This window comes from Acanthochromis polyacanthus, chromosome 17 (assembly GCF_021347895.1).
Source record: "Acanthochromis polyacanthus isolate Apoly-LR-REF ecotype Palm Island chromosome 17, KAUST_Apoly_ChrSc, whole genome shotgun sequence".
In the NCBI taxonomy this organism is placed as follows: Eukaryota; Metazoa; Chordata; class Actinopteri; family Pomacentridae; genus Acanthochromis; species Acanthochromis polyacanthus.
In genome coordinates, this window is record NC_067129.1 from 13669549 (window position 1) to 13782936 (window position 113388).

General features: G+C 39.7%; 3 protein-coding genes across 3 annotated transcripts; 1 reads left to right on the forward strand and 2 right to left on the reverse strand.

The window, feature by feature from the left end:
• Nucleotides 1–42476: 42476 nt before the first annotated feature.
• LOC110948835 (GDNF family receptor alpha-4-like) lies at nt 42477–66317 on the reverse strand. Its single transcript, XM_022190565.2, has 8 exons — nt 65714–66317; nt 55428–55694; nt 55239–55331; nt 54780–55149; nt 52237–52346; nt 51582–51716; nt 48168–48304; nt 42477–45116 (listed from the first exon to the last, which is right to left on the reverse strand). Exons 1-8 carry the CDS (start codon nt 65766–65768, stop codon nt 44916–44918), a joined length of 1368 nt encoding a protein of 455 aa, XP_022046257.1. The 5' UTR covers nt 65769–66317; the 3' UTR covers nt 42477–44915.
• Nucleotides 66318–73502: 7185 nt separating this feature from the next.
• si:dkey-251i10.1 (uncharacterized protein LOC100038774 homolog) lies at nt 73503–75881 on the forward strand. Its single transcript, XM_022190566.2, has 4 exons — nt 73503–73733; nt 74581–75067; nt 75158–75298; nt 75451–75881. Exons 1-4 carry the CDS (start codon nt 73623–73625, stop codon nt 75606–75608), a joined length of 897 nt encoding a protein of 298 aa, XP_022046258.1. The 5' UTR covers nt 73503–73622; the 3' UTR covers nt 75609–75881.
• Nucleotides 75882–78444: 2563 nt separating this feature from the next.
• Nucleotides 78445–113116, reverse strand: zbtb20 (zinc finger and BTB domain containing 20). Its single transcript, XM_022190567.2, is given in 5 exon segments — nt 78445–90583; nt 93938–94095; nt 94097–95462; nt 96791–96935; nt 112862–113116. Coding segments are annotated over 3 exon segments (2040 nt in total). The 5' UTR covers nt 95443–95462; nt 96791–96935; nt 112862–113116; the 3' UTR covers nt 78445–90047.
• Nucleotides 113117–113388: the final 272 nt, after the last annotated feature.

Genomic DNA, 113388 nt, shown 5'->3' on the forward strand with positions numbered 1-113388 from the left:
GAAGTGGCTTTTAATGTCATTATGAGCGACGCAAATAGTACAGTAAAGCTGAGCAATGAGCTGAAAATCGATACAAGCTTTGTAAAGCTGCGTGAAGCTGCAGATTGAAGCGATAATCTCTGCTGATTCATCATCACAAGCAACTCATTTCTCATCATCATACTGTTTTCACATTGTAATTTAATACAGTTATCACAATGTAGCTGCATTAAGGCTTATGAGGGGGAAAATGATCAAATGCAACTATTTATTTTAAAAATGAATTCTTGCAAACAACTTAGACTGAAAACACCTGTTTCAGAGCTGGAAATGACCCCTTCAGTCCTCACCATTTTTCATGCTGGCAGGTTGACTAAAGTACTCTTTGATTTTAAAGCTGAGGTTATTTCCTCTTTGGTTATGCACTGCTGCTGCCACATCTCCACATAGCAGGTTTATTCACCTCACTGGAAGCAATCACATCCATTCTTCCTTTGAGGAGAACTCATTCTTATTGTTGTGACCCATGTTTACACTCACTGCCTTCTTTTGTGAAGGGACTCACCTCATGTCCTCAATGGAAGGTTCCCACGCTCCGCACTGCTACCGTGTTTGGTAACATTAACTGCACCGATCTGCCTTTGCAGCTCCCTAATGAGAAGGAACAGATGACACGTCTCTGTGGACAAAACGCTCGAGCAGAGTTTCATGTCAAACACTGATGCTTCGCGCCTGCTCCTGCCGACTCTGCTGGGACTGTCTGACCATGCCATGCTCCTCCTCTCGGGGAGTGTTCCAAGGCTACAATCTGGGTTGTGTTGACTGCAGCTTTCTTGGGACACTTTTGATAAACTCCCTGACAAGAAGGTGTCGCACAAAACATTGTGGTGTGTGAAGATGTGCAGCCAGTAAACACTGACAGTGAACCAGTCTTTTTTTTGAGATCAAGGTCTAGAAGAAGCGACATGTTGAAGACCTCATCAAGGCTTGCAGAGAGCAGGAACATCACTGAGTCCCCATTATGCCACTGTTTTATCAGTCCCAATCAGACTGCTTGTGGCATTTCTCTTGCGGGTACATGGTGAAACACTTTGAGCTTTTAAAAGCTGGAAAAACCATTCATTTACAAAATAAAAGAACATCTATCCCTCTCTCTCGCTTTGTCTCTGCTTCTGTCTGTCTCTTTCTGTGTCTCGCGCTTTGTTTCGTGCTCTAAAATACATACAGTGAAACTAATTAATTAAAAACTTTGTTCAATAATTAAAAACTGATGTGAATGAGGACAAAAGAATCATTAAGATGACAGGACAGCTGTTTTTAAAAAAAGACACATTAGTTAGTGTTTTTTGGTTTCCAGAAAGCGTTTGATCAGCCAGTCTATATCAAGCTGCATTTTAATTTTGAGTGACATCTTTTATATATTAGGTAAGCTTAAACTATTCTTCCTAATTATGGAGTTTAAAGGATTATTAACAAAGATACGCATACTCTTTTCCATCTGACAGGAGAAATTTCTATGCTCCTGTTTGCATTTTCTACAGCTGGAATGTGTTATTGTTACTGAAACTGAATTGACAGCATGTGACACAGCTTTTGTGTAAAATTGTTCTTCAATTATTGGACATTAATAACTTCCAGAAAGGTGTTGGATTTAATTAAACATTATTTATGCCCCACTTGTCATTCAATTCAGTTGATGTTCTTGTGCATCACTACAATATTACGAAAAAAAAGAAAGAAAAAAAAATAGCAAACTTTCCTTGACCACTCGCAAATAAGGCAATTCACATTGATTACGTCATACCTTCAGATTGGTTTGCACACAAAACAAGGTCATGTGTTTTTCTGGTGCTACAGTGTAATGTGTCTGATCATCAGAGAAACAATTGACCCCATGCAATAAATACAGATAGGTGACAAATTAAAGGAAAAATCTTAATAAATGAGAGGAAAGACACAGTGAAGACAGATGCTTCCACACAGGTGCACTTTGGGGTACAGTTAGCAATTAACATCTAATCTTGTAAATGACTAGAGGAAAAGATCTAAGCGACTTTGAAGGAGGGTTCATTGTTGGGGCACAGATGGCAGGAGTTTCAGTCACAAAGACTGCTCAGCTGGTTACTGTTTAAATAGGAACAGTGGCTAAAATGACATCCACATTTAGATGTATGGAATAGACATCAGTAAATAAAGAGCAATTGTGGCAGGCAATGCACATTTGTATTAATATGACTTGTAAGGAAAAACAGAAGAGCAACTCTTTCTCAAGTGACTGAAAACATCAGTGCCAGACATGATCAGGCTGTCGTTATGTACAGTTGCTAGACAACCACGATGGTTGCAGTGAATTCTTTTACGGTATATACCAAATACACCTTCATTTACATAAATGAACGAGCATTTGTATAGTAAAAGTATGAGCACTGTCTAGTCTACAGAGATGTGGAACAATGTGGTATGATCAACTGGGTCTTGTGAATAAGTGGGTAAGTGAGTGCATGTTTGACAAAAACCAAGACGACAGTACAGATCTGAATGTTTGACCCCTCCAGTGAAGAATCCAGTGGTTCTGTTAGGCTGCTGGGAGTATTTTGTTGGTATGGTTTGGTTCCACTTGCTCCTGTAGGGTGAAGGGTAGCAGCTGATAAACACCAAGTTGTTCTGAGGGATCATCTTTACACTGTGAAAAAACACTTCAGTCTTGATGGGAGTGGGCTGAATGCCATCCGAAAAGTTTAAGGGCTCAATGACGGATTATATAAGTATGAAAATTATGTAAATCATAAGCTATGACTTTTATAGTGACCAGATCTCAATACAACTGAACTCTTTTTGGAGATTTAGGACTGCCCTATCAGACAGCACTCCCCAGATAGCAAACTATGGGTGAATCAATGTTGAATCTATGTTGAGACCTAACGTCGAAATTATACAGAAAGCGCAAGGTTGATAAAATGTTGAGTCAACATTTGCTTACATAGATTACATGTTTGCAAACATAGATTCAACATTAATTAAACATTGACCTGTCAAACATTTTAATTGAACCAAAATATAATGTAGATTCAATGGTACACAAACTTCAATGTTGACAAAATGTTGTTGAATCAACGTTGATCCAACCATCAATCTTCAACCGTAACCAAAATTCAACCTTCTTAACCCTAATTCAACATTGATTTAAGATCTTTTGCTATCTGGGTAAAGTGTGATTTATGGTTGAAAAGCAACGTTGACTCAACATTTTATCAACCTTGCGCTTTCTGTATAATTTCGACGTTAGGTCTCAACATAGATTCAACATTGATTCACCCATATTTTGCTATCTGGGTCTCTATCACCATCATCAAAACAACAAATGAATGAATATCATCTGGAAGAACAGAGCCCTTCCAGTAGAGTTCAGAGAATTGTTACCAAGGTGACCTGCAGCTGTTATAGTGGCACATGATGGCCCAACACCTTACTAAGACATTTAATGTCATTTTTTCCTTTAATTTGGAACCTGTCTGTACATACATCTGCTTAAAAGCCTTGAACCACACACAGGTTCATGAAATTTTTACCATGTATCTATGATTTATTTATGTTTTCAAGATTTAGGATGACTTTCAAGCGGGATATTGCAAATAATTCAAGCAGACTTTTAATATAATTTTGAATACCTGCAGAAATAGAGCAAAAAAGGAATACTTGTGCAGGTCTCTGATGGTTTGTCGATGTTGCGTTTGGTCTGCTCATGACACAATGATTCTAAATCCAAACCCACTGAGATAGGCAGACTCCTCTGATATGGTCCCTTAATGTGACACTACTGTGAATGTCATAAGTGTAAAATCTAAAACTTAGTGTCACATTTTTTATTTCAGTCTCGTCCGCAAAGCAGAGGTACTCTAAAGGACAACTCTTGAGTCAGCTCATGATTAAATAGATGTATGGATCAATTTTTCATCCTCAAAACCCTTTTTTAAATGACTTGAGGCAATTACTGCAGAGTTTGCCAAAGGTCTCCTCTGTCTTCCCTCCCTCTGTCTCCCACTCCCTTGCTTTCCCTTTGCTTGCATCACTCATATCTCCCTTTGTGAAGTGAATTAGTAAAAGAGTGCACTAATAAAAGAGCAGCCAGCCAGAGCTGACTGATTGAATTAATAAGCAACATAATCATAGCTGATCTGTAAAGTTATCTACATGCCGAAGCATTAGGAGCGTTGGGTGTTGCCCACTGGAGAGCGTCTGGCTGCCTGTCACATCTCTGCCTCTGCTCTCTGCTGCTGTCAATCCTATCTTCACCTAATTGCTCGAGATAGAGGTTTGCAAATTGTCTTAAAGAGCTCCCTCTCTATTTAATTTGCCTCAAATAAAGTTAGAGATGCTTGGTTTGTTTACCGCTGCCTTCTTTGAATGTTCACTGCTGTGGAATCAAAATAAACAGGGACTTACCCTCTTAGATTTCTAAGCGTAAGATACACTTGCAGTTATTGCTAAAGAATTAGATTTTTCCATCATCACATGACAAAATACAATATTTCCCTGTGTGTTACTCTTACGGAAACACATCCTGAAGCAACACAAAACTTTAATTCAATATTCACAAATTTGCAACACGGTACTTCTTATCTCTTCACAAGATCACACATTGTACATTTATTTGTTGCTTGGCATCTAAGCTATTCAAGCCCAAAGAATGGTATATTTCATAGTGATCTGAATTAATTCATGGCTTCAAAGGCTTTGGGTTAAGAGTGCCTTAAAGGACAGAGCGGCAACCAGCTAGTCTTCATCGTAATGTCATTGGAATGCGTCACGCTAAATCGCCCTCATTGTCAACAGAGATGTGCAGTGAATCATGGGAAATTTGTGGGAAAGTGCCACTTGGCTGGGCCGTAACTCAAACAAACCACATGATTTCTACCTTCTCTGGGTGAAGCTACCAACATCTCAAAAACAGGAATTCAGAATGCAGTCGATATTTTTAGCCCAGCTATCTGCATGACTCCCTGCATGGCAACATCAATCTATCAGTTCTCTGCTTTGGTCCGCAGTAGCAACTAGTGGACTGATTGCTATGACATTTGGTACAGACATCATTGTTTCCAAAGGAATATACAGACTTTGGTGATCCCCTGATGCTGTGAGGCTGACATTTGTGGTTGGAGTAAAAGGTCTTGACAACTATTGAATGAACTGAGACGCCCCTCTGAAGATCAACTTTAATAACTCTAGTGATCCCATGACTCTCTATCCAGTACCACCACAAGTTCAAAAAAATCACTTTGTCTCGTACTTTGGTTTGCCTTCAATTATTAATTACATTCCCGTCAGCCTCAGCTTTGTGTTTGAGGCAAATTATCAAAATGTGCCATCGCACTTAACTAAGGTGGTGAGGACGGTAATCATAATGTGAAAAACATCAGCATAATAGGATTGTCATTTGGAGTGTTAGTATGCTGACATTACCATTAAACTCAAAGAACCTCTGTGCCCAAGTGGAGCTCAGTGACTGTATAAAGGCATTTATACACAGTCTATGGAGCCTTTGTATGGCTGAAGGCTATCGTATTGTAGCCGGTGCTTTTATAGAAGACGAAAGAAATCCAGTAATGTTGAGAATGAATAAGGTCATAACACTAAAGGTAAGATCCCCATAGATTTTGAAATGAAACCCAATCAATACAGTACCTGACTATGTTACTCTTACAAAGAAAACATAAATGTGTTTCTGTGTGGTTTGTGCTATATAAAATGTGTTTGATTGTGACTGAATCAAGTGTAAGAACATTGAAAATAAAACCAATAATGTAGTGCAGTACATCAATACATGTAAAATTACTTTTTCTCTACATCAACTGCCCCCCATTTTTTGTTTTACATACAAAATACACTTGATATTCAGCCCGTTTTGTGTGTGTGGTTCAGACTGGAGTGTTAGCAGCAGTAACCTGCCAAGAGCACCAACCTGACAGATTCTTGAGAGTTGTGATATCTCACAACCTTCTATAAAATAAAATCAGTATCTCCTCCGATAAAAACTGTAATATGACATATTGTTTCTACCCTCTGGTACGACCCATAGCAGCAATAGAGATTGTATTAGATACGCTGCAGATAAACTTTAAAATTACAGTTGAAACCGAAATAAGTAACAATATTATGACAAGACAAGGTAAATGCTTTGGTTTAGATAAAGATCATGTGTTGTAAGATAAATAAGCACTTTATTAACACTTAAGGGCCTTGCCACGATGATTAAGGCCAAATCATACTTTTCTGGTCTGCAAAGTTTACATAAAAGAAATACTTGTGTGCAGGAGATGCTGTAGGAAGAGATTCTTGGTCATCCATGCTTTAATTTAAGGAGTTGTAATTGAAGTAGTCACTGCTGGACTTTGGAAGAGCTCCGATTTGTACATTATTTCCATCAATGGAGCCCAAACACAGGAGGTAGTCCTAATTCCTCTACAAATCCTCTGTTATGTCTGCCAACTGTACTCGACACACCTTCAGGAATAATCACATTAACACGGCGATACAGTGTAATCTGTTTCCAGCCGCTATAGCCTGTAAAAATACAAAGTCACAGCCAGCCTTTCAGGAACATCCATAGAAGCTCTGTGCATTTTTCTGTCTTCAGTATCAGGGTCAATGCAAGTATTCACATAATAGACTGACAAATTGCTGCTGTAACATGAATAGAAGTGCGTCCGCTGTCTGCTTTCAAATTCACCAGATCGGTCACAGAAAGCAAGAATTGGCCCTTGCAATAATAAACGCAGCATGAAGATTATGGAAAAATCTTGGTTAAAAGGAACAACGCTGGCTCTTGGTTTGAAAAATGTGAAAAAAAAAAGAAAAAGAAGAAGAAACAGTAGTGCTTGTGTCAAAGTGTTTGTTAACCCCTTTATCTACCTTTACATCTTTAGTATGAATACTGAGTGGCTCCATGACAGCATCACCTGACTTCCTCCTTTGTTCCTGTCAGGATGACTCTTTTGCCTTTGGATAAAACAGGAGGCTTGAGGCGAGAAAAGATGCAGGTCAACCTGGTGTTTATTCACCAACAGTCACATTAAAAGAACACTAACAGCAAAGGTTGTTAACTGGTGTGTTGTGACTCACCTCTCTTTCCCCTCACTCACTCAGCTGCCAGTCTTTTATAGGCATCCTCCTAATCAGCTCCTCAGGTGTACCAAACATGAGGGTCAACCGAAATGATCAACACAAGAATTTCACAAAACTACAATATGTTTTTAATTTAACTATAATAACAACATTAAAACTGGATATCCATTTCTTAAAAATGACTACCAACATCCTCATCAAGCAATATATTTATTTTATCACCTGAAGAGATTTTTTCTCACCCTCTCCTCGCCTGCACTTGGTTCCTCCCGGTACCTTTAAAAAGATGTTCCAGGCCATGGGGACTCTTTGGCTGGAACACCTGCAGTGACAAAGAGAGGTGAGTCTTGTCACACTCTCATTTTGCATTCTTAAAGAAATGCCCATACCCACTTCCCAGGCATTCAGTTATAAATTAAGTTCAGTAACGTAATTATTGTACTAAAACTGTTATTTTCTGTCTTGTGTCTTACATCTTGAATGTGAACTCCATATAGGTAATGAATCTGGCCTACATTACAGTTCCCTTAAAATCACTACAGCTGGAGTGCTGTCACTTGAAGCCAAACATACTTGTTTACCTCAACCGATTCTTTTTATAGCTCTTAAACATTATGTGCAACCTAAACATCTATTGCATTCATGATTAATATTGAGAAATTAATCACAAATTAACAACATGCTATTTCATTATTGTGCTTCATGTTGCGACTTTGAAATATTGCATGAGTTTTCTTTCTATGGTTAAAAAAAAGAAGACCAAAAGAGTACCAAGCTCCATCATATTCCATCCTTGTGTCCATGCACAGAAACACCAATACACACCAAACAGTGTAACGCCAGTGGCCACGCATTGGACACGGCCAAACAATTCACATGCTCATTAATGCTTACACCCTCGGCTGTGCCTGAGACTGGCCATGTTATTAAATTCCATGCGTTGGTCTCTATGTTTATTTATCCACAGAATTCCTGTAAATAATTGGCGTTTTGTGGTGGAGAGCAGCAGTGTGAAAAAGTCACTGATACCCAGTCTATTAACTTGTGACACTTTGGGTCGGTCTGACTCTGGGCTAATGTGGAGTGTGACGAGCAGAACCATCTTCTTATCCTGGCGTAATGTTTCATCGCTTCGGGCTTGTGCACTGATGGCCACCCACCCACTTCTGTGCCTCCACCTCTCTTCTTCTATTGCTCCGTGTCTCTATCTTCTGTAAATGCGCGGTTATGAACGGCTGCTTGCCACCCAGCATTTCTTTAAAACGTTTTTTTCCACTGATTTCTACTTTATTTCGCCCCCACCCCCACCCCCACCCACCCACCCATCCATCTCCTTCTTCTGCTTCCATCTTTCTCTGTAGTGTCAGAGCTTTATTGCATCATCTTTCTTTGGCGAACTTGCACTCACATTTCTTCCTCTCATTTTTGCTTTCGCCTGAGATGCTGCCATCTGTCTGCATATGCTGGCCTGGCTGCCTCTTGTATTATTTGTACATCTCCTTCACAATTTTGGGGCTAAATCACAGCTGCTCTCTGTAATTTCTCTTTCCTCTGACTGTGTCTGTCGTGCGATGAGGGTTTTCAGCTGATTTAAGGTAAACAGACCTCGGGACAGCAGGGTGTCTCTCAAAAGCTGAAAGAATCTGTGATTGACTGCTACTTGAAAATATTATATCCATGCAATAGGGACAGTTACTGCTCTGTGAGGAAGCAGCGCTCTGAAGCTCAAAAATTGCGTGCTACGCCTCTTAGAAGTAATGAGTAATGAGTAATTCGTAGCTGCGACGGGGAGTCAGGGGAGCACAGTGGCTTTTGAAACGTGTCCCCATTTTACTTTATTTGCATTCTTGATCCTTATTGTAAATCATTTCACATCTACATGAGCTGAGCCAATTAAGTTCAGGGAGTAAACAGCTTCAGAATCATTATGCATTAGAGGAATAACAAGTGATCTGAAGCTGTCCAGAAGAATCTCTCGCTGCCTTTCCACGTCTTCCTCAGACTGTCACATTGTCACTTGCTCTGTCAGGAGCTCTTAAGTCAAGCTAGGATGGATGCAAAACGAGAAAAAAAAATGCTTTTTCTTTAGTAAGATTAATATACACAGATGTGAGAAGGGGGGAAAAAATGCCCAAAGGATCAACCAGGGTGCAAACTATCGATTTTAATACAAAACATGAACCTGTTTTTGTACATCCTATCCCATTCTCTTCCAAATTTCCTCACTCTGTCTTCCCCAACTGTCTAAACAGCGTAAGTGTTGCATCCCGATCTTGGAACAGTGTCTTATTTTCTGTTAATTAATAATTTAATTCGCTGTAGTAGAAAACAAATCCATGGATGTGTGCTTGCTTTTGTAACAGAAAATGTGAGCAGTTACTGAAGGAACTTGTCAAGAACAACCTGCAAATGAATTAATCATTAATGAGCACCAAAAAGCAAACAGGGGAGAAGGGGAAACGCTGATATTGTATGATTTTATAGCCATTTGTCAAATTACATGTTTTTTTCCCCTCCGTCTGGAAATTCTAAATCCATTAAACAAGATGTGTAGTCTCTGTGGGGGATTTGCCAGTGCTGGTTCGTACATTACAAGCTCAGTGTTGTGATGTTACAGTTAAAATGGATGGCATTTTGTTGTTGCCTGTTGTTTGGCAGATGTTTGCAGGTTTATGGCCTCTATTAATATTCTTTTTAATCAAACCTCAAGTTCGATTTTAAAAACTTATCATTTAACACTTATCTTCTCTGCTTGAGGACTTTGTGGTGGGGTTGAGATTTGATTGAAAATGGATGTTTCAAATGTGGCTAAATTCTGATTAGTTCATGTAATCATGTGAGGCTGCTTTTTCAAACTGAACTCCACCCATTTCAGTCAGCACTGAACTAAAACTGACTTTACTAAACAGCTGGATCCAAATGGGATTTACTCGTGATAAGAAGCTGATTGGAAAAACAAACAAATAATAAGATTTTCAGGACCTTTTACTTCAAACTAAGGGCTTGCAGTCACCTATTGACCCCAGCTATGAAGGTGGGGTCTAAAAGCAGCTGGAGACGCTGTGTCAACACATCCCTATGCTGGGCTGCACACTCCCTGAGCTCTGAGCTGTGAGTGTGACATGATGAAGACCATCCTCCGGTTCTCTGCTGTGATTGGAGGAAGCTGCAGTCCAGTGTCCCCTGAGGTCAGCCTTGTTGAACCTGCTGGAGAAATTGTTCAGCTGGCTGACAAAGGAGGCAGAGCTGACTGACCTCTGAGATATTACCAAGTTCCTCTTCCACTGCAGGCCCAACTATTTTAACACAAAAGAATCAGCAGGCTATCGCTGACAATATAAGCAAAATATGTATTTGTTCTGGTCAGATCTCATTATTACAAACAAGTATAAACAGTAAATCTTCTATTTATTTGTATTATATTGACTCATTCATCAATCACAAGTGAGCCACTGTTAATCAGTGAGTTAAAAGAGAACCCTGTCATTTAAGAATTAAAAAAAGAGGTTTTGCAACAAAGACAGCAAAATTGGTTGTTGTATTGATCTTGCAAACTGACAACTGTTACATCATTAGCTATAATGCAGTAAAGAAACTTGAAATGTTGGCAAAACAAACTAAGAAGGCTGTTGCATCATATACATTACTGTTCAAACGTTTGGGGTCACCCAGGCAGTTTCATGTTTTCCATGAAAACTCCCTTTTATTCATGCGCTAACATAATTGCACAAAGGTTTTCTAATCATCAATTAGCCTTTCAACACCATTAGCTATCACAATGTAGCATTAGAACACAGGAGTGATGGTTGCTGGAAATGGGCCTCTGGACACCTATGTAGATATGCCACTAAAAATCAACCGTTTCCAGCTAGAATAGTCATTTATCACATTAACTATGTCTTAACTGTATCTGATTAATTTAGTGTTTTATTCATAGGGGAAAAAAGATTTTTCTTTCAACAATAAGGTCATTTCTAAGTGACCCCAAACTTTTGAACAGTGGTGTACCTTCAAGGTCATGTCTATTGAATTCTATAGTGATGACATTAAATCAATGCTAATAAACTAATAGTGCAAACACTAACTTTGAGATGTATATCGTGTATGTATCAATTCACAATCTAAATCTGATGATGACAGGAACTTCAGCCCTGAACTGTTGTTGACTGACACGGACTTTTTTCAGATTTATCAAAGTGGTCACAGGATAATTTTTGCAGCTCCTGATCAAAAGGAATCAGCACGTCTTAATGAGCTCCTTTTACTGTGAAATAGACTGAAAATAGCAGCCACCCAAGTAGAATGGAACTCTAGTAAAGACCCATTCCAATTGTTACCGTCAAATTTCACGTGTTAAGGTCATTTAATGTGTGAGGACATTCTCGCCTGTACTGTCAAAGCTTGTTTATAGGTAGTACAAGATGATCCTATGTTACCCTGACAATATCAATCACTTGTTCTTCGCTCTCCAACACGATTCAGTTTGACATATCTAATCGATTTCACATGTTGTGATTGGCTGAAATGCCACGCAGGTCTCGACCCGACTGCACTGCTGATGAGAAGGATTCATGTCAAGAATAATGTTTCAGTTTCTTCTTTATAGGCGCTTTCCTTTTTAGCTCATTTTTGATTTTGAGATGTTTTCCCATTTCGTCTTAAGATGCACAGAGTCATGTCAGACATTGTGTGGCTCGTATGCTCTTATTTCCTTAAACCACCTTGAACCTCTGCTGTATTTGAACCTTTCGTTCCTTTCAGTTCAGGTTTATGACTGGTCTCTGTGCAGTGACTCCCTTTGCACGGGCCCCGTAGCTAATCAAAGCCTCTCTTTCTGCTTAGCTGTCATGCACACAAATTCCCAACACCACATCCTTATTAGCCCTGAGTTTTAAAGCGCACCAAAGTCAACTGACAGGCCCTGCAGGCCCTGGAGGAGCAATTCTTAAGAAGTGTTTCATTCTATCTGTCAGACACATGTGAATCGGAGCTGATGACTTTGCATCTTATGTCTGAGTGTTTCTCCTCCCACTACGATGTCTGTGTTCAGGGCGTAATGATTTCAGTGGAGGTGGTTTTCAGCTGCATGTTCAGCAGCTGTAATAATTTTGACCCAGGCACTAAAGGCAAAATTTTATCTGAAGATCAAGCAAAAATGTTCCCAGAGCCACTTTAGATAACATCATCAGTAAGTGTCCTACTTGTCCCCAGAAACTAGGTTTCAGTGTTTTGGTGACGAGTGATAAGGTGTTAAGGTGCATGGATTTTTTTCACACCTCAGGGTTTATGTGAACTGGCATTGCGGTAAATGGATAATCTCGTAAAGAATGAAACGGCTCTCTTGAAAGCTGAAACCCCAAACTTTGAAGCCCTGAGCATGCTGTTGCCGTCTGAAGCTGTGAGAGAAAGCTAAAAAGAAGATGTACTGAAAATATTTGCAGAGCTGTAGGCGAAGGTTGCAGTTGTTAGAATATTTAAAATTAAATATGAGGAAAAACCCAGAAAGATGCACCATCCTCTTTTTAACGGGACCTTCACCGGATACAGCTGCTGAAAAATACTAAAAAGATGTGCCAGTTGGAATCATATTCTGAAGATAAGATACTGAAACATACATATATGATATTAATGGATACAATGGCTCTTCAGTGTTGATATTTGTTGTTGCTGGTACTGACCCAATAAATCGAGCAGAAGTTCATCTCAGTAACCAGATTATCATTTTTTTGGTCAAAATTGTGTCTTTCGTGTACAAATTAGGGCTGCTCCGTGGATCAGTGATAAGCACTGTGGCCTTGCAGCTAGAAGATCCCCAGTTCGCATCCCAGGATGCCCATCTTTCTGCATGGAGTTTGGATGCTGTCTCTGTGTATGTTTCACTTTTCTCTGGGTTCTTCAGCTTCTTATCACAGTCCAAACACATGTTATGGTTAAATGGTGATTCTAGATTGTGTAGCCCTGTAATAGATTGGTGACCTGACCAAGGTCCTGCCTTAACCCTAAATCAGCTGGGATAGACTGCAGCCTCCCCGCCACCCTAAGAAGGATTAAGCGTTAAATAGATATTGGTTAGATGGATGGCTGCCTTATATGAATTAATAATATGAATTGAATACAACATTTAAAGAGACTAAGCAATTTTGACAAAACAGATATTTTTCCAGTTTCAACTCATGATTTAACTTTCCTTTGAGGACTTGAGACTTAACTCGAAAATTTGCTCGACCAGTTTTGAGTCTCGACTCTGATTTGCTCCTTTGGAAACATTAATAAGTTCTTAAACCTATGTGAATCTTTTATATAATCAAAGGAAATGTGAATCTCTCTGCCGGTCTTCCTGTGGCTATGTGCGCCTGCAGATGTGCTCACACCAGAGCTTATTCTATTGTTCTGTGGCAGTGACAAGCCGATGGATTATTCAATAGTGTAATGAATGGGATGCCAGAAACATTCAGCTCCGCTGTTGGGCAGAATGATTTCTCTCTGTCTACCTCTGCCCAGCTGTACATTGCTCTCATTGATTATGATGAGACTTTCTCCTCTCCAGTTATTACAATATTGATCTCAGACAGATGCAGAAGAAGAGAGCGAATAGAGCACTGAAGTTTCAGGGGCTGAGAAAACTAAGAGCAGAGGCAGCGAGGAGGAATTGATGGGTTGGGACCACATATGAGCTCACTAAGATAAGTTTGGTATTTCTGTGAGAGATCTACACAGCATCTCATTGTTTTGCTGGTTTATTTTGTTTTGAGGGGTTTATTATTGGAGGTGGCACACCTGTGTGTTTCTGCAAATTTGGCTTTCTCCACAGAGGAGAATTGTATTTTTATTTTGTAAGACTTCTCACAGGAACAGCTGTTGCCACTCCAGGCAGCGGATTTTTTTCTCTGCTGTCTGAGTTTTTTCTTCTTTTTTTTTTTTTACGTTTGTACATTCTGGCCCATGCTAAGATAGATTTTTATTTTTTTTACACTCTTTGTTTAAGGAAATATGAACTATAATGACACTGCAGACAGCTATTGTGAACCGTCTTTTTTTCCCCCCATTTTTCAAAAGTAGATAAAACCATAGTAGCCCTGAGAACTCATCACAGTGCAATTTAAGACTAAGAAAGCATCTTCACGAATTTCACAACAAACACACAAACAGCATTTTAGAAAAATGGAGCAAAGTAAGAAAACAGCCAAATACTGAAAGACGCTGCGTGTACAGACACGACAAAAATACTGAGAGGCTTCAAGCAGCCACATTACAACAGAAATGGGTTTCAAAACAACTGTTCCCAGGGGACACTAAAAAGTAATGAACAGACCTGGACGGAGCTACATGCTTGTTGTTGCCATTTTTCATGTGAAGTTACAGATGTCAGCTGTACGTCAGTGGTGTTGCAGATAGTCTGACAGTCCTGAGTTTATTCTTATCACTTGACAGTTTTAAATGCTGTACATAAATGGTGATGTGATTTGCTTCATTTGTTTTGTCTCTTTGTATGGATTTGTGAAGTTGAGGACTGAGCTCTCAGGGCCCACTTACAAAATCCCTTTTGTCAAAAACGTGTGATATGGGTTCTGTGTTGGTCTTTTACATGGTATGAGTGGCATTGGAACTTCTGTAATGTACATATGAATACTGATACAAGTTTTTTTTTTCATTTTTCTCAAGAAGCACACAGCATTGACTATGCACTATTATTTCGATGTAAAACTCTAGTCTCGTTAAAACATTTGGCATTTGGAAGGACTCACTGTGCTATGAAGTTTGTATTTCATGCATACAGTTGCTGCCAGCTGGCATAGCAAGTTCCAAATACACCTTCCAAATACAGTGCTTATATAAACTATTCATCCTCCCTGGAAGTTTTTCCCGTTTATTGCTTTTCAACATTGAATCGTGGTCAATTTAATATGTGTTTTTGGACACATATATATATATATACGACAGTATATATACGAAAAGACTCTTTTATGTCAAAGTGAAAACAGATTTCTAAAAAGCTGTATCAATTAATCTAAAGTGTACAACCAAATATAAGTGATTATATATGTATCTAGCTGCTTAGTGACTCACCTATTTCACCACAGGTTTCAACCAGTTGGTGTGAGAAGTCACGCAATTCGTGAACGAAAGCTCAATCATCTGAATGCAATGAATGTATCCCAAGCAATTGTAGCATAAAGACACCTGTATGAGGAATTTCCTGTCTCTGGTGAATCACAGAACACCATGAATACAAACACTCCAAGCAAGTCTGTGAAAAAGATATTGAAAAGCGTCAGTCAGGGGATGAATACAAGAACATTTCCGAGTCACTGAATATCCCTTGAAGAACAGTTAAATCCATCATTAAGGAACAAAGGAAACATGGCACATGCATAAATCTACCTAGAGCAGACCGACCTCAAAAACTGACAGACCGTGCAAGAAAGACACCATTGAAGGAGGTCACCAAGATACCTATGAATACTCTGGAGGATGGATGCAAGAGAGGCAAGGAGAAAGTCAACATTAAAGAAAAAATTGCCTGCATCTTTTTACATTTTATATTTTAAATCAGTTGACTTAGAAATCTGATTTCACTTTGACCTGAAGGAGTCTTTGTTGTAAATTCTTATCAAACAAGCTACTTTATAATGACCCTGATTCAATTTTGAAAAGCAGTTAAAGGAAAAAACTTCCAAGAGAGGACAAATACCTTCTTATAGGCACTCTACTGGTGTGTTTATCCCATGTCGTACTAAAAAAGGTTTAACTTTCATTAGCTGTCTCTCTCTTATGCTTTAAGTTGTGGCGATGGTAATATGGTATCCTAGATTTGGAATCCTGCTGAATTTCATGACCATCACATTGTCAAAAAAATAAGTTTGTGTCAAGTAAGACTTCACTCTGACCAAACCTCTCTTCCATCTTATGTTTAATTTCCATGGATGTGAGTAGGATTTTACGGAGGTCGTCTGCAGTGTGTCCCTGGCTGCCTCCCTTCACTTTGTCTCTAAACACAAACTCTACAGTCATGAGGTCTGGGGAGGATTGCATTCCCTTAGTTCATTTCTGTGTCTGTTTGCTTCCTTCGCAGAGCTTAGTAAAGCAGAAAGCCAGTCTCTCTCCAAACTCAGCCTCCCCTGGTGTGCGACCTCAATTACAGAGGCAGAGAGATTATGGGTCAGAATTAATACCGCTCTTAATCTGTACACACTCCTCTTCAACTCCTTCTCCTTGCTCTCACCCACCGTCTTTAGTGGCTTGATTCAGTGCCAGTTTCATTTAATAAACAGAAGATGGCCCGATCACTCATTCTTCCATCACTTCACTTCCTTTTTGTAGCTTTTCCTCTATCAAACGTGCACAGACATTCATTTCCTTCACCTCACCTGCTCTGTAGGCTTTTTAGGCTGTTTTTTTTCTAAAAAAGTTAGCTTATATTATACTTTTGTGCTGATGTGTTTGCTATTTACAATCATTGTAAGACAGGTGTTGGTTTATTATACTATAGCTGAATTAAATGTTATTTAAACCGTACACTCCTATACATTGTTTGTAAGTCTAGATTTTCATGTGTATTGAGTGGGTTTGTGTTGATTTGTTCATTTCGAAACCAGGCCTTCTTTCATATGAGTGAGTGTGATATAAACGGGATGACTTCTTGTGGTCTGAGGATGGAAGCTACTGGCTGCTCAGTTGGCAAATTTCATCACGAGATAATTTCCATATAAACTACACAATCACATTTCAGTACATACACAGTAAGAATTTTAGAGAAACCATTAAAGTTGGCTGCTAATGCATGACTTTATCATGTTGTTTCCAGTTTGCTCAATACCACACGTGTTGGTATCGGGACATATGGAATTACTTTCCAACCTTGAATCAAGAGCGTAATCTGTCAGTTTAGGATGATTTTTTTAGGACAGCATCGTAGCTGGTATTCACAGTGGTTGAGGAATTTTGTCGAGGTCACAAAGATCTGAGGGCGAGTGTCAAATTCTGAGAGCAGAAATGTTGTAAGCATGCAGAAGCAGTGAGAGCATGATGAGACACTGAAACTGAGGTAGAGAACATTGGTGCAGCAACAGTGAATGTGAGTGCAGACGAACAGTTTTAGGCAGAAGAAGAGCAGATTTGTACCTGAGCTGGGACTATCTGAGAGAAATCAGAGTTTTTAGAGAAAGTATTATATATTCTGAAGTCAAATTGAAGGAATAATGCTCTCAAACTGAAAGACTTGATTAAAGGCAGGAAAATAACTCCATGGGGACAGACAATGGATGTATTCAGACAGATTGATGTAATGCTGCCACTCAGCCTTACTCATAGTTTTTCCAAGAGCCCACTCAGTACTGCAACAATAAAATGCTGCAACCCAGCTACTGCTTTCCGTTTCCTCTAAACCAGACTTATTGCCAGGACTGTAAGCAAGGTCTGTTTTTACTGTTTTAATTGTGAATTTTTATTCCATTGATTTTTATTTGGAAAACTCTCTCAGAGCTGTAGAAAAGTGAATTTGATTCGAGCGATGCCAGCCCAATGTAAAGTCTAGCAGGAATACACAAGTGAGGCCACAGGGGAAAACACTGATGTGCATATACTGGGGGCTGCAGGATGCAGAGACAAACCTGGAAAGGTTTTTTTTTTCTTTTTTTTTTGGCTCATGCACCAGACAAGAAATTTTCATTCAAGTGAGGAACGCGTATTTCAGTCTGTTTACCAAATCTCCATAATACATCCAGGGAAAACACCCATAAGGTACTCTTTGTCTGCCATATTGTGCATTCTTTTCTAAAAAGCCCGAGATTATTCAGCACCATATTGTTCTGCAAGAACATAGTGCATTGCATATGAGTGTTTCCAGTACGTTTTAATCGTGTGAAATTTATAAATGTCTGGGAATAATTAACAATTTGAATTCACAACTAGCTAACATTTTTTTTAGAAAGTATAAATAGGAATGAAATAATAGGAAAATCGAATAAAATGGAAACAGAATTCTGCTGCAAGATGTTCTGCCATTGCTAGACAAGATAAGACACAGAAATCAAACAATATGGAGAATCTAGTGCCACGCTGACAAGTACAGACAATGAAAATGCTCAACCAGTGACTGCCAACAGAATTTATTCTTCTTGTTTGTTTGCTCCCCAAAAATGCAAAACGAAAGAAAAATGTCACATCAAATGTTTATCAGCAACAGAAGACTAAGACTGCCTTCATTTATTATTGTTGTAATTATCACACAGAAAAGAGAATCCTTCTTGTTTCTGTTTCTGCACTGCTGTCCTCTAGGATCTACTCCAGACATCTGGAGCTGTGAAGTAACGTTTTTTTTTTATTTAAATCCAAAATGAGATTTGATAAAATTGCTTAAAAATTTAGCTGTGTGAGAGTCCCATGACTGGCATCGCCTACGCTCAGATAGACGAATATATTTTGGTTTGAGATGAAAAATGAAGATGTATATGAGCAAAAACAAACACATGCTGCAGTCAGTACAACTTTAGTGGTCACACATAAGCAGCTAAAAAAATCTTCAAAGCATGGCTTGTAAATATTAGAAGATTACAGTACTGAAAATGAAAGTAAGTTATTATTAAGAGAGTTGGAAAATAATGCAGAGAGGCTTACAGCATGTTTATACAAGTTGGAGCAGATGATGTCAGCTTTCTCTGAGAGTTAGTGTACGTTTTACTTCATTACTGCACATTGCCACTATAGCAGCGCAATAAAGTGGAAGCTGAATGACGTAGATGCTGAAAGGCATTAGTTCACAGGTAATTGGGATGAACATTTCCTGATAATAAAGAGTTCCCTATACATCGTTTGAATGCGGGAGCATATTTTCTACTTCGGGCGATTCCATATAAATGGCTGTATTTTATTGATAGTGCAGCAGAAAGTCTGTTAGAGTGTGTTTCTGCATTTATGTTAGTGTCTGTTTATGTGTGCGTGATCAAGGGGGGAGGGAGGAAAGGGAGGAGAGTACGGGCAGAAAGAAGAAAAAAAAACATATCTCTTCAAGAAAGGAGGATTTACAGCTTTAAAGCCCGTGGCTGTAATTCCACCTCTGAGATATCCCATCTCCTCTTCTCCTTCCTCTCTTTTGCTTCCATTCTTATATCCCTTCATCCCCCCCATAATTCTCCACATTCCCAGACATTTTGCTGCGTTGCCTCCATCCCATCTATCTCAGCAGAGAGGACCAGAGATGAATCCATTAAGTTGCATAATTTACCCGCAAAGCAAAAGTCTCCAAAAAGGGCCTCTGCCATTGTATGTGTTTCAATAGAGGGGAAGTGCTTTTGTGTGAACCTCACCCTTGCAGACTGTAGGCTTTTAATGTCTGACCACTGGCCATGATGTACTCAAAGGGATAAAACGCCAAAGAGGAATCAGCTGACATCTGTCCTGAGATGACTTTAAATAATATTACATGAGAAAATCACAAACTGCCACCGATAAAAATGCAGTTAACATCCAAAACACATCTTTCTATTAAGACTTTATGATTTCATTATGTGGCTAAGTGTCTTGGTTGTGCTTATCCTGGATAATATTGTGGATATGTAGGTGAGTGGGCCAATATATTTGGGGAAACAAAAGGCTGTCATCACTCAGCAGAAGTAAGTGCAGTGACATCATCACAGACACTCTGTCTGGCATTTATAATGTCATAACAGTCACATTTTGTGTGTATGCAAGCGTAACGAAGTTATGCGTGCGTGTAAAATAGTGTTGTGTGAATATAAGCACTTTAAATCACAAGGTGGATTTTAAATCTCAAGGTGAAATACAGTGAAGTGAGAGTCGACTGTTTGGAAAGAGTGTTAATGAGGCTTTGAGGCTGTCCTCAGGCATGGCTTTAGTCTAAATGATCAGAAATCAGTATATTTACACACTCACAATGACAGTGCTAACATGTTGATATTTAGGAGAATATTTACCATATTCAGCATATTTACTTAGTGTTTGTTTGTTTGTTTTGCAGGTGCTCAGAAATAAACCAGATAAAAATACAATGGCATCAAATGAGAAATGAAAGATTGCCAAAGTGATTAAAGTCCAACCTTAACAAACATGAATGTGATAAAGTTTATGGCAGTCCTTCATATTGCTATGTAAACCTCATGATGGCACCAGAAAGTGTCTTCAAAATTATGTCTTAATGAATCATTTCAGCTTCTTTCAAACAAGCACTTCTTTTCGTCACTCTGAACGTCTTGGCTTCAGGTCTTATCCGTGCCCTGAACGCTTTGTTGTAAAAGTCGCAACAACAATCTTATTGGGTCGGACTAGTGACCCAACATCAAATGCTGTCACATAAATGGATCGGCACCACAAGTGATATACTTCAAGTTGTGTGAAGCTATTTGGGGAAGACTTTTTCCTTTTTCTAGTACCAAGAGTAAAGAAAGACAGTTTGAGGCCAAAATCATAAAACATCTGTATCAGTCACTTTGACCTACAATGTCACATCAATTACAAACTAGAATGCCCACAGAAAAACAAACTTTACTGTGATGAAGACAGCCTTTACTAGGTCACACTAATGAGACTCCCCAAATGAATGTAATCCATGTTTCTAGGCTTCCAGCTGTTTGTAGGAGTCTTTCCTCTGAGTTATTTGAATACATGCAGCTATGGCCAGCAGCAGGTTTCATATGAGCCTCTCCAAAGTGTGGGAGTCACTGAATGAAGCCATGAGGAGCACAACTTAGTCTAGGTTAGTCTAGGTCTTCCGTCTGAATGACAGAATGTTTTGTGTACTTTGTCTGAAAAGGGCTTCCGATGCTGACACCCCATCGTAGTGCAAGATGACGATTCAGGGAGTAAACAAAGATCACAATTTAAACTAAGGGAACCATGAATACCTGCACAAAACTTCACAGCAATACATCCAGTAGTTACGATTAGCAATGAGTGTGGAGACAATTCAGTCTTGATCAAAATAGAGGATGAACTGAACAATGGGTTTGGCGTTGTCATGTGCAGAGCCACGTATATAACAAGTTTTATCAAATATAAATCTTGTTTCCCAAAGCTTGTTTATATCACTGTCACTGGTGTTGCAGAATCCTTTTTAGTAATGTATCAGAAAGCACCGTGTTCTCTCTTGAGGATTACATGGCAGTATAATGTACCGCGACAGAACCAGAGTACAAAATGTACAAATAAACAGGCACAAAAACTTCGAATTCTTTATTCTTTCACAAACTCAGTTTTCAGTCAAACTGCAGGCTGCTGATATACAAATGATCTTTATGCCTCCTTCGAAAAGGAAAATGAATATTAAATCAAACGTAAAACAAGATCCAGTCATAGTTTAAAACTTAAAGACTTAATCAAGCATGAAAATGCATATAAAGTATGTTTCCACATCTGACAGTAAAACTTGTTGGCTGAACTTGTTTTGATAAATTGCAGATCAAGTGAGAGCAGTGCAGAATAAAAATCATTTGAGAGTGGAATATTCTGTTGGTCCATAAAATCACTAAAGCTTAATAAAGCCGCCCTGCTTTTGAATTTAGCTGTTTATGTCATCGTGGCTTCAAGCAATATTCAGAGCGGCTAATGTTCACTGATAATACATGATGTTAATGTAAACTCTTGCAGATTACTGAACCCAAACACTTTTACGAGTTGTAAGGACAATAAATTGATTTTCATATCCAAAAGTAGAATCCAACCTGAGGCGTAACTGGTCCTCCCTACTTGCTGTAATTCAGAATTACACTCCTGTAACACCGTTAAACTGATGTTGGCCACTGTTTTAAAAATGATCAATGCAAGACCAACAATCTGAGTGTGTTATGCCGGCTGTGACTGATGTCGCCATAAAGTGCTAACCTCAAACTTGAATTTTTAAAAATGTCCAACTTGTAGCTACTCGTCAGATTTCCCGCTGCTCCCTCTGGAGCTTTACGCAACTGTTTTGTATGCAGTGTTACTCTCCAATACCTGTGAACAGACTGTTCTGTGAAAAAGGTGCATTTCCCTTTAAATTCATGTCCTCAGATTGGAAACAGAAGCAATGTGACAGTGAGGAGAAGATTTTGTCACTTTAATGTAGTTATTATGTGAACATTACTTAAATCAGACACAGTAAGGTTTGTCATATAAAGTTGTTCACAGAAGATGTGTTGAAAAAAATAGAAACGAAACAATTTTTCTGGTTTTCTTCCTTCATGCCGGTAAATTACATTTTCATCTGATCCGTTTCTGCTGCTTTTCGATGCCATTTCCTGGAAAATTACTTTTATTTTGTATATTTTGTAGAATAATAAACAAATTAAAAATGCTGAGCTACACTGACTGCAAAGGAAGCTCTCATTCTGGTCACATTCTGCAAACAGTTTACTGAAATTGCAGTTTGTGATTCAGGACTAATTCGCATTTTTGTTGACTTTTTTTTTTTTTTCATATGTTCTAAACAGATTGGTGCTGCCACTTTTGTGCCAGCACTTAATTACAGCTGTGTTTTATATTCACAGGCCTCCTTCTTGTGCCTTCAACACTGTGCATCCCGGAGCATGAAGGTTTAACAGTGCAAAGCTCTCACTCATCACCTTTTATGCTTACGCTGACAGGCCTGCCCTGTCCACTGGCAGACTTATTCATTGGCAGTGTTTTATCATTAAGGCCACTCTTGTTCTCGAGACATACATCAAACACTTCATCTTCATTTTCTCTCCCCCCTCAGCTTTCTCATATCTCGCCGCTCCTCCTGCAGACACATTGTGACTTTACATTGTTGTGTAATGTGCAGTTTGGCTCACTGACATGCTCTGAAAATACAGTCACTGTTTCACTGTGTAAGTGTTAAATCAAAATTGTCCTCTATGTTGTAGCATCATACAAAATCACTATCTCAAGCTTAATTGGCTCACATGTACTGTATCATTACATAGTGTCAGGGCTACAGCGTTTCTCCTATAAAAGTTCTGGTGGTAATTCAGCGGAGGCAGGGCTTCACCTCCCCTCCTCTCTCTGGAGGATCACTGCTGTCAGCCTCTCTGGGCCTCTTCCCTCCATCTGTTGCCTTGTGTCTCTCACTGTGTGCTCTCTCTCTCTCAGAAACATTCCCTTCACCAACCCCATCAACCGACAACACCCCCCAAACCTCCAAAAGCTGACACCCTTCTTCGTCTCAGTCATTCTCCTTGTTGCTTTTCGCAAAGAAGATCTGCAGTGCTGCCGGCCTGTATTTGTCAGAGGATAAACCGGAGCATTAGTTTCTCTTTGTTCTTCGTACTTTCTCTTCAAACACAGTCCCTTTATAATACGTGTGTGTATTCTCACTCTAGATATCTGTCTCTGATTGAGTATTGTGGGGATACCAAAAAAAAACAAAAAACGTGAAGGTCTCTGTTGCGGCTCTCGCACCTTCTCCCATATGCCTGTTTCTTTCAGTCTCTGTGTCGATGATGGAGTCTGTGGGAATTGCTCCTCTGTCTTGCTTCCTCTCATCATTCTGTCCCTCCTCTAGGTGGTTTTACTTATTCAGCCAGCTGCTGTGTTTTGGCTGAGGCTCATCTCCCCCTCACCGCCTTTCTCTCTCTGCTCGTATTGTTTCTTTGCCCAGGCTTTTTTCTTTTATATTCTTATCTGCTTTGTCTTCAAACACTTCCATGTGGTCAATGCACATACCTTTAAGATTCAAATGTCAACTTTTTTACAAGTCTGACTGCACACCTTATCACTGAAAGGCTGAGAATCTTTATTCTACATTTTTTCAAATCACACTTTCCTCCTTTAATGACTCCAATAATATGAATCTTATGTGTCTACCATCTACTAGCATATGTCTGGTTCTTGGCTAACACTGGTTTGGGTTACTAATATTCCTTATGTGCAGGGATGCAGATTCTTCCAAGCAGTATGATCGTGCTAACTACCACATAAATCACCAGTGACTAAGGCTTGTAGCCTTGATGCAACAATGATTTAGGCATAATGGAAGGTATTACCAAAATATATTTGGTAATTACTCAGTGTCATTGGTATAAACTCTGCACATAGAAAAAAAAACAAACCAGTTTTAAGTTAACCCTCCATATAATACCAACTTATTTGAAGCAATTTTGCATCGTGCCATAAGTAACTGGACAACTTATTTTGCAATACAGGCTCTTTTTCCCCTAAAATTTGAATATTATTGTTCAGTTTTTTTTTAACTTATTAAAACTTGAAATTTCTGCAGTTTGTGTCTAAAGCCCCACAAATAGAGTTTTACATGTATTTGAGAAGCAGAAAAAAAATGTTAATGAGTCAATTTTTGAACATGTAAATTGTGACACCTTTTTTTCCATTCCTCACAACAATTTAACGAAGCAGTCTTCTCTTAAAAACAGGTCCACTTTTGTGCTGTTTTATTTCCAAATACCTGAATTTTACAGCAAAAATTTAATTACTTTGGGTTCAGTTGGCTCTTCATGCAATTTTTTGTTTTGAAAAATGAAAATTGGATCGGGCTTTGTTTGTGGCTCCATATTTACGCACTGTGAAGAAGGACATTTTTAAAAAATCTGAATTTTATACAGCATTGTGGTTTCCAGCATTATACTTTAAATATAATCACCTGCAAAAAATTTATCTTAAACAGTCTTTCATACTTAAACAATCAAGCTTTACATAAATCTAAATAGCACTTTTCAAGCAAATCAAGCATTTCAATAGCAATCTATGAAGTTTTTTTTTTTGTCAAACCAACTCCTAGATGTCTCAGTTGTTCCCTCTTTTGTATTATTTGCTTAATGTAGCCTCTTCAACATGAAATACCAGATTAATTCAAAGCTGTTTGTTCAACTTTGGTAGGGACAAGAGGTTTATATTTTACAGACAAAGTACAACAATAATATCATGTATTTGTTGTTAAACCTTTATGTTAAAGCAGCTGAATGGTTGAGTGAAAAGCCTCTTATACTTTATAAGCTGTTTAATGTTCACACGCAAAGACAAACAACAAAGGAGAAAAAGAGGGCTTGACTGGATGAACTTGTTATTCAGAGTTGAGTGTGTGTGTATGTGTACTTGTAATGTTCATGTTGTGGGGGTGTAAATCAGTTTACACAGTTACGTTTTAGGGACAGGCCTCTCTTACGGGGACAAATCCACTATAATCAGTACAATTTTGGTTTTACTTTAGGGTAAAGGTTAAGGTTAGACAGACCGTTGTTAAGGTTTTGGTTCCAACAATGTGATGTGAAGTGATGGAAACATGAATGTGTGCGTGTGTGTGCATATGTATGTCAGGGGTCCCCTTAATTATAGTGGTGTGACAGGGACAAAACAGAAAATAATGATGCATCATTCCTCATCAAAATCAGAGCTGCAGTGTCTGAAATGTCACCTGTGATATCATGTTTGATAGACATGCTGAGGACAGATTTGGTCCACATAGACTCAGATTTCCTTTGAAGGATTACCTCACTGTTTTTCAACCAATGCATGCAACTACAAAAACAGACACTAGGATATGCAACACAGCGTTAATACGAAGGGAGGAAAACTGGCATCTACTAAGCTAAAGCATTTCTAAGCTCTTCTAATTTTTACTTGTGGTAGTTTGGTCTCTTGCGATAAAGATGAGCACATTCAGCGCAGAGGAAACTAATTGTGAATTAAGCCAGTAAATATAATCAGACGTAGGTTTTCCTGCACACTCACTCACTTTATACTTTAGAAGGCCGAAACGGATTTCAATTGTTACTATCAGGCATTTGGATTTCTTTGCAGCTGAAGCACAGCAACAGTTTAAGGAGATTATAAAGTGCAACCTCAACTACTAAACAGCAAATTTACAAGTTAAAGCCTTCCTCGTGTGGCTTTGTGTTGGCAGGGGAAATAAACCTATCCAAACGAAGTAAGAAAAGCTTAAGTACGTGAAGGTAAACGCAAAATGAAACTGGTATTTTCAAAGTCGAAAGATTTAGCAGCCAAAGCTGGAGCACTGTTTCAGCAGGATGCAAATGAAACTGAGGAGCGCAGCCAACATGCACAGACAGTCAGAGCTCAGGCATGATGGGATATTTTAGGGCAGGTGCAACCCAGGCCACATGGCCATCAGGGAAAAGATGGTTATGGAACAAATATAGGAGGATGCGGCAATGCTTGTCCGTCACAAAGTCTTAAGTAAAGCGACAACAGAGACTGATCTGTGAGGACATGAAGAAACTCTGCAGAATGGTTGTGTAGAGAATGATACATCTTAGTGAAACCAGATCTGTTCTCAGGTTGCTGAGAGAATTGAACTGACTCAGGTGTCAAGGTCTTAAAGTCTTCTAAATCTGTTTTGACATAGAGGTATTGAAACTGTGGAGTCACAGGAGTGCCACATCAAAATATAAATAAATAAATAAATAAATGTGGAAATATAAAGATAGATAGATAGATAAATAAATGTGGAAATATAAAGAGAAATTAATAAATAATAAATAAATAAAAAAGAAATGTGGAAATATAAAGAGAAATAAATAAATAAATAAATAAAAAGAAAAATTTTGTCTTTACTTTTACCTTTTCTGTTTTTTCCTTTTATTTATTTATTTCTCTTTATATTTCCACCTTTATTTATTTATTTATTTATTTATTTCTCTTTATATTCCCACATTTATTTTTTTATTTATTTATATTTTGATGTGGTACTCCTGTGACTCCATACAAAACATCTATGGATCCTTTGACAAATCTTCCACACACAGCAGCCAGCTTCACAGAAAACTATCCAGTACACCACAGACTCAATGACCTGTGTCACTGCAGCTATAGCCTATGGTCAATAAAACCAGATTGGCCCTCGGCTTATAAATGTACCATTATCACCAAGTCCAATTTATGGCATCATCACATCGTCCTTCAGTGGTAGATGAACATGATGCTCACATAAATTTGTGTTCACATAACAAAATTTGCATTTCTGAGTTCTCAGGAAAAAATCATCTCACAAATTGCAGCCTGGCAGGCCCAAAGTTACAGCATTGTCATATTGGATCCTTGGCAGTGGATGTGAATCACTGTAGGGCAATGTTTATATGCAAAGTCACTACAATGCCGATTACAACTGTCTGGATGGAAGAAACTGTGTAATTTGTCACTTTTTCCGGCATTCACCCATTCAGCAGTCTGAGTTGCGTTGAATGAGGGATCGTCTGTCAGCATTCGCATATGTTTATGATCACCGGGAGAAGTATTTGCTTCATTTCATTTTTGCAAACACCTGCAAATACTGAGGTAGTGTTTGTCAAATAAAAATCAGAGCAGAGTCCAAAGGTCTCAGACATAAATGACAGCTTTGCAGGCAACACTTGCAATTAGGATGCTAATTAAGCAGCTAACTATTATAAATGCGAGGTTCTTTTTCGAATGTGCACCTGCAAAAAAAAAAAAGAAGCTTTTTCCAATGTCACTTTGAGAAAATCATGATGAAAACTAAAATCTGTGATTTTGCTGTGGATTTTGTGAGGGACTCGTCAAGAATCCCCTAAGGGATAGTCTTTGTGGAAAACCACAAATTGTTGTTTGTGCACTGTGGTTTAAGTACAGCTTCATATTTACTGCACGAACAATAGAACATTATTGATCTTCTCAGCAAAAAATGAAGAAACCTGTTTTGCAAAGTGTAAAACTATCTCTTTAATGGGTTAATGTTCCTTTGAAGTGACATTATTTTTGCAAAAATCAATGTATACATCAAGTTAGTGCAATGTGCTACGTACTTCAGCCGTGAAGACATGAATTCTGTCATGTTGACAGAGCTTGTTCAGATGTGCAAGTCGTCTGTCTAAAAAGAGACAAAATATGCCAACATATTATAAAAAGAAATGGTGAGAGCATCTTCAGTCTGTCTGACGAAACTAAGCAGAAAATTTAAAAAAAAAAAAAGTTCAACATCAGCTAATATTATTCATCCATTTTGTCAATTAGGGGAAGTAGGAAGAGAGGAAAATGTCATGGCAGGTGGAGAGCCAGCTCACTGACATTTGAGCTCTGAAGCATTGATGAGCATTTAATTGCTGCTGTGTTTACTTTACTTAAAATAATGAGCATTTTATCTCTGACCTCAGCACAGTCTCACCACAAAATGTTTTATAGCAACAACACCAAAAAAGTCACGAAAAAGGTTGCAAAATTGTGAAAATTTTTCAGGGCCTACACCTGGTGGGACTCATTATCTAACCAACCAAGAAAGCTACCAGAGCTCTGCATCAGTGTATTCCAACCAAAATTGTGATTTTTTTTTTCCTAAGCCGAACTTCATAGTTTTGTGGCATAAACCAAAGCAAAGACTAAAAATGAAAGTAAACAGCAACTGAAAATGCAGCAAAGTTTATCAATATTATCTAAAAGTAAGGCATAATGGGTGATGAGGTGTACATTGCCAGGTTGTGTTGGAAACTGTGGAGGTATAAAGAGAGGTACATAGAGTAGTATAGTATAAAGAATAATCCACACAGGACTGCTACTCACGTCTCTTGGGTGAAAGTTCAGTGTTCAATCTGTGCTACTACTACCATCCCTCCAGCCTTCAGATCCAGTCTTTAGTGCTCCCTTTCTGTGCAAAGCAAAAGAAACTTAGAAGTCACATGACATGAATGTTTTGGCTTGTTTGTATTTTTTTTTAAACCAATCATAGATGTCTTGGGTTGTGCCAGCCCAGGATGCAATGACGGTGTCCCTCTAAAATAATGCCAGGGTGAAATTTTTTAAATGGAACACTTTACTGCAGGAAGGTTAATTAGCCAAAAGAGCCGTTAAGGTCTGCCTTACTACACAAGTCTTTGGCAAAACTTGCCATTTTCAGCATGTAGGTTTTGATGACAGTTACATGCAAATAGCAGAAATGAAGACAATATCACATTAAATTGCAGGATCGGTATAAAAACTGAAGCCTCTCAGAATTCTACAGCCTTTTTGGTGGAAAAAGTAAATCTATTTTGCACTGTGGACCAATTTAGCTATTATACATTAAGGATTGAGACTGGGTTGAGGTCAGACAAAAAATATATTATTGTTATTATTGTTATAGGTAAAGCAAACAGTGCAAGACATAATGCTAGTCAATACAATGCACTCACACGCTCAGTAAACCAGCATGTGTTTTTGGTGTTTCGGAGCTGAAATGTCAGAGAGGCTGCTTTCCACATGCCATGACATGACCTTCCCCCGACATGACAAAAAGGATGCATGTCATTTGAAACAGTTCAACTTGTTATTGACTTGAAAAATCAGACAAATTAAAGACCTTCTTCTTCCCTTTCTTTTTATAATGCTTTTGCATGTTTTCTTAAGTTTTGCACAGACAACTTTGGACACCTTAAGTTCAGTTGAGTCAATCCTATCCATAGTTCACTCACATAAATGCTCATGAGACTTAATTCGTGTCTTCAGCAGATAGTGCAAGGGGAGACGTGATGTGCAAGCAGGCTGGTAGAAAAGAAAAGGCAAAAAAAATGAAGGCATCTCCCAATATTACAGCCTTTATTGTCAACTAATGTGTTTCGCACTGTAGATCAACACAGCTTTTATACATTTCGGAATAAGTCTGTGTTGGAGACCTCAGTCCTTTAAACCTTAATCACGGTAAATCCTACAACTACAGCTGAACCCTTGAATGATTCATTTCGTCCTTCAGTGGAAGGAGTGTTCCAACTATGTGACCATGTAAACATGCACTATTTGTGGTCCAACAATGTACCACATGCCACAAACACACAGACACACAACTGAAAAGGGAAATGTAAACATCAGAAAAACCCTGTTCTCTCTGGAGCAGCAGGCACCATAAAAATGCTGGAGTGTGTAATGTGTAAGTACCAGACAACAAATAATATTTAACTGGGCTCATCAGTCCAAAATCATCAAGCAAGAAAAGCCGTAGATAAATAATTTGGCGATTACATGGCTGTTATAACAGCCCCGTTCCACTGCAGCCTCTAAGGGTTTATTCACTGGTGTAATAAGATAAAGGGCTCTCTAACAACTCAGTCAGACTTGGGAGCTGCGTGGATAATGAAATGAAAGGATCAGATGAACACATTTTATTGGCAGAGAAGACAACCTAATGGGAAATATGGACTGCGTAGAGCTGAAAATTAAATCGGTAGAACTGTAACTACAGGCAGTTTCTTGTTCATCTGAAGTAAAAGTACAGCTAGACCTTCACCACAAGAGCCTCTTTTGAAAAACACAAATTTCTAACAATACAGAGTTGTTTAACTTTTCTTTTTCTCCAGATGATTTTTTTCTTCCTTTTTACTGCAAGTTTTTTTCAAATGCTTTTCAAAAGCAGAAGTCCTTGGCGTATGTCTGAGGAGAACAATTAAAGACTACAAAAGAAAATTAAGAGCAAAAGCGTCGGATGATTAAAATTGATCTCCTCTTTATCTCTTTTCAAGATACATTTTACAGCAGGGAGTGAAGGCCAAGACTCCTCTTATTGCTGAATTGGAAGTTCACATTCCCCCATGATTTGATTTGAGAAGAAAAACTCCGAATTACTTTGAAAGCATTGTTTATTCACTCGCTATTTTTTTCTTGCGTGCCCTTGAACAAGCACCAGGATATTATTCTTCATGTGCAACTCTTTTGTTTGCTTCAGTCACAATGAGTTTCTCATGAAAAAAATTAACTGAAACAAGCACACACACACAAGAGCGTATCTCCCCACTTTTTCCTTGTGATGAAGTTTTTGCATAAATTCAATAAGGAAGATCTATTCCCTCACATTCCACCTCTGTTCCTCTACGCTGCTCTATTGTCTTCACCTCTTCTTCTTTCCCATGTCGTCAAGATCACTTCATTCTCATTTTCAACATCACTAGTCCGGCCCAATGACCTGTCTGCGCACGTTCTAGTCTGGCTTCACTTCATTATCATTCTCCTATAGTGGAGAAAAACACTCTGGCTGGTTTGTATTTCTTTAAACCAATCACAATCAGGTTGAGTGGAGCTATAAGCGATGGCTGAGGCCTCTGTGCTCCCTCAAAATAGTGACAGGGAATTGTTTTGGTGGAACATTTGCATGCAGGGAGGCAAGAACTGTGATTAAAATGGATCATTTACCAACGAAAAACTAGCAGAGGGCCGCCTTATTGGGCTGTGTGGTGGTTCGGTTGTTAGCGCCGTTGCCTTGCAGCTAGAAGATCCTCTGTTCGCATGTTCTTCCTGTGTAGCTGGGTTTTCACCGGGTTCCCCAGATTCCTTCCATGGTCCAGAGACATGCTGAGGTTAATTGGTGATTCTAAATTGTCCCTAGGTATGAATGTGAGTGTGCTTGTTTGTCTCTGTGTAACCCTGTGATGGACTGGTGACCTGTCCAGGGCATCCCTTGCCTTCACTCTAAGTCAGCTGGGGTAGGCTCCAGCCCCTCTGTGACCCTAATGAAGATAGAGCGATGTGTAGATAATAGATAGATAGATGGATGGCTGCCTTACAGCTTGATGCAAATCCTCTGGAAAATATTTCCAAGTGTGGTAGGCTGCTAGCCCAGAGCTCGATGTTGGATTTTCAAAACAATAGATAGTGAAAAGGGGCTGCACAGTGGATTGGTGGTTAGCACTTTCCCCTTGCAGCTAGAAGATCCCCGGTTCATGTCCAGAACTTCCCGGGATCTTTCTGCATGGAGTTTGCCTGTTCTCCCTGTGTGGGTTTTCACCGGGTACTCCAGCGTCCTCCCACAGTCCAAAAACATGCTGTGGTTAATTAGTAACTTTAATTTGTCCATATGATTGATGATAGTGTGACTGTCTGTCTGTATGTGTCGCCCTGTGGTAGGGCTCACAGGTCACAGGGTGTCTAGTGTCTTCACCCTAAGTCAGCTAGGGGAGGCTTCAGCACCCCTGCAACCCTAATGAGGATGAAGCGATGTGTAGATAATGGATGGATGGATAGATAGTGAAAAGGGGAAGAGAAAGCTCCCTGAAATGCTCGGCCAATGACAGGCTTATACCTGCAGTCTACATACACTTAGTCAGAATAATCACTCCTTTATTCCCACTCTTTAAAATCACTGTAACTCTGTCACTCTGCCTTTCAGACTGTCTGTTACACAACCTTCCTCCTGCCTCCACTTCACCAGGGTTGTTCAGGGAGCCTCGACCAAACCGTCCATCAGCCATCTGCTCACTCTGCTCCATCACCGGTGGGCCCTGTCCCTGTGTCATGCTGTGATGCCTATGATGTTGCTTCTCATGCTCTCACCATCAAAATACTTCTATCTTGTCCATTTTCCTACAATAGACTTTGCTGTGTATTTCCACAGGATCTCTCCTTAAATCTGCAGTGTTATGCTGCGATTATATTATATTAATATTTGAAACAGAGCCCAAAGCATTAAAAAAACGCAGAAAATTTATTAGGGTGCCCACAGTTCATTCATATCAGCGCTTTTTTCAATTGTGTGATGAGTGATGGTAATTGGTCACCTCTTCTTATAGATTCACATCAAAGGGCCCTCTCTCTTTCTCACATGCAATCACTTCACAGGCCTGTGGTCTCTGCAAAATGTACATCACAATTTAGTCTGCATTGTACAGAGGAAATCATGGATTGTGCATCATCATTCTTGATTTGCTGGACAGGAATCTACTCCAGAGGTCCTGTTTGTACAGGTGTGGCGCCTGTTGCTATTTCTGCAGAGAGTATTAGGGACTACAGATTCCAAATAGCCCCAATATATTTAAAAAATCATAATAATGCTGACCTGTACTTCATCAAATGGGTGGCAAAAAGGACAGTTTTGTGTTGTTGGTGATTTTCTCACATCAAAAAATCTGAGTATCAGCAGCTATGTTGCTTTTTGCATGTGGCATCCACAATCAGCAGGTGAACCAGCTGTTGGAACCCGTAGGAGGTAAAGTGTCAGGTGAGACTTTCCAGTTCAGAACATTACCACAATAAATACTCATGAGCACCATTATGAAGGAAAAAGCAGCTCAAAAATACAAATGCTGATCTGGTTGTTGTTCTTTACTACATTTTGAACATTCTCAACCCAATTCCTACAAGAATCATTTCCAATCTGTGAAGTTTAAGCAAACAGAACAGAATAAGACAGGAGCAGGCTGGTAGTTCAGGACTTAGAAATGCGACCCTAAACAACTGTCGGCACAAGCTTCATATTTAGCATACAGAAAGAGTGACATGAAGCTTCTTGTTAAACTCCCAGCAATAAGAAAAATATTCCTTGAAATAACTGAGGATGATACAATGAAAAACAAGATAAAACAAACAACATTGAGCTGTTGCCCTCAGACTTCTATTGCAAAATGCACCCCAGTGTAAAAGCAATAGCCCTTTAGCAAACATCACTCTGGAAGCTCCACAAATCCATTTGCAGCACAACATAAAAAAAAATCCAACTTTGGCACAAAAGAACATCCACAACTTGAAAGCACAGTCTGTTCTATTACAGCTGAAGAGCTGCCAAAATATGAGCGTGGCTGCGTGAAAAAATAAAGTTGAAATGCGGTTCTTTGAAACAACAAATCTAACGCTGCACTTACTTTTGCTGATTAGTTTACCCTTTCTCATCCAAGGTGTGCTAATCAGTGAAATCATCCATCATCCACTGCTGCATTCTGTGATGATGAAAGCCTACAAACATTTGACCTGTGAGGGCCCACAGTCGCCCACCTCTACTTTACTGTCTATGCACAATTAGCTCTTCATTCACTTTAAACACCATGTTTTCAATCTGTTATTGTGTTCATTGTGTTATACAAGCAACTTTTTTTCAAAAAGCACAATTATGTTGTTGAGAGGAGTTTTCTCTGCAGTTTGAAATCTTTGCTATGTGGGCTAGAAGCTAAAAAGCAAGTGTGTTAATCTTTTTAATTGCGTAACCAATTTATCTGTGAGATTGTCCAGGTACATGTGCGATAGCCGAGGCTTAGCTGGAGCATAATTAATTGTAGCCATTAACAGTCAGTGACACCGAAACGGAACACCACCTCATGGATGCCAAACAGCTGAATCTCAAAAGAAAGTCAACATTTTTGGGATAGAATCAAGTTCGTATAATCACGAATATAACCACAAACTCAGATGTTTGTGTGAAGCTTCTAGAAACCTATAAATAAGATTTTAAATGCAGACTCATGAGGCAGAGGCTCAGAAGTGAAACTCTCTTAATGTGGCCACTGATTTTTACATCATGATACATAATGCAGGGTGACAGGCAAAAAAAGAGAGATGGATTGGAAGTGAAGAAAACCTAAAGCTGACAAAGATGATAATACTGACTGGGAAGTATTAATACTGGGGTGACTGGCTAATAGTAAGCAGGTATGTGGGCACAAGACTTTAACCATGGCTTTTTTATGTTTAAGTGATCCAATAAGTTCCAAAAGTGTGTCATTAGAACCCTGTCTCCCAAAACGGACATTGTTATACAGCTACACCGCATTCTCAATCTAGCATTGAAATGAATAAATCCCCCCTTAAAAAGTAAGACTGGAAATGATGGTTATCCAGTTTCAGAGTCACAAAGTTTATTTCAGCAGGTCGGAGGGGAGGTTGGAGGTATAAACTGGACTCTCACCCTGGAGACAGTGGTCTGTGTCCTGCATTGCACCATTTTAAGATTTATTTCCCTCCTTTTTCACTGTTGGTTTAGATTTGCTGTTTGGCTAAATGACCAAAACAATGTGGTTCGGTTTAGGAGAATATCACTTGAATTGACACTTTCACAATGATAATTACAAGTTAGTAGTTTGGTTGAGTTAAAGCAGCAAAAGAACTTAGTTTGGTTTAGGAAAAATAGCACAGTCTGCTCTCTCCTCCTCTGGCATTGGTCTCTCTCTCTCCTAGGTGTGTGTGGCGTTGGAGCTGGCAGCAGGTGTGGCTCGTTGCAATCAGCAGATCTGGTGCAGATGGGAGCCACTGATTGTCACTCTGGCTTCTCCACAGCCTTCACCCGTCCTTCAAAGCTGGACTGTTGTCTAATCTCCAATTGGTACTGGGAATAGAAGCAGTCTTTGCCACTTACCTGGTACCATCAGTAACCCTGTTCTCTGTGTTTAGAGGTTGACTCCTGCCTGCTGGTTGCTGCCTGGATTTCTGTTGCCTGCTGGTTCTCCGTTCCTTCAAGGATTCTGCTACCCACCTTCTGCCAGGTTGCCTTGGTAATCATCAGCCCTCCACCAGGGACGTATAACATCACTGAGGACGCCAGTCTTCCGCCTCACTCCACAAACGCCATTCTGCCAACTCTGTGTCAAACGGCTGGGAGCATGGAAGCTGGAAGGAGCCTGGTCCAAGTCCGAAGTGTCCCCTTATGAGAGTCGGCTAAGTTCTCCAGCCTTGGTAATATCACACTGTCTGTTTATTCAGTAGTTTACATGTTGTAGTTCTTAGATCTCATTCTGTGTAGACTACTGTTATTTGTATTTTATGCATAGAATAGTTATCAGTATTGGAGGTTGGTTTCAGGGTTACTGTAGTCTAGGCCTTTGTTTAGTTTCGTATTTTGATTTGTTTTCCTGCCTTGGTCATACCAAAAGTGGGTTAACTTTAGGTTCAGTTAATTGTTGTTGTTGTTAGCCCTCTGTGCCAGTAGATCAGTTCTGTCTATAGAGGTTCTGTAGTTCTTCCTGTTCTGGGTTTAGTTCCGGTAATCATTTGTAGTTCTATCTTGTTGTAAATAGAAGCACTGTAAAACCATAATCTCAGTCAGCATCTTCATTTCCTGCTTCTGAGCCTTTTTGCACTTGCCGTAACAGGAAAAAGCAGCGGAAACTGAAGAATTAGATGAAACAAAAAGTTGCAAAGAGAAAACAATCTAATTGTTGATGTTGCAGGCATCTATTCATCATATTTACATGTGAAGAAAGCTCTTGCTGTGATGGAAATTCAAAATTTTCGTTCACTGTAACAACTAGATATGTTCTCCAGGTCTCTAGCCACTCAGTGATTGCTGTCCATAACAGAACTCGGCTGTACACAGGCATCTGCTTTAATAATTACTATTACTAAAATATTTTTTTCATTATTCAGCTTCTACCATGTGCTAAGGGGGTTAGGGGTGGATAACATACGTACAACAACAAATTGAACACCCATTTTACATTTGTATATTACACAGTTTTCTATTTGGAATGCATTTATAATTTTGTGTTGTCCCCCCCCGCCCCTTACATGAAATGACACATGCATGTCACTTTACAAAGCTCAGACCTCCATCACACTGCTGCAGTAGACAGATTCTCCTTTTAAGGTTTGTTCACTTCCCTACTCCATGAATAGTGAGAGGAAAGTTCTATAATAAGTTAAACTATTAGGCAGCAGAGCATAAAATCTGACTTCTTAAAAAATTCTATCTTGCCCAAAGGAAGTGAGCGCTGATAATGATGCACCATATCAGCTTCACACAGTTGCTGTCTGTGAAGTTGAGACTGTCTTTTTACCTCGTAGACAACGATCTGTGAGGTCAAAATAAGTTTCTTCTCTACAGCTCCTACACTGCCTGCATAGTGTTTCTTCCTCATAGGCAGTCATGCAAAATTACTTAGTACTTTTACTCAAGTTTAATACTTCTAAGGTACTACCATTGTATTCATGTACTTGTATTTTTTTTTATAGTATTTCCATTTTTTGACACTTTATACTCCTTCCTACAGTGGCAAATACTAGATTTTTTACTCTGCTTTGACTGTTTTAGGTATTCAACTGTAAAATATTTAATTTCTCTCCAGAGAATGCTTTAAATAAAAGATATTATATAAAATGAGTAATAGTTTAAGATTACGTCAACAGTTCCAAGGATTCCCTCTTTAAAATATCAAGTAATGTTCAAAAAGTAAACCTAATCATGTGTTAAGCTGAGCTTTGTTTTCACTTTAATTATTTCACAAGGGACTTGATTGATAAATTGTGAACCAGTGGAAGAAAATAACTTTAATTTTTGTCAAAACTAAACCCATGTGAGCTATATACACACAACACAATATAAACGCAACACTGGTTTTTGCTCCCATTTTTTATGAGATGGACTCAAAGATCTAAAACTTTTTCCACATACACAATATCACCATTTCTCTCAAATATTGTTCACAAATCTGTCTAAATCTGTGATAGTGAGCACTTCTCCTTTGCTGAGATAATCCATCCCACCTCACAGGTGTGCCATATCAAGATGCTGATTAGACACCATGATTAGTGCACAGGTGTGGCTTTGACTGCCCACAATAAAAGGCCACTCTGAAAGGTGCAGTTTAATCACACAGCACAATGCCACAGATGTGGCAAGATTTGAGGGAGCGTGCAATTGGCATGCTGACAGCAGGCATGCTGACAGCAGGAATGCTCGTGTATTGAATGTTCACTTCTCTACCATAGGCCGTCTCCAAAGGAGTAACAGAGAATTTGGTAGTACATCCAACCAACCTCTCAACCGCAGACCACGTGTAACCACACCAGCCCAGGACCTCCACATCCAGCATGTTCACCTCCAAGATGGTCTGAGACCAGCCACTCAGACAGCTGCGGAAACAATTGCTTTGCATAACCAAAGAATTTCTGCACCAACTGTCAGAAACCGTCTCAGGGAAGCTCATCTGCATGCTCGTCGTCCTCATCGGGGTCTCGACCTGACTCCAGTTCGTCGTCGTAACCAACTCGAGTGGGCAAATGTTCACATTCGATGGCGTCTGGCATGTTGGAGAGGTGTTCTCTTCAAGGCTGAATCCCGGTTTACACTGTTCAGGGCAGATGGCAGACAGCGTGTGTGGCGTCGTGTGGGTGAGCGGTTTTCTGATGTCAATGTTGTGGATGGAGTGGGCCATGGTGGCGGTGGGGTTATGGTATGGGCAGGCATCCGTTATGGACGAAGAAAATGGGTGCGTTTTATTGATGGCATTTTGAATGCACAGAGATACCGTGACAAGATCCTGAGGCCCATTGTTGTGCCATACATCCAAGAACATCACCTCATGTTGCAGCAGGATGATGCACGGCCCCATGTTGGAAGGATCTGTACACAATTCTTGGAAGCTGAAAACATCCCAGTTCTTGCATGGCCTTGAAACAAAACTGCACCTTTCAGAGTGGCCTTTTATTGTGGGCAGTCTAAGGCACACCTGTGCACTAATCATGGTGTCTAATCAGCATCTTGATATGGCACACCTGTGAGGTGGGATGGATTATCTCAGCAAAGGAGAAGTGCTCACTGTCACCGATTTAGACAGATTTGTGAACAATATTTGAGAGAAATGGTGATATTGTGTATGTGGACTGATTCCTTTGCATAAACATAGTAAAAAATTATCAGTCAATAGTTTTGCTACATTATCCTCACTCTTGCTTTGATCAGTACATTTTTACTGATAAAACTTCATTTATTTTTAGATGCCTTTTTCTTGCAATGAGATATTTTTTTTTCACATAATATTGGTACTTTTACTTAAATATTTCAGAAGAAACATTAAAACATCTGCTGAGACATATGAAATTAACTGCTTTGTGGTTTTAGAGGTTAAAGCTCCATTTTTAAACGCCTCAAATGACATCTACGCCTCCTTCCTTATTAAAAAGTTCAGAATCTATAATTATGCAAATATTTTCAGTTTAAAAAAAAAAACTTAAGTACTAGGTAAAATATGTCTCCAACATCAGCAAGACCATTCTCAAGTCATGTACAATGCAAGCTTCAAGTTCGCACGTCACACTTGTGTCGGTTGCCTGTTGGACCTGGACTGGCTTCCTGACAAGTTGTCACATCACAGATTCTGCTCACAGGTTCACCCATTAAACAAGAGTTTTTAGGCTGAGCTCAGAGAATGTTTCTATTTCAGCAGAAGAATCTGAGAACAGTCTTCTAATGTCAAACATTGCACATCCATCATTCTTTAAGATGAAGTTCAAATATTCAAGAGAAGCAACATTGATCAAAGCTCATTTTTGAGTAGAGCGAGACTTAAAGTAAGGGGTCTGAGTGTTTCTCTTCTCAGATCAGTTTTCACCAGGTAATTGAACTCTTCATGGAGTGAACTCGCACTCTGAATAAATGAAGCAGTAAAATCAGTTAATGTATCGCCCTTTTACCTGAAGTGTTTTTTAACCTGATTACTCATCATTCACATGAATTGCATCCAGATTTTTTTTTTAACATATTTTAACTTTTTTTGGTCGTTCTTGTTTGTGTTTACTGCACACTGTGTATCTGTGTGGAAACAGTCTCGACAAAACAAGAACAGCACGCAATATTAGAAACTGGAGAGAAACTAAGTGGGTGATCTGATTAGACTGTGCAGTTTCTTGCTGCACAAATTATCATATTAATAAGAACCTAATTTTCCTCAGTGCTGTAAGATTTTGAGTTCATGCCTGAGTTCATAATACATTCTATGTAATATAGGAAGACAGGTACTGTATATTGACATAGGATTATCTGCAAATGAATGAACTGATTTACTTAATTAATAACCACATTAACATAACTGCTTATCTTCTATATATTATGAGCACAGTGCTGGGATATTAGGCAGTTCAAGTGTCTCCTGGGGCACCACAGTAGCTCAGTTGTGATTACTGTCGCCTCGCAGTTAGAAGGTACTGAGTTTGAACTCAAACAGAGCTATACTGTGTGTGGAGTTATATCCTCATATTTGCTGCCGTTTCCTCGCACCCCAAATTTAAACACTAGAAGCTGCTCCTATTGTCCTTAAATGACCACATGCTTTAGCTGAAAAACATTCATAACTTGTATTTTTGCTGACAATGCACAAATGCAAATAATTTATGTCCTATTGTACTTCTCCTTTCCAGGCATCCACTAGTTTCCAATCTCTTGGTCTGAAATTCTGCTAGCATGCTTATGAAAGTTGTTCTACTGCAGTACCTCATAACAAAAGGCTAATGTAACTTTAACAGAATATCCCCTTGCTTCATACTTCAAGTGGAGGGATTAAATAAAAAGTCAGGAAATGCTACTCCGGTGCAATCTGCTTACATGGCTAAATATCAGTTTGAAAACTTTTGAAACTTTAATCCTGCAATCCTTAACAGTGAACATTAAAGAGCCCATATGATGCACATCTACAGCTTTATGATTTCTTTTCTGGGGTCTACTTGAACATGTTTACAAGCTTACATGTTCAAATACCATGTTATTTTTCTCATACTGTACATTGCTGCAGGACTTCTTACTTTCTGTCTGAAATGCTCCATTTTAGCTCCTTTGAGGCCCCTCTCCTGAAATCAGTCTGCTGTGATTGAACAGTTGGTTTGATTAGAGCGAGGTAATGTACTGACCTATGAGTATAGACAGATGTAGTGCTATGGAGGAAATTATGTGAGAAAGACGCTCATTGTTTGAGGGCATGCCATAGTAGCTGAGTGACTGACGTTATGCAAAGGTATAACATGGTGATGTAGATGAGCAACAGTAGAAAACCTGGACTTCAAAGGAGGTGTTTAGGGTAGGTAAAGAGAGGAACTCCTTTTGGCTCTGTAAGCTTTCTACATGTTAAAAATGTATCACAATAAAGAGAAGGGGGAAAAATCTCCAAAACATAATATGGGCTCTTTGAAGTGGTGGTCTTAAGGATCTCCATTTTGTTGTCTTTGGCGATAAGTAAATTGTCACACACTTGGCAGCTGCCACCTGACCTCGCCTTATAATATTATTCTTTGTCTGTGCGGTCATAGTGACATTTACTGGCAACTCCAGCAAAGAAAGAAACTCAGGCACACAAGTGAGTTGAAGAGTGAATTTGTCACATTAGCTTCTCTTACCCTCTCTGACAGGAAGATATCTGCTGAATGGTGGAACACCTGGGATTTTATGTGGGAACATCACCGTAGACACCAGTTTAATACTGTAAATGCAAAGACTTTTATCAGTAATTCATCAGCTTAGTCACCATTATGTTAATTAATTTGGTGATGATAAACAGGCATTTATTTAAATGAGATTGCCGCTTTAAGTCAAACATTAAGAGGCAATTATTAAGCCTCTCTCACTTGTTTCTCATAACACAGTGGGGAAAGTACAATTGTAAGTAATAAATGAACAGCTGGATTCCATCGAGCTACTTCACTTTTTCTATTCCTGGTACATAAAAGCCATTACATCTTAAGTGTTTTGTGCAGAAAGCTTATTATGAGCATTGCGGTATTAGCACAAAGGAAGAAGTCTGGTGGCATTGCTATGAAACCAATGTAAAGAGAGGAGGTTAGGGTGGATGAATGGGTCCAGAAATGTTCTTTTACGCATAATGTTCCATAACCTTAATCATCTGTGTGGTATTGTAAGCAAATTTTTGTGCCTAAATCTTACTAAACCTTTACCAGAGTGGTGTCATATTACTACAGGGTAGGTTATTTATTATTCTGCAGTGATTTTTAACCGTTTATCAGTGATAGATCTCCTGCTGCTGGGAGGGTCAAATGGGTTGTATAGGAGGTTAAAGTGAAGTGATGTAGAGATGGGTGAAAAAAAATAAATACTAAACCCTTGACATCTACAATGAGGAGATTCAGTGTTTGTTAGGCTGTGGCATTTTGTTGGCATAGTTTGGGTCCACTTAGAGGGAAGAGTGACTGAATCAATACAGATGCCATGTGCAGATGAGGTAGAATTGTATTTGCGCTGTGTTGCACTCTGGGCTGCAGGCTCTTCCTGTGCTAACGCTTGACTCGTTAATATTATTTCTGCCAGTAGTGAGAGCAACATTGTTTGTAAAAATGTTTCGCTGTGATTTAGAGTGGAAATGATTAGTCATAAATGGGCAAAATATACAAAACCACTCACATCTGGAGAGTTTGGTGGCCACCCATGATCATAAATAGTTAGAATGGGGGAAAAATGTAGAAGATTCTTTTTTTTTTTGTGGGGGATTATCAAAGTAGAACTTAACTCTGTGGACAGTTGGCTGAGTTTGGACACACACAAAAAACAAAGGCCCGGAGCCCTCTGTACTTTTTTGTAATTAAAGCAAAGGCTGATGCCAGGATCCGTGGCAGCCTTTTATATTTCTAAAAATCATTCCACTGTAGCTTGTTCGTGCCACAGTGGTGTCATTTTGGATGTAGCAGCCCCAAGACCCTGTAATCACCTGTCACTCAGAAGTGAAATACAAAAACAAGAGTCCTCGCCAAAGTGGAACTATAATCCAGGGATAAAACAGTGACTTACCGGTCTAAGTCATTTACTTCTAATTAAAACAAATTAAGTTCTAAGAAGTCCTGTATATTTTAGCATGTATTAAAAATATTGACTAATTATCTCACCAGTTTGAACTTAAATTAACATAAAAATTACCAGCAATATTCCCAGTCCATCAAGATCTTTTCTTGTCAAAAGAATTGTAAATAAGAAGAAAGTGTTAATATGTTCATACAAAGCCGACATTTCTTGGTCATTCAAAGGCAAATTTGTTCTGTCAGACATGAAAATTTCCAATGTGACTTTTATTCTTTTAACAAATTGGCACACTTTCTGCTATGTCACAAAAGTACACAATTAATACACATCATAGTTAGAATTATTTGGCATGTTTGATATGTTTTTACAAGAAGATTACTATGTGAAATCGTACTGTACATAGTCTCACAACTTTCATGAGATAACCTACAAACTTTTCTAACTTGGCAAATATTCACATATTTTCTTAAGGAATTTGATTTATGGATGGTGATTAAGCTTTTCTTTAAATCCTTAAAAAATAAAAACAACATTTGATGTAAATGTTAACTTTACATAGTTTACAAATATAAACAAACTTACTGAAAAGTAAAAAGACATGTAAACTCACATTAAGTATTAAGGCCAGAGCACACTGGATGCAGTTACTGACACTTGTCACTGGATGCTGTTCGTCAGATGCTTTAAAACTCACTGCAGCGGAGAGATTTGAATTAGCAGCACCGCTGAGGCTGCACTGTGATGCCGTAATGTTTAATCAAAGTGTTTATTTAGCGCCGTGTCTTTTCTACGGTACGGTTTATAAATTTGAAAACCAGCTGGATGTCCAGTCAGGCTTTTTACTTCAATTATTCAGTCCAAATATGTTTTCTTTGCACCAACTGAGCTTGCTGTCACACTTCAGAGCTTTGCTAGCTCACCTTTTTCCTCTTCCATCTCTTGGTTTCTCTCAACCAGAATGTGGTCAAAAACCTGCATGATGTCATTTTGCCCTAAAGTGGGTAACAGTCACTGCAGGTTTACTAATCTTACAACATCCAGTCAAAGTCCAACTATGGCTTCTATAAACTTTGAAGTAGAGGAAAGACCTGTTCTCAGGGAAACGGTTTCATCTGCTGCCAAAGCATTTCTGCCTTTAAACTATCGATCCGTATCCAAAGTTCAGTGAATAAACCATCATGTAAGCAAGGCCAGTAGTGGAGCAGAAAAATGGGTCATGTAAGTTCGCCAATTGATTTTGTAAAATCTGTTTGGAACGCTGTTTGGGGTCATCTATAGCTGCAATTCTTCAATTACATACAGTGATGTCTTTTTAAATAAACATGAATGTATACCTACAATGAATCAATAGTATAGTACTTTGTGTCATTAGACACAGGAAGCAATTTCAAATTTTTCCTTGCAGAGTTCATACTCGTTAGTTCTTACAAACTCATCAAGTTTATCCCTCTAAAAAACTTTTCTATACTTCTCTTTACCTACATCCCTGCAGCTGCATAATTTCGCAAGAAAATGAGCCATAAGAGAAAAAATCATTAACATCAGCAAAAGATATTTCAGGCAGAGAGAATGGCTCAATGTGCTGCTCAATGATCAGAGCAGCCAGCAGGCTTTACAGCCTCCTGTGTCCGTCGCTATCGCCGCATCTTGCTCTCACATCTGAAGTACATGATGGGGGAGCAGCACTAAAAACACATCTCCTAGGGATAAAGAAAGAAGTGAGAGGCTATGACAGCAGTAAATTGGCTTTTTCCTCCCCTGAGCTTTACTCCAGACTTCCCCTGCATGCTGAGCAATTTGAATTGTGCTGTAATTGCTTATGTTGCTTTTCTCTCCTCGTCATTTTTACAATAGAATTTGATCTCATTACTTTTGCCTGTGGTAGAATTCTCAGCCACTCACTGTGGTAGGAATAATACTAAGTGGCATGTTAACAGAAGAAGGAGAGCAGAGTGACTGTTGCTTTCTACTTCCTTGCTGAACAAAGTGAGAAGAACCATACCTAATGTGACAACACACCGGTTCACATCTTATCACTTTGTAAATGAAGCAACTTCAAAAAGGGGTTCCTTTTTATTTAATGGCACAAAGCAGTTTAAGTGCGGTGCAGGTTCTTATTAGCTTGTTGCAAAGTGGATCATCTTACTCAACCACAGTATGAAGGAAGGAGAGGAAAAGCCGAAGGGGCAGCAGAGAAACGGATGTGACATGAGTCATGAAATACAAATCAAAAGCTGCGCTCATGCCTGGTTGCAGTGGAGCAGACTGGTTATGGTTTTTGGGAGCACGTATAGTGTATGTGGCCTTGGGCGATGTGCTTCTTGTTAAAGGAGGGGATGCACTTTGAGTGTGAAGCAGGCTCTAGATAGAGTATTTGCCCAGACAGCACTTCTCAAATCACCCGTCCACTCATGTATCTGCTCACGTTGTTTCCTTCCTTTCATAGATGACTCGAGCAAAGACAAGGTAGATACTGCAGAGCTACTGATATCTTTCAACTCCTGAACAGGCTCAAGAGGAAAAAACATAATTATAAAATAAAGGCAGGATTTTTTTTTTTTTTTTTTTAAAGAAAAATGTTATGAGCATTTACATTTCTTCTTCACAACCGTCTGCTGTGGTTCATTCTGGGCGCTGACATGGATTTGACAAATGTAAAATGTAAGCAGAGAAGGAGCAGGAGGCTTCAGTAGCTCCAGCACTCCCAGTCTAACATGAGTGTAGGCAGCAGCAGTAATGGGAACATGGGCACTGCTTGGCTGGCTGCTCCTTGCTGACTCCCTCTGGCACCCGATTCCATGTTCGAGTCCTTCTCAGAATACGGCGGGATGACGTTGAACTCCTCGCTCGCTTCCTCCTCCTGTTCCTCTTCCTCGCTGTCCTCCATCTGTAAAAGCACGGAAAGAGTGATTCCTCCAATTAACACAAGTGGTGAAGCATGGAGGGGAGGTCAGGGAGAGAAAGTCTACATTAACACAGAATTTACTATGTATGCAAATATCCTAAAGCCACGAGGAAAACAAGCATGAAACAGAGGCATGGCTGTGGGTCAAATAACAAAAGAACAACATGAATCATATGTGTGGGTCAGAGAGGTGGTAACCTTTGATAGTGAGCCATGAATGACGCTGTGCAGATGTTGCTTTTAATGTGTTCATGTACTGTCTCCCTGTGTGTGAAAAGTGAATCCTCACAAACGATCACTGGGCTGAAAATAACGCACGCATCTGTTTTGGATTATACTTACATTTATGCTTGATATGAAAATAAATGAAGGCGCTGATTATGATCACGACTTGTTTTTGAATTGGTAATAGAGCGAATGCAGCAGCAGGATCCCTATCTTGCATTTCTTGTTTATTATCATGCGGTGAGCCTGATTTAAAAGTTTCCACAAAAACGCTGTGCATAATTGTGAAAATATTGACCTATGTATTGGGATAAATTTCAGATCTACTATAGATCAACACCAAAATCTGTCAAATATATGTCAAATGTTTGCTGCTTACAGAAATATAACTCAGAAAAACAACATTTCCTGTGTGTATCAAACAGGACCGGACTCTACTGTCTGATATGGTGCCTACACACAGTTTTGGTTTTTCTTTAAAACAGAGGGCAGCTCCACATCAAGTCAAAACTAGCTGTGGAGGACAGATGTGGAGAAACTACACTGTATATAAACAAGTAAACACACTCCACTGTAAGCAGGAAACACCATAGATCCCGAATAATGCAGACACCGTATAAACTGTATTGTACAATATAAAACAGTAAAAAATGAAGAAGCTCATAATGCAATTGTCCTTGGTGGATTTCACAGCCCTGCATAATTCTGTATCAAGTGTAAAAATAAGACACATAAAAATGTAAACTTGTAGTTAACCATCTAACTCAAATATTATATCCATTCTAAATATTATTGAAAGCCACATTTAAGGATTCCTTTGACAATCTCCAGTGTTCTGTATTACAGTTTCATTATCACATCGTTATATTTTAGTTTAAGCAACACTAGAAATAGAGTGGTGGGAAAATGTTACACAGTTGTCATGATAATAATGATATCTTAGTTGACTGCAAATTGTCATACAAGTAATTGCCGTTCATTTTCCGCCTCTGTTAGTTTTACAACAGTGGTAATAACACCTTTGATCGCCACCTTTCTGCTGCAAATCCAACAAATTTGCCTACAGTAAGTTACTGGACTCGCCTTTAACATTTGGCTTAAAACCAAAACGTGCTCACAGCAGTGATCTAATGTTTGACTTTGCAACTAACTCCATGACGCTGACACAGATGCTCATTGACATGCAGTAGGTCGAACGTTACAAGCTTAGCACCTTGAGATAAACAGTCGGTGTGATGAAACCAAATGGTGAGTGAAACATAACTTGTTTTCATGCAGGTGAATGGTACATTATGCAAAATGATTATGGTGAAATCACATAATCGCAATCAGACGATTATATAATAATTGTGAAAGTTCTAGCTGTAGTTTTTCTTGTAATCTGTAGGTAGGTTGTTCGTATCATCCTGGAGACCTCGCTAGAGCTATTCTATGAACTTTGGCCATCTCTTCTAGAAAAAAAGACTGACTGGAGTTGAAATCAGGGCTCTGTGAGGGTCATGCTATCTGTCACTGAAGTTAGTTCTTCATCTCTGTGCTTGGGGTCATTAACCAACGCTGCAGTATGATTTTGGAACAGATCAAATGTCTCAATCGGGCACTGTATGATGGATAGGAATCTCTTTTTTTTGCATGGTAGTGTATATTTTGAAGAGGAAACACTGACAGCAACAGGTCACAGGTTAATATGAAGACAGCAAATGTTCATTTTCATCCGTTTTTACTGAAATATATCCGAGATGTGAAAAAATATCATCAGCCCCGGTCAGTCTGTTCTGTCAGATTATATTTCAGCTCACACAGCCAGCAGTAGTCAGCCACCAGCAGGTAAGCTCAGTAGTGGTTGTGCTGCTTGCATGTAGGCTGAATGTCCTCCACCTGAAGGTTATAGGGATTTGTTGAAGTGATGCAGAAAAGTTCTCCTGGGTGTGTCACTGTTGGAAGTGTAACAGAACGCAGTTATAACCACACCCAGCCCTGATCCTGGATGTGATCAGAGGTACAACACAACTAAAATCTTAAACTGCAGAGGACAGTGTTGCTTCAGTATTTTGCTGGGTTACTATCAGACTTTAACATTCAGTGGTTTTATGTTTTTGCTTGAGCCTGAGTTTTTTACTTGATTCAAAACAGCCTTGACATGTCACTGGCATGAAAACGAGAGAAGAAAAGTTGTTCTTCCTTTTAATTGTTTCACAACAGTCCATTTTTCAACATCCATTTGAATATTTTAAAGTCTTCATGGACAATTGATTCAGAAATTTCTCTCAGATCAGATTTAAAGAGCAGAGAATGTTGTTTTACTGCAACAGATATTCACCTTATTGTTTCTGCTAGGGTTCATCATCTGATTATTTTAGTGGTAGTGTATATAACAAATAGGAAATTTAAATGGATCGCCTTCAAATGAACTCTGTTTCTGGATGTGCTATATATTCAATAAAGCCAGGGCTTCTGTGCAGCAAAGGTTTGTGGGATGGGATATGAGGAAGAGGAAATGCGGAATGAGGAGGATTAAGATGGTGAGAGAATGGGGAATATGAAGCAGATGGGTGTGCATATATGAATATTAACAGTAAGGGTTGAGTCTAATGCTGCAAACACCTACGGCTAATCCTCAGCCACAATGAGAGGTATGGGCAGCAGAAGGGAGGGGGAGAGAAATAATCTGAGGTTATACAAGGAGCTCCTGGACCCAGCTCACTGCTACAGTCCCTGGTAGGTGTTACCACCTGATATACACTTCTTCAGCTGATCTGGTACCAAGTGTCGAGCACAAACATATGAGACAGCGTAGAGAGTACTCACACTGTTGAATTCAGGGAGAGTGTTAACACTGACATGGACCGTCTCCTGGTAGATGCGTGGGGAGGGCTGAGAAGCTGGCACTGGAGTGTTTTCCACAGGAGGAGGTGCGGAGATTCCCATGGAGCTGATGGCATTGCCTGAAACAAAATCAGCAGGGGGCATTTTCATTATGTTCACATCATTATTCATCTTTGACGCATCACCAAAACATTATCAGCGGAGCACAGTTAGAACTAACAACTCTGTAAATAATGTGCATAATTGGCGAAGGTATGAACATCTGATTATGTCCCTTTAAAAAAATATTCTTACTTTTAAGTCGTGTCCAGCACTTTGGTTTAGACAGATTTATCTCCAGAGTCATTGGATGGCTTGATATGAAAGTGATACATACATCCAAGTGCCGGATGGATTGGATTCTAAAAGGTGAAATTTGCTGAATTTTCATCTAATGCAACCACCAGGTGAAAACTTTTATTTGTTCAATACTTTTGGTTTGTTCACTGCACACACAAAAATTGGATGAAAAAAATGTAATTATACATCTCTTCTAGACTTTCCAAATGTTATTGCCCTTGACCTAAATCCAATTGAGCTCCTGTGGGCTTCCATGGACGGAAAAAACTGTCAGTTCTGTAGTGATAAAGTGAGAGATGGCTGAAACATAAAGGAAGCCTCCATCACAGTTATCGGCCATCAGGACACACTGGGACTGTCAAATAATCTCTTTGCCAGCCTGTCTAGGCGCCGGTCATGTGGTGTGCTGCATGCGTGTTCGTATGGAATTTACTCATTGACCCAAATGAATCTGAATTCCTGTCCCAGTGCACCCTTGACCTCAGTTATTACAGACACTGGTTTATTCCATGCCCAGATGTTGTCAAGCACTTCTACAAGTTAAAGGATGCCAAACTAAAACATTAACGATTTTTTAGTGAAACTGCTATTAGATGCCCAATACTTTTTTGCCTCAATTTTGCTCTATATATCGAAAGTTTGTCAGCTTAGACCACCGTCTAATACCAAACCTATTACTTATATCTTTGTTCTGTTTGCAGTCATTAATTTTAAGTCTTGTTTATGTATCAAAATGCTTTCCAGGGCCACTGTTGATCCACTGTAGTTTATCTGACATGAGTAAACGGGTAGGATATATACAAAAGCAAACAAATGTTAATGTGGTAAACTGAAAAACAGTCAGTGTAGTCTCTGCTGCCTTTGTTTTTCCAGCTTCAGTAGCTTTATTTTGCGTCAGCGTGCATTAACAACAAATTTTACCCTGAGCTACAGTTTTGGAGAACCAAGACAAGTAATGTGATGTCGGAAAAGTGGCTAAATTGACATCTAGAGGTTGATTTGAACTGAGCTGCACTTGATGTAGATTCGTATTCCAATTAAGAAAGCCTGTTTGGCATTCAACTCTTATTATTTTACTGTTGCACACTGCATTATATACAAAACAATGGCGAGTGCATTCAAATTTGACAGTGAGTGAGTTGTCTTTATACTTAAACGGTACTTCCTAAGTAGGAACCTTTGCTGCTCTTTCACCTATTGTGGTTTGGCAACAATCCAACAACAAGTCACATTATGTTTATCACATTTGATGAAAGGATTCATTGACTCCACAGAGCCTGGAAATCACATTCGCATTTGGCAGCCAGCCACACACCAGCGAAATTGTCTCTTGCCATTCATTTATTTATAAGAAAACATTACGGTTCAGTGGTTCGCCCTCTCAGTCATCAATTATGACCCACCTCATTTGAATTCCGCATTAATGCACATTATAAAATGCTCAGTTAGATCAGAATCTCGACATCAATTTAGATAATACTCACATTTGACAGCTAAAAAGGTAACATTTCCCCTGTCATTATGCTGACACAGGAGGAATTGGCAGCTGTGGCAGACTTTGCCTGAAGATGAGCAACGTGTCTGAAGTTTGGGAACATTGCATCACTCAAACTGCTGGACTGATTTGTAGGAATAATCTACTGTTCACGCTTCCACTCAAAAGTCTCAGGACCCGAGGTGACCCGTTAGCCAAGGGGTTAGAGCACATCCCACATGGGTGCAAATGCCATCATTCTGTTGCTCTCTTTCCCCACATTTCTGGTCTTTCTCCACCGTCAACGACAAATGCAGGCAAAAATGTCCCCCATAAAAGTCATGGGAATTTTAATACCACAAATTTCAATACAAATATCTCAATTTTTTAAAAATAAAATGAACATTAGCCAGCAAATCCTCAAGTACAGTAAATATACAGTCTGGCTCATCAGTTGCAAGTATAAGCCTGCCATGGGCCAATAATCTCTCAGCTATCTGCATGTTATTGTTTTGTTCACTACAAGAAACAAGCAAAAGTGGCAACTGTGGCTCGGGTGGTGGAGTTGGTCGTCCATTAATTGTTCAATCCCTACCCCACCATGTGCTGAAGTGTCCTTAGGCAAGACACTGAACCCCAAGTTACTCCCAGTGATAGGCTGGTACCTTCCATGCACACCATTGATGTGTGTGTGAATGGGTAAATGAAAAAGAAATACATTGTAAAGCACCGTGTCGAAGCTAGCTGAGGTTAAAAGAAGGTACTATATAAGTGCAGAACCATTTAACAAGCCCCAGGCTGCAACCTTAAACTCAAAGTTTTGTCAAGACTTGTTCATATGTTTGTGGATTGGACTATCCATTTTAATCACAGTGCTGGACTACCTGTGTGCAAATGTTCCATTACAACTATTTCAGTGTCACTTTTTTGTTGAAACACTGAAGCCGCATCTTTTGCTTAGTCCTGCCCCACAATGGTTGTAATTGGTTTAAAGAAATACAAACAAGCCGGAGTATTCTTCCCTATAGTGGAATGATGGTGTGGTGCAGCTTAATCATTATGTTCTCCAGAATGGGCAGCAAAGTGAGACTAGGTAATAAACATACAGCAAACGGCCAGAAAGTTCCCAAGTGCTTTCATTCATTCTTAAAGTTAGCACAACTGCATTATCTATACTGATGTTTTAAGCATCCTGAAACTACAGGATGACAGTTTGGTGCTGGATGTACACGGTTTCTAACACCAAGAGCTTTAACATCATTTGTGCTAAAACTTCTGGGCTTCTGTTTCTAATACAAACACTAAACTCATTAGCACATATGTAGGTTCAATTCTATGCTACAGACAAGCAGCAGGAAGGCTGCACTGCCTTTCCTAACCTTGACTTGTTTTCAATTCAATTCAATTCAACATACTTTATTGTCCCACTTGGGGAAATTTGTGTTGGACTTAAAGCTGTGCTACCAGTCTTGCACAAAAAACACATAAAAACAATATTGTGCATAAAAAACACATAAAAGCAGTATTGCACATAAAACACAATATAAAAAAAAAACAGTATTGCACATAAAACAGTAACTCACGCAGGCATATGTTGCTGCTGAACATGTGCAGGATGCGCTGACATCCCTGCCATTCGTTGCCGCTGCCTTCACATGTGCACCACTGGGACACCTCTGTGCTGCTGTTGCTCACATAGTTGGGAGTCATGATGGTTCCTAGTTACAGAAAGAGGGCAGAAGTGTTATTGCAGGTGCAACTTTAAAAACTTTGCAAATAGTATTTTACACAGACTGAAAACATTTTCAACACACACCTCTGTGGAAGAAAAGACACAATCTATCAGCAATATTAGATGCACTGTGGATCCAGTGTCACTACTTTTCCAGTCTTTCATATTGATAATTTCAGGTACATGAAATTACTTTTCGGGCGCAGGGAAACAGAAGGAAATAATACTGCCTGCATCTTTTTGTGGAGTTGCTGGAAATGCAATTTTTGACTCAAGTTTTAAAAGTGATGCTGACTGGATCCCCAGAGCTGCAGTTTTTTGGCAGATGACCATTTAAGAACCCTTGTGGAGTTATTTTGCGCACCAAAATGAAAATTATAAAGGCCAACTATCACTGTTAGACACCCGCTGATAACAGGTTCTGAGTGGCTTTCTGCCAGTTCTTCTCTGAGCCATTCATTTTTTTAGCCTCCTCTACCTCTTTAATTTGTTTTCCTCCATCTCACCTATGAGTCCAGCATAGGCCTTCAGGCACATGGCTCTGCTCTCTCGCATACAGCCAGAGGCAGAGAGAGGCGAGGGCTGGCAGTTGTGCTGGAAATCAGCAAATCGGGATCTGAAACACACACACAGAGAAAGGCAGTGGAAAAAACTGTTTTTTTTTTTTTTATATGTCAGCACAGAGAAACAGAGTGTGCATTTTAAAGTGTTTTGACAATTTCATTTTGGGATTCAGGGTTGTGCTGAATCAAACCAGCAAAGGCAACACAAACAACAACATAGTGTAAGAGCACAAAACACAAAGCCGAGACAGAGATAGCTATGCACTCGCATTATAAACCATGTGCTAGCTGAGTGCAGCTTTAGGATATTCAGTTTTCTAGCACATCAGCCACTTCGCTGTAGTAAACTATTCAGGAAGTTAATCTAACAGTATAATGTCATTGTGTGTCGGTAGTCACATATGCAGTCGTTTACAGATCATAGATTTCACATGTAGATGATGCTGACAAGGTTTATAATGAACCCTTTCCACCCAGGAGGTATCTGTACCAGAACCAGGCCATCTCCAGTAATAAAATACGACCTGTTGTTGAAGATCTTGCTGATCTTGGCACACTAACATAGACTCCTACAATAATTAAAATGGAAGCAGGGCTGCTGTGCTTCATTTCTTTTGTATCAATTCTGGCTGCTGAGAATTTTTAGATTTGAACCGGCAGCATCACAGTCTACTCAGTCACTGCAATGAGGTTGTTTTTCGACCTCTAATCTAAGGTATTGATTACGTCAAGAAAAAATGAGAAGGTTTTGCTGGAGTTGTTCATATCTCACTCTGGTCTGGTTTTCAAAATTCTCCAAAGTGTTTTTTATTCATAGAGTCCAAGGTGGGTCTGTTTGGCCTTACAGTTCAAGAGTTGTTCCTGACTGTATTTTTCCTCAAGCATACATTTCAGAAAAGCAGTCAGGGGGTTAATGTATTAAACATGCACACACTCAGTCTAAAATATCTTGTCATTTGTGGCTGAATAAATCATAGATTTCATCAATAATCAAAAACAGATATATAACTGTATGCCTTGACGTAAAACTGAAGATACTCTATGGCTGTGATGAGTTTCAGTGCTCTTCCAGCAGAGAAATTCATATTAACAATGCATGCGAACAGAAGAATCACGGCTTGTATTATTTTATTTATTTTTTGTGTACAATCTGTTACTAATAACTCAGCTCTCTAATCAGGCTCATTTTCAAATAACTCTCCAGTAATTTTTTCCTCTTTTATCATTAATAAGCTCTGTAACATTTACATGAAGATTAGAGTGTAATTAATGTAAGTCCTATACATTTATGAACAACAAACAGACAGACTACGCACTGAAATTAGCCTCACAAAAGCTGCTGTAATCACACTGATGATTAAGGGGGTAGCTATGGATGGATTCTGGGCTTCTAAAAGCAAACTGTTCACTCCCACATCTTTCTTTTCTGTCTGAAAAACATAACCCTTATTGAGTGCTGCTGGCCCCAGAAGAATTGTCACCTTCCTATACTGAGTTTCTCTGAAGAATTACTGAAGAAATGACACACTGAAGATATAAACGGACTCTTATAATTTGAGACATCTTGCATTGTATCACTGTGTTCCTGCACAATTACTCCAAGCAAAAAGAAGGGATGTGCTGAGCCTTGAGGCCAAAGAGACCCTTTGTATGGATTTCTTTGTTCTTAAAGCATCTGCAAAACGATTTTTGAATAATCTGAATTTTTAACATCCAGGTTCATATCAGCTAATAGTCCTCCTCCTCTGAGGTAGCTCACCATCCCCATCAGTGGAACAGAGAAATGTTAAATAGCAATAATTTACATTAATACCCTTTCTAGTCAGCTGAGAAGTGTATTTCATTCGGGTTCCTCTTGCACATCTACAAGTTTGTGCTGTTAGAGCAAGATTAGTCAATTACTTGATTCATCAATGAACAGAAAATTAATTTGCAACTGTTTTGATGATTGATGGATCATTTAAGCCATTTTTCATCCACACTGCCATAAATTTGACGGTTTCAGCTTCTAAAATGTACGAATATGCAGCCTTTCTCTTTGTCTTATATTACAGTAATCTGAGTATCTTGGACATTTTGATTATAAAAATCAGGTTTTTAATGTAATGTTTGTGACTCCAAGAAAAAGCAATGATGATTTCCTTTTTTGTTATGCATAGCTCAATCAATAAAATAACTGGCAAGGATTAATCAGTAATGATAACAATCATTAGTCGCAGCTTTACGTGAGATGCTAACAACACAGAGTCCCTCATCAAGACACTGCTCAGTAGAGCAAATGCAGCTCAACAAAACATCACTCTGCTTTAATGTTGCCTTTTTTTGTGCTGAATGCTCTGTTGATGTACTGGCTCAGAGATTCTCAGAGACTTTGTCCTCTGAAAAAAAACCCATTCTGAGACAGTATGTTTCTGTTCTGTGCCATTCTTGCCTTTCTGAAACGTAACTTAATGGGCCAAATCAGTACACTCAAATGACCGTCTTACCTACACAGCTCGTCTCTGGAGCAGTAGTTCTGCAGGCTGAGGCAGTTGGGTTTGCCCACTCTTTCCTCCCCTCTCGCGCTCTCCTCATAAGAACATGACGGGACGATGGTTTTCCTCCGGCGCTCCCCACACAGAGTGTCAGAGCAGGGACAGAAGAGCAAAGCAAAGCTGTACTCCTCTGGCACACGCTCCAGGAAGCGCCGCAGGGCTTTGTGGCATTTCTGGCGGTTACAGCTGTTGTCAGAGGCTGTTGCTCGCTTGGTGCAGGCTACGACATATTCTGACCGCAGGGAGCCACATTTCTCATAGAGGCCACAGTCCTGAGCCGCCTTCAGACACTGGTTTTGGCCATCCACAGAAAGGGTGGAAGCTTTAGGATGAAATCAGAGTAATGTATATAAGGAAATACAAATCTTACATTACATTAGAGGACTAAAGTACATAAAAATGGTACCCTACCTGCCATGATGGAGGCCATACGGGACATCTCTATGTTTCTCACCAGATTTAACTCCAGTTCCTCGTATGGAGACACGTCATATTCATCATATGCTAAAATAAAAAGCACAGCAAAGACCACAAGAATAAATGCAGATGAGAATTCAAAGAACCCCCCCGCACCACACAGAAGCCAATTCCTGAACCCACCTGCAAATCTCACAGTCCAATAAACCCTGAGGCAGTGTTCCTCCCTGCGAGAGCCACGCTGACACTTGCAAACTTGAAGGGGGCGATAATGCTGCAAGGAGTTCTGGGCCTCCAGGCACTCCAGGCGGGCATCTGGGCCGAGGGGAGACACGGCCTCCTCGGCAGCACAGTATTCCAGCAGGCGATAGATGACCATGCAGGACTGCTCCTGGATGCAGCCCTGCTCCGCCACCAGACAGTCTAAGGACGCAGATACTGGCACACTACCTGGAGGAGAGGGTGATGTCTTCAGTGGACAGAGCTGGGTTTATGGTCCCACCATCCAGTGTTAGTCTTTAAGCTAAGTAGGCTTTAATTGAGCGAGGCAAGTGCACTCCAAAGACATGCCGCTGTACTGTGGGTTACTATAATATCCAAAAAGGACTGAATTAAATTAAATTGGAAACACAAAAGTGTAATAGAGTAGCAACGTAGGCGAAACCTCAATGTTCCTCCTAGAAACACAGGAGTCGAGAGAATAATTTAACACCATAGGGTTATGTTGTAGTTATAATTGCTTCTTAATTATTTCTTTATCTTCTCTGTGGGAGTCCTCGTTGACTCCCTCCTAATGTTTTTATGCACACAGGCTCACAGTGTATCTTTGACTTTTTATTAATGCATTGCAGTATGTTAGTGTTTGTATCAAAGAGAGTTGCATGTCCATCCAAGCTTTTGAAAATGTTCCAGCTGTCAGTCTCCTCACATTGTGGTACACTGGAGCCAGATACTGTGAGTTGGCCTCATCTTTCTTATCACACACCCCAATGCTCCTGGATAGGTGAGCTCAAAAAAACTTTCAGATAATTTTTGTGAATTTATGGTGCATTTCTGTCAGGTTTCAAACCTGGCTGTCAGTCTGCAGATTATCCTACTCCCTGCACCCTTTTTTCCCCTCTTTTTTGCATCCTGCACAAGCTCCTAATACTCTGTTTTTGTTATTTTTGGAGGAACAAGTGAGGAAAGACGAGAATTCTGCACTAGTCACTAATCATTTCGATTATTTCAGCAATTTAATCCTCAGTTGGTACACAAACGCAAAGAAAAAAATCATTTTCCTCTCTGACTTAACACTCCTATGCTATATGATCCCACTCAGTGGACCATCTCCTCGATTCCCTCGATACATTGCAGGATTTCTCCCACTAAGTTCAACAATACTCCTCCTGAACTTTCCAAAGCACAACTTGAATCAACATTTAACAAATTCTCATATCACAGATGTTCATTCCACAGCTACAACATTTTTAAGTGCTCATTATGGTGTCACACATACTTTTGTGTCACTTGAAAAACTGTCCTCCCTCATCTGTTCAAGTGCTTCTTATGAAGACTTAAGAGCCGTCTGCTCAACAGCGATGCATTCATAAGCTAGACAGAAATTCTACCTAGAAGACAATCAAATGATCATGTTGTGAAACAAATTTGTTTCCTGCATCAAAAGGGATGCTGTTCAACAGCCACCTCTCATGTTGTGGATGCCTCTTTGATCTGCCAGTACTTGAACCATCATCAAGAGAGAATATTCAGAATAGTCCTTTCCTATGTGACAATAACAACATTTTGTTTTTAAAATGAAGGCCAGTAGCAGTCTGGAAACCAGGAAATGTGCATTCACCATTCAAAGCCAGGGATATCCATTGAAAATCATTGACAGATATGTAAAATAACAGGAGTTTGGTACTTTTAGACATTCAGAGCTTCAGATACTTGTTCGACGTAGTTGTCTCCCACCAAAACACTGCTGGTATTATTGAACTGCTCGGGGCAAAACCTTTTGCAGCAGAGTCTCTTCCATTTTGAAACAAGCTTTACTCCAATGTCAGACACTATCTCCACCTGTAATGCCAGAGACAAAACCAATTTATTCAGCACTGTTCAGCTATTCCGACCATCCAACCAATACTTTTGTTTCCAATTTTGCTTTCACACAGAGACTCAGTCTGGATATCACATTCAGACAGTGGCTCAACTCAAATGTACCCTTTGAGGATGTCTCCCCCCCCCCCCCCCCCCCCCCCGAAGTTCTATTAAATGTATAGTCTGAGGCAAATATTTTTATCTGACAGATCCATCAGGACATGCTGCACCTACAAAACAGCTGGCTAGAAGATGCTGTGGGTTTACAGTACTAGATATATATTTAAACTCATTCATCCCAAAGAGCAATAAAAGGGTCAGTCTGTGCAAATGTGCTGCATATCAGTATCCACAGTCCCTCCACATCTAATGCGATATTCAATAGAAAAGCAATGCTGGCCCATAGTGATTAAGCACTGAGCATATTTTGATTGGCAGTGTTCTGTCTCGAATGACTGGAAGTGAAAAACTACAAATCATTTCATAATGCTGATTGTTGCTCCATGAAAAGCACAATGCAGGAAGGCCAGAGGCAGCCGGGGGGAGGCGAGAGAAAAAAGTGAAAGCCCTGTTCAAAAAATGTATTCTGACGGAGCATTTCAGGAAATTAATTTTCTCAAATGTGACACATAATTGTCCCCACAAATTACACTTTTCACACAATGATTCAAGACTTAGAAAGAAAGCTCACTTGGGCAGGCAATATGCAAACACTTTTCCCACTTTATCTTGTTAATTTGCTATATCCTGTCATTTTTTAACAGCGCAAAAAGAATAAGCTGGCAGACGTATAAAATATGCAGCGTAGTAAGGAATTAATGCGTCAATTTGACAGATAAATATACGTATTTTATCCTCACGTGTGGTTATGCTTCAGCACAATATACATCACAAAAGCTCATATACAAACACACACAGCATTGTGTTAGATCGGTCACACACTTCGATTAAGCCCCTGCTGACTGGCGGCACAAAGCGCGGCTGCAATCCAATTCTGCGGCTGCATGTTTTGCAATCTCAGACGCCACATGAGGTCCACGTCTCACTTTGGCATGAGACATATCATAAACAGAAGCTATGCTTCATCGCCGCTGCAGGAAAACTTCCAAAGCTACTGCAGTGACTCCATGGGGGAAGGTGGAGGAGAAAAAAAACAGGAGGCTAACACACAGGGCAGTGAGTCATATTCACAGTCACAGCTCTCTAAGGTATGTATAGGTGATGATTACCTGTCTGTCTGCCTATCTATGCATCACGATACCATGGTAATTATACCAAACTGTTAAATCTTACCATGTTTAGCTGCAATTTAGACAAGCTTCACATAATCTCCTGTTTGGGCAGCGAACAGTTTGTTCATTATTCCTTCTCAGTGTTTGCTCCCTTAGGCTCACCATTGATAAAGAGAGACTATCAGCAATTTCAGTTCCGAGCTTTTCTTTGCTCACACACACACACATACACACACACATATATATGCACAGATAACTAAACCCTATATAAAGTACAGAGCAGCTCTTTTAAATCTTGTCCAGCAGACAGGTCAGAATTATTTTAATAATTCTCACACTATTTAATGTCATGGTGATAAAGAAGCACTGTGCTCATATTAGACTGTTCACCACGCAACAAATTGCTAAAGCAAAAGTCTGGGTTAAGGGAATTCTGACAGTGAGGGTTGGGTGTGAGTGTTTTTAAGAAAAGAAGGAGAGAAAAGTGAAAGGGAGATGAATTGCTGTGATATGCGAGCCACAACGCACTCTATTGATTTCTCACTGGGGTGATTAATAGAATTTGTGAGGCAAAACTGATGAAGGTTAACGCCACAAACGACAAAACCATGCACAACACGTACCGACAATCGCCAGTAAAAAAAAAAAACTAAAAAAAAACAGTTAGCCAAATTTTCTCCTTCGTCCTTTTTCAAACACGTGGGGATGGGCTGCGGAGCGTCCAGATTGTCGGGCAGTAATTTGACTTGAGACGAGAGCGTGGCGGGAGAGCGTGGCTCTGATGTGAAATGTGCTCGGGGATTGTGACAGAAGGGACTTCTTAGAAGGAAGTCACAGGCTCAAGGAGGAAATGGCAGCAAGGCGACAAGATGGAGCAAAAGTGAGAGTGGATAAACATGTTCACGACTGAAGCTACTTGTTACTAAAGGCACCTGTTCATCTCATCTACAACCAAACCGGTGGGAGTCTTGACTGGGCTGAACATAAATTAGTTTTTAACATGCACATGAATGTTTCATATAAAGGCCTGCATTTGTTTTTATTGGAATCTGGTGATGGTTAGTGGCTACAGATTTGTGCCTTTCGATTTTCATCTCAAGTAGCATCAGTATTGAAATTTCTTCTTGCAGGCTCTAAATGTGAATGCTTACTGGTGTTCTTAGTCAAAGCAATGAAATGTTTTTGGATCTGGATCAAACTTAAGTCCAACAAAAGAAGTGCTTTGAAGGTGTCAGATTATCTTTGGGAAACTGTTAGTAGTAGTTAGTCATACATAACGTCTGTCCTGTTGTGTTCATTACAGCCATATCACAGCGATGATTGATAACCAGCATATTTATTTCTCTTTTTTTATTAAATTGGTTTAAATGGAATGTAGTATTTATATGTACTTCCACATAAAGTACATCATGGAATATGCAGTGCAATTTCTTTGAATTTATTCTTTTGTCTTCTCCAAAGCTGCATTATTATGTGTTGTTGTCATGGTTTCTTACACGTTTATCTGCCTGGCTGTCCTGTACGGGATCTTAATGAAGACTGACCTGAATATTCAGACATTGATTAACAGAATTTTAATGTGCAGGTTAACACACTAATTGACCTCAAGAGAACAAACAGGAAAGCATAAGGGTAATAAATGTGAGCAAGTAAGATGCAGAACAAAATATGTTTTGATGCCGAAAGTGATAATATTAATCCTGGCGAAGTGATTAGCCTTCAAAACAAAAAGTGAATGACAACATCTCAATCTAACAGATAGACTGAATTATCATACAAAAAGTGGAATTAAAAGAACACGTGTCAGCTTGTGTAGTAGTGTTTTGCAAGGATCTTATTGGACTTCAGCATTTCTAAACACATTTCTGTTTCAGACTTTTTGCTGAGTCCTCCTGATTTTGTCTGCATCATAATCTGAGCATGTTTCCAGGCTGTGTGTAGCTGTGGACGGAGGTGTTTCCTCAGGAAGGACACAGATGGTTAATCAGTGCTGATTAAGGCTTGTGTGGCTCCTTATTGACACAATCATTTCTGCTGAGCACTAAATTTTGCAAATTCCACCACTCAGCTCATCGGCTTCGAACATTAAACTTTCTATTAACATTAAACATATGCTTAACGGTTCGCACATATTCTCTTTGTTATGAGGAAACTCCGGCACTGCCCTGGGCAACCTCAGTCAAGCAGATCTTCTTAAAGAGAGATGGAGAAAGTTGCTTCTATAATTAAAAAAACTTATTTTTTCACTGTGTGAGGAGATTACTCCTATTAGCATGCTATTTCAAAAAGTATGCATTTTCTTCAGATGTGGATTTCTTTGCCCAAATTAAATTTTTCAAAATATCTTCAAAATACCTCAGTTGTCAAACAATCCCTCAGATAAGTTCATTCTTGACACTGAAGACCTAATGTGGTGAAAATCAAGTGTTTATCTTGTTAATGTGGTGTTTTTTTTCATGTTACAAGACATATAATTTGTAAAATAAGCAGTGCAGCACGATGACTGAGTGTTTTTGCCTTGAAGCTGAATTGCAGAATCCAGCACAGCCAAAATTTTTACATGTGTTTTGTCATCTTGCAGGCTGGAGCTTCTCCACAATCAGCTTCCAGTTCAAGAACATATGGAAAAAATGCCACTACTATTGTGTAGCAAAAAATAGTTTTACAATGTTTGAGCAGAGCTGTAGGTGAGCTGGTGTGCTTGAGCGGCAGCAGGAAGCAGATATGTAGGTGGAGAAAGAGGCAGGGACTTCACAGGTAAGTATATTCTAAAGAAGGAAATGGTGTGAAGTTACATAAAAGGAATTTTGTGACAGGAAGGGATTATTTTGTAACTTTGATACACAGAGACAAGTTTTTAGTGGTTACATCGACCACGAGAGAAGAACTTGAAAGAAAGAAACTTGCTCTCATTTATAAGAAGTTGTATTACATGTTCATACACCCTCTCTGCCTGTCCTGCTCTCATCTTTGCACCTTCTTCCTCCCCAGTTTCTCCTTACAGCTGCACCTGATGGATCTAATTAGTCTTATCAACTGCACTGCCAGCCCTGCGACAGACTGGTGACCTGTCCAGGGTGTCCCCTGCCTTCGCCCGGGTCAGCTGAGATAGGCTGCAGCACCCCCGTGACCCTAGAGAGGACAAAACGGTGTATAGAGAATGGATGGAACAGCACTGCCTCCAACTTTTCAAATCATCCAAATCTCTCCACACGACATCCACACCTTTCTTCAAACAGTAATATAAGGCAGCAAAGACAGGTCGATGTGAAAATAAAACATTCTCACTCTTCAGTCTCACACTGTCTTCACCAAAAGGTGCTCAATTGCTAATTTTATCTCTAAAACGTTGTCCAACAAACGTTCACACTCCCCGATCCCGGAATTAACGAAAACTGCCTAGCACACTCAGGCGAGCCACACCTTTGATTAGGCCATAATTTTAGCAAGTTAACAAGATTGAACGTCTGTGTTACTGGTGGGTTAAAAAGAGCTGTACAGTTGCAGTTTCTTTAATCAGTTTTTAATGCATACACCCCACAGAGAAGACTCCAGGCCTTCAACAAGATGTAGTCAGGAATACGCAAGTCAACCTGTGACCATTCTCAGTATGAAATCATTAGAGATGTTGAGCATAATCTCTGTTTTGTAAGAAAAAAAATGTGGCAACGCTTCATGAATCCAAAGGTCACAACTCTGCCAGTGTGTACAAGAATCATCATTTCATGTTCTGAATCAACAGTTTCCCCGTGCATCTGGATCATGTCTCGTTTAATGAACTGCGCCGGCAGCCTCATCACGCAGGCAGCATCTCTGCGCTGTACTCAGGTAAAATGCATCAGGTGCCGCATCAACCAGTCAGTGTGTCGAGAGCTGTGTGAATATTTTAGGACTTTGCCTTCTGCTGCCTGTAGCCATCCTAAATTTCAGCGTGCCAAATAATTTCTTGGCCAGACACGCAGACACACACACTGACTGTTTCCATCAGGCTGTGGGGTTTTGTTTGTGCCATCAAGTGTGTACAAGTGACAATCAAGATGCAGAGCGCACACAAGCCAACTGACTATAATAGACAATGGCACATAAGTGACACAAATTAACCTTCCAGAAACTATTTTTTATGCTACAAGCCTGACAGTGAGAAATCAGGTGTCAGTCAGACCCACATTTACTGAAACATCAAATATTTGAACGGCGAATTCAGAAAGTGCATTTGATGTTTTTTTTATTTTAGTAATGTCCACTGGGCACGCTGCCAATTTAATTTTTGTGCGCTGTCGTCCCAAACAAAACTGAATTACAAGCGCAGAGTAAAGACAGTACCCGAGCACAGAGAGAGAGAGTGAAAAGATAAGTACGTGGCACAGTGGGAAAGATAGAGAAGCCAAGATAAGCACGAGGTGAAGTCAAACAGTTAAATAGAAACTGCTCAAGTATGTTGATATTTGGTTCATCTCAGACCTGTGTAACTTCACGCAGCCTGAAAATGAGCTCTAATAAATTTATGACAACCATGGTACAGCTCAATCACGTCCACTAAATGAGGTACCGAAATAGCTGCACTCAATCAGCAGTTGCAGCCTGTACTGGGACTTTAGCAATAATCCACAGGGGCCTGGCAGCAAAGGGTCAAAGTCAGGTTAAATGTCATTCAACAATAGCCTGCTTTCCATTAATACATTTGGCAAAGACGGTGCACGGCCACATTCAAAGGGATCTCGTGCATTATTTTGAGATTCCTTTCCATTGTACTTTTCATTTAGTCAGAGTCACAGATGAATGCAATGACACATGCAAACAGTGAGCATCGCTTCTAGAGAACAACTGATGTGTTGTCTTAGTCTGACGTCAAATCAGAGGCTCAGCAGCTTAGAAATTTTAAAATGTGCTTTCAAGAGGATTTTCCTCATTATTTTGTTTGACAGAGCCACTCTGGTGAAAGTCAAGGTTTTCGATCAGGTTCATGTCCATATATTATTTTTCTATGCTTTTTATATGTCTTGAAACTGCAGTGTACCAATAAACGCCTCAAAAACACAGGTTCAGACCGCTACCGTTAGACGTAACAAACCCAAACAACCAAACTATTCTTCAGACTGGTTTCCATTTCTAATGTATGAATGAATCACTGCAATATTACAACTTAGTTTTACAGTATCTGAGCAGAGTTGTTGGTGAGCTGGTGTGCTTGAACTGCAGTAGCACATGGCTGGATGGAGAATAAGACGGGGACTTTACAGATCTATGCATTCTTGAGGGAACATCTAAGCCAATTCAAGGCATGAAAGGATTATTTCAACTTCTAAATATGTAATTTTAATACACAGAAATCAGGTTTTTAGGGCTTTCATCAATGACCGAAGAGGAAATTGAAACTATTAGGTCCTGAAGCAGATTTGGCACTTGTGTTTAAAGAGAAGAAATTGTGTAATCTATTAATTCCAATTGTGGTGACATGCTGGAAAGCCTAATGTGTACCTCTAAAGTTACCACTGCTGGTGTTGAGATCACCGGGCTGCACAAGGTCACATACATTACAAGGTAAAAATAACATTCCTTGAAATTGAATCCAGTTCTGAGAGGCTCGTCTATTTATACGAAACCTATAGACAGGAGATGCTGATATTTTAACACTTATATTAACACTTAACAGTCTGGTAAACTGCCATGTAGAGACAAAGCAGCTCCGCAACAGATTTGTCCAAAACCAGAATATGATTCGAGACCAGATTGTGCACAGATTTTGCTTATCTTTACCAAAGTAAGTTAACGAAGTTTGAAGCCAACAATTTCTTTTTGCAATCAGGTATAATGTCAGAACTCAACATCGTGACAGACTATCTAATTTGCATGTGTAATGATTCAGATCTCAATTAATTAGCACTTGAAAATAACTGCTTTTCTTGGCGTGATTCCACCTAAGTGCCTGACAGGTGGGCTTTACACACTGCATGATATACTGGGTGCCTGAAAGCTTTGACATTCACAAGAAAGCATTTATCATTTTATGATACTAATCTCTAATGGGCACCCTCACCTGGTGTTATCTGAATTTTCCTAGATGCAGAGGAGCCGGTGCTTCCTGTAATACTGACATAATCCTAACAATTACAGTATTTGCATGTATTTCTGTAGTGAGAAGCACAGGGGGGAAGTTGTATTTCCTTTAAAGGGCATTTCATATCGTCTTGTGTAACAATGGGTCAAAATTCATTACCTGTGAACAACCACAGCAGTTTGAGTACTTCAAATTAAAAAGAAGATCAGACTTGATATAGATCAAGATCAATAAGCACAGACCAACGAGCTTTATAGGAGATGTCTTATCCAGCCAGCCATATTATTGACCCCAATCATTATAACTCATTTGGCCACAGCTTAATGTGTTGTACATCTTCCAAGACAAAGACTATTAAAGCTCTGGCATGACAAAGTGGCTCCTTCCTTTCTGCCACGAAGTTATGAATGTTAGTTTTCACCTTTTCACCTTCTCAAGCACATTTTTATGTCTATTTTAACAGTTCAGGTTTGATATTTCCATGATCTGGGACAGTCCAATCAATACTTGGGAGAACAGATTAGCTCTCTTTGGAACGGATCCAAGGCAGAAATAACAGATCTGAGCCAATGATGTCATCCACATGTAAAATCTCAGAGTGCTTCTGCTTTATGCTGCTATATGATTTCATGGACATCTTAAATGATCTTCGGAGGGCTGCTTTCAAAGTCAAACCAGCAACATGGATCATAGTCTGAGAATCTGTGAGTATGTTCCTTTTGTTGTTTAGTTGTTTAATAAGTCTTTTCTACTTTTTTCTTTTACATATCATAACATAAAATTGAGTCATATGTAACATATGAGGTTAGATGAGCAAAACTAGAGCTCATTTACAAAAAGTTAAACTCAGAGTCTTCAGAATCTAAATAATCATAGAACATATTCATTCATGCATTTGGACTGGAAGGTTTGTTACAGCCTATAATATGTTTGCATGAACACATTTGAAATATATACATTCCTATTCAAGTTGTGCCTACTGGAAGACAAAGAATGGATCCAACACTACCACACTGGACAGACTACATAAATGATAACATCTGAATGCTCGATATCGTTTATTACAGGCTGATCGAAATTAGAAACGTGCGGCTTACCATGAGAGAAGACATTGAGCAGAAGTCCAATGATCAGCATCCTGTCCGGTGACATTGGAGAGTTGGTGACTGGAGAAACTCGCACCCGGCTCGCTGCAGCTCAGTGACCCGTCTCCTGCTGCCACATCCAGCCTCCTCCTCCTCCTCTGCTGCTAATGCTGCTGCTCCCGCGCGGACTGAGGCGGATCGGATGGTCTAGTACACAAAGTTGGCAAAACTGAACCGGAGCGATTCAAGTTCTCGCGATTTTTGTTGTCCCATTTAATTTTCGGATTGTATTGATCTGCGCTGGACGCATCCGGCTGATTGGTTTTTTTTTTTCTTTAAAGATCCGACAAGAAAGCAGGAAAAAGTTTGTGCAGCTGATCACCACTGAGCTCCCATCAGTCAGCCTGCAAGTGCGACTTGTGCCGCAGTTGCACTTGTGTGTGCGTCTGTCGCAGCTCCCCACTTGTCCAGCCAGAGTTGAGCTCAGAGCCCAGAGACTGCATGGCGCAACTCTGTCACAGCCACACTGTGATTGGCCCCTGAAAAGACTGAATCTGCCCATGGGATGCTGGAATGTTTCCTGTGGGAGAACAGCTGGGTTGGTGCAGGCAAGTTTGGGCTTCAACTTGATGGACAACAGAAGGTGTAGCCTTTATCCTACTATTCATTTATGAAAAATGCTCAAGGCGTTACACATTTGTAGCAGTCACCTAATTACTATGCATCTAATGGTTTTAAATCATATTTAAAGAAAATGTCTGACCTTCAATCTGAGTTTATAATAATAATTGGCTTTTGTCTCACACCAAGCTGCCTTCACTGAGCTTTCGATCAAAGGAAAACTGTCCTCTGTTTCCATCTGGATTGTATTTCCATGGTTATAAATGTTGGTTATTTCCCCTCACAGTTGCCTTAATATGTCTGCTGAGGTGAGCTTATTAAACAGTCCCCCTCCTCTGCACTGAGACCAGTCTGCAGCCTCGCAGGCTTTTCCATTCATATCAGCTTACAGCAGGACTGGGACTGTGAAATCTCCACTTGTTCCAGTGCTGTAGCTGACCTGTGGATGAAAAGCACCCATCCAGAAGGGATGACAGACAAGGAGAAATACTAAATGATATGCTACTCACCTGTAACCCCGAAGTGTCATTTTTATTTCCCTTTTGTTTGTTTGTTGTTGTTGTTGTGACTGTGTGTATAGGATGTCATTCTCTCTATTATTTCTCCCCCAAGGACATAAACAAAACCACATTTTAACATGCAGCAGCTTTTCAGGGAAAGCGGTTTAACTTCTCCAACACACATTTCACACAATCATTTTTGTTTGCACCTTCTGAAGTAAACAAGGAGTCACAATGCTATAAATAATAAGAATCTGATACACTTCTTGGAAAGAGTCGCTCAACACTGATATTTTTTTCATTTTGAGGTGTTTGTCAACAGTGACTTAAAGTTTACAAAATTAACCACTTTACAGATAAAAAATACTGCACTCAAAATATGATTAAATAAACCCACAGCTGCCTCTCACTAAGAGAGAACAAAAGCAATTTAAAATTGCAAAGTGCATGCCATTGACCTGCTGTCCTCGCTGTAATTAAAAGACAGCAGGGGGATTAGTGGATTAATTTACACATCCTGTTTAACGGGATACTCAAGTGGCAGTAAGAAACACAAGTGGACAGTGACTGTCATTAAAATGCACAACCTGCCAAACAAGAATAACAAAATGAGCCATTTAATAAGGCACTGTAGAGGTAACCATGGCAGCACAACCTTGCACTCAAACTAAACAATCGTTTCCTGCAAAAGCTTCTTCGAACATGAAACAAAATTTTGTAGCATGTGGGAGAATCATTTCGTACAACTTGTTGCACAGTGTGCCGTCGATTAAGAGAGGTTTTAATTCTGTTATCTCCTCCAACTTCTGGGGCTTGGCAATGGCTCGATTCCTCAGAGGAGGTTTGACGCTGGCTGCACGGCATCACAGCAGCTCCTCCCTGTGGTCAACACCGAGGTGCACATGAGATGAGACCCGCACAGGTAACCACAGGTCAAAAATGCTGCAGTTATGTCAGTGTTAGTTCGGCGCTATGAAGTAAAGACAATTTACTGTACAGCCAGCATCAGCAGCAGTCTTATATGAGTTTTGTGTCGCCACATTAAACATGGTTTAGTATAATGAGCTATCAGTGAGGCCCTGGAGACAGCTTTACTCAACAGCTCGCATCATCGTAATGAGAAACATGTTTTGCTCCCGCTTGTGTCATTTGATGAGGTTTAAAATACAATAAGCAGTTTGATAAATGGTCACAGGAACATGCGATTCACTGAAATATGGAGACTCTGAGTGAAACAGGACGTCAGCTACATGTCCAGTGTCACCAGTATTTTGGATCCTGGAAAACACGTCAAAGTGGGTTAGAACTCTTATTTTTCCCTCCACATGTGTCCTCTGACACTTTCATTCTACACTTTACACAATTCTGTGTTCTTTATGTGTGTTTCGCTTTAACCATGCTAGTGCAACATTGCAGCACAGACTATCCTGGGCTTGTTTGTGTTAATATTATATTATAGTTTACATCATATGAGAGATTAAAGCAAAACACACAGCCAGTTATTCATTTTAATTAGCCTTTATTAAGCTAAAGGCCAAAAATGGTTTAGTTGCTTGTTTCACTGTTTGTAATTACCGTTCTCCATGCAGGACTAGTGTTTGGGAGGAGGCCGGCCCAGCACTTCCTGAATTTAGGGTATTAGTGATGTTAAAGTGACATCACTGGGCCAGAGCAAGTGGAGGGTCTGTTTCTTTTTTCGTCGAACGATTCTTTTGCATTAAAAGGATTATTCAGTAGTGATTTCAAATGTTTAGCTGTAAAAGAGATATTTAGGAATGCTTACAAGTTTGTAGTGTGTACAGAGATGTTTGTAGTTTTGTTTGCATCAAGGTTATGGAATCGGTCACCATGCTGTGTGATGGTAGGACTGAGGTGATTAAGGTGTGAATTGAGCACCATATATAAGAGGGTGAGATTTTCCTCAAAGAGAGATTATGTTGTGCTTCTTAAAAGAAAAAAAAGTAACTATGGGTTAATTCTGTAAGTATTTTTCCTTGTAAATTATTTTCTTGTAGTGTTTTGTCACTTTAAGCTTCATATGGATGGAGAAGCACTGCAAATGCAATTAAATCTTCATTTCATTTGCACATAAGAAGTCTGCCTGCCTTCCACATTCCTTGAACTTTTGGCCAAAGTTCTACAGAAATAATACAAAGAACTACACTTACTTCACTTACAGCAGTAGAAAGATCAGACTGTTTGGTCTCAGCACAAAGATTATGGAGACATTTTTATTATGTTGTAATGGAGAGTCTCATCAGATACAGCAGCACGGCAGTGTGATTCAGCAGCTTCACTGTCCAGGTAAAATAAAAGAGAAACAGCTTGGTTAAAACAGCAATAAAAGTGACAGGGAGGAAAAAAATAATCACACCCATGCCTTAACACCGTCTATGAAAAAAAATGTTGTCGAACATGCACTCAAGATCCTGAAGGACCCCTTACATATTTTCTTTTCAAAGAAATACTTTCGGGGTGATGTTACAGAAACTGCAAATGTAAGAGCAACCAATTTGAACTGTCTTCTGTTCCTTTTTCTATCACATTGCTCAGCATAAAGGCAGTTATAACCAAACTTTTGATGTGTCTGGCCTGCACATTTTGAAGACTGACCTCTGGATCAGTGGTTTTTCTTTTTTTTTTCCTTTCTTTTTTTTATCTTTTTGTCTGCAAGTCCGCTCAAAAATGACACCAACCAACCATGGTGTCATTGCTTAAGCTTCATGTGCAATTTTTTTTCTTCTTCTTTGTGACTGTGACCATCACCTGTCCTCATTGCAAATTAACCTATCATGTTTATTTCAAGCTGTTTCCTGCATTATGCCATTGAGGGCTGTGCACACCCAAGTGAAACAAAACAAACACAGGACAGACAGAAAGTTGAGGCATAGACAGTGTTCTAAGAGAAAAGGTGCATTTTATTTGTTTGTGCTCTTTGATTCACACCTTAAAACCATTTACAAATCTAAAACCCTTCACAAACACCAAATACGACAAAATCCCAACTGGATCAATCATGAAGATGTCAGGAGGCCACAAGAAGGATAGATAGAGCAGAGTGAGATCCACAGACACTAACCCAGCAACATCCACTGACTCAGCGACCGGAGGAACAAACTCTATTGAGTTTTGGTAGGTGCCGGTGTGGTGAGTCTGGCATGCATGAAAACCTCCACCAAAAGGAGGGAGCTGTCTCCTCCAGCCCAAGGAGGTCCACACAGCCCCCCCGCAGGAGCCACCAAGCGGAGACCCAGCCCAGGAGCCCGGAGCGACCCCCGCCGACACAGCCAGAGCCCCAAGGCCCGCGCAAGAGAACAGGCCATAGCAGACCCCCACGGCGCTCCACTGGCCCACAGCCCCACTTTCCCCACGACCACCGCCCCCCCCTCCCCCACAACCCGACCCCCCCGCCCCCCTGGATCAGTGGTTTTTCTATTGGAATTATTCATATATTTACATAAGGTGCAATATGGAGCTTTTATAAGTGTGATACATACACACGTGGACAAAATTGTTGGTACCCCTCAGTTAAAGAAGGAAAAACCCACAATTCTCACTGAAATCACTTGAAACTCACAAAAGTAACAATAAATAAAAATTTATTGAAAATTAAATAATCAAAATCAGCCATCACTTTTGAATTGTTGATTAACATAATTATTTTAAAAAACAAACTAATGAAATAGGGCTGGACAAAAATGATGGTACCTATAACTTAATATTTTGTTGCACAACCTTTTGGGGCAATCACTGCAATTAAACGATTTCTGTATTTGTCAATGAGCGTTCTGCAGCTGTCAACAGGTATTTTGGCCCACTCCTCATGAGCAAACAGCTCCAGTTGTCTCAGGTTTGATGGGTGTCTTCTCCAAATGGCAGGTTTCAGCTCCTTCCACATATGTTCAATGGGATTCAGATCTGGGCTCATAGAAGGCCACTTTAGAATAGTCCAACGCTTTTCTCTCAGCCATTCTTGGGTGTTTTTGGCTGTGTGTTTTGGATCGTTGTCCTGTTGGAAGACCCATGACCTGCGACTGAGACCAAGCTTTCTGACACTAGGCAGCACATTTCTCTCCAGAATGCCTTGATAGTCTTCAGATTTCATCGTACCTTGCACACTTTCAAGACACCCTGTGCCAGATGCAGCAAAGCAGCCCCAAAACATTACTGAGCCTCCTCCATGTTTCACCGTAGGGACAGTGTTCTTTTCTTCGTATGCTTGGTTTTTGAGTCTATGAACATAGAGTTGATGTGCCTTACCAAAAAGCTCCAGTTTGGTCTCATCTGTCCAAAGGACATTCTCCCAGAAGCTTTGTGGCTTGTCAACATGCATTTTTGCAAATTCCAGTCTCGCTTTTTTATGAGTTTTTTTCAGCAGTGGTGTCCTCCTTGGTCGTCTCCCATGAAGTCCACTTTGGCTCAAACAACGACGAATGGTGCGATCTGACACTGATGTACCTTGGCCTTGGAGTTCACCTTTAATTTCTTTGGAGGTTGCTCTGGGCTCTTTGGATACAATTCCAACGATCCGTCTCTTCAATTTGTCATCAATTTTCCTCTTGCGGCCACATCCAGGGAGGTTGGCTACTGTCCCGTGGGTCTTGAACTTCTGAATAATATGAGCCACTGTTGTCACAGGAACTTCAAGCTGTTTAGAGATGGTCTTATAGCCTTTACCTTTAAGATGTTTGTCTATAATTTTTTTTCGGATGTCCTGGGACAATTCTCTCCTTCGCTTTCTGTTGTCCATGTTCAGTGTGGTACACACCTTTTCACCAAACAGCAGGGTGACTACTTGTCTCCCTTTAAATAGGCAGACTGACTGATTATGAGTTTGGAAACACCTGTGATGTCAATTAAATGACACACCTGAGTTAATCATGTCACTCTGGTCAAATAGTTTTCAATCTTTTATAGAGGTACCATCATTTTTGTCCAGGCCTGTTTCATTAGTTTGTTTTTTTAAATAATTATGTTAATCAACAATTCAAAAGTAATGGCTGTTTTTGATTATTTAATTTTCAATAAATTTTTATTTATTGTTACTTTTGTGAGTTTCAAGTGATTTCAGTGAGAATTGTGGGTTTTTCCTTCTTTAACTGAGGGGTACCAACAATTTTGTCCACGTGTGTATTTAAGATTAGGTTCTTGCGCTAACGTAATTGCACAAGTACGGTATTACCCTTTCAACACAATTAGCTAACACAATGTAGCATTAGAACACAGGAGTGATGGTTGTTGGAAATGTTCCTCTGTACCCCTATGTAGGTATTATATTAAAAAACGTTTCCAGCTAGAATAGCCATTTACCACATTAACAATGTCTAGACTGTTTTTCTGATTAATTTAATGTTAACGTCATTGCTAAAAAAAGCTTTTCTTTCAAACATAAGGGCATTTCGAGGTGACCTCAAACTTATGAACGGTATTTCAATATTTTACATCTACATGGCTTATTGTGTGCCTCAGCATGTATTCTTTGTTCTAGTTCGTGTTGTTTGTAGATAGATAGATAGATAGATAGATAGATAGATAGATAGATAGATAGACAGACAGACAGACAGACAGACAGACAGACAGACAGACAGACAGACAGACAGATAGATAGATAGATAGATAGATAGATAGATAGATAGATAGATAGATAGATAGATAGATAGATAGATAGATAGAACAAATGCACACACAGTTAATACATGCAAGGTGGATATCTGAAATGAAATGAAGTTTACAGTACTGTTTTTCAGTACTGCAGGCTAGCATAAGTGTAGTAGGCCTTAAGGTTATGTTCTTCAGCTGATTGAAGGTGAACATACAAATCTTTTGCCGCCCTCTAGTGTGCATGTGTGGCAAAAAATCACACTGGATGAATGCACAAACTTTTTTTTTTTGCATTTCTGTAGCCCTTATCGCCATCACACTAGCACTTAGTGTGTCTTTCTGAAGACCTAACATGTAACATTCAGCAGGTGTCCACATACTTTTGCGGTGGTGCCATCAGAGCAGCTGCAGATATGTGCATGGTATCAATCAGTCAAACATCGAGCATATAATGACTTTCAAGTTTTGCAAACAGCACAAGGTTAAATGGACTCAAGAGTTATTTAAAAAAGCACTCACAAGCTGCAACAATGATTCTCCTGTTAATAGTTTACAGGTTATATGGGTTATATGTGTGATCACCTGTGTTACTGCAGAGGAATGCATCTCCAATACTAAACATACAGAGTTATTTTCTTTTTCTGGCGCTTGCAACAAGTTGGTGTGACCTTATTAGTTATGGGGATTATGTCTCCTCGCAGTCCTTGACAGACTGAGCTCAGGATGTCCCCATGACTTTCCCCCAGAATGCTTCACAGCACAGATCTGTCAGACGGATGTTTTCTTGCTTATGAGCGTGACTCTGAGCAAAAAAAAAAAAAAAAAAAAAAAAAAAAAACAAGAATCAACCCACACAGTGACTCATTTGATTTTAAGTCACTTCATGTGTATTTAATTATGATATCAGGATTTGCCATAGACAGTCAATGGGATTTACTCGCCTAGGGCACATAAAATTACGCTAAGTGACGACAGCACTTCAAGACGGCTTGATTGGCCCAGAGCCACGTGACGCTGACGTTTGGCCCATGCCCACAAACTGTAGATCCCGTGTAGTATCGCGATTCAGAGCGTTAGATAAATCCTCAACGCGGCTACACAATCGGCCATTTCGTCGGTGCAGGCCATCAGCCACAGAGGGCAGTGGGGGTATATTGAGCGTACTGGTTACCTGAAAGGCACATCAAGAACATCGCACCATGAGTGAAACAGCTATCTCGTTCGCCAAGGATTTCTTGGCCGGAGGTATCTCCGCTGCCATCTCCAAAACAGCCGTCGCCCCCATCGAGAGAGTGAAGCTTCTCCTTCAGGTAAAACTCCTTCTTCCGGAAGCCTCACTTCGCTAACCGGCTAGCTTGTGTGATTTTGCTAGCTGCAACTGAAGTAATTATCGCAGTCGTAACAAATCCACAGGTTTAGGGTTTTACGTGACTCAGTAGTATGTGTTGTATATGTAGAATTAATAAAAGTATCAGCAGTGTTGGGTTCAAGGATTTAAGGTCATCGTAGGATGGGAAATGACCTACACGAGCCCGGCTGCTAGCTTTAGCTTTGCACGTTAACCTTAGCCGGTGTAGCTAACAAAGGACAAACGCTCATAGTGACATTGGAACACTGTGTACAAATAGACGACAACTTCTCTAGTTTATTTACAACTCAGATATTTTATATGCTGCTACAACAGAACAACATGGCTGTTATATTCTCGGTTAAATTTACGACGACATCGTTGCGGTTGTCAATGTACCCGTTGCTGTGGGCTAGCATCAGGCGAGATGGTTGTGCTGAGGCCCAATGGCAGTCATTCACAGCCGGGTCAACAAGTTTCACATCCTTTCCTGTTCTGCTTGCACTACGGCATTGACTTAAAACATTCTTTTCGTTATCTATGTATATCTAACTACATTTTAAGATGACGTTAAGACTAATTTATTTGTCCCAAATTGCACTAATCAAAACACACCAGCCTTTATCATTGACAGGCAGTAAGCTGCTCAGTTTAACTGCACTGTCTTGAAGTCTTGGACCTGCTTTTGCAGCTTTGACATGTACCAAGGTCACAACAAGAGGACCTTGTGATAGTCATGTGTCCAGCAGTTGATTGACTTTACTGTTTTCAGCTGAATTCTTTATCTTTCTTCTTTCTCATCATTTCAGGTCCAGCATGCTAGTAAGCAGATCACCGCCGACAAGCAGTACAAGGGTATCATAGACTGCGTTGTCCGTATCCCTAAGGAACAAGGATTCCTTTCCTTCTGGAGAGGTAACCTTGCCAATGTCATCAGATATTTCCCCACCCAGGCTCTCAACTTCGCTTTCAAGGACAAGTACAAGAAGATCTTCCTTGATGGTGTTGACAAGCGCGCCCAGTTCTGGAGGTACTTCGCCGGTAACCTGGCCTCTGGTGGTGCCGCCGGAGCCACCTCTCTCTGTTTCGTGTACCCCCTCGACTTCGCCCGTACCCGTCTGGCAGCTGATGTGGGAAAGGCTGGAGCCGAGAGAGAGTTCAATGGTCTGGGTGACTGCCTGGTGAAAATCTTCAGGTCCGATGGTGTGAGGGGCTTGTACCAGGGCTTCAATGTGTCTGTGCAGGGCATCATTATCTACAGGGCTGCATATTTCGGCATCTATGACACAGCTAAGGGTATGTTGGTTTCACACTGAAACATAAGAATCAGCTAGTCCACATCTTCTGTATCTGTAACTTTTCTAATTCCCCCTTTTGTGTTTCCAGGTATGCTTCCAGACCCCAAGAACACTCACATATTGGTGAGCTGGATGATTGCACAGACTGTGACGGCTGTTGCTGGCCTGACCTCCTACCCCTTCGATACTGTCCGTAGACGTATGATGATGCAGTCCGGACGCAAAGGAGGTGAGTTTTGTTGTAATACTGGAAGCCTGTACAGTACAGCGGATACATTCTGCAGAACACAGATTAATATAGTACTGTACACACTGTCTTGTGAATTTGGTTTTAGTTCTATCCACTTAATCTAACTTTGGCTTGTTTCTTACCATCTTCAGCTGACATCATGTACAGCGGGACCATTGACTGCTGGCGCAAGATTGCACGCGATGAGGGTGGCAAGGCTTTCTTCAAGGGAGCCTGGTCCAACGTGCTCAGAGGCATGGGCGGCGCCTTCGTGCTGGTGTTGTACGATGAGCTGAAGAAAGTCATCTAAATCTTCATGTTGTCAAATCACTGTCCAATTCGGCTAAATGTTTTAACTTTCCAATTCTATGGACTCTGCATTCTGCCTTATTTATGGGAACAAACTAGTGTCTCACCAATAAGTGTGGGCGATGGCTGTACGTTGTGCATCTTTATGATTTTAAACGTTCCACACCCTCTTTACCAATGTCATTCCTGTTAAAGAAATCTGATACCTCCTCCTGTCATTCACTAGGTTTGTATGGTCCCAACTTGAATAAATCTATTCTGGGGAACAACTTAACCACTGATGTCAACTGTCTCCTCCACTGTCATAGCATGAGATGAACACTCACTGGATAATGAAATGCACGAAGTGGATTACACCCAACTGCTATATTTACTCACGCTTATCTCTCCCTGAGCCTTCCTGGTTTGACCGTGGTCACTTCTAGGATTGTAGAGTAGAACACCTGAGTCTCAGCTCCTTGCACAATGGCGTGACATGCCACTTAGGAAGTTAGCTGCACGAAGCGATTTGTGTGCCCGTTCAATTACAGGATCTATTGAAGTTTTGTTTTAAGAATAGTTCAACAGGAAATATAGACTCCCTTTTGGTCTGAATACTCAAACAGCAGGGAGAAGCAGAAGTTTTATCATACGTTTTGTACATTTCAATGGCACAGAGGAACATTATGATGCATCACATTGCTCATGCATAATATATTGCTCTAAAATCTCGCTTTCCTTAAGGGTTCACATTTAGTTTTAAGGCTTAAATACAGCAGCACCTGCAATGCCGAATTGACGTAATTCTATAAAACGAACTGTACAAATCAGTTTTGACACCTGTCATTAGTTATGCTGTTAGATATATGGCATTTGGTTGTTGCCATAGCTGTCAAATGTGTAATTACAAGGTGTGGCAGGTGTTGGTGAGCATTCAAGCTTTCACTGGCTAAATACTTTCCTTATTAGTCATACTAACGGCCAGTGATCTTACGGTGAATGCACTCTGTAGGGGATTTAAAAAATGCATGCTGTAGATCTTTACTAAAGCAGATTTAATGCGACCTGACTTCAAAACGAAGGCATTACTAGTAAAATATGTTCAGAATTACAGGAGATCTCAGAAAGCAAGACATTTTTCCCTTTATGTAATGCCACAGCAAAGAGAAAACAAAATTGTTGGGTGTCGCAACAAAACGCACAAAAGTTTAAAAGGAAACTGCCTCCCAGTTTTAATTCTTCTAATCTACTTACCCTGAAACACTAAGTACTGGCAGCAGAGGGCGCTGGTGGCAAACAAGTGCGAAACCTCTTGCTGTGCTCAGACATGCTTGAAAAAACGTGATTTATTTTCTTATCAGAATAGAGTGACACTAAATAAGGTGACAGTGTGTCTCTGGTGTATAAACGGGGGGCAGAAGCACCACGAACACCTGTGCGGTATTTTGCGACACAGTGCACTAACTTGCATACACTGAGCCCTGCTGTCTTTATGAACACTTAATGGAAGTTTAGAGATTCTCATGCTTATGTGTATTTCAGTAGCTTGTGCTGTATGTAGTAACATGCTGTTGTCCCTCCATCGCATTGTAAGAAACAGCTTTACAGCAAAAACACGTTAGAAACTATGACAAGATGAAGGAAGAGTAATTGTCTTGTACATTAAAAATAACCTCTGTGTTTATTCAAGTGTTCATAAAGCAGCTAATAAAGTGAATTGAAACAGAATCATTCATATAGCAGTGCTTTGTGTCTCTGAAAGAATTTACCATTAATGTATTCAGTCAAGTGATATACATTTTTGCACCTTTTATGACCAGGTACCAAAACGGATCTGTTTTATAATTGACGAACAACGAACATTATTTTTCATGTAGAATCATTGGGTAATACACCCACATGTTGAGAGTGTGGGTTTAGCCTTAATATATAAGCGTGCAGGCTAAAAATAAATGGGAATAAAAGGAAGAAAACATTAAAAGCTAAAGCTCATTCGGAATCACTTCAATTTAATGTGATTATCATTTGAAATCAATTTGACTTACATCACTTCTTGATGAAATACATTTTCACTTTATTTCATTTTGCCATTTTATTTGTAAGAACAAATGTGCTATGTAACGCTCATTTGTTGCTCGCAGCACGTGCAAATCTGCATCAATAAAAGCTGTTATTGATCTTTTTTTATGATCACATGCGCGGTAAGCGAAAGCCTTCAGATGAGGTTTGATTTATACGGTTTATCTTTGTCCAGTGCAGCAGCTCGGGGGTTAAAACAGACACGAGCCCACTCTTTGCTTCCTGGAAAATCTTTTCTGTGTAGAGTTTCTACGTTGGCTGCATCCTCCCACAGTCCAAACACTTGTGAGTCAAGTGGACTACACACTTGAATTGCCTGTAAGTGTGAAGTGAAGTACGATTGTGGCTGCTATTAATCATTGTTAGATTTGTAACCAACTGACAGCTTGTCCAGGGTGTTTCCTGCCTTCTGCCCAATGCATTCTGGGACAGCGTCCAGCCTGTTGTTAAGGATCTCGGTACTTCCAACTGTATTTGGAATCAACACACAGCCCAACACACCAGGCTAAAATTATTTGCGGGGCTTAATTTTAGCTCCTAACAGGTAATTAATCTGATTATATTTCTATTTCCTCCTTATATTAATCTGGTTTTAGATTTGCTGGGTGTCTGTTTGTAATTTTTCACTTGCACGGAAACCTCGATGCACAGACTTCAACCTTTTGCGGACAAAATGAGTATTTTTGAAAGTATTCCTTTGCAGATCGTTGCACAAAATGCACAAAACGCGTCGGAAGGAAGAGCAGAAAAAGAAAAAGGCACCAAGACTTTCTGTGAAGTACAGGAAAGTACTAGTTTTTATTCCTTCATAATCAAACTTCACAAACAGCTTGAACTTGTACAATACCTCAGAGAGTGAAAATTACAAAAAAAGTGCTGGTAACATTTACAAAAATCATCCTTACTTAGCAACAATCAGTTTATTCTTCCACACTTTTTTTAGTCTTTTGTATTAAGGCTTAATACTTCTGTATAAAGTATATGCAAGATAAGTCTTCACAGTTTTTCGAAAAAAGTCACAATATTATGTAACATAATGAAGCTTTTACGGCTATTTTCTTTATAATAACAAATACACATCACTGGTAAATATATGTGAAATACAGGGCTTATTGTAAAATGGCAAGTAATGATACTGTTTGCTGAGATAAATTGATTCCACACACTGTTATAGGAAAGTTTTGACATACCGTTGCTATAACTGAAGGAGGAGGAAAAGAAAATGATAAGCATAAACACTTGGGAGATCGCCTCCAAACTTTGGCACATCCCATGAAACAATTTCACAAAATATGAGATTTATTTATGAAATCATACATATGGAAGAATAGCTAAACTGGCGAAAAGTGAAAACATGCTGTGTAGTAAGGTGCTAAATCAGAGATATTACATTGCCAGCCTTTTTTTTTTTCCCCCTCATGGACTGACATGAATAAGGTGCATTTGTAAGACTCAAAGCATGTAGGTCTTTCTTAGATGTCAACAAAATGTGTAATAAATACAAGTTTTCAAAAGCAACCTAAATGAATTTGACCAATAGTCTTGAGGCGACCTCGAATACTCATGCATTCCCATGGATTCAGAAAAATGAATATCTCTTCTGCAGTTGTGTAACTCTAACTGTGGCATGTGAAAGTAAAAGCTGTGTTGTGTTCATGGTATGTGTTATTTGATTTTTTATTTATTTTTTTTTGGATTTTTTTTTTCCCCATTTTATTTTACTTTTAACTGTTGAAAATGTGAAAAAACTTGATGAGTAAGGAGATGGAATTGAAAAACTAAATGCGAAACTAAGCCAAGATATATTCACAAGATCCTCTAAGCTGCACTGGTTTACAGGTCAACAGATGAGAGCTCTAGCCCTAGACTTACCAATTTCACCCTCATGCATACTGTACGGTTAAAGTGACGCAACAAGCTTGCTTAAATAGTCTACATCACAAAAGCAATTTGGTTTTAGTGCAAACACAATTGGCTGGCTTCAGCTTCTCAATAATAACAAGCTCACCAAGGAGATTACAAGAAGGCACATACTTATGCTTCCTCTAACACGCAACATATTTAGACAAACCGCAACATCTTTCAACAACACCACAAAGCGGTGAAAACAGGAAAGCTACTACATCCAGATAAAATGGTGAAGTTTTGCTGTTTGTGAATTATTGAAAAATTTACACTTATCCATCAACAAAATAATGACGTTAAGGTCGGCAATTACTGCTGTTGCAAGTGACCTCGTTGAAAAAGGATGAAGTATGATACATTTTGGTGGACGCAGATTCTCTACATAAGTAGCCAATGTTGCTGTTTTTACCACAAAAGGTGCAGGTTTGTAATTGTTTTTTTTTTCGCCTCTATTTTCAGTATTTCATCATTGTTTTCACTTTAAAGCATTTTTTTTGTAACATCCCAGAAATAAAGCACTCAAAGTGACCAAATATGCAGAGATCTAAGACCAGTGTAGGCTTTTTTTTTTGTTTGTTTTTTTGTTTTTAAGGGAACGGTGTGCACGACAGTGGACAGCTGGGTTTATCTTTTGGCATTTGTGTTTCTCTTTAAAAACGTGTTGTCGGCTGTGTGATGAAGACAATTGACATCGACTGATGGTGAATGATTCCTTCCCTCATAACATCCCGTCTCTCACTTCAGATCTGTAAGAGCTGCTCGATTTGTCCAAAACAATCACAGGAGGAAACAACAGTTTTAATGCCCCTCAAATCTGGACACTAATACTCGGGGTAACTGCTGGGTTAGGGAAAAAATACAAGACCCTGCTACGAACGACAGTATGTGGATGTCATGTGCATTTATAAAGGCGACCAATTCTGTACCTTTGAATACAAAAAAAAAAAAAAAGTGTCAAACATCACCATTTACTCAGCATTCCCACTGTGGGGACAGCGACAACCGTCCGATACTATGGTTTGAAAAATGTGTTGAGTGAATTATATTGCTTTTGATAGAAGAAGACCAAAATCAGTCTAGTGCAAATCTCTTTTCTGGTTTGAGAAGTGGTGGTTTGGTGTAATGAGACACAACTGCCATATCTGCTCTACCATAGAAAGAACATACCGGGTGATTCTGAGAACTGTTTAGCTGTGAAGTGGTATCCCATTTGTGTTTTTCTGAATATTTAAGAGAGCACTCTTTCTTTTTCAGAAAAGAAAAGAAAAGAAAAATCGGTCACCAGTCTATGCCACGCAACAATTTGGAAGGAAAGCCCTAATAAATGTTTCCTATAACTCATCACCCAATGAAAGCAATTAACCAGCACAAAAGGAAATATCGTAATTTCTTGCATCCAAATGACTCCTATTTTGAACGGGAGGATGGCGGCCATGTGTCACCCTCCCCTGTACAGCTGGGAGGATGTGCTTCGTCTGTCAGCTCACATCTGTGCTAACGGGTGTCGTCTGTGCAGTTATGTCTGTCAAATACATCTCTCAACTTGGAAATGTTGGAAAACTCACTCCAGTCCAGTGTTTGACAAATCATATTATAAACACGTCCTTGCACATACATTAAAAAAAATTCTTTATCCCCTATTTCAAAACAGCAGTCAATACATTTCAAACAAGCTTGTTTCATAACAATAATAATAATAATAATAATAATAGTAATAAAATACAAACCAACTTGGAGCATAAATTATCAAAAACAAACTGAAAACACATTACTGCAGCATATATTTCAGGGTTGCTTAGTTGTGATGTTAACTACCTTTACTACAACAGCTCCACTTCTGCCAAGTTCAGAACTATATAGGAGAAGTATTTTTTTTTCTTTTTGTAGGGAAAATAATAAAATATCAAGCTAACATAGGCAAAGAAAAAATGCCTAACAAAATATACACATATTTATAAGCACATCTCATAGTTCAACTCAAGTGCATGTTTACAAAAGCATCTAGATACATGATATGGCAGCAAAAAGCCTGACAGCCTGATGAAAAGAAAAAAAAAGCTGCTTATTTTATTTTTTTTTAAATTCGGGCGCATGTCATATCTGGTTTACAATGTGAATATCTTCGGACCAGGTACAAAATATTGCCTGAAATACAGTAATTCAATTTCCTATTTTGATAACACAGAATGAAAAATATACAGCAGATTCACCTACAGTAAAACAATATGGTTTGTTGCCAAATTTACGCCAAATGGTTGACATTCTGCTTTCAGATGATGCGATGTTATTACAAAAATATACTGTGACCTAATCGGATATTTGGACCACATTGTGATGTTTAAATCTATGTTGCAGTTTGGTTCTTTTATTATCATCACATGATGGCTGGCTTTGATGCTTCCTTTGTTGGTGAAAGACTGTAATATTTGTTCATGTGTCGTGAGCACCTCAGCTAGATTTGAATTGTCGAGACTGAAAAAAGTTGTGTTACTATTCCTCTGTTTTTGGCTTTAATAAACAACTTACAAATATGTGCAAACTTAACATCTTGGTCCATCTCAAGTATAAATGGCTGAATGCACTCTAAGTCAGATTAGTATTTTCAGGGCAGCCTTGTAGTATCAGACAGTGCCAATATTCCGAGTAAAAAAAGAACACATATCAGACAAACTGTTTAGATATAATCCAATGTGAAGGTGAACAGGTGTACACTGACTTGCTAAATGTGTGTATAGAAGACATAACTGATGATTACTGAGTATTAGGTTTTGCCAGAGGAACAATGCAACATTTACAATCTTATACATGCGATAGTTTACATCACAGCTACTGTGTCAGATTCATTTTTATGTTTTGTTGCATTTCTTATAAAAAAAAGATCTATTTTGGTCTACAATAGGCAAATTAACACAACCACAAAACTATAAACAACTGATCAAGTGACAAAACATATATGCATTTTCACAAGCACCCTGCCATGAGAAGAAAAAAACACATAAAACCAAAAAAAAAAAAAAGTTATCATAATAATAACTGTAGCAACCCGAGCCCGATCATAAGAACCCCACACACATCAAAAAGAAATGCTATTTTCTCCAAAAAATTAAATTATCCTAACCCTTCTTTGGTTTGTCAAAACAAACATTGTCTAGTACAGTTTTTTTTTTAATGATTATTATGATTAAATTCTAATGATTAGCATGGCCCCTGTTTAGCAAATTTCCACCACGAGCTCCTTTTATGAAAGTTACAGTGCTAAATTTTTTAATCTAAGTCTGCAGCGATGGCAGAATACGTGCTGGGTGAGACAACAGTGGCCAACATCATGATGACTTCTCTTTTTGCTGTTTTTTTTTTTCACTATTATTATTGGTGTCTCTGCTCTTTAAAAAAGTGACAGAGAGAGACAGAGTGATAGCATAGTGCATGTTGTCTATAAATCCAGTCCACATAAGCAGAAGAGCTTATGAGGTTCGTGATTTCATGGCAAAATTTGAATAAAGAGTGAGATGGGATTTTTTTTTTCTTTGCTTGTTTTTAGAAAAAATGTGATTCGTTTAAGGGAAATGCTGCTAAACTGTAATGTGACAGGTTACTACATGATCAAATATTGCAACAGATGTGTAAAACAATTAAGCACTGGAAATTCTCCTTAATATTAATGTTAGTTAAGTGTGGAAAACGAATGCCAGACTGGGAGTTGGAATGTGCTGGACTTAAAACAGGAATGCATGTATTTTAAATTACGCTGCTGCACACTTTTTTTTTTAACTTAAAACTCATCAAGCCAAACTAAGTCAAAAAGACTACAGCGACTGCGAACACAAAGAGTGTTTAGTCCTCCTCATGGATAACGAAAAGACACTGAACGCTCGTTATCAGGGGACACTCAAAATACAGTTTGTGCTCCGTCAAAAACAAAGGGCTCCCCGATAGGGAAAAAAAAAGGAAAAAGCTGTGTAGACAGGACTGCATGCTTCATTTGGACTGATCGATGGTAGTCACCTGATAGTAGACGTTTTATTTTAAAAACCTCACCAGGATTAGTGTAATAACTGCATGTTCGGAGAAAGCATCATAGTGAATACAATCTAGGTGTTGCAATAGCTTAGTATAGCTGCGTTGTACTGTAGAATCTGAACAGCTGCTTCACTGTATGTGTGTAAAGCCTAAAAATCAAAACAGACTCTGGACATTTGACTGTAAAAGTCTGAACAGATGCTGTTTCTGAGTATGTCATAGTGTGACAGTTGGATGACAGGGACTAGCTATATCACATTGCCTATATTTTTTTAATGCTTATTTTAACATTAAAGTTCTATGAAAGTAACTTGTTTGTTAATCATAGCTGTTTTCTCCTATTTACTTGAAAACTATGTATTATGGAGGATTTAAAGATTCAAAATAAAGGCAATCACTTTCGCTTTCGCACGAGAATCGTATGAAAATATTCCTGCACTTTTTTGTTTTTCTGTTTAGTTCTCACTTCTAATTTAACAATAGTGGTATAATTTGAAAGGCCCCCCCCCCGCCCTAAATTTGGCACCGTAACAAGGCTGGGTAAGGTTAGAGAGAAAACTGTGGTAATTAGTCCACAGGGGACAGTATAATAAGCCATCCCAAAACCTTTTATCTAGCATCCACTCAGTCCTCAAACTTGGTTTATGGTTTTTTATTCCACCATATTTTCTTTTAGTTTTGTTTTCATGTTGCTCATCCAACCACTTAAAGACCATTATGCGAGGAGGCCGTGTTTGTCGCCAAAACTTTGAATTTGCGATCTCATTTTGCCTCCAAGTTGCGGTAATAAAAATTAGCCGGTCTCGCGTTTTTAATAACCATTTTCTTCGCTTCCCGTTGCTCGTTGCTTGCCCTTTACAATTTCAAGCTGTACATAAACAACAAGGCTTGCGAGATAAGATAAAACTTTAATGATCTTTGTGGGGGGAAACTGGGCAGTGGCTTGCATGTGGAATGGCCTGCCAGAGGGGTCAAAGCACACATGGTGCACTTTGAAACTGACTGAGGATCCAAAAACAGATTCCAGCTCCAACGGACTGCAAACCTCTTTTTACTCCATTAAAGAAAGTGCCAGTGGAGGTAAGAGCCATGCTTATAGATGTTGTTATAATCTGACCAAAATGGCAATATTTACCCACAAAGAAATTCAGTAACATCCAAAAATTCAACCGTGGCAGGCCGAGTTTAAACTTCACCTCTTGCAGCTGATGTGTGGCTCCCCCTGCTGTCCACAAAGTGCCACTGCCCTCTCTCCCCAAACATTCAGTACTTGGTAGTATATGGCTTGTTTGCAAGAATGGCAGAAAACTGAAAAGAAAAAATGCCTTATCAACGAGAGACAGAGAGAGACAGAGCAACGTGAAAGAAAGAAAAATGGTTATTCAGTTTCAACATTTCCTACCTAATTTTCAGCCGTTATCTAAACCTACTAGACAATATATTTGTACATTTTTCTAGACATTCTAAGTGTGATTGCATTTTTATGTCTTTGAATCCTCCAGACGGTATAAATGTAAGATAAAAAATAAAACTCGCAGATGTTTACTTTACTGTATATGGATAAAACATTTCAGGTATTTTAAAGGGTTCTCTTACGATGCACTCACAACCACCAGGTTTTTTTTTTTTAGCAGTAATAGCATAAATAGTATATTTTTAATAGTCCATTGTGTATATACTGTATTTGTGCAATGTAGGAGAGAAAAACTATGAATATTCTGTATAGTAGCTGTACGTACGGATAGGCACTTGATAGGCATATTCCCTATATCCCACAAGGTATTGTATACTCTAGCTGCAATTATCAAACTATCTGAAAATGTATTATTCATCTGTGTGGAGATGGTGATACTTAAAATATATATAGTATATCTGTAAGAAGTTATCTATTTCACTCTGTACTGAAGAAGGACAGAAAATGCAGTTATCTGAATGGTTTCATGTGTTTTCTGTATTTTACTTTGTGACTTTAGTCATGCCTAAATACAAAAAAGAAAAAATATCCGACTTAAAATGTGTGGAGACAGACTGAAAGACAAACAGGAAGACAGACACATGCTTATCCGAATAAAATGAACCTGTTCCTTACTCAACATGACCCTCACCATTACTATCTTCCATTTCCTTGTTTTCATCTCGACGCAAAGCATATATGCATATATAGTACACCGTGAAAAATAACCGACTATCCTTTATCCAGTCGCGTGAAGCTATGTATGTATAAACAACAACCACTATGACCACCAGAGAAAAGCAGGAGGAATTCTGAAATAAAGAACAATGAATTAAACTTACTGCAAGAAGGACAACAATGTACTGTAGACCCTGTGTCTCTACACTAAGATAAACAAAACAGAAACAGGAATATATTTGAAACACAATACAAACAGCTGCAGGCTCAAAGGCTATTATCTACTTTTTCAATATGTTTTGTTCTGGAAAATATGCAAACACTTTGCAAACATAAAGTCTAGACTAACAACTAGAAGAAGCACGATTGAGATAAGGACTTATTTTCTGGATAATGCTGCAACTTTTCAACAATTTTTAACTGACGTTTTTCCGCAACACTGAGAAAAAGAGAATTAAGCACCACCACGAGTAGCTGAAGCAGTATAAGGAATATATAACTATGGACAGTGAAGAGCATGTGATGCTAATGCAACAGGGGAGGGAAAAAAGCCTGGGTATGCTATAGCACGTTATGACACACTGGAGAGAAGGTTCTTCCCCTTCCGAGCCTGGTCTGCTATCAAAACACCTTATGATACAAGAAGTCAACTGACGATGGGACGAGTTATTAGCCCTCATCCAGATAACGTTGAGATTGGCTACTTTTGTTATTCCAAAAAAGTGATAGAGAAACAATTGATAGCGTAATTCTGAAATCAAATAGTTCAAAAAACCAACATCGAGCTACTTAACCTACTATTTAGACCAATGATACCACAAAGCTGGTTGTACTCATCTAGCTACAGTCAATAGTGCATTTGATATATGTGTTTACACAAAATATGTAAAATTTAGGTGCCATGAAGGAATGCTAGATTACTGAATACACACACTACACTGAAACAATTCAATTAATGTCTCTGCCTTTGCTGTTAACGACGTGATGATGTTAGTTTGGCAGTGTTTAACTTGGTACTGAACAGACAACAAACACCAACATCATGAGCTGTGTGCCATTACATGTGGCAATACTGTTGGAAAGAGATCTCGGCAGTTGCTTACATATTCTATTTAGTGCATTGTCTGTTAAGGCATGAGATTACCCTCCACGTGCTGTGTAGAGACAAATATAGCACTAGCATGCAGCAATATTGCCATCCTGGCAACAACAGCTACAAACAGGAACCATACAATTTAGGCTTATATGCACACCATAAGAGACAGGCCCAATCAAATGTTTAATAATGTGCTACTTTTACTGAGGACTTTTTAGTACGTTTCTCAAGTGTGATCGTTTTTTTTTTTAAGCTGTGGAGAATATATCTCTCCAGGTCTCACATGTTCGTCACTTGACTTCATCTACTGGCAATCGCAAGAAATTTAGCATCAGAACGCTCGACAGAACTGAAGTCAACAGTACTTGACCTCAGCTTTAGTCAGATCTCAGAACAAATGTTATAGGTGCCTTATTAGCCCAAACGGTTTGGAGAGCTGCTTCTCATAGTACCTGCGCTGCATATTGCAAAGGAAGCCCTACAGTTCAGATATTCCACTTATCAACAATTTGATTAGGCTATATACCACTCACAGACACTCACAGACATACAAGCACGAAGGAAGGGACACAACTACTGACAGACAGATATCAAAGAAGCTGCATTCCATCACCTCCTCACACCTTTACACCCACAGAAAGTTGTTCTAGGACACACATATCATTTATGTTACACACACACACACATTATAAATGTATTATTGTTAATAATATAATAATAGTTATTATTATTACCACCGCCAACAGAGTTGGAAGGGATTTTATTTATTATTACTGTTGTTGTTTCACTGTTAATGTTGTTTGGCTTGGATGTTCTCATAGGAAAATTCTGCTCTGTTTCTAAAGAAATGCAATCAAATAAACTGTTATAGGGAGCTTACTCCGAAGAAGAGTGAATTAAAAAGGTTAAAACATAGATGAGCACACGTAATGGTACAGGTTTAAATAAAAATAAATGCTTGCATTAACACGGCACAAGAATATACTGTAGGTAACTGCAAGCAATAACAAAAGCCAAGAATTGCTGAATTACTTAATGTAGAAATTGAAACAAAGCTATTCTATTACATGTGAAGTCTACAACCAAATGTTAGATTTAAAAAAATCCTCTTTTCTAAAACTATAATATCTCTGTTAACAGTAGTGCACTTATTGGTTTAAGCAGTGCAACATATATGCAAGAAAATAATGCAGTCCACTTATCAGGATTTTTAAAAAAAAATGTTTTTTTCCTTTGAAATTGAATAAAAGAAAATCATAGAAGTTCATTTAAGGAAAATGATTAAATATTAAGCACAGGCATTTTAAGAAAATGTGCAAAGTAGCACTTTATTTTTTTTTTTGAATTGACAGCAGGTCTTTTTAAGACCCCAGTATGCAGTTAGTTATTTTTTTTTTTTGACAATACAACTACGAAAGTGTTTGCTCACATACATGAACAAATCCTTCAGATTGCAGTTGCAGGCAGTTGCATGTGTGTGTGTGTCTGTGTGTGTCCTATTTTGGATATAAAGCAATATAAAATAATTTTAAATATCAGAAATGAGCCTTAAGTGATGTGATGCATGGATGACAACTTGCGCACACTAGCTTCCAAATCTATTCTGTACATGCTGTGTCTAGGTTTTTAGAAAAAAATCAGGAATGTATGCTATTGTCTAGAAAGTCCATCTGCAGCTTGTGGTATATCATGAAACAGTGTGTTATCACTCAGTCAATTTCCTTTCAAAACGTTGCATGCCATTTGAGCCCGCAGGGAGAGTAAATGCATAAAGAGTAATTGCATTTAGCTCCCACCTGCTGAAATAGCTTTGCAATAGTAGTGAACAGGTTATACATGGGGTTCTAGGATCAGGATGGCATTTATTTCCATTTTAGAATTGATTCAAATTAAATTACCCCTTTTCTTTTACAACACTGTTGCAATCAACAACTAGACTAACAGCCCGCAACCACCCACCCCACCCCACAATATTGTAATTCAATTATCAAATTAAAACCATATAGGCTACTCAACAACAGCAATAGTTGTAGTGACAATTCTCTTTAGTTTTTTTTAAAATCTATATCCCATAACAGTCAGGTGCAAGTTGAGGAGCAGCAATTATGAAGGAGAGAGTTTAGTCGCATATTCCAGCCTGCCATAAACTGTGAATGTAAAAGGCTAAAAAAAACCATCAGCAAAAGAATCTTTCTTTTTTTCTTATGTTTTTGAAATGGAAGAGGTCTACTAGCCTTAACAGTCTTTTAAGATATTAGTGGCAGTGTATGCAAATGAGTTAAACTCCAAACTTCAGAAAAAAAGAAACATATTTTTGCTCAAATACTGTCTCATCAACACACCATAATTTAGTAAACGTAATATTAACCATCAAAATGCATGGACAATAATTATAAAACATGTGAGAAACATTTGTCCCCTATCACCACTGACAGGAAGTTACATTTGAGTAAAATGATTGAAATTGGTACCTTGACAACAGCTGCATTATAATCCCTTAATACCTTAGGAATAAATAAAACCCAGTGTCAAATTAACTACTCTCCTTTTTTTATTTTATATGAGAAGGCAATCTTGTGACCATCAGTATTTTTAGAGGGAATATGTAGCCCAACCCCAGATGATTTTTTTGTTATTGTTGTTGTAAATTATACCACAGTAAGCTTGGACATCTATAGTTTCCAAACTGGTCAGTATGGGTTCACAACTGCCATGATTTATGTCTCATGGCAATGTACACACACACACACACACACACACACACACACACACACACACACACACACACACACACACACACACACACACACACACACACACACACACACACACACTTGGACAAACAGACGGACACATGCAAATACTCAAACGCTCAAACATATATGCACATGTATATTCATTCAGACGTATCTACACTAAAGGTGTGTTTGTGTGTATGTGTTTCTTTCGTAGGCCTTTCGGTAGTGTTCAACACATAAATCAGTATTTTAGGAAAGCATACATTTAGAGGCCTGTAGTTAGGATCCATCCAGTAGATCAATATCAAACTACTAAGCCTTAAGGCCACCATCTTTTTTTCTTTTAGAACAACAGAAAAAAAAATCTTTTTTTTGGGAAACTTAATGTGCCAGTGTCTATACTCATTACTCTTCATACCTCAAAATAAGAAAAGGAAAATCTAGTGCCATTTCATTTGTCATTCTTTTTGAAAGAAGTTTATCTATTTGTACTTATCCATCGGAGACATGCATTCGCATGTGGTCATTGAAGAGCTCCATTTGGTCGAACTTGGCAGGGCAGACGGAGCACACGTAGGTGGTCCCTTCTTGGCAACTCGCTTCTGCAGCTACACCCACTCCTGTTCCAACCCCAGCCCCTACTCCAGCACCTCCACTTACTGGCATGGCGAGGGCCACCACTCCAGCTCCAGGCTCAGGGACAGCCATAGGCATGGGAATGGAGACGGGGCCCGGGTTACCTGCACTAACCGGCAGCCCTGTGATGGCGCTGGCTGTGCTGTGCAGGGCCATGTGCCTCTCCAGCAGGGTCTTGTGTGAGAACTTCTTCTTGCAGATGTAGCACTCATAGGACTTCTCTCCACGGTGCAGCCGCATGTGGACGTTGAGAGAGCTCTTCTGGGTGAAACGCTTGTTGCAGATGCTGCACTGGTAGGCTCGCACCCCTGTGTGTGTCACCATATGTTTAATTAAGTAATCCTTCAGGGAGAACGAGCGCCAGCAGATGCTGCACTGATGAGGCTTCTCACCTGGATGTACATGCAAGACAAAAGCATTATGGAGAAAAAAAGATAAACTTTGGTTAGGATTCAGGAGAAAAATATGGGGAAAAAGAGTCCTGAAAAGAAGCTTCAAGTGCCTTTTACATTTTTGAAAAATCATCTCTGTACATGTCATTTATAGAAATTTCAGAATGTACCTTTGTCTATTTCTATACATGCAGATGTTGCATACACAAATTCAACAAGCTTCAACAAAGGCTAATACTGGGTTTGAAATTATTCTTCAGAATAAAGTGTCCTATATGCATCACACCTGGGAGTATTGTTATGAATGTAAACCTCCCCCACTCTATTGGCATATCTTTTTCTAAAGCTAATTTGGCTCTGGCTGTTTATCACATAAACCGCCATCTTGATAAGGGCATTCACTGAAATGTCAAAATCTGTCTGATGTGGTCATTTTTAATGAAAGATTCCAGCGTCTGCATGCTGCTGCGTGTGAATCAGCCATTATGAAGGCACATGTCTGTTTTATTAATGACAAAAAAACGAGCAAATTAGCAGCTGGGAATTGAATCAAGGCAAATTTTGATGCTAAATGCTCTTGAAACACAGCCAACGCACTCTTAGCACTACACAAACAATGTGGCAGCATCAGCTGACTTCAACTTGTACAGCAGCATCAGATGCCTGAAGCCAGCATTGTTACTGTTCTAGTACAGGAACATACCTGAGGCTAGAATTATTTAAACCTGTATTAGCTTTGTTATGATGCTGCTTTCACTAAGTGATGAATGCTACAGCATTGTGGGAAAGGTTTCCATTTGAAGCAGCTGTGACGCAGTTATGGCAGCGTGTACAAATTGCAAAAAAGCGCGATTAAACAGAATGAAATTTCAATAAAAACATACAATAATGTTCATTTGCATACAACTGGAAAACAAACAATTTATGCACCTGTTTGGTATTTCTGCCACACTGTTGAGATGTAAGCTCATTTTACATAATTGTCTCTGCTGACATTATGGGCCGTAAAATATTAACAAATTAATAATTACGTAAAACGAACAGGTAGAGGGAGACTGATAACGCCGCAAATGGGCCAGTTGTATCATGCAAGTTAATGAAGTCCTGTGTATCTCTTGTTTTCTGCTGCACTGAGTGAATTAATGTGTTGCTACCTGCTTTGATTTAATGAAACCAGTAATTTATACTTCTACTTTATCACTTTTTCCCACTGACCTGACACAGCAAAGGTCAGATTTCAGGGTCAGATACACATCAGCAGCTCGGAGACACACATACTGTATATAATAATTATGTTTATTGTCTTGCTCTGGGCAGCATATTTGTAATACAGTGACTCATACCATTGAAAAACTGCCTCTCAGCCTCTGACAGATTTTTGATTGCAGCAAATGACACATTACCTCTGTCGCACATGCTATCATGCCGCACTGCTGGTGTGTCTTTTAGCTATTTTGAGTGTGTTGCATCACGGTGCCTTGTGAAGATGCACTATATTGCATTTGCCAACATCCCTCTTGATTGAGTTTTTTTTAAACAAATAAAAGATGAGAGTGTGTTTGATGTATAGTAATCTCAAAGGGACAGCAATGCATTATTGTGCTTTTTGAATCCCAATGATGCTTTCTTTTTTGTTTTAGAAGATTAGCAAAGATAATCCATCACTGGCTGCCATGGGATGTTCAGATGTAGTCGAAGTGATTGATCGATCAGTGATTTTCCATCTCAATATGTCATCTCTCTGCTGTGTGTGAGCAAAGCAGGGAGTCTAATTCCAAATTGCCTTCACATACCGAGTGGATATGGCAAAGCAATGGTTTGTATGAAATAATAATAGATATTTGAGTAGGCAATTTTTATGAGATCATCTAATTATATGATATTTAATTCTTCCTCTCTGTGATGATGATTTCTACAATATGTGATTGATAAGGACTGCCGGTGCTTGAAGAAGGCGACGTACAGTGAGACGATGTGCCGCATGAGCACTCTACTGGAACTGTAATTCAAATACGAGTGATAACAAAGACACTAGTCAGCTGTGACCTAATGAATATCATTTTTGGCTGTTTTTATCGGTCTGTAATTAACCTAAATTACTAACATAGGTGCTGGTTTATTATTTAATGGAAGTAATGTGAGTGTTGCAGCTGGTAAAATATCCACACGACATGAAGTCATACTGCAAACTAATACTGTACACTATGTTCTATGTGGAAAACTCAACAGTATGCAATTAACACTACTGATTTCTACTGCCAAATAAATAGAACAGTATACAAGGAAAACAGAAACCTATTCTAACTATGGATGGAGGGGCAGAAAAAGGCTCGGCGATGGAGAAGCAAAATTCAACATAAGACTGGAAATGGACAAAAAATGTATTATATATTTCTAATTTTACCACTACCTGAGTGTGAACGACCAATAATCTCAAACCTGGTGTGGTGCAGTATGTTTAAGGGCCACAGCTCCATCTTGTCCTACTGGCATGTCAGTAACAGCATTAATGCAGATGGACGCTGTATTATTTAATTTCTTGAGTTAACATCATGAATAGTTAGTTTATGATGACCAAGTTTTCTTCTACTACTTCAATATCATAATTATGTTAATCATGCCACCCACTAACCATAAATATTTCTATAGTGTGGTGGAAGCTACAAGTGCAGCTACTACCTACATTTACTATGAATAATACAATCATTTAACTCTCTGAACCCCAAGCAATTTGTGGCCATTTTTGCTCTTGTCACATTTTTACTCAGTGTGGGCTCATTTTTCAATGCAATAGAAAGTCCTGCACCTCTATGGATACAGCACAACCATGGCTACAAGGAGTGAGAGCTCAAAAAAATACCTTCTTTTTGCAGTACGACAAAGTTATGAAAAATAAAATAGAGAAAACAAATGTTGAATTTCTTAATTTGATGATTAATTTCACCAAAGAAAAACTGGAATTACATGTGCAATATTTTCACACAGTTGGTACCAATACTGGAGAAAAAAACGGTGCGTTTCCAATAATATACATAATTAATTGCACATGGTTTTAATGTGTTTCCATTTCTTATCTGTCCTGTGTAAACACTGCTTGCAGTTCAGCCCAGTGCAGCATAAAAGTCTCACAACATTGGTAACATGACCGCTTGTCACAGCTGAGTCACTCTTGGCTTCATGGGTGCACTGAGCAAAGTTGGAAATTCAGTGATTCTCCCTATTTTCAGTTTCTTTTTAAGATAAATTGTGTCATTCTTGTGATTTTCTGAAAGATGGCATGCTTTTCAAATCTGGGGTTCAGAGGGTTACAGGAGCACTTCAACTTAAAAAGGACTTAGCTACATCTTGACTTACCAGTATGGACAAACATGTGTTTGACGTAGTTCTGTTTTGCAGTAAAGGTTTTACTGCAGAGAGTGCATTCATAGGGCTTCTTTTCCCCTGACCAATTCCTCCGGCAGCCTGCTGCTGCTGTGCTGGCGCTTGCTGTACCGACATTGGGTTCGGGAATGATGGCATTGCAGGGGCGGCACTGCCACAAACTGGGGTTGCTGCTGGCCAGGAAGGTAAAGGTAATTCTTGTGGTCTCTAGCCGGCTGTGTAGGAAAGAGTGTGGGCAGGAAGGTGCTTCCAGCAGTGCCCATCACTTGGGAATTGCTGGTCACGGTGATCGGCATCCTCAGATTGCTGGTGTGTGATTCTACCTGGCGCATGTACTGGGACATGGGACTGAGTTTGATTGAGTTTGGCGGGGGCTGCATCATGCTACTGTCACTAGTGCTGTGGGATGTGTCCCCGTCCTCTGTCTCTTGCACTTGCTCAGGGGACGAGTCATTGACCACTATCTGCATTGGAGCTCCTTCACCATGATGCCCTTCCCCGCCCTCCTCTCGGCCAAAGGCCGTCAGGTACGGCTTCTGCTCCATGGTATCTGGCTCAGTACTGATGGAGGAGCTCACCCCTGAGTCAAAACTTTCAACCTTGGATTCACTCTCTACGCCTTCAGTGTGGTCAGTGTCGTCTTGGCAGTCCACCATATTGTCATAGCAGCTGTACTCATCTTCGGCCTCCTGTTTTATGTGCATCCCTCCTGTTTGTATGCGTACCGGTCGGGGTTGCTTGCGGCAGTGAGTGGACTCTGCTGTGGAGATGAAGCGGTCGACCTGCTGAGATCTCTCCTGGATACGGTTCATCCAGGGTGGATCTTGAGATTGCTGGTCCTTCTGAGTGCTGAGAGTCGTATCATAATTTGTTGACAGAGGGTTAATGTAAAGGGGACGCTCGCGGGTTCCATTCTGCAGAGAGAGGCCAGGGTAGGAGTACAGTGATGTGTATGCACGATCCACATTTTGCTGTGATGTTGCTTGCATATAACCGGACTCTGCGTCACTGCTGGGCCCAGAGGTGCCAGACTCCGGCGTGCCACGGGGAGTTTCCTGACCAGAATCACCTGGTATAACAGGGAAGCCCCCCGGCCCGGCCAGGCCCACATTCTGGGACACGATGCGGGTACACTCATCAATGACGGTCTTAATCTGTAGGATGCTGGCAGCAGTAAGGATCTGCAGGGCCTCTGACTGAGACACCCGCAGAATCCCACTGTACATAAAGTCAATCAGCTTTTGGATGGATTGCACTGAGACCACAGAGGGGATCTCAATGTCGCTGTAGCCCAACAGCAGCTTGTCCTGAAAGAAGGGGCTTCCAGCAGCCAGCACGCACCGGTGAGCTCGCAGCATACTTCCATGGATCCGAACAGTCACGTCACAGAAGTGCCCACGGTTGCGCTGCTCATTGAGGGTCTCAAGTACAGAATTGCTGAAGTTGTGAAGATTGATGTTATGAATGCGCTCGGTCATCCCCTTGCAACTGATGTCACCTGCGAGTGGGAAGCAACACACCTGACTGAAAACACTCCCAACACACAATCACTGCATTATACAACTGGATTGAACACACAATTGTGTCTAAAATGAAGCATTTAACTTAGCAATATTTCTCAGCATGTAACAGCAACATTTTGTCATTGCTGGTTCACAGTACTGGCATATTACGAATATTAAAACGGTGCTAGTATGCAAAATGAAAGACAATGGTTATGAGGATCACAAAAAATAAACTCCCTTTTATGCAAGAAAATTGCCTTTTTCCAAACTACCTTTACATCCTGTATGCAAAAAAGTAAACAACCATGATACAGTAGTGCAGCTAATTCAAATACATGATAAATAATACTGCTGCTTATAATAAACAGACTCGTACTGTTCATTGGAAGATTCCTAAAACAATAACAGAGATATGGTAATTTCAATATTTTTCCCTCAGTCCAGTCTCATAATATTAAGGCGAGAATGAAATAATTTTAATTTCTTTCTTCGACCGCGGGTTTAAAAATTCCACATTGCCATGGTGAAGGACAATTAAGATGGTTCCCATCTAATTACTCCAAGTTTCTTTCATTCAGTGTGTATGTCTGAAATCCCTCCAACCACCATTAGGTGGTGCACTGGGCTTAGAGGACAACAGGCCTCTTTTGTTAGCCATGTGTTCACGGTGATGGCGCTTCCTAACTATCTAGGAATACACTAGATATGACCCGGCTGATCAGTGTTTAAGATAATTTAAGGTGATTTTCTTGCCAGTTACGTGTTAACAGAAATTATTATCTATATGTAAATTAGACAGATATTAAGTGTAAGAATTGTGGGTTGTTAGAATTGCTTTAAAATTCAATAATTTTGTCTATAAACATGCTTAAGTATATCTTTTTGTTGTTGTAAAGTAATGCAGACGACCTTATTTGAATTATTTTTAAATGCAGAACTTTTCTAGAAACTAAGACACCTGTCCTCATTTTGGTCTTGGAAAATGTACAAATCCACGACAGAAATTTTAGAGATAATTTGTTTACACTGTGTCCGTCAAGAAGTAACATATTAGAAAACTGATGATAAAATGTTAAGTAGCATAGGACACATTAGTAAAAGGGGAAAAAAAGTTGAAGGAGTGAAGAAACGCTTAATAATTTGGAACATAATTACATACTGAATAGACATAAATTTTACATTAACAAGAAAACTACAGAATTGAGTTTAAATTAGTGCAGAAGCAGTACTAAAGTGTTACCACAAAGCATTAACGCTTGTTTCCAGCTTAGTTACTTCACCATTTAGAGAAAAAAAAAAATCGAAGCTGTCCAGTACTTACAGTTAGATGACGTTGTGTTACGAAGATGCTTGTGTGGCTGGTGATGAAGTGCGGGTCAAGCTTCAGTTTGCTGGTGGAGATGGCTGATCAGGGGCCTGGTGCTAGGCAAGGCTGTCAGTCCTCTCTGTCCAAATCATGTGTTGCTCTGCCACAGTGTTTGAGGGGGGGAGAGAGAAAAGACAAAGACAAATCTTAATGCCACATTTTGCCTCGTCGATATTGCCACTCCCTTAATGAACCCGGATCCACAGTAACAGGAATTTCTGCCACCAACGGGCTGCAACAGATGTGTGAAGAGTTTTTAAAGCGAGACGAAAAGGACGCTCCTGTGTGCACGTGACCATAAATTACAAATCAAGGGTGAAAATAATACTGGCACTGGAGCCAGTTCTTTTCTCAACAGTTATCTGAGCTGCTGGGCAACAAAACCACACCCTTCCCGAGAAAAACGATCGAAATTTTTCATAAATTGACACAGAGGGCCTCTCTAAATATTTTGGGAAGCGTGCTCAATCATCCACGTGTGTGTGTGTGTGTGTGTGTGTGTGTGTGTGTGTGTGTGTGTGTGTGTGTGTGTGTGTGTGTGTGTGTGTGTTTGTGTGTGTGTGTTTGTGTACGTGCGTGCGTGTGTGTTCTTTATCACATTTCAAATACACAAATTAAACAACATGTATGTCCAATACAGATGTAGAGCAAGATTGGTGGTTGTAATAATAGAAAAGAGTCAAATATTAAACACACAAGGCATTCATTGAAAAATACAAGAAAGGCATTCAACATTAAGCATGTGATGAGCTGGTTTGGACATCCTAAGTAAGCCTTTGACAATTGCTCTTATGCTGTGGAAACACTTGAGTATACAAACGCTCGGCCGCAAAACTAGAAATAAAATGATGTAAAACTAACCACATTCAAGTCACATGCTCATGGGACCATCTAAGGTCAGGCACACTGAAAAAAAATGCACTGAACCGATACAAAATGCCCCTTTCAAACAGATTCTTTTCTATTAGTTGCACATTGTTCAAGTGCCGTCAAGTATTACAACCAAATGAAGCTTTAAAAGTGTCTGGAAATTGTGCGGCATGTTGGGATGAGAACGCTCGTGATTAATTTGAGTTCGGATCATAATTGCAAGTGTGATCTGACACTATTTTTTTGGAACTCGAGTAAAAGACGTTCAGGAGCAGTCACGCTTGCTACAACACGAACTGGAAAAATCCAGTAACTACAGTGTGCTGCTGAATGAACAGAACGGGGCAAGGATTTGACCAGACCTGCACATTAATGTTGACACAAATTATTCTTTTACGGCTCTCAAGTACATTTCAAAGAGTACACCTCCCACTTTGAGACGCGGAGGTGAAATCCACATATGAAAACTGTGAGATGTAAAGCAGGTGACCTTTTTTTTCTTCCATTTATGCTCTTCTCATACTTCAAGGCAACATAACATTACATGCCATAAGTGTGCCTCACAGTTAATGATTCTGTTCAGAATTTAATACATAGAAGCAGAATATCTGAGAGAAAAGCAGCTGAAGTGTGAGAACTGAAAAAGCTGCGTCCACAGGTCTCACTTTCAGAGGAGGGAGCAGGATGTGCGGCTGTTTTCCTCAACTCGTCTTGTCAGCGGACAAATTTGGTGATTTGGTGAGCTCGAAAAAGTGTTTTTGGCAGCGGAGGCTGATCACTTGATACCGAAACAGATCATTCTTTGACACTAAAAGCCACGTGTTTGTTCCTCTGACTTGATCTGGTTGTTAAATCTCATTAAAATCTTTAACCCCTACATTTATAATCACATTTTAACTTATTTCTTTTATCGTAGCTGAAAATGTAGCTCTAAAATTAACCTAACCCATCAAAGTAACCCAACCAGACATTCTGTTATAGGCCTCAAAATAAGCCTGAACTCAAAACATGAGTCTTGTTCAAACACCCAACTTAAAAACTAGCTCTCACCCAAAGTACAGCCTGCTGTAAGTGCAACCTTTGCTTTAACCTCAACCTGAATAATCCTGAATTGGCTTCATCAATATAAAAACCAACTGAAATGCCATTATTCTAAGACCTTTTCTTTATCATGCTGCACCCAAACGCATGAATCTATTACAGATGCCGATATTTGACCTTTTTTTCTTTTCCTGCAGGGGTTAGTTTGAGATGCAACTGTATCCTGGTGCCATGGGTCTATTTTTTGTTGTTGTTGTTGTTGTTGTTTTTGTGGCTACTGTTAGACAATGCAAACATATATGTTCCCTCTCTGGGTTCCCTTCTCCCAACCAGACATGTAAATCCACCTGCCTAAGGGGTAAAGTGAGGTGAATGCTGGCAACAAAGGAGCAGGCCAAGGGAAGCAGGCTTCAGTTGCCCAGACTGCCACTCACAACAGTGATTCCATTTTAGCCATGACACAGTGGGTGAGCAGCAGCCAGCGCCTACCTGCAGTGAATTCTAATCAGCCCAGGGGTCTGTCTCCCTCCCTCCCTCCCTCCTGTACCCTGCCTTGGACTAAAGGGGCTGATGATCCTTCAAAATTAATTAGATCCTTGTAGGAGGCGGCCATTTTCTTTCATTTGCTAATACAAGAAGGGGAAAAAAATATAAAAATGTAAATCAACTAAAATCGGCATGCGTAACCCCCCACACCCAATATTGATTTCTTTCGCTGCATGTCTCTACCTGTTTCCTGTTTCATCACGTTCAAACTCTCTCTCTCTCTCTCTCTCTCCCCGTCTTTCCTTCCATCCGTCTATCTCTCCGTCTGTGCCCCCACCTCTCCTTCCCTTCCCTCCCTCCCTCCTTCCCTCCGAAACCTTCCCCAGCACCCTCCGCCCCTCTCCGGCTGCCTCCATGCTCCCAGCTCTGTGTCTGCCTCTGTGGAGTTTGCTGTCAATAAATCCCCAGAGGTCAGTTTGTCTGCTGGAAATCAGACACAATGCTTCAGACCGCCAATGCAATGCATGCTCTGCTGCTGCCGCCACAACAAAGACTGAGGAGGGGTGTAGGGTGGAGGGGGGAAAGGAAGGGAGGGATGAGGGAGAGGGGGGGCAAAAGAGAGAGAGAGAGAGAGAGAGAGAGAAAAGAAATTAAGACAAGGGAGGGTTCTGCAACTTCACCAGCCAGACTCCAGGTTAATCAGCTGCCTATATGAGGTGACAAGCTCATGAAATACGCTGCATCGAATTGGACATTAGTTAATCAAGGGGTGGGGGCGTGGGGGGTTAAAATGGTGAGGGTGGGGGATGGGGGTTGAGAACAGACATAAGAGGCATGCTTATGAAAGGAGCAGTATCAGCCATGTGAATAATGTACATCTTGAATATGCAAATAGTGCTTACAACACACACTACAAGCATATATTCAAGGGCCTTGGTACATTTCAATCTGGAGACAAAAGGGCCACGGGGCATTATGAAAAGCTCATGTCCATGTTTGTGCATACAGCATCTTCATCAACCTGATGCAGATTTGCATTTATCAAAAGGGGTTTTGTGCTACCCTATATTAACAGTAAGTTTTTGTGGTTTTTTTTTCAACTTAACAATCACTGTCCAACATTAAAATCCTTCATTTTTTTACAGCCTCCATTCAGTACCAATCTCTAAAAATCTACAGTTTAATAGAAAGGTTTGGATCTAAATGTGCAGCGAGGAGGACACTGGAAAATTTTAAGCAATAATGAAGTGATAAAGTGTCAATCTGATGAGAGATAACTGTAGGTGTGTTTGATAAAGAGGCACAGCATGTCCGTTTTACTCCTCTGATGAAACGCGTCGTTATCAGACAACACCTCCAACTTTTCGGAAGGCTAATGCTATTGTGTCATGGCTCGCTTTGATGTGCACAATTAAAAATTATTAAAAATAATTCATCTCTGACCAACAATGTTGTGCTGGCTGATTAAATCAGAGTAATTCAGAGCTCCATGTCACTTATTACCTTTGAGTGTTTCTCTATAACGCTGTGAAGCACTTAACAGGTAAGTAACGCGCCTAACTCGCATACACATCAGGAGGAGCTGAGGAAAACACATCGCAGTCTCAAGATTTAATTGATTTGCCTTTATAGCAGTCACTAAAAAAATCACCAACAAGCGCACGTAGGCTGTTGACAAGTTGAGCCAAGATTTTCACACAACATTTTGTCATTTTGTCCCTTGACTGAAATTGTAGGGTGCAACATCACGTAACCAGTGAAATAGTTTAGGATGTGTCGCCATGTAAAAGAGGTGATAATTGGAACAGGTTTGGAATGCATTTGAAGTACATTTCAGACGTCTTTCTGAACTTTGAACTGGCTCTTCACCTACAACAGACAAGATCCAGTGATTGTTCTATTCACAACTACAGTTTCGATTCTAATCTCGCCTCCAGGGACGGTTTGAAAAATATGCAAACACTATAAAACAGCATTTTATTAATTCACAACAGCATTTTTTTTTCCTCTTGCAAATGCTTTCTCATTTGGTCATTGTGAAGTAATTACACTGCTGTAATGTTATGACTGCCGCTCAATTGAAATAGCTGGAATAACTGTAAGATGTTGGTGCATTTCTGTGCATCACACACGAACTAGAATTACTGTTAACTCTTTACAGTCCCTTAAATTTAATCTGACTCTTCCCGTTTAGTTCCACTGCCACCAAAATGCCTCAAATAGTGCAGCCGATCAACGCGTGAAGATATTCAGTCCAACAGAAAGCTATGTGACAGGATGTGCGACTTTCGAATAAATTCCTCAAGCACACAAATAACAATAAACACTGCAACACCCTTATGCAAGTGGAGGACAGTTAAAGTATTTTTTGACAGGACAGCTTGTTCAACTTCGTCATTTTTTGTCAAAAACACACCCACCGCCACCCGTTATCCATAGCAGATCCATTGTTTGTTTACAGATGGAAGGATAATCTACTTCTAATATACTTTTTTTTTTCAGGCAAACTCCACACAAGTGCTCACAAATTTGTGTTGCCAGTAATTTTTCCATACTGAACTGTTACTGAGAGCACACAGGGGGAAAACACAAACAGCCAACGCTGGCTTGTGGCCAATGAAATTAAAGACAGTACGTCATTTTGGTGACGGAACAGACGCCTTTAAAAAAATATCTCAGAATTGGCAAATGGCTCAGCTTTTGTTAATGAGCATTTGACCAAAAAGAACCATCTGACTACTCATATGATAGTCTCCAAAACACCTCTAACCCCCGAAGCAGATAATGCTAAATTCAAGAGTTATCATTTAATCACAAGTGTCCACAGCAACTGCCTCTCTACAGCTACTACACACGTCAAGGACATTTCGCCTCTCCAAAAAAGGACCTCATAGGCCATTAAGAGATCTTCATGAACCTACACAGATGCTCATATAGGACTTCTCTGTCTATTACTGGTGTATCATGATAAAGAGCAGTTAACACATTCAAATTGGCAAAAAAAAAAAAAAAAAGTATTCAGCATGCAACTTGTGTGTCTCTGCTTATGGCTGGATGGTATACAAGCAGGCGAGATCTCAACAAGTTGACTGTGTAGCAAAGAGGAGCTGTAGCGCTTTTATATCATCCAAAGAAAACAAAGTGTCTCCTGACTTTCTGTCCTTGAGAGATAAACCAGACAAAAAAAAAAGACGCTTTGTGCTGAATTATGAGAGGACAGTGTGGTATCTTTGCAAGCGTGCGTGCACTACTTGCATTGTCGAGAAAAGCACAGCACAGTGGATATGTTCAGGTTAAGCATATACTATGTTGGTCACGAGAGAAAGCAAACAAGAACGAAGCCACACACTCACAATATGCAGCATTCAGGAAAGCAGCTGCTCACATATGTTTTATGTATAGCTGAGCTTCATATACAGCACTCAGAATACTTACAATAAGTTCCTAGTGAAGGTGTTGTGTCAATCTTACACAAACACACAAAACCACACATGCACACATGTGGTCAAACAGCAGTGTCTTAAATAACTGAACACTGTTCTTCTGCTATTTTTCTACAATGACACTTTCACTATTACATGCCTGGCCTTGTAAATTTGTTTGCAATTTGAACCTATAATCTGAATCCCAATTTAACTACCAACTGTGAATTTTCCATTATTATTCCACCATGTGCGAGGGTAATTGTGAGCAGCATCGGAAGCTCGGTGCCATGTGTTTCACCAGCAGCTGCACGAGGGTGCACGAGCCAGTGCCACGATGGTCCGGCAAAGAGCTGAACTTTCACAAACGCGCGAGGGTGCTTTAAGCAGTTCAGCACAACTCTGCAGTTTTTGGTAGCTGCTCCGTGCTTCAAGGGTCAGCAGTCCAACCTCTCTGCCAGGAATTTGGCAAGGCCGATATTTGCGATTGTAAAAGGCAACAAAAATGACGTTAGCAAAGGCACAGAAAAAGAAGAGGGAAAGGGAACGGCGAAAATGGAGATTGCAAAAGGTTTCATGATGTAACATATTTCTCCAGCTTGTAGCTACAGCAACAACAATACAAATGCCATCGAGGTGAGATAAAACTGAGTCATTATTCAGGTGAACTCGTCGACGTGCTGTCTTGGAGTACAGATTTTTCTCATTATGTGAAGAAGATATGAAATCCAAAGGACTTTATACAAGCATCCTGTGCTTATTTTGAGCTGTATGGACGTTAGCGCTGTTTAGTGTATTTATAGTTGGGCAAGCTGTTGTGTAGTAAATACAGAATATATATGTCTCATCAGCTCGTTTGACATATGATCCATCTAAAAGTGTAATGCTGACACACTGAAACACAGCCGACCACAAGAGTGCCCTATACACACTATCACCAAGTTGCTGCTACGTGTGGTCCAGTGGTCTGCAGGCTGCCCCAGCAATATAATTTAGATCTGGTGACTTAAACAAATGCTGGCACAAAGGTAAGATTTTCTGTTAATCCAACAAGGACGTGGAAGAAGGGGGGCAATATAACCACAGTGGGAAACTTTATCCATACAATGCTGTGTTGCAATTCACACTTGTTAAGCAAGCCAACTACAGAATTACACAAGAAAGGAGAGAAAGGCCAAAAACTCGGCCCTTTTAGTATTGTATCCATCATACTCTAGTAGAGTCAAGGAAGTGTAGATCAAATATTTAGAAATTCGAGCCCACTGAAATGTCAGTGCAGCACACTGAACGTGCAGATAAGTCATCAGTCCCATGAAAATAGGGCTTCAATAAGAACAATAAGGTCATTCATCTAAAGAGAGTATCAGCTGTCATAGGGTAGTTCTGCAAAACTACTGTACCTTAATAAAATACACTGTATGACACAAAGTGCCATTCAGTAAATACACTTTTGGACAAAAGCAATGACAAAAAGCGAATAGAGTCGCTACAATTTTTTACAAAAGCCTGAACCTATGACAAAATCCTGCTTACAAGCTTCACATGAGTCACATTTATCAATACTGATTCAGTGGGAGCGCTCATTATGTGCATGTGCAACACTTCTATCGAAACAGAAAAACTGTTAAATTGTGAGTCAAAATTTAAGGCAATCTTTGGAAAATGACAACTGTGGCAAATGCATTTCTTTTTAATCTGAGGCTGGTGTTCGGGCTTTTCTTTTTGGTGTGACATTTTGTTATGAATTAGTTTTGCAGAAAAGTTTTCCCATGTGCACAACCTATTTTTAAGAGCCACCAAGTTCAAGAATGACTGCAGGGAAAAGTATGTTGGGGCCACAAGTCGGTGTGGTTGTACTAGTTCTATGGCATATTATTAGTTTTGTCTACAGACACTTATTATTCCTACTCCAGGTTGCTAAACCATCCATGTGTTCTTTTTAAAATGTTGTCTCTTTGGTTATATATTTGCCAGAGAAGCCACTGCCAGCCGTTTATTAAGGGGGTTAAAAGAACACACTGTACGATTTTTTGCAAATGAATTATGCATGGTTTTTCTATTACTTGCTCACTTTGCTGTTGTCCATTGTATCCCCAAAAAATTTCATAAAATACTTTCATTTCATCTGCAAAATCAATGATATTTAAAGTGATAAAGCTGAATTAAAAGGCATTAACGTGATTGGGAAATAGCTGTTTTTTTCCACTGACAATTTTTGCTGTATAATTTGACTTTTTCCTATTACTTTTTCCACAGAGAAAAACTCGTGTAGCTGTACAAAGCTGCAATTAAAGCAAACCCCAGTTGGTTTGTAATGTGTTTCCATTACCTTAGTTGGCGAACGTTGTTTGTTGCTACGCAATGTGTCACTACCAACACTGCAAGATATTTGTCCGTTCATCCCTACTACACTTCCTGTTCTGACTGGAGAACGTTGCTGTAGGTTGGGTTGTCCTCGCTGGTCTGCTCTACGTACAGAAAGCACAGTCACCTCAGCACGAGGCGGAGAGATAACATGACCACCCGTCAGCTCCGTTTATGATAATCATCAGGGCCTTTGGCCTTGCTAATGCTCATCAAGTGTTGGTCAGTGCGGTCACTTGAATGCAGCAGAATTATTATCATTGATGGCAACAATCTATAAGCTCATGAGGCCCAGAGTGTAACCTGAACTGGTCAGCTGTTTCTGGTAACATTACTATAAAAATCATGCCACGTGGCTGCGAGTATTTTCAGCAGGCCATATCACAAATGTGCTACTTCTTAGTCATTTGTACTGTCACGGTTACACAGAGACGTTGAGGAAGGCTTTTTTACATGTAGATTTCAGTCATCTTTATTGCAACACGACGGTTTGTTCAGTGACTCCAGGAGTATAGAGGTATCAGCTATAGTTGCTGCTATCTCTATGAGTGTCTTTCTCTGTTTGTGTGTCAGCTCAGTGACCTGCCTTCCTCTAAATGCATGTTGGGATACGCTGCACTGACCGCGAACAGTAGTAGGAATAAAAAACTAGTGCCGTGAATGAATGAATGTCGAGACACTAGCCAGCAGCAAAGCCCACTACAGCCAAAGGCAATAAAAGATATTTTGTCTCAAATGCATTCATGTCAGTTAACCCATTCATAGAAATTATAAAAGAGAAATAAGCTTAATGTTAGTTTAAACAGCAGCCATCACAAGGTCTTTTATACAAAGTTTTTAATAAGGTGAAAAACGCTGTACCACCGCTGCCACGACTGACAACTATTACATTGGTGTTCTAACCACCTAAACATCTCATGAACACGTGGGCTGCATCTGCGTAGAAAACATCATGCAGATGTTATGAACACCACGAGAATGATCAAACTGTTTTTTTTTCTTTATCACTGATACATGTCAAATGTATTGTAAAACAAGCCCGACAGCACTGATAAAGCTGCACAAATGTCTTCTCATGGGTTTGTTGCTGAACAGGTCAGGCACCTGGACCAACTGTCACAAATTTAAAAAAAAACAAAACAGTAACGCAATGTAAAAATTCCTTTCCTAGTTGTTAAAACAGTGGCTCAAATAAACAAAGATTTCCAGCTGAAATTTGTCTTTATAAAGGTAAATTCAAGCCAGTGAACAATGTGGACGACATCAGAACAGACACTCCTTTCATTTAAAAAGCAGCTGTGTCAAAAAAAAAAGAAAGCAGACTTACTCAATAAAAAGAAAAAAAATGCAGTTGTAGGTTCTGTGGAAATACTTTAAGGCTCCAACAATCTTCTCTTTTTTTTCATAAAACTGCAACACAAATACTATTGTGTAAATAATTCCCCTTGAGTTTACCCAAAGCACAGTGCATACCGACGTACCTTGAGTGAGACTCTGCACAATCCTAACATTTTGGCTACTGCGAGTGCAGTTTGCTGGTATGAGGCTTAACAAGTCCTCCCGATGCCAAGAAGGGAGCAGAGAATTCACAGGATTTTTTTTTTCTCTGTATAATAGTTTAAAAAGTTACCAAGGACTGTGATACTTTGTTTTCTTAAACCCTCTTCCGATACTTTCCCCTTCAACCAGGCACTGATCTCACCATGACTTGTAGAAAACCATATGGGTAGCAGGGTGAACTGAGGACACGCATGCAGCTTGGCAAACATACAACTTCGCTATTAGAATCCAGGATACATTTTTCACATCAGTTGAATACCTGAACCTTCGTGTGCATTTCAAGAGAGACTCACGAATTAAGCTTAAATGCTTTTTAGGGACATACAGAGGAGAGGTTTTTTTTTTTAGGAGATACATTATTAAAATAAGTTCTGATTAGGAATTGAAAACCATCCAAAAAAAACAAATAAATTCTAGGAACTTCTGTGCTTGTTGTGAAACAACTTTTGGTCAAGTTGTTACATGATATTTTTGGGCCTTACAACAGAAACAGCTGACTTAATGGAAAGCTTTGAAACCAGCATTTGAGATATAAAGAAGCATGAATCAACAGTCTGCTAGAAATTTTAGCAAAAGTAAATGAAAGCACATGGTCACAGCCACCAGTGGACTGTATGTGTACTGTATGTACTGTATATATATCAAACAACAGGAGTGTAAACACAAAAACACACATGCAAGCTGAAAATCTTCCTTTAAATGACAAACACCATCTGGAGAATTATAAAAAATATTTTAAAAATGTATGATAGCAGTACCACAAGCGTCTATTAGTTCCTGTTGCATTAAAATATCACATTAAAAATAAAATAAATCAGAGGAACGTCATGAACTGCTTCCTTTTGGACGTTCATTTTACAGTTATACATATTGTGTAAATATTGAACAGTTGATCTAAACAAAGCTTCGTCTTTACCATCAAGCTATGTGAGAACTAAGGATACTAAGTGCGTTTCATAAGACTTCATAAAGTTTTATAACCGAACAAAAGCTTCCTGACAACCCCTTGGCACATTCGCAAATACTTATTCAGTCTCAATGTGTGCTTTCATTACACATTCCTGTGATACTTGCAGCGAGGGAAGATTCCAAAACAAAAGTCCTTTGAAAACTGAAAAGCATACCATAAAGTTTTTTGTTTATAAGTTCTCTACACACCGGATGATCTGAAAGTCGAAGAGTTTTGGGTGAAGGTTTTGTAGAAGCAATTTTTCACGACTGAACTTTTACATTCTGACTTCCAATTAACTAAAAGAGAGGGGAGTAATTTTTTAAAAAATTCCTTCTTGACGAAGTGGAAAAAAATGAGCCAGTCTGCAGCTGTCGTGCGAGTCCTCTTTAAGCATTATGAATGGATAATATACGCAGATTGGTTGCAAAATCATAACCTTCAGTTTTTATTACAAAATGTTTTTAATCCTGGCTTGGCCAACTCATCAATAAACAAGATACATTTTCCCTCCCCTTAAACAAAGGCTATTATGTTCCATTCTTGCCTTATAGCTGCAAGGAAATCACCATAACTCATTGTAATAGCATTTTTATGTTGCATAATGCAGCTGAAGGGGAAATTCTCTCCTTAATTACAAAGGCATCCTATACAGATTGTCAATAGGTTTTGTGATTGTGTTATTAGTATTTACAGGAATAAAAAAAAATTATATAATATGAAGAGAAGCATGTTATGTGTGAAAAAGGTGATTTGTGGGTAGAAGGATCCATGCCAGTTAGCCAGGAGGTAGCCAGCCTGCCAATAATTTCGAGTTTGCAAAATGTATTCCAACAATCCACCAAGACAGAACTGGCTGGGAGTCACTAATGTCATTATATTTTACTATGATGAAGAGATATAGAAAAAATAAAGAAGTACGTTGTGTTTAATACAAAATAATGTCTCCCCTGATGCTTTAGGGGTACCTGAGTTGTTTTTTTTTTAAGGTTGTCATGGTAACTGGGGACTCAAATGTAGTATTAAAGCTGAAACTGCTGTAAAACAGGGGTCTTTGCAATAAACATCAGGTGAGAAACTTTATGCGCTCTTCTTAAAACCAAACCTAATCTTTACGCTTCAAGTCTATTAAAGGCTTATAGGCTATTCTGTAGTTAATTATGAGACTTAATATCTTTAAGATGTGCACCTGAAAACAGTCTCATTTGGCAGTCACATCAAAGATGAGCTTTACTCCATGGGGGGATATTCTTCTAACGAGCATTATACAGACAAAAAAGGAAAAATTAAAAAAAAGATAGCAGAAAAAAAAAAAAAAAAAGCTGGGAAAGGATAAACTCCGTCTGAGACAAAAAGGCCAAGCAGTTAACAAGCACTGTGACATTCTGGATGCAATCCACAAAGTGCCTTGTTATATCGATGGATCTCTACTGCATTCCCAAAATGGCTGCCAAATATGTTCAACTGGGCTAGACAAAGTGCCAGAACGGACTCAAGTGCAAGTCTTTTGTCATAAGATGGTAAAAATACCCCAACTTGAAATTTCAAATTACAATATTCATTTTACTTCTTCTGTAAAGGCTCACCAGTGCTGCAAAGAAGAATTTCATTTGATGCATTATTTTTATTCTTCTATAGCCAGAGCATGCCTTAATTTGCAACCAAAATGTGGACTTTCTGAATTTTAAACGGCATAGAAATGTAAGAAAATTTACACATGGCAAAATGAGCAGCCCTGTGTGATTCAGAGGACTGAGGAAAATACCACTCATGACCAATATTACATGCCCTCTGCCTCGTCTAAAGTCCTTTTCACTGTGTAGTGTAAAAACAAAATCTGTTTGAGAGAGTTCTACGGAAACAACACAATGATTACATATTTATAAATACATTTTTGGAAGTTGTGGGCCACCAGGATTACCTGGTAACAGCCTGGTGAAGGTGGCTGGATGGCGTGGGAATACCAACAACCAGAAATGTAGCATTGCGGAGGCTTCAGAGAAGTCTCTGTCTTGTCTGTTTGGGCAGCAGTGCCTTTTACTGCACTTAAAAATTATTTGGACCACTGTCCTGCCATCTGTGTGCGTGTACAGTACAAGATGATTGTTTTTTTTCTCTTTTTTCCCATTTTTTTTTCTTTTTGTTATACGTCTCCACCAAAGAAGCACTCATTACATTTGTACAGCATGGTACCCTTACACATTTTCACTTGAGTAAACCCAAATAATCAGGTGGGAGAAATGTGCGAAAGCGTGACTGAATCAGTCAAAAAAACATTTCAGAACTGAATGGTGTGGACACATTATGCCAGTTTGTCGGTCAATCACAAATTGCTGAATGTGAAGTGAGGGTGACAGGCTACAGAGGACGAGTGAAGGATGGTGAAGCCAAAAGAAAATTGGGATTGATTGCCGGGTGTGGATTAACTCCCTCCCCTCACCCTCCTTTTGCCTTCATGTGAGCAGGTCTACAGTTCATCTGCTGGGTCTCCTTCATATAATAATGGCTTCCCCTGATCTGCAGACATACTCTTAAATATTCATTAGTCATGGGTGGGTTTTAGCCGGGACACAGAAAGCGGGCAAATGGCGATGGCTCTAACACTGTGAATATTAATGCATATGTGTGGAATATATACATACAAATACTCATTAGCGACTTAGCTGAGATGAAACTGGGCACCTGATATTCGGACTACAAACACTCCCAAAGGCACATAATGGCTGACTGTCTCCCAGCAGCTACTGTACACCTCTGTTCTGATTAAACGACAGTTTTTGACATCAAGCCGTAGTGAGAGCTCACTTACAGACAAGACAAGTACCCTCCAATAAATCAAACAATAAAACGTACAAAAAAATACACAGGTGTTAAGCTTTTTCTTTTTTTTTCAATGTGGAGTTTCTTTTCAGATGAAGGGAGTGAGGACGGAGGGAAGAGAGGGGGGAGAGAGAGAGAGAGAGAGAGAGAGTCAATCCGGCACACACAATGTGTGACAATATAATTTTGACTTTCTCTCTACTTGCTCACCCACATGCAACCTGTCAAATCAATCTGCTCTAATTCAGAGGACAGATCTGCAATTATGCCTGGCTGAAATCTCCACATCAAGGTGAAATTTGGTGCGGCTACGCACACGGGCTCTGCATTCTCCAAAACGTGTCCATTCAGAAAACAAATGATCCGGTGCAGCCACCAATTACATAACCGAGCCTATAGGACTGCAACCCGTTTACGTTGTGGAGGCATATTCTGAATGAAGGCGGGGAGAGGAAGTGATCACAACAACACACAAAAAAAGTGAAAAATGGGATGAACGCACAATTACGTGGAAAAAACCCTACACACACACACACACACACACAGTGAGAGAGACACACACACATACAGACACACAGGTGCAGATCCACTAAACCGTGTCTGCGCTACAAGGAGATGGACACAGCGTCCCTCTGCTCCTGCGACCAACCCGGGACCGGCCTTCTTGTTTGTGGCTATTCGCGGCTCCAGCGGCCACACCGGGACCAAACCTCTGACATGACTAATGTGTTGACGCACAGCTTTCTACCTGCGCACAACTTCTGTTTTACAGGCGAGTCTGTGCCCATTAATCGGGCACAGAACGTGCTGTATTGTGGCAACTATCGGTGGCGCTTATAATAGACAAAAGAATATGCAGTATTACTGTCTTTATCAGGCAAAGCCAAGCGCTTTGGGACAACATCTGTTTGCCACACGCACACACTCTCTGTCCCTTTTCCACACACACACACACACACAGAGAGATAGACGTTCGCGCACTGATAGATGGATCCCTACACAACCAGACTGACATGTTGCTCGGGATAAAAACTCCCCTCGGGCCCTTCCAGAGAATTTCTGGGGAGGATTTTTTCTTTTTTCTTTTTTTATCGCGCAAACCCATGCACATAATTTAACTTTATCCAAGACGCGCAGCACCTCTATGCTGCTGCCATCTGATACACAACAGCGAGAAAGGAATCACGAGTTGCCCATGAATATTTTGCAACAAAAATGTCTCAAAGGGCACCACAGAAAGCGCCTCTTGCAACTTTAATTACACCAGAGCATGGCCTCATATCTAGGCCACCCTTTGCCAAAAAAGCAGCTTCACATCCTAAACATTTTTCCCCAAACACAGTGCAAGGATATATATTATTTTAAAAAAGCAATTAAGGGGAAAGAAAAGGCGGATCGCGACAGCTAAAGTGATCATTCATTTAGGAGTAACATGGCACCAAAAAAATAAAAAAATAAAAAAATAAAAATCCAGAGCAGAGTCCCACTGGATCTTATTTATCTCAGAAACTGAACCTGCAGTATTGTTTTACCTTCAGACACAATATTAGCCAGCCTCCCTGCGCCTGCTGAGTACATCTTAATGTAACCCCATCTCATAAATGCCACGCCGTATTGATATTAATTCACAAAAAAATGTAGGCTAGACATCTGTCTGAGTGTACGCGCTGGATGAGCCGCTGATACAAACGATGTATCTCACTCTCTCTCTCGCACACTCAAAACGCAGCAACTTCACCAAAACCCGTATTTACGAGGCACATTTCTACTCGGGAGCGTGTTAAAAACGCAACAAGGAAACGCGTTTTCCTCTCGACTCAAATAACTGACCTAAAAGCCAAATGCGCACGTCGGCTGCCACAGTTGTTCCGGGCTCACAGTCAGTGTGTAAAATGTGAGCGAGCAGCACTGCGAGCATCGCTGAGAGGTTTTTTTTTTCTTTTTTCTTTTTTTTGCTCGCTGATTGAGAGACCTGTGAGCACAGTTTGGACCGGAGTAGTATTGTTCCCCCCCTCCCTCTTCAAGTGTCCCCCCGGCCGGCTCCAAATCCGGCGAAATCCGAAAGTAAAGCGCTAAAAGATAGAAAAGGGGGCATGGTGAGAATAATGACAGATGGGGAAACTTGCGTCATGCCAGGGCACAGCGCGGTTTTGTAGTCAAATAGAAATGGACATAAAAAATACCCCAAAAAATCCCAAAACTGAGTCGCCCCAACACGAGGAGGGACTCGATTTATTCCATTTCGCTCCCGTTTATTGAACGTACGTGATCCTCCGAGCGCATGAAGTTTCCGATTATGTGGAGCCTTAATATTTTGGTGGGTAAAGCCAGGCAGCAACTACATGGAAGTCAGCGGCATTTTTTACGCATTTCATCTTAAAAGTCAATGTTTAAAACGTCGGCAAAATCCTCCCCCCTCGCTTTGTAATTTCTCCCCATTTTTTAATAATAGCGCAGGAGAATATTGTCAAGACCCATCCCTTCTCCCTTTACTTTTTCCTCTCAATTTCTTACCTGCACTTCGAAGCTCGTTCAAAAAAGTGGCGACAGCGTTTCCACGGCTCCCCCTGTTTTCCCCCGACGAAGCGCGTTTTTTAGTTTGTTTCAGTATGTTCCTTTACTTTGTTCATTTCTCACTTCCATCTTCTTTTCATCTCATCAATAAACACACGCTGCAGCCTACCTTCATAGAGCAGCTCGGTTCAAGTGTGCCCTCCCATTTTTTAACTATACATCGAGTACTTTGAGGGGTGGGGGGTGTGGAGAAGAGGGGAGGAGGAGGAGGAGGAGGAGGAGGGTAGCTGTGAGGTGGTGGTGGTGGTGGAGGAGGAGGGGGGAGTGGAGTGGAGGGGTGTTGGTGGTGTTGGTGTTGGAGGTGGTGAAGGGGTGGGGTGGGGTGGGGTGGGGGGGACAAGGCACGCCTTTTCACTTAAAGCTGGCATTGGAAGGAACAGTGCACTGTCTTGGGTTGGATCAGAAATCCGTCAACATTATTGTGCCCCAATCGCAGGGCGCACGGTGGGACGAGTGAAACCGGCTCC

Coding starts and splice junctions, on each gene's coding strand:
- si:dkey-251i10.1 (XM_022190566.2), top strand. CDS start 73,623: ATGAGTGAAACAGCTATCTCGTTCGCCAAGGATTTCTTGGCCGGAGGT. Junction 73,734..74,580: donor GAGTGAAGCTTCTCCTTCAG/GTAAAACTCCTT, acceptor TCATCATTTCAG/GTCCAGCATGCTAGTAAGCA. Junction 75,068..75,157: donor CATCTATGACACAGCTAAGG/GTATGTTGGTTT, acceptor TTGTGTTTCCAG/GTATGCTTCCAGACCCCAAG.
- LOC110948835 (XM_022190565.2), bottom strand. CDS start 65,768: ATGTCACCGGACAGGATGCTGATCATTGGACTTCTGCTCAATGTCTTC. Junction 55,695..65,713: donor GCTCAATGTCTTCTCTCATG/GTAAGCCGCACG, acceptor CCTCTCCTCCAG/GTAGTGTGCCAGTATCTGCG. Junction 55,332..55,427: donor TTGGACTGTGAGATTTGCAG/GTGGGTTCAGGA, acceptor TTTTTATTTTAG/CATATGATGAATATGACGTG.